The sequence below is a fragment of the Aricia agestis genome, chromosome 8 (genome assembly GCF_905147365.1).
Source record: "Aricia agestis chromosome 8, ilAriAges1.1, whole genome shotgun sequence".
NCBI lineage: Eukaryota > Metazoa > Arthropoda > Insecta > Lepidoptera > Lycaenidae > Aricia > Aricia agestis.
Genome location: NC_056413.1, coordinates 6,916,181 through 7,060,359, shown reverse-complemented (window position 1 = coordinate 7,060,359; position 144,179 = coordinate 6,916,181). Strand labels below are relative to the sequence as shown.

The 144,179-nt window shown below is 35.7% G+C and overlaps 6 protein-coding genes and 2 long non-coding RNA genes across 11 annotated transcripts; 5 read left to right on the top strand and 3 right to left on the bottom strand.

Annotated features, from left to right (window-relative positions):
- Positions 1-14,424: 14,424 nt before the first annotated feature.
- On the top strand, positions 14,425-15,312 carry LOC121729528. The gene has a single exon (XM_042118067.1). The coding sequence runs from the start codon at positions 14,425-14,427 to the stop codon at positions 15,310-15,312; it is 888 nt and encodes a 295-aa protein (XP_041974001.1).
- Positions 15,313-46,328: 31,016 nt separating this feature from the next.
- LOC121729671 (MFS-type transporter SLC18B1-like) lies at positions 46,329-65,194 on the bottom strand. Its single transcript, XM_042118255.1, has 12 exons — positions 64,861-65,194; positions 62,099-62,339; positions 56,654-56,727; positions 55,778-55,994; positions 55,009-55,099; positions 53,750-53,984; positions 52,953-53,051; positions 52,775-52,870; positions 52,192-52,363; positions 50,556-50,751; positions 47,400-47,884; positions 46,329-46,517 (listed from the first exon to the last, which is right to left on the bottom strand). The coding sequence occupies exons 1-12, from the start codon at positions 65,064-65,066 to the stop codon at positions 46,437-46,439; spliced, it is 2,193 nt and encodes a 730-aa protein (XP_041974189.1). The 5' UTR covers positions 65,067-65,194; the 3' UTR covers positions 46,329-46,436.
- Positions 65,195-66,276: 1,082 nt separating this feature from the next.
- Positions 66,277-67,762, bottom strand: LOC121729465. Its single transcript, XR_006035975.1, has 2 exons — positions 66,674-67,762; positions 66,277-66,405 (listed from the first exon to the last, which is right to left on the bottom strand). It is a non-coding gene; the product is annotated as an uncharacterized LOC121729465 (long non-coding RNA).
- Positions 67,763-68,801: 1,039 nt separating this feature from the next.
- LOC121729710 (eukaryotic translation initiation factor 2A) lies at positions 68,802-77,674 on the bottom strand. Of its 2 annotated transcripts, none has more exons than XM_042118310.1 (12): positions 77,546-77,674; positions 77,304-77,445; positions 77,056-77,191; positions 76,855-76,934; positions 76,492-76,670; positions 76,045-76,199; positions 75,057-75,141; positions 73,656-73,829; positions 73,005-73,182; positions 72,462-72,715; positions 71,704-71,885; positions 68,802-68,949 (listed from the first exon to the last, which is right to left on the bottom strand). In XM_042118310.1, exons 1-12 carry the CDS (start codon positions 77,568-77,570, stop codon positions 68,824-68,826), a joined length of 1,716 nt encoding a protein of 571 aa, XP_041974244.1. In that variant the 5' UTR covers positions 77,571-77,674; the 3' UTR covers positions 68,802-68,823. The 2 variants fall into 2 exon arrangements, with proteins under 2 accessions (XP_041974244.1, XP_041974245.1); XM_042118311.1 differs by having other exon boundaries at positions 76,045-76,204; positions 76,497-76,670.
- A 2,427-nt stretch (positions 77,675-80,101) lies between these two features.
- Positions 80,102-81,112, top strand: LOC121729624 (armadillo repeat-containing protein 7-like). Its single transcript, XM_042118194.1, has 3 exons — positions 80,102-80,278; positions 80,447-80,617; positions 80,869-81,112. The coding sequence occupies exons 1-3, from the start codon at positions 80,170-80,172 to the stop codon at positions 81,108-81,110; spliced, it is 522 nt and encodes a 173-aa protein (XP_041974128.1). The 5' UTR covers positions 80,102-80,169; the 3' UTR covers positions 81,111-81,112.
- A 13-nt stretch (positions 81,113-81,125) lies between these two features.
- On the top strand, positions 81,126-81,639 carry LOC121729626 (hydroxyacyl-thioester dehydratase type 2, mitochondrial-like). Its single transcript, XM_042118198.1, has one exon. The coding sequence runs from the start codon at positions 81,126-81,128 to the stop codon at positions 81,603-81,605; it is 480 nt and encodes a 159-aa protein (XP_041974132.1). The 3' UTR covers positions 81,606-81,639.
- Positions 81,640-84,468: 2,829 nt separating this feature from the next.
- On the top strand, positions 84,469-86,790 carry LOC121729625 (follicle cell protein 3C-1). 3 transcript variants are annotated; one of them, XM_042118196.1, is made up of 4 exons: positions 84,469-84,557; positions 85,201-85,355; positions 85,673-85,849; positions 86,567-86,790. In XM_042118196.1, exons 2-4 carry the CDS (start codon positions 85,206-85,208, stop codon positions 86,738-86,740), a joined length of 501 nt encoding a protein of 166 aa, XP_041974130.1. In that variant the 5' UTR covers positions 84,469-84,557; positions 85,201-85,205; the 3' UTR covers positions 86,741-86,790. The 3 variants fall into 3 exon arrangements, with proteins under 3 accessions (XP_041974130.1, XP_041974131.1, XP_041974129.1); XM_042118197.1 differs by having other exon boundaries at positions 84,470-84,557; positions 85,196-85,355; XM_042118195.1 differs by having other exon boundaries at positions 84,470-84,561.
- Positions 86,791-89,783: 2,993 nt separating this feature from the next.
- Positions 89,784-110,407, top strand: LOC121729627. The gene is made up of 4 exons (XR_006035988.1): positions 89,784-89,822; positions 89,864-89,965; positions 97,000-97,007; positions 110,397-110,407. It is a non-coding gene; the product is annotated as an uncharacterized LOC121729627 (long non-coding RNA).
- Positions 110,408-144,179: the final 33,772 nt, after the last annotated feature.

The window sequence follows — 144,179 nt, the reverse complement described above, 5'->3', positions numbered from 1 at the left end:
GGTTGCTTGTAATAGACCATAGAATGCTTTTCAAGTTATAACCATCTATATTATATCATATTATTATTATCTATGTTATAACCCAGGGATTCCCAATCTTTTTTAGCCTGCGGCGCAGTTAGGGTTGATTCAGACCGCAACTCGACGCGTAGATCATGCATTATTGTCGCCGGGGTGCGCGCACGAGAGCGACAGCAACCCGACTTTTTTCAGTTTTTTCTTGTCAGTCATCAACATGGATTTGGTCGAGACGGCTGTGGTCGTTGCACTCGCTATAAAAAACCAAAGAAAGCGTCGAAATATAGAATATTGGGTGCATCCACTATGGAGCGATCGGCTGACTCTCGGGAAATTTTATACTAGTTTTATGAAATTGAGAGCATACCCAAAAAAAAATTTTTGTTACTATAGAATGAGTGTCGAAAGTACTCTAGTATTTTAGAAATTCATTGCTGCAAGCACACACAAACTAACGCAGCGGCGGTCGAGTGGCAACATTATTTTCCTCTATGGTGGCAACTGGTCGGTCGCCAATTTTTTTTTTGCCCGTGCGCGCACTTGCATTGAAAGTTGAAACCAATAGGGAAGGAGACAGTTGCGTCGCGGGCTCTGGGCAACGAAAAAGTTGCCCAGAGTTGCGTCGCTACGTGCGCGCACTTTCATACTAGCTCCTAGACTTCATCAAGAGACAAATAAATCGCCAAGCAACTAAGTTGCCCGTGCGCATGTATCACACACACACAAGTAATGTAATGTATCTTACATTACATTACTTGTGTGTGTGATACATTAAGAAGCTATACATCCCGGGATGTAAAGCATCTTAATATTATCATGACCTGCTCTGTGTGTGAAGCAGTGACTGATGGTTGCATAAAATTGATTGACAGTTATCTGGATATTTTGGTTTTGTCATGCAACCATCAATCATGACTTTTGAGTAAACGAAAAAGAGTTTAATGGCATTTCATCAATCACGCGTCAGTCAGTCAGTCGTCCATAATTATTATCTTGCCTGAAAACGTGTTACATCCTTTGTGAAGTTTTGCGTATGACTGACAATCAGTCGAAATGACTGTGTAATGTGAAATTAATTCCAACACTCACCAGACACCAACAGTCAAACACATGCAGCATGACCGTCTAATGTACGCCTTACATTGGAATGTGTCCGGGTGTATGAGAGTAAAAGGAATAGAGAGTGCTCTTGTGTACTGCGCACACACTTGAGCACTATAAGATTACTCCTGCGTAGCTGGCCTAATTTCAATGAAACCGGCCACAGTCACCAAAACCGGTGTGGGAGCTTTTTTTTTACATTGGAATGAAGTATTAAGTCAAACCGAGTTTGACAAACGGCATGTCAAAATGCCGGTTTGTATTGTTTGTATTGTGTCAAAGTGCGAGGCGGGTGTGTTTTTAAATTAATGCAGAAAAATTATTGTTTATTTGGTGGAGAAAAAAATAATATGTTAAAGAAAATGTTATAATAAGCCTTCTGTGTATCGAAATTATATCATTTTAGTGTTTTTATAAATAATTCGTTGAACTGCAGAATGTGCTGCGATATTTGAAGCGAGAGCGATATTGTGCAACATCATTTTGTTAAATTGTGAATAAAACCAAGAATAAAACAGTTAAAATTCAATGGTTTTTCATTTGTATTTTCAGAATCATTATGCTACTTGACCTATATTCAATTTCATTGAACAAATACATATTTCTAGTAGAACTTGGCCTAGGAAACCGTATTTCACCCTTATCATCAAATAAAAGCTTATGATTGATAAATAAAGTCGATTTGAAAATATAATTTTATGAAAATAGGATTTGTACTGACGAAAACGCTTTTGCGGTACTTCCGAATTGGATCTGACGTCATCTAATTCGTAATTTAATATTCTTTTATTTATCGCGCTCGTTATAATATGTAAGTTTATTTGTACATAAATAATAAAAATCAGCCTAGAAAGATTTGTAAAATATATTTTCTTGAATAATTCAAATAAATCATCAGTTTTATAAATTATCTGTATTTATTGTAGACGGGAAATGAAATGGCCAAAACTTTTCTCCATAAGTTTTCAACATTACAAATGATTTCTAATTTCTTATTTAATTCTTTTATAATTTTTGGGCACTTTTAGACGCGTACATTTAGCATATAAAAAAATGTTCAATAACGAGAGCTTCAAATACAAAACGAATGACGTCACACTATGGCGGACAGTGTTTTCGGCGCCATTAATTATAAGGCATATTTTTCAATCAACATTTTTATGGGTTTCTACTGTGTATAATAATAAAATATTAGTTTTTTTAGGGTTCCGTACCTCAAAAGGAAAAAACGGAACCCTTATAGGATCACTTTGTTGTCCGTCTGTCCGTCCGTCCGTCTGTCAAGACCCTTTTTCTCAGGAACGCGTGGAGGTATGAAGCTGAAATTTATATCAATTACTCAGGTCTACTGTCCCTTGAAGCTGTGAAAAAATCAAACTTCTAAGCCAACGCAATCAAAAGATACAGCCGTTTATGCCGCAAATTTTCGACACTTGCAAGGGAATCAAAACCTACAGGGTGCTTCCCGTGAACTCAGAATCTTGAAATTTGGTACGAAGCAACGTCTTATAGCATAGATAAAGGAAAAATTACGAAAACCATAAATTTTTAGTTACATCACATAATATATATTTTTTTTAATAATTTTAAACTTACTACCCATTTCCTCATAAACGCGTAGAGGTATTAAATTGAAATTCATACCAAATACTCAGGTCTATAATACCTTTAAGGCGCAGACAGCTGCCAATTTGACATCTTTGTGCAGTTTTCTAGACGTATGTATTTCATTGATTGGCACAAAAAAAATATATGTGATTTTTGATTATATTTGGAAAAGCTTGTCCGATTTAAATAATAAAATAATGTACTCCTACTGGATGAAAAAAAATACCAAAGTCACATCTTTCGGGAACTTTAAACAGTTCTAACTAAAGTAATAATACAATCTATGCTTTAAAAATTTGTTTATTTGATTCCTTTTACAAAAATCCAAAGCTTGCCCGATTTAATTTTCGGCTCTGACATCTAGATTTCCCACAATATTTATTTTTCCTCTAACAAACGAAAAATGTATCCACGCTTCTGAATGAACATTTCACATCTCTCTCTCTCGCATGAAAACCGACAGTGTTCGCTGAGGCGCGGTGCTATGTGGACGTGTGACGGATTTCGCTCTGCCGATATTGTGATTTTAGTGTAATTGAAGCGTTTAGTTCTTAAAATTTGTATATAGGTATTTCTCATTGTTTTATAGTATATTAAGTTTATTCTGTAAATATTTGAAATTATATTGCGCGTCTGCAAAAATGGGTGACAAGAAAAAGAAAAGACGTCCAGCAAAAAAGCGACAGCTTCGTGAAAGCCACAAACACATGATGGAAGTAAAAGTAAGTTCAATTTTATCTACTTTCTAGTTGCGTACGTCTTTATTAAAAAAACAACGAACAATTACGACCCCGAATCAAAATATTTCGTCACTCTCAATGTGTTTTAGGATAGCCAGGATCGTTGTGTCAAATAAAACATAAAAAAACTGTATTACGATTGATTACGATTTACGAAAATCCTCTAAGATTCGAACCATAGACCTTGGAAATTGACATAATAATGTTATCACAATCGTTGTGATAACATTATATCAATTTCCAATCGGCCTATGGTTCGAATCTTAGAGGATTTTCGTAAATCGTAATACAGTTTTTTATGTTTTATTTTATCACTGATAATAATTTTGCTTTGTATCTGAACATTTATGTTGGAGTTTTGCACTCCAAAATAAATGTTCAAAAAGTTAAAAAATCACCACTCATAAAGTTGATTATTTCGTTAGCCTAAATAAGTTTTAGCGTCGCGCGTCGGGGATCGTTCTGATAAATCAATATTCAATCGGTCTATGGATCGAGTTTCAGAGAATTTTCGTAATACTTTTTATGGTTTTTTTTATCACTATTAGCACAGAATAAATAATAGTACAAGTACTATAATTAGGTACTATGAGTTCATTTTGCTTTGAATCTGAAGTTTTATTTAGGCCTTTATTATTTAATTTTTTATTTCAGGCGGCGGAAAACCATGGATAGTGCAATTATTGATAACCCAAACGAATCACCAAATGCCAATTCAGATCCAGCGGCAGGTAGTATGTTGGAAAGGTAATATAAGTTTATTTATCTACTTATTATAAGTTGTAACTAAACGTCCTTCACGACTACGAAACACAGCGCAAGGGCTGTTTCACGCCGGTTTTTCTGTGAGTCCGTGGTATTTCTCTGGTCGAGTCGGCCCATTCGTGCCAAAGCATGGCTCATTCATTGTATTTTTTATGATCCAGTTTATCTATTACAAGCTATTTTAGCCTTTTTATGATATTATTATGATTTAATTTTTTTCCAGTCGACCGAAAACGATGGAATTAGATAATAACACAGTGGAAAATGTAGCAAATGCCGATCGCAATATAGCGACGGGTAGTATTTTGAAAAGGCAAGTATATTTTTACAATTACGATAGGTAGGCTAGGTAAATATAGATATAATAAGTTTATTACTATTTGAGCGCGATGCGATTGCGCGATTCTTTCAGCTCTATTCAAGGACATGCTCCGTAAGGGCCGGGACACAAAATCACGGCACGACGACGCGACGTCGTACGGCGCCGGACCGTGTTTTTGTGTCCCGGCCCTAATAGGTGCGGCTTCACTGCGGAGTAGGGGTGAGCGTTATTTCACGTCACTATAGTTACAATAACTAGCTACATACAGTAACCGAATAACTAGTTTCTAGTCGTATTTATATAGTAGAGTAGTGATTTTTGTAACGTTTTTATTGCATTGGGTGGTATGAAGTACCGTCGAGCGATCGTCGCGTTGTTTCGTTTGGAGTCGCAGCTAGCGCCCGCCGCCCACTGCACCGGTCGACGTAGCGAGCGACAGCGAGTTTGCTATAGTCCGCGCGGAACTAGTTGGCCGCGCCGCCGGTATGTGAGCATACCGGCGGCGCGGCCAACTAGTTCCGCGCAGATTACCTAGCAAAATATTAATTAGTTTATATCAATACTAATATTATAATTAGGAAGAGTTTGTTTGTTTGTTTGAACGCGCTAATCTCAGGAACTACTGGTCCGATTTGAAAAAAGGCTATAGGCTATAGGCCCGCGCGCGCGCCTCATCCCGGCGTCACCCCCTTTCATTCCCCCGCGCCGCGAGTGACCTTTCTGCAACGATTTTAAATGGGATAAAATATTGTCATTTAAAAAAAATAACACCCATTTTTTTGGTTAAATGGGCTCTCCTAATGATACCTAAGCCCTGCGGGGCTAAAATGGTAATATTTAGCAATTCCTCTCAATCAATTCAGCAAATGAATTGTCAAAACTGACAAATGTCAAATCAGTGCAAAAATACAAAAATGAATTGCAAGCAGAGTTGCATTTTGCGATATTAGAGAAATGAATCATATTATGATTCGTCTCATGATTCAACAAAGCGACCATTTTAGCCCCGCTGGAATAATTGGGCAGGAAGGTTTAATTGAGAATGTTACTAGGTATGCCAAATTGCTTGAAATTTTGTCACAGTAAAGCCTGTATGTATACAAATACACTAGTTTTTGTTGCAGTCAAAAATACCTTGTAGTTTTGATTTTATAGGCATTCAAAGTTTCGAAAAATATCGATTCCCGCTAACAGTCCCGCGACCGCTTGTGACGTCATATCACAATTTTTCCGCGCGGGTCCTATACAATAAACGTGATTTTTTGCTCTATCTCAATAACGGCAACAGGTAGGCACTTGAAATTTTCACCGAGGCCTTAATTATATGTGTACTTTAATAATTAATAATAATATTATATTATGTTACTAATCGGACTCACTTATGAATACACATACCGTTATAGTGCAAAATAGGCCAAAATTTGTGATTTTTGTATAAGCCCCCCTTAATTTTTTATTTTATTATAATATTATTATTGATTATTAAAGTACATATATAATTAAGGCCTTGATGAAAATTTCAAGTGCCTACCTGTTGCAGTTATTGAGATAGAGAAAAAAATCACGTTTATTGTATGGGGCCCGCGCGGCGAAATTGTGATATGACGTCACACCGTTACCGGGCGCCCGCGTCGTACAGTTACAACTTGTTTCGTCGGTTAAAAATCACATAACGACCCACCCCTACTGCGGAGTGCAGCGTATTAGCCTAATAAAATTTTTAGTATACCTTTTTAATGAAATTAGAAGGCAAACGAGCAAAAGGCTTTTTTAAATATTGAGTTCTGTATAATTTTATCCTAATTCCTATTTCCCAATAATCGAAAAGTTAATCATTTTAATTTATGAAATTTTGTGGTGATCCAGTTTTTAAACTGTTGTTAAATGTCGATGTCTCAAAGTATAAACTTACTTACAGGCTGGAAGAAAAAAGTACCCATGACACTGGACTATGTAGTTTGGAGGCTGAATGTGATGCTGAAAAGCTTATTGTTGAAACTGCACTTCCGCAGAAGAAACCTGATGTCGGAAGAAGAATTATAAGTGTTTCATATTTTTATAAGAGGTTGCAAGAAATTTCTCATCATGGTCCTCTTGGATGTGCTTTAACTGACATAGAACTAGTAGGTGAAAAGCAAGATGGCCTCAATTCAAAATTCACATTTCTATGCATACTTTGCAATCTAATATTGATAATTGATAGTGACTCAAATGAAGACCATTACATGCCTATCAATAATAATAAGGCAATATTCGTAACCTGAAATATGGAGCTGCCCTTGCACCTTATGGCGGCTCTCGACATAGGCGAACGCGTTGGCCAACGCGTCTGCAGACGCGTTGGCCCAATGTGTAGAACGGGCGTTCGCGCGTTGGCCGTAGGTATTTAGACGTTGGCCAACGCGCGAACGCCCGTTCTACACATTGGGCCAACGCGTCTGCAGACGCGTTGGCCAACGCGTTCGCCTATGTCGAGAGCCGCCATTATAAAACCAGGAGTGATTTTTGTCTATATTTAATTTGCCCTGTTTATCTATTTTCCAAAATGTAACTTTTTGTTGTGTTATAGCAGCGTCTACTCCAATGTTTTATGCTGTGATGGGACATTTAATTTCTAAAATAGTTTTTTCATCGCAAATTCCATCGGGCGTTGCTCCTAAAAATGGCAAGTCTGTATCTATAAATAGCCCGCAAGGCTTTACTTTAATTCCTTCTTGTAATTCTAAATCTCTTATTGCTTGTTTTTAATTTTCTTGGCCATGTTTGATAGAAGAAAGGAAGCTTATTTTTTTTTTAATATAAAATGTCTTTTACTAGGTTAGCACTTGCAGTGTTGGGTCTTCTTTTTATCACCCGGCCAAAGTTTTTCTAATAATTTTCTAATAACTTCATCATGATCACGCTTTGGGTCAAATTTGTGTCTTTGATGGGATATTTCGTATCAGTTTGTAAATTTTTAGCCTATTACAGAAGTTCCGAAGTAGGTGATTTCGGCATTCAATTTTCTCGACACAGGGTTTGTACGTGTTCCTTGTTGAGAGTTCACTGTAAAAGTAGCAGCGCTGAAAGACCTAATTTTTTTTTCTTTTGTATGGGGAAACTCGTGACACTTGCCCTTGCTCATACAAAAGAAAAAAAAATCGTCTTTCAGAGCTGCTACTTTCACAGTGAACTCTCTACAAGGAACACGTACATACCCTAAAGTATTATCACTTGTTTTTGTTACACACTGTATATATATATATATATATATATATATATATATATATATATATATATATATATATATATATATATATATATATACATAGCTGGGCATTAACTCGTTAATCCGTTAATCGTTAATTAACGAAGTTAACATTTTGATTAACGGATTAACTTTTAAAAATATTAACGGACTGGTTAACTTCCGTTAATATGCAGAAGTCCGTTAATCGTTAATCCAATGCCTACTATTTACCGCACGGCACCGCGGCGCCGCGCGAAAACAGGTTCAGACGAAACAAAAATAATACTAGATATACATTTTCAGGCGCATGCGAGTGAGAAGATATTTGTTTCGTTTTATCATTTCATTACTCAGCGCCGATGCTTATAGAAAGAGTGATTTGTTTATTGTTATTATAAATTATATTTTGCATGTTGATAAAGAAGAGTGCAGTATAATTTAGTTACCTAACTAAATTATACTGCACTCTTCTTTATCAACATGCAAATGATTTATAATAACAATAAACTATATCTATAATAATTATTGTATTGTAATTTCTACCTAGAATACAATAATTATAGAAGTATTTTGTTTTGTCCCTAACCTGTTAACTTCCAAAACCTTAAACCAACAGGTTTTGTATGTACACTAACGCAATGATATAAGTTACAACAAGGCCATATTACACATATTAACGGATTAACAATTAACGTTAACTTGCGCTAATTCGTCCGCAGTGTAACGCTGGAACGTTTAACGAAGCTAACATTTTTTTAACGGATTAACGATTAACGAAGTTAACTATTTGATTAACGGTGCCCAGCTATGTATATATATATATATATATATATATATATATATATATATTCAGTTGGTTTGAGAATCGGCTACTGGGTACTCTGGGTACTTTATATATTGATAAGTGCATTTGTTGAATAAATAATAGTAAATTATAACCTGAGACTGACGGCGACCATTAAGTTTGTGCGACGGGATAGCGATCAACGTTGCCATGGTGACATACTTACCTATTTACGGCCGTTCCCAATATTTGATCTATCTCTGGTTTTGCCCTACTAGAGATAGGAATAGCTCACAATTGACATAAAATATATGTCTCTAATGTCTAATGTGAGCTATTCATATCTCTAGTAGGGCAAAACCAGAGATAGATCATATATTGGGAACGGCCGTTAGTCACTTAATTAAAATAATAATATTATCGTAAATATAATATTATGGCAAAGCAACGTTTGCCCGGACAGTAAAAAACGATTCCCGAATTTTGTTTTATTTCTTGCTGTACTTATGTAATTGTAATTTTAATGTAAATTGTAATGTAACAGAAAAAATGTTTATGAAAAAAATTGAATGTTTTTACGCAGTTGGGTTTTGTCATTATTTTATAATATAATAGGTATATTATAAAAGAATAACTGTGTTTTATTTACCATAAGTAAGCCTTACACGCTACGGTCTACCGGGGACGGGAGAGATCCACCTGTACAGCACGCAGGTATGCCTGCACAGGTATACCGGTATGTGTGTGGGACCTGGTCGCCTGCGCAGGTCCAAAAAACTGCACAGGTATATTCCCTCACACATTCCGGTCTACCTGCGTAACGTGTATGGCTTACATTACTACCACAATAGACATAACGAATCAGTATAATATCGACTTCAAACTTTTAAAGATTCCCGCGTATCCTCGAGGGTAAACGTGCATTTTTTGTAAGGTTCAGGCATTTATGCACTTTAGTTTAATGATTATAAAGTTTATTTTCAAGTGCGTTAATATTACCTCTCCGCTGTGCTCCGTTCTATCTGCATTCTGCACTAATCTTAACATGAGTAAATAATATAATTTATCATCATCGAAAATCGCTTCCGCTCCTCAGTGGAGCCGCACTCTTATAGTTCGCTCACGGAAGTATAGTACATAGTATTTATTTATTACGCGCCATCTATTGAAATCTCTATGCGACAGCTCAATATTAATCAAACCTATCTTTTAGAAGTTCCCAGTTTAGCCGCTAGCAAAGCTGGCGCTGTCTTATCGGACAATTAGGGGGCGTGGCTTAGAAATGCGAATCCTCAAGGTCATTGGCAGTTGTCAGCGTCTTAAGCTGTCGGAACCCTCGGTGCGCGAGTCCGACTCGCACTTGGCCGGTTTTTTTTGTAATAATGAATGATTATGAAGCGATTAGAATGAAGAAAAAAATTAGGTCAAGTAGCCTAAGGATTGCAGGTAATATTAGATACTTAGTTATTTTACTGTAGTTGAAATATTTTAGGCATTATTTTATTATAATAATGGCAAATTAATATTCTGTAGGACAGTACTAATATTTTTTTATTATTTTCAGGTATTATTTCAGTTCAAGGTGCTAAGAGCCTAAATAATTGGAAAAATAAACGTTTATAAGTTTGTATATATAATATATCTGTATATTTTAGATAGTATTTTAGTGTTTACATTTCTATCATATATGGACAATAATATTATGTTAATTGAAAAATAAACTATTTACAATATTTGACACTTATGTTTGGCGTCTCCATGACAACGACAACAGATTTAAAATTTGAATTTCAAATAACATTGGCCGTGTTCGTCGGCGTAATTTTTAGCGCATTCGCTGCAAAACCTAGTTATTGCGCATGTCCAAATCATGTCATGCCATGGCAACGAATACTGTTTACGACTTGACATTTAACCCAATTGCAATTTGTTGGTTGCGTTGCAATGAACAAACCAGTGGGAGAGCCATGCTTCGGCACGAATGGGCCGGCTCGACCGGAGAAATACCACGCTCTCACAGAAAACCGGCGTGAAACAGCGCTTGCGCTGTGTTTCACCGAGTGAGTGAGTTTACCGGAGGCCCAATCCCCTACCCTATTCCCTTCCCTACCTTCCCCTATTCCCTTCCCTTCCCATCCGTACCCTCCCCTGTTACCCTATTCCCTCTTAAAAGGCCGGCAACGCACCTGCATCTCTTCTGATGCTACGAGTGTCCATGGGTGACGGAAGTTGCTTTCCATCAGGTGACCCGTTTGCTCGGTTGCCCTCTTATTTCATTAAAAAAAAACAATTAAATTTTTTAATTTTTCCAAGTGATCCATATCCATATTTTCCAAAATAAAATAATCAAACACTGTCATAGTGTTAAATAAATTATTTGTGCGGCTGTTAGACAATTTTGGCTTATGTATTTATGTTTAGCTTTTATTATTTTAATCATGTATAAACAATTAAGACGTTGTTTACGACATGACCAGCAACCTGTTATGGCGTTACCATGACATCTTTTGGACATGCGCAATAAAAGGTTTGTCCAAAAATACGCCGACGAACACGGCCATTGGAATAAATGAATACGTCAAATCGAGTTTATATGGCCGTGTTCTAACAGATAAATTGTCTAAATACAGATAAATTGTCTAAATTGTCTAACAGCCGCACAAATAATTTATTTAACACTATGATAGTGTTTGATTATTTTATTTTGGAAAATATGGATATGGATCACTTGGAAAAATTTAATTGTTTTTTTTTATGAAATAAGAGGGCAAACGAGCAAACGGGTCACCTGATGGAAAGCAACTTCCGTCACCCATGGACACTCGTAGCATCAGAAGAGATGCAGGTGCGTTGCCGGCCTTTTAAGAGGGAATAGGGTAACAGGGGAGGGTAGGGATGGGAAGGGAAGGGAATAGGGGAAGGTAGGGAAGGGAATAGGGTAGGGGATTGGGCCTCCGGTAAACTCACTCACTCGGTGAAACACAGCGCAAGCGCTGTTTCACGCCGGTTTTCTGTGAGAGCGTGGTATTTCTCCGGTCGAGCCGGCCCATTCGTGCCGAAGCATGGCTCTCCCACTGGTTTGTTCATTGCAACGCCACCAACAAATTGCAATTGGGTTAAATGTCAAGTCGTAAACAGTTGTCGTTGCCATGGCATGACATGATTTGGACATGCGCAATAACTAGGTTTTGCAGCGAATGCGCTAAAAATTACGCCAACGAACACGGCCATTGACAAACGTCATGACGTCAAAATGGCAGTTTGTGTTGTGTCTAAGTGCGGGGCGGGTGTGTTTTAAAGTCAGTGCAGTAAAAATGGTTTATTTGGTGGATAAAATATTAAAATGTTATAGAAAATGTTATAAAAAGCATTGTGTGTATCGAAATTATATAATTTTAGTGTTTTTTATAGGTATTCCGTTGAACTGCAGAATGTGATGTGATATTTGAAGCGATGACAATATGCTGCAATATCATTTTGTTAAATTTTGAATAAAACGGTTTTAAATCAATGGTTTTTTATTTGTATTTTCAGAATCAGATGTAATCTGATAATAATAAACAGAACTAAAGAATAGAAATGATTGCAGGTAATATTAGATTGTTATTTTACTGTAGTTGAAATATTTTAGGCATTCTATGAATGCTAAATTAGTATTCTGTAGAATAAATAATAATACTAATATTTTTTTCATTATTTTCAGGTATTATTTCAGGTCAGAGTACTAAAATTCGTAAATATTAAAAAGAGACAATGTTTACAATATTTGACAGGTATGTTTGGCGTCTCCATGACAACGACGACAGATTCAAAATTTGAATTTCAAATAACATTGGAACGAAGGAATACGTCAAATCGAGTTTATATATTGACAAACGTCATGTCAAAATGGCAGTTTGTGTTGTGTCTAAGTGCGGGGCGGGTGTGTTTTAAAGTCAGTGCAGTAAAAATTGTTTATTTGGTGAATAAAATAATAAAATATTATAGAAAATTTTATAAAAAGCATTGTGTGTATCGAAATAATATAATTTTAGTGCTTTTATTAATATTCCGTTGAACTGCAGAATGTGATGTGATATTTGAAGCGATGACAATATTTTGCTGCAACATAATTTTGTTAAATTGTGAATAAAACAGTTTTAAATTAATGGTTTTTTATTTGTATTTTCAGAATCAGATGTAATCTGATAAAAATAAACAGAACTAAAAATAGAAATGATTGCAGGTAATATTAGACTGTTATTTTACTCTAGTTGATATATTTTAGGCATTCTATAAATGCTAAATTAGTATTCTGTAGAATAATACTAATATATCTTTTTATTATTTTCAGGTATTATTTCAGTTCAGGGTACTAAAAATCATAAATAATGTTAGAAAGAGACAATGTTTATAATATATTTTGACAGGTATGTTTGGCGTCTCCATGACAACGACAACAGAATTAAAATTTGAATTTCAAATAACATTGGAATGAAGGAATACGTCAAATCGAGTTTATATATTGACAAACGTCATGTCAAAATGGCAGTTTGTGTTGTGTCTAATTGCGGGGCGGGTGTGTTTTAAAGTCAGTGCAGTAAAAATTGTTTATTTGGTGAATAAAATATTAAAATATTATAGAAAATGTTATAAAAAGCATTGTGTGTATCGAAATAATATAATTTTAGTGCTTTTATTAATATTCCGTTGAACTGCAGAATGTGATGTGATATTTGAAGCGATGACAATATTTTGCTGCAACATAATTTTGTTAAATTGTGAATAAAACAGTTTTAAATTAATGGTTTTTTATTTGTATTTTCAGAATCAGATGTAATCTGATAAAAATAAACAGAACTAAAAATAGAAATGATTGCAGGTAATATTAGACTGTTATTTTACTCTAGTTGATATATTTTAGGCATTCTATAAATGCTAAATTAGTATTCTGTAGAATAATACTAATATATCTTTTTATTATTTTCAGGTATTATTTCAGTTCAGGGTACTAAAAATCATAAATAATGTTAGAAAGAGACAATGTTTATAATATATTTTGACAGGTATGTTTGGCGTCTCCATGACAACGACAACAGATTTAAAATTTGAATTTCAAATAACATTGGAATGAAGGAATACGTCAAATTGAGTTTATATATTGACAAACGTCATGTCAAAATGGCAGTTTGTGTTGTGTCTAAGTGCGGGGCGGGTGTGTTTTAAAGTCAGTGCAGTAAAAATGGTTTATTTGGTGGATAAAATATTAATATGTTATAGAAAATGTTATAAAAAGCATTGTGTGTATCGAAATTATATAATTTTAGTGTTTTTTATAGGTATTCCGTTGAACTGCAGAATGTGATGTGATATTTGAAGCGATGACAAAATGCTGCAATATCATTTTGTTAAATTTTGAATAAAACGGTTTGAAATCAATGGTTTTTTATTCCCTTCCCCTCTGGATGCGAAAGAATACAGTCGTGTGTTTTGTTACCAAAATTCTCACAAATTTAATTCGAAAATAATAAATAAAAATCGAATAAATTCAACCCGCGATACTAGGAACGCATAAGGTGTACGGTAGTTCGTGTGCTGTGTTGTGAACCTGTGACGCGTTGAAGATCGGCTACGAGTGCTACGAACACAAGCAGTGCTACGCGCTGACTGCTACGCCGAGTGTCAGTGCTACGAGTTGCATTCACTACACTATAATCTCTTGCGTTTGTCTGCGCTCCTGGTACCTCAGCCTATAATAATTATTGTGATACTACGCGACGCGTCACGCTCGCGCGACATCGTACTCTCCTTAAGGGCCTGTATTCGCTTTGATTAGTGCGGGTGCGGGTGATTAAATTGCTACTAAGAAGTTTACAATATGCCCCTTAAAAGAACCCCACCGAAAGGGTCTCCTCACCACCACCATAGTGATTCAGATATAGCAGCCTTGGCCTTCGCTGATGCAGACCCGCAAAGGGAAGATAAAGTATCTGATAGACCGCGTCCGCGAAAACGCACCCATGACGAAGATATATCGGCCTCTCTACTTGAACTCAAGAAATCAATGGAAATACTCAGCTGTCAACAGTCCTCTCTCCAAACCAGTATAAAAGAAATACAAACTCAAAACCAGGAGATTATTAAGTCTATGGAATTTATTTCGGCCCAATACGATGAAATGAAGAACAAAATTACTAAGTTGGAATCTGAGAGAAAAGATCATCTGGCTTACATACAAACGCTACAAATGAAGGTAGAAAATCTAGAAAGATCTCAAAAGCAGGCTAGCATTGAGATTTGCAACTTACCGCCCCAAGTTAATGAAAAGAAGGATGATCTTGTCGGTATCGTGGAAAAAATTGGTGAGACCTTAAATGTAAATCTAGAAAAGACTCAAATATATGACATTTTTAGAATCCCTACCAAAAGCCCTAGCCGCCCCATAATTGTGGAATTTTCTTCAGTGTTGCTAAAAGAAAAAATGATTTCTTCACTTAAAACATTCAATAAAAGCAATAATATTAAACTAAACACTAGTCATCTCAAACTCGGTGGCGATATTAAGCCAATATTTATAAGAGAAAGGCTGACGGAAACAGCAAGAAGAATGTATTATCTGAGCCGTGAGTTTAGTAAAGAAAATGATTTCATGTTCTGTTGGACGGCTCACGGTAAAGTTTATCTCCGCAAGCGTGAAGGAGCTCCAGCAATACGTATCGACACCAAAGAGGATCTTTTAAAACTGCTACCGCAAGTTGACAAGTGACTATGTTCTTACTACGGCAACTTAACTTGCATGCTTATATTTAATATTTTTCTTTACTTGTACTCTTGCCAATATCTTGTGATTTCGCAATTACAAGTTATTTTAAACTATTGTATACATTGCTTACCTAGATATAAATTTAAACAGACACAATTCATCCTGTACTTGCTTGTGTGTTACTATTACTGTTTTACCTTTTATGTGCTTTTGCTGTTGGCTGATTATATGCGCTTTTATACATCTCTGCGTGATTACATGTCACTGCTTAGTGTTGCTTACACCTTACTTAGATACAATTTCTGTACTTTTTAATATGAATTGTACTCAATCGCTTTTATGTAATTGGTAGAATAAGAATAGTCATTAATATAATAATTATGTTAAATTTTGAAGATATTACAAAAAATATTGATGAGATTGTGATTTCTGAAGCAAAGGAGTGCAGCCCTGAGGACATTACACATATTCTTAAAAATACTAAAACGAGCTTATCAGTATTTCACACTAACATACGCAGCATCTCATGTAATTTTAATGCATTGCAGGTTCTGCTCAAAAGGATACATTTAAAAATCGACATAATAATTCTTACTGAATGTTGGTTAAGTAAAACCTCTGTAATGCCTCAAATGGATGGTTACACTTCATATTGTTCTGAATTTAGTAGACAAAATGACGGGGTGGTGATTTATGTGCGCTCCAATTTAAGTAATGTATCTGTAACCAAACCTCATATTTCTGATGCTAATTGCTTATGTTTGAATTACGGTAATGACTGTTCTATTTTGGGTATTTATCGTTCTCCTTCGAATCCAAACATAGAAAATTTCTGTGATAGTCTCGATACATTTTTTTCCGCTATGAATTCTAAAAAAACTCTAGCTTTGATTGGCGATATTAATATCAATATTTCTCCAAAAAATAGAGACCCCAACAGCTGTAAATATCTTGACTGTATGGCTCATTATGGACTTTTAGCAGCTCATACATTACCTACTCGCGGCGAAAACTGTATTGATCATGTTATGCTTAAAACAGACAAGAAAACATACACCACAGTCTTGGACTCTCTCGTAACAGATCATGCTCCAATCTTGTTTAGCATGTTAAATTGCTATCAACACAACACAAATGAGACTTGCAAAAAAATTACTAGAGTGGATTATTCTGGGCTAACTATATCCCTCCAAGAATCAAACTTTGACCATATTTACAACTCTAAGGACGCAAACAAAGCCACGGAAGAATTTATCTCGGTAATGTCATCTGCCATCAAAAATAATTCTCGAGAGGTCATAATTCCACATCGTTTTCGTTTTGTTAAGCCTTGGATGACTCCTGGTCTTGTGCGCTGTGTTAAAAATCGGGACAAGCTACATAAAAAAGCTAAATGTAATCCAAATAACTCCATACTCAAAATTACTTATAATAGATATCGAAACTATTGCAATAACCTAATAAAAAAATTAAAAATAGAATATGAAAAAGAAGAAATTTTGAAGAACAAGAGTAATCCGAAATGTATGTGGAACACGATAAAGAAAATAACTCATCTAAAAGAACCATCTCAGTCATGTAGTGAACTGTTGAACATTAGTAAGAGTCATGAAGAATCAGTCAATTTGGTTAATAATTACTTCGCAGAGATAGGGCCTAAGCTAGCAAAACGAATACTTGATGTAAACGGTCAAACTATAGCAACACTACCTAAAATTGACACTACTTCCCAAGTTAATTCTATGGTATTACTTGAAACAACTTGTATGGAGGTTGATAACATTATTTCAGGACTTAAAAATAGCTCCGCTGCAGGTTATGACGAAATTCAGACAAAAATCTTTAAATTATTTAAAAAAGAAATCGTCTCTCCTCTGACTCATATTTTTAACCTTTGTCTTGGTTCTGGCGTTTTTCCGGATGCTCTAAAAAAAGCAATAGTTCACCCGATTTTCAAATCTGGAAATCCTCATCTTTTCGGAAACTACAGACCTATATCAGTTTTAACAGTAACGTCCAAAATTTTAGAAAAAATTTTAAATCGACGATTAAAAAATTTCTTATCTCGAAATAATATTATCGCACCTAATCAATTCGGTTTTATGAATAATAAATCAACCGAAGACGCTACTCTTTCATTAACCGAAACAATAACTAGGCATTTAGACAGTAAGAAAAAGGTCATAGGTGTATTTCTTGACTTGTCAAAAGCGTTTGACACTGTTCCTATTCCTTTACTCCTAAAAAGAATGGAATCAGTTGGTATACGTGGACTAGCTTTAGATATCTTTATAAGCTATCTCTCTAAAAGAACACAGCAAGTAAAACTGGGAAATTTTTTGAGTAAGGAAGCTGAACTTACCTTTGGTGTTCCACAGGGCAGCGTATTGGGACCCACGCTTTTCTTGCTGTATATAAATAGCTTGTGCAAATCTACTATACCATACTGCCATATAGTTACTTACGCTGACGATACCGCCCTCATCATCTATGGGAGTAACTGGGAACAAGTTCGTGAAAGAACCGAAGTCGCTATGAGTAATGTAATGACATGGTTATATTCCAGTCTACTAACCCTTAATATAGAAAAAACTAAATATATTACCTTTTCACTCAGTGCTAAAACTTTGCCGTCCTCTGAGTTTAGGATTCAAGCTCATGTTTGTGATCGGTCTACTGATGACTGTGACTGTCCCTCGCTTTCACGTACTAATGAAATCAAATACCTTGGTCTACATATAGATATGTTACTGAATTGGAAATCTCATATCAACAAATTAAGTAACCGAGTAAGGAAAATAATTCCTATTTTTAAGACCCTAAGATCAGTTGCAGATCGGCAGACGGTTTTGTGTGTTTACTTTGCTCTCGTACAAAGTATTATACAGTATTGCATTTTGTCTTGGGGTGGAATTGGTACCACTCATATCCTTCCGCTTGAACGTGCTCAGAGGGCTATATTAAAAGTCATGCTAGGCAAACCCCGCAGGTACAGTACAGATACTTTATACAAAGAAGCGTCTGTTTTAACAGTCCGCCAGTTATTTATATTTTATTCTGTTTTGCGCAAACATAAAGATCCAGACTTGAGACAGCACAATATGCACAAGCGACGTAAAACTCGTAATGCGTGTCCCAGTATCCAACATCATACTGCCGTAGCTAAGCGGCATTATTATGTTTGTAGCTCTCTTATTTGTAACGAGGCAAATCGTGTTATAAAAAATATGATTTCTTTAAATAATTATAAATGTAAAAACGAACTACAGAGATGGTTGCGAAATCTAAATTATAGAGATACAGAGGAGATCTTGTCTTTTACTCTGTAACTTCCTAACACAAGCACATCCTCACAAAATACATTTACTTTAACAGTACAGCACAGGTATTTCAAACCTCACTGCCTCCCTAGTAGTATATACCTGTTACTGACCCCAAGATTGTATACATCGTAGGGCTAGGGAGGATATCTAGATCTTAGATGTTAGTTAGTAACACAAAAACTTGTAAAACTCTAAATTATGTCTAAGTATAACTAATTCTTTATAATATAAGCATTGTAATAACTAAAACTTGAATTAATTTGATATTGTATACGATGGTTCCAGAGTGGAAGTCGCTGGGAGCTGTGTCACAGTTTATACTAGTACAGCTCCCAACGCTATTTACTGAGTGATGTTTTGATTGTGTTTTCCATATATGTAAAACTCATGTAAAACCTATTTTAATTCAAAATAAATATCTAAAATAAAAAATAAAAATTTGTATTTTCAGAATCAGATGTAATCTGATAATAATAAACAGAACTAAAGAATGGAAATGATTGCAGGTAATATTAGATTGTTATTTTACTGTAGTTGAAATATTTTAGGCATTCTATGAATACTAAATTAGTATTCTGTAGAATAAATAATAATACTAATATTTTTTTCATTATTTTCAGGTATTATTTCAGGTCAGGGTACTAAAATTCGTAAATATTATTAAAAAGAGTCAATGTTTACAATATTTGACAGGTATGTTTGGCGTCTCCATGACAACGACAACAGATTCAAAATTTGAATTTCAAATAACATTGGAATGAAGGAATACGTCAAATCGAGTTTATATATTGACAAACGTCATGTCAAAATGGCAGTTTGTGTTGTGTCTAAGTGCGGGGCGGGTGTGTTTTAAAGTCAGTGCAGTAAAAATGGTTTATTTGGTGGATAAAATATTAAAATGTTATAGAAAATGTTATAAAAAGCATTGTGTGTATCGAAATTATATAATTTTAGTGTTTTTTATAGGTATTCCGTTGAACTGCAGAATGTGATGTGATATTTGAAGCGATGACAATATGCTGCAATATCATTTTGTTAAATTTTGAATAAAACGGTTTTAAATCAATGGTTTTTTATTTGTATTTTCAGAATCAGATGTAATCTGATAATAATAAACAGAACTAAAGAATAGAAATGATTGCAGGTAATATTAGATTGTTATTTTACTGTAGTTGAAATATTTTAGGCATTCTATGAATGCTAAATTAGTATTCTGTAGAAAAAATAATAATACTAATATTTTTTTCATTATTTTCAGGTATTATTTCAGGTCAGGGTACTAAAATTCGTAAATATTATTAAAAACAGTCGATGTTTACAATATTTGATAGGTATGTTTGGCGTCTCCATGACAACGACAACAGATTCAAAATTTGAATTTCAAATAACATTGGAATGAAGGAATACGTCAAATCGAGTTTATATATTGACAAACGTCATGTCAAAATGGCAGTTTGTGTTGTGTCTAAGTGCGGGGCGGGTGTGTTTTAAAGTCAGTGCAGTAAAAATGGTTTATTTGGTGGATAAAATATTAAAATGTTATAGAAAATTTTATAAAAAGCATTGTGTGTATCGAAATTATATAATTTTAGTGTTTTTTATAGGTATTCCGTTGAACTGCAGAATGTGAAGTGATATTTGAAGCGATGACAATATGCTGCAATATCATTTTGTTAAATTTTGAATAAAACAGTTTTAAATCAATGGTTTTTTATTTGTATTTTCAGAATCTGATGTAATCTGATAATAATAAACAGAACTAAAGAATGGAAATGATTGCAGGTAATATTAGATTGTTATTTTACTGTAGTTGAAATATTTTAGGCATTCTATGAATGCTAAATTAGTATTCTGTAGAATAAATAATAATACTAATATTTTTTTCATTATTTTCAGGTATTATTTCAGGTCAGGCTACTAAAACTCGTAAATATTATTAAAAAGAGTCAATGTTTACAATATTTGACAGGTATGTTTGGCGTCTCCATGACAACGACAACAGATTCAAAATTTGAATTTCAAATAACATTGGAACGAAGGATTACGTCAAATCGAGTTTATATATTGACAAACGTCATGTCAAAATGCCAGTTTGGTTTGTATTGTGTCAAAGTGCAAGACGGGTTGGGACGGGACAGGTTTTAAAAATCGGTGCAGAAAAGTATGTTTACGAATGGCTTACGACTTATATAGTCTGTCGAGAAAGTGAAGAAATTAAAAATTAAAATAAAACGTTAAGTAAGGTTTTAGGTTATGTAGTTCAAATGATAATAGCATCATAGAGCGAAATAATTACGTTTAGCAATTTGCAACGAAATAGATTTTAGTATTTTTTAATGATAATATTATGTTGAACTAAAGAAGGTGATGTGATATTCTAGGCGAGAACACTGAATTTTAACTGTTTTATTCAACATTTAGTAACTATTCAATGGATACCTACTAATGTTTTTTTTTGTTTTCAGGTACTATCTAAGTTTCATGAGCCGAAAAGTGGGAATAATAATTGGAAAGGGATAATAATATTTTGTTAATCGCACACGTCTCTTTTGGCATCTACCACCTTGCAAGGAGAATTTAAAATAATAATTTTGAAAATAAGCAATAAATTGGTTTCGATTATAGAGTATTTTTATTTGTAATCATAGTTGAAGTAGTAGAATGAAAATAAGCTTTGAGAGTTAATTAAATAATTAGTTAGTAAAAACAATGAGAATTTAAAAAACATTCTTATTGAGTGGAAAGAGATGGCTAATAGGGGATGGTGGAGGCCATTGAGCTCCCGAAAAAAAGTGAAAGGGAGCTCAGCGTAGTGTAATTATAGTTATATAAGTTAGTACAAGAATTAGTTGTAAGAGTAAATGGTGTTGAGTTAGTAGTTATAGTAAGTTGGTACTTATTTGATTTAGATGCAGTAATAAATGGTTTGATTACTAAGTATTTATAGAACGTATAAGGTATTGAATTCGCTGTAAGAGTAAATGGTATTGTTAGTAAGTAGTTGTAGAACCTAAAGAGTATTGAATTATATTTAAGAGTAAATGGTATTTGTTAGTTAGTATAGCAATAATTAGATTTTGAAAACCTTTCTTTTTGAGTGGAAAGGGATGGCTAATAGGGGATGGTGGAGGCCATTGAGCTCCCGAACCAAAGTGAGAGGGAGCTCAGCATATAATAGGTGTAATAATAGTTATAAGTTGGTAAAATAATTAGTTGTAAGAGTACATGGTGTTGTTAGTAAGTAGTTTTAGAAAGAAAAGAGTATCAGATGTAAGAGTAAATGGTGTTGTTAGTAAGTAGTTGTAGATCGTAAAGAGTATTGAATTATATGTAAGAGTAAATGGTGTTGTTAGTAAGTAGTTGTAGAGCTTAAAGAGAATTAGATGAGAGAAGAATTAGATGAAAGAGTAAATGGTGTTGTTAGTAAGTAGTTATAGAACGAAAAGAGTATTGAATTAGATGATAAGAGCAAATGGTGTTGTTAGTAAGTAGTTGTAGAACGAAAAGAGTATTGAATTAGATGTAAGAGTAAATGGTGTTGTTAGTTAGTAGTTGTAGAACGTAAAGAGTATTGAATTAGATGTAAGAGTAAAGTGTGTTATTAGTTAGTAATTAGATTTTGAAAACCTTTCTTTTTGAGTGGAAAGGGATGGCTAATAGGGGATGGTGGAGGCCATTGAGCTCCCGAACCAAAGTGAGAGGGAGCTCAGCGTAGAGTAGGTGTAATAATTGTTATAAATTGGTAAAATAATTAGATGTAATAGTACATGGTGTTGTTAAAAGAAAAGAGTATCAGATGTAAGAGTAAATGGTGTTGTTAGTAAGTAGTTGTAGAGCTTAAAGAGAATTAGATGAGAGAAGAATTAGATGAAAGAGTAAATGGTGTTGTTAGTAAGTAGTTATAGAACGAAAAGAGTATTGAATTAGATGATAAGAGCAAATGGTGTTGTTAGTAAGTAGTTGTAGAACGAAAAGAGTATTGAATTAGATGTAAGAGTAAATGGTGTTGTTAGTTAGTAGTTGTAGAACGTAAAGAGTATTGAATTAGATGTAAGAGTAAAGTGTGTTATTAGTTAGTAATTAGATTTTGAAAACCTTCTTTTTGAGTGGAAAGGGATGGCTAATAGGGGATGGTGGAGGCCATTGAGCTCCCGAACCAAAGTGAGAGGGAGCTCAGCGTAGAGTAGGTGTAATAATAGTTATAATTTGGTAAAATAATTAGATGTAAGAGTACATGGTGTTGTTAGTAAGTAGTTTTAGAAAGAAAAGAGTATCAGATGTAAGAGTAAATGGTGTTGTTAGTAAGTAGTTGTAGATCGTAAAGAGTATTGAATTAGATGTAAGAGTAAATGGTGTTGTTAGTAAGTAGTTGTAGAGCTTAAAGAGAATTAGATGAGAGAAGAATTAGATGAAAGAGTAAATGGTGTTGTTAGTAAGTAGTTATAGAACGAAAAGAGTATTGAATTAGATGATAAGAGCAAATGGTGTTGTTAGTAAGTAGTTGTAGAACGAAAAGAGTATTGAATTAGATGTAAGAGTAAATGGTGTTGTTAGTTAGTAGTTGTAGAACGTAAAGAGTATTGAATTAGATGTAAGAGTAAAGTGTGTTATTAGTTAGTAATTAGATTTTGAAAACCTTTCTTTTTGAGTGGAAAGGGATGGCTAATAGGGGATGGTGGAGGCCATTGAGCTCCCGAACCAAAGTGAGAGGGAGCTCAGCGTAGAGTAGGTGTAATAATTGTTATAAATTGGTAAAATAATTAGATGTAATAGTACATGGTGTTGTTAAAAGAAAAGAGTATCAGATGTAAGAGTAAATGGTGTTGTTAGTAAGTAGTTGTAGAGCTTAAAGAGAATTAGATGAGAGAAGAATTAGATGAAAGAGTAAATGGTGTTGTTAGTAAGTAGTTATAGAACGAAAAGAGTATTGAATTAGATGATAAGAGCAAATGGTGTTGTTAGTAAGTAGTTGTAGAACGAAAAGAGTATTGAATTAGATGTAAGAGTAAATGGTGTTGTTAGTTAGTAGTTGTAGAACGTAAAGAGTATTGAATTAGATGTAAGAGTAAAGTGTGTTATTAGTTAGTAATTAGATTTTGAAAACCTTCTTTTTGAGTGGAAAGGGATGGCTAATAGGGGATGGTGGAGGCCATTGAGCTCCCGAACCAAAGTGAGAGGGAGCTCAGCGTAGAGTAGGTGTAATAATAGTTATAATTTGGTAAAATAATTAGATGTAAGAGTACATGGTGTTGTTAGTAAGTAGTTTTAGAAAGAAAAGAGTATCAGATGTAAGAGTAAATGGTGTTGTTAGTAAGTAGTTGTAGATCGTAAAGAGTATTGAATTAGATGTAAGAGTAAATGGTGTTGTTAGTAAGTAGTTGTAGAGCTTAAAGAGAATTAGATGAGAGAAGAATTAGATGAAAGAGTAAATGGTGTTGTTAGTAAGTAGTTATAGAACGAAAAGAGTATTGAATTAGATGATAAGAGCAAATGGTGTTGTTAGTAAGTAGTTGTAGAACGAAAAGAGTATTGAATTAGATGTAAGAGTAAATGGTGTTGTTAGTTAGTAGTTGTAGAACGTAAAGAGTATTGAATTAGATGTAAGAGTAAAGTGTGTTATTAGTTAGTAATTAGATTTTGAAAACCTTTCTTTTTGAGTGGAAAGGGATGGCTAATAGGGGATGGTGGAGGCCATTGAGCTCCCGAACCAAAGTGAGAGGGAGCTCAGCCTAGAGTAGGTGTAATAATAGTTATATAAGTTGGTAAATGAATTAGTTGTAAGAGTACATGGTGTTGAGTTAGCAGTTGTAGTAAGTATCAGGTATTTAATTTAGATGTATGAATAAATGGTGTTTTTAGTAAGTAGTTGTAGAACGTAAAGGGTATTGAATTAGTTGTAAGAGTAAATGGTGTTGTTAGTAAGTAGTTATAGAACCAAAAGAGTATTGAATTAGATGTAAGAGTAAATGGTATTGTTTGTTAGTAGTTATAGAACGTAAAGAGTATTGAATTAGATGTAAGAGTAAATGGTGTTGTTAGTAAGTAGTTGTAGAACAAAAACAGTATTAGATGTAAGAGTAAATGGAGTTGTTAGTAAGTAGTTGTAGAACGTAAAGGGTATTGAATTAGTTGTAAGAGTAAATGGTGTTGTTAGTAAGTAGTTGTAGAACTTAAAGAGTATTGAATTAGATGTAAGAGTAAATGGTGTTGTTAGTAAGTAGTTGTAGAACGAAAAGAGTATCGAATTAGATGTAAGAGTAAATGGTGTTATTAGTTAGTAATTAGATTTTGAAAACCTTTCTTTTTGAGTGGAAAGGGATGGCTAATAGGGGATGGTGGAGGCCATTGAGCTCCCGAACCAAAGTGAGAGGGAGCTCAGCGTAGAGTAGGTGTAATAATAGTTATAATTTGGTAAAATAATTAGATGTAAGAGTACATGGCGTTGTTAGTAAGTAGTTTTAGAAAGAAAAGAGTATCAGATGTAAGAGTAAATGGTGTTGTTAGTAAGTAGTTGTAGAACGTAAAGGGTATTGAATTAGATGTAAGAGTAAATGGTGTTGTAAGTATGTAGTTGTAGATCGTAAAGTGTATTGAATTAGATGTAAGAGTAAATGGTGTTGTTAGTAAGTAGTTGTAGATCGTAAACAGTATTAAATTAGATGTAAGAGTAAATGGTATTGTTTGTTAGTAGTTATAGATCGTAAAGAGTATTGAATTAGATGTAAGAGTAAATGGTATTGTTAGTAAGTAGTTGTAAAACGAAAAGAGTATTGAATTAGATGTAAGAGTAAATGGTGTTGTTAGTAAGTAGTTGTAGAACGAAAAGAGTATTAGATGTAAGAGTAAATGGTGTTGTTAGTAAGTAGTTATGGAACAAAAAGAGTATTAGATGTAAGAGTAAATGGTGTTGTTAGTAAGTAGTTGTAGAACTTAAAGAGTATTGAATTAGATGTAAGAGTAAATGGTGTTGTTAGTAAGTAGTTGTAGAACGTAAAGAGTATTGAATTAGTTGTAAGAGTAAATGGTGTTTTTAGTAAGTAGTTGTAGATCGTAAAGAGTATTGAATTAGATGTAAGAGTAAATGGTGTTATTAGTTAGTAATTAGATTTTGAAAACCTTTCTTTTTGAGTGGAAAGGGATGGCTAATAGGGGATGGTGGAGGCCATTGAGCTCCCGAACCAAAGCGAGAGGGAGCTCAGCGTAGAGTAGGTGTTATAATAGTTATAATTTGGTAAAATAATTAGATGTTAGAGTACATGGTGTTGTTAGTAAGTAGTTTTAGAAAGAATAGAGTATCAGATGTAAGAGTAAATGGTGTAGTTAGTAAGTAGTTGTAGAACGTAAAGGGTATTGAATTAGATGTAAGAGTAAATGGTGTTGTTAGTACTAGATCGTAAAGAGTATTAAATTAGATGTAAGAGTAAATGGTTTTGTTTGTTAGTAGTTAAAGATCGTAAAGAGTATTGAATTAGATGTAAGAGTAAATGGTGTTGTTAGTAAGTAGTTATAGATCGTAAAGAGTATTGAATTAGATGTAAGAGTAAATGGTGTTGTTAGTAAGTAGTTGTAGATCGTAAAGAGTATTGAATTAGATGTAAGAGTAAATGGTGTTGTTAGTACTAGATCGTAAAGAGTATTAAATTAGATGTAAGAGTAAATGGTTTTGTTTGTTAGTAGTTATAGATCGTAAAGAGTATTGAATTAGATGTAAGAGTAAATGGTGTTGTTAGTAAGTAGTTATAGATCGTAAAGAGTATTGAATTAGATGTAAGAGTAAATGGTGTTGTTAGTAAGTAGTTGTAGATCGTAATGAGTATTGAATTAGATGTAAGAGTAAATGGTGTTGTTAGTAAGTAGTTATAGATCGTAAAGAGTATTGAATTAGATGTAAGAGTAAATGGTGTTGTTAGTAAGTAGTTGTAGATCGTAAAGAGTATTGAATTAGATGTAAGAGTAAATGGTGTTGTTAGTAAGTAGTTGTAGATCGTAAAGAGTATTGAATTAGATGTAAGAGTAAATGGTTTTGTTTGTTAGTAGTTATAGTTCGTAAAGAGTATTGAAATAGATGTAAGAGTAAATGGTGTTGTTAGTATGTAGTTGTAGATCGTAAAGAGTATTAAATAAGATGTAAGAGTAAATGGTGTTGTTAGTAAGTAGTTGTAGATCGTAAAGAGTATTGAATTAGATGTAAGAGTAAATGGTTTAGTTTGTTAGTAGTTATAGTTCGTAAAGAGTATTGAAATAGATGTAAGAGTAAATGGTGTTGTTAGTATGTAGTTGTAGATCGTAAAGAGTATTAAATAAGATGTAAGAGTAAATGGTGTTGTTAGTAAGTAGTTGTAGATCGTAAAGAGTATTGAATTAGATGTAAGAGTAAATGGTGTTAGTAAGTAGTTGTAGAACGTAAAGAGTATTGAATTAGTTGTAAGAGTAAATGGTGTTTTTAGTAAGTAGTTGTAGATCGTAAAGAGTATTGAATTAGTTGTAAGAGTAAATGGTGTTGTTAGTAAGTAGTTGTAGAACGTGAAGAGTATTGAATTAGTTGTAAGAGTAAATGGTGTTTTTAGTAAGTAGTTGTAGAACGAAAAGAGTATTGAATTAGATGTAAGAGTAAATGGTGTTATTAGTTAGTAATTAGATTTTGAAAACCTTTCTTTTTGAGTGGAAAGGGATGGCTAATAGGGGATGGTGGAGGCCATTGAGCTCCCGAACCAAAGCGAGAGGGAGCTCAGCGTAGAGTAGGTGTAATAATAGTTATAATTTGGTAAAATAATTAGATGTAAGAGTACATGGTGTTGTTAGTAAGTAGTTTTAGAAAGAAAAGAGTATCAGATGTAAGAGTAAATGGTGTTGTTAGTAAGTAGTTGTAGAACGTAAAGGGTATTGAATTAGATGTAAGAGTAAATGGTGTTGTAAGTATGTAGTTGTAGATCGTAAAGTGTATTGAATTAGATGTAAGAGTAAATGGTGTTGTTAGTAAGTAGTTGTAGATCGTAAAGAGTATTAAATTAGATGTAAGAGTAAATGGTATTGTTTGTTAGTAGTTATAGATCGTAAAGAGTATTGAATTAGATGTAAGAGTAAATGGTATTGTTAGTAAGTAGTTGTAAAACGAAAAGAGTATTGAATTAGATGTAAGAGTAAATGGTGTTGTTAGTAAGTAGTTGTAGAACGAAAAGAGTATTAGATGTAAGAGTAAATGGTGTTGTTAGTAAGTAGTTATGGAACAAAAAGAGTATTAGATGTAAGAGTAAATGGTGTTGTTAGTAAGTAGTTGTAAAACTTAAAGAGTATTGAATTAGATGTAAGAGTAAATGGTGTTGTTAGTAAGTAGTTGTAGATCGTAAAGAGTATTAAATTAGATGTAAGAGTAAATGGTATTGCTTTTTAGTAGTTATAGATCGTAAAGAGTATTGAATTAGATGTAAGAGTAAATGGTATTGTTAGGTATTGAATTAGATGTAAGAGTAAATGGTGTTGTTAGTAAGTAGTTATAGATCGTAAAGAGTATTGAATTAGATGTAAGAGTAAATGGTATTGTTTACTAGTAGTTATAGATCGTAAAGAGTATTGAAATAGATGTAAGAGTAAATGGTGTTGTTAGTAAGTAGTTTTAGAAAGAATAGAGTATCAGATGTAAGAGTAAATGGTGTTGTTAGTAAGTAGTTATAGATCGTAAAGAGTATTGAATTAGATGTAAGAGTAAATGGTGTTGTTAGTAAGTAGTTGTAGATCGTAAAGAGTATTGAATTAGATGTAAGAGTAAATGGTGTTGTTAGTACTAGATCGTAAAGAGTATTAAATTAGATGTAAGAGTAAATGGTTTTGTTTGTTAGTAGTTATAGATCGTAAAGAGTATTGAATTAGATGTAAGAGTAAATGGTGTTGTTAGTATGTAGGTGTAGAACGTAAAGAGTATTGAATTAGTTGTAAGAGTAAATGGTGTTGTTAGTAAGTAGTTGTAGAACGAAAAGAGTATTGAATTAGATGTAAGAGTAAATGGTGTTATTAGTTAGTAATTAGATTTTGAAAACCTTTCTTTTTGAGTGGAAAGGGATGGCTAATAGGGGATGGTGGAGGCCATTGAGCTCCCGAACCAAAGCGAGAGGGAGCTCAGCGTAGAGTAGGTGTAATAATAGTTATAATTTGGTAAAATAATTAGATGTTAGAGTACATGGTGTTGTTAGTAAGTAGTTTTAGAAAGAATAGAGTATCAGATGTAAGAGTAAATGGTGTTGTTAGTAAGTAGTTGTAGAACGTAAAGGGTATTGAATTAGATGTAAGAGTAAATGGTGTTGTTAGTACTAGATCGTAAAGAGTATTAAATTAGATGTAAGAGTAAATGGTTTTGTTTGTTAGTAGTTATAGATCGTAAAGAGTATTGAATTAGATGTAAGAGTAAATGGTGTTGTTAGTAAGTAGTTATAGATCGTAAAGAGTATTGAATTAGATGTAAGAGTAAATGGTGTTGTTAGTAAGTAGTTGTACATCGTAAAGAGTATTGAATTAGATGTAAGAGTAAATGGTGTTGTTAGTACTAGATCGTAAAGAGTATTAAATTAGATGTAAGAGTAAATGGTTTTGTTTGTTAGTAGTTATAGATCGTAAAGAGTATTGAATTAGATGTAAGAGTAAATGGTGTTGTTAGTAAGTAGTTATAGATCGTAAAGAGTATTGAATTAGATGTAAGAGTAAATGGTGTTGTTAGTAAGTAGTTGTAGATCGTAATGAGTATTGAATTAGATGTAAGAGTAAATGGTGTTGTTAGTAAGTAGTTATAGATCGTAAAGAGTATTGAATTAGATGTAAGAGTAAATGGTGTTGTTAGTAAGTAGTTGTAGATCGTAAAGAGTATTGAATTAGATGTAAGAGTAAATGGTTTTGTTTGTTAGTAGTTATAGTTCGTAAAGTGTATTGAAATAGATGTAAGAGTAAATGGTGTTGTTAGTAAGTAGTTGTAGAACGTGAAGAGTATTGAATTAGTTGTAAGAGTAAATGGTGTTTTTAGTAAGTAGTTGTAGAACGAAAAGAGTATTGAATTAGATGTAAGAGTAAATGGTGTTATTAGTTAGTAATTAGATTTTGAAAACCTTTCTTTTTGAGTGGAAAGGGATGGCTAATAGGGGATGGTGGAGGCCATTGAGCTCCCGAACCAAAGCGAGAGGGAGCTCAGCGTAGAGTAGGTGTAATAATAGTTATAATTTGGTAAAATAATTAGATGTAAGAGTACATGGTGTTGTTAGTAAGTAGTTTTAGAAAGAAAAGAGTATCAGATGTAAGAGTAAATGGTGTTGTTAGTAAGTAGTTGTAGAACGTAAAGGGTATTGAATTAGATGTAAGAGTAAATGGTGTTGTAAGTATGTAGTTGTAGATCGTAAAGTGTATTGAATTAGATGTAAGAGTAAATGGTGTTGTTAGTAAGTAGTTGTAGATCGTAAAGAGTATTAAATTAGATGTAAGAGTAAATGGTATTGTTTGTTAGTAGTTATAGATCGTAAAGAGTATTGAATTAGATGTAAGAGTAAATGGTATTGTTAGTAAGTAGTTGTAAAACGAAAAGAGTATTGAATTAGATGTAAGAGTAAATGGTGTTGTTAGTAAGTAGTTGTAGAACGAAAAGAGTATTAGATGTAAGAGTAAATGGTGTTGTTAGTAAGTAGTTGTAGATCGTAAAGAGTATTAAATTAGATGTAAGAGTAAATGGTATTGCTTTTTAGTAGTTATAGATCGTAAAGAGTATTGAATTAGATGTAAGAGTAAATGGTATTGTTAGGTATTGAATTAGATGTAAGAGTAAATGGTGTTGTTAGTAAGTAGTTGTAGATCGTAAAGAGTATTGAATTAGATGTAAGAGTAAATGGTATTGTTTACTAGTAGTTATAGATCGTAAAGAGTATTGAAATAGATGTAAGAGTAAATGGTGTTGTTAGTAGTTGTAGAACGTAAAGAGTATTAAATAAGATGTAAGAGTCAATGGTGTTGTTAGTAAGTAGTTGTAGATTGTAAAGAGTATTGAATTAGATGTAAGAGTAAATGGTGTTGTTAGTAAGTAGGTGTAGAACGTAAAGAGTATTGAATTAGTTGTAAGAGTAAATGGTGTTGTTAGTAAGTAGTTGTAGAACGAAAAGAGTATTGAATTAGATGTAAGAGTAAATGGTGTTGTTAGTAAGTAGTTGTAGAACGAAAATAGTATTGAATTAGATGTAAGAGTAAATGGTGTTAATAGTTAGTAATTAGATTTTGAAAACCTTTCTTTTTGAGTGGAAAGGGATGGCTAATAGGGGATGGTGGAGGCCATTGAGCTCCCGAACCAAAGCGAGAGGGAGCTCAGCGTAGAGTAGGTGTAATAATAGTTATAATTTGGTAAAATAATTAGATGTAAGAGTACATGGTGTTGTTAGTAAGTAGTTTTAGAAAGAAAAGAGTATCAGATGTAAGAGTAAATGGTGTTGTAAGTATGTAGTTGTAGATCGTAAAGTGTATTGAATTAGATGTAAGAGTAAATGGTGTTGTTAGTAAGTAGTTGTAGATCGTAAAGAGTATTAAATAAGATGTAAGAGTAAATGGTATTGTTTGTTAGTAGTTATAGATCGTAAAGAGTATTGAATTAGATGTAAGAGTAAATGGTATTGTTAGTAAGTAGTTGTAAAACGAAAAGAGTATTGAATTAGATGTAAGAGTAAATGGTGTTGTTAGTAAGTAGTTGTAGAACGAAAAGAGTATTAGATGTAAGAGTAAATGGTGTTGTTAGTAAGTAGTTATGGAACAAAAAGAGTATTAGATGTAAGAGTAAATGGTGTTGTTAGTAAGTAGTTGTAGAACTTAAAGAGTATTGAATTAGATGTAAGAGTAAATGGTTTTGTTTGTTAGTAGTTATAGATCGTAAAGAGTATTTAATTAGATGTAAGAGTAAATGGTGTCGTTAGTAAGTAGTTGTAGAACGAAAAGAGTATTAGATGTAAGAGTAAATGGTGTTGTTAGTAAGTAGTTGTAGATCGTAAAGAGTATTGAATTAGATGTAAGAGTAAATGGTTTTGTTTGTTAGTAGTTATAGTTCGTAAAGAGTATTGAAATAGATGTAAGAGTAAATGGTGTTGTTAGTATGTAGTTGTAGATCGTAAAGAGTATTAAATAAGATGTAAGAGTAAATGGTGTTGTTAGGTATTGAATTAGATGCAAGAGTAAATGGTGTTGTTAGTAAGTAGTTGTAGATCGTAAAGAGTATTGAATTAGATGTAAGAGTAAATGGTTTTGTTTGTTAGTAGTTATAGTTCGTAAAGAGTATTGAAATAGATGTAAGAGTAAATGGTGTTGTTAGTATGTAGTTGTAGATCGTAAAGAGTATTAAATAAGATGTAAGAGTAAATGGTGTTGTTAGTAAGTAGTTGTAGATCGTAAAGAGTATTGAATTAGATGTAAGAGTAAATGGTGTTGTTAGTAAGTAGTTGTAGAACGTAAAGAGTATTGAATTAGTTGTAAGAGTAAATGGTGTTTTTAGTAAGTAGTTGTAGATCGTAAAGAGTATTGAATTAGTTGTAAGAGTAAAGGGTGTTGTTAGTAAGTAGTTGTAGAACGTGAAGAGTATTGAATTAGTTGTAAGAGTAAATGGTTTTTTTAGTAAGTAGTTGTAGAACGAAAAGAGTATTGAATTAGATGTAAGAGTAAATGGTGTTATTAGTTAGTAATTAGATTTTGAAAACCTTTCTTTTTGAGTGGAAAGGGATGGCTAATAGAGGATGGTGGAGGCCATTGAGCTCCCGAACCAAAGCGAGATCCCGCTCAGCGTAGAGTAGGTGTAATAATAGTTATAATTTGGTAAAATAATTAGATGTAAGAGTACATGGTGTTGTTAGTAAGTAGTTTTAGAAAGAAAAGAGTATCAGATGTAAGAGTAAATGGTGTTGTTAGTAAGTAGTTGTAGAACGTAAAGGGTATTGAATTAGATGTAAGAGTAAATGGTGTTGTAAGTATGTAGTTGTAGATCGTAAAGTGTATTGAATTAGATGTAAGAGTAAATGGTGTTGTTAGTAAGTAGTTGTAGATCGTAAAGAGTATTAAATTAGATGTAAGAGTAAATGGTATTGTTTGTTAGTAGTTATAGATCGTAAAGAGTATTGAATTAGATGTAAGAGTAAATGGTATTGTTAGTAAGTAGTTGTAAAACGAAAAGAGTATTGAATTAGATGTAAGAGTAAATGGTGTTGTTAGTAAGTAGTTGTAGAACGAAAAGAGTATTAGATGTAAGAGTAAATGGTGTTGTTAGTAAGTAGTTATGGAACAAAAAGAGTATTAGATGTAAGAGTAAATGGTGTTGTTAGTAAGTAGTTGTAGAACTTAAAGAGTATTGAATTAGATGTAAGAGTAAATGGTTTTGTTTGTTAGTAGTTATAGATCGTAAAGAGTATTGAATTAGATGTAAGAGTAAATGGTGTTGTTAGTAAGTAGTTGTAGAACGAAAAGAGTATTAGATGTAAGAGTAAATGGTGTTGTTAGTAAGTAGTTGTAGATCGTAAAGAGTATTGAATTAGATGTAAGAGTAAATGGTTTTGTTTGTTAGTAGTTATAGTTCGTAAAGAGTATTGAAATAGATGTAAGAGTAAATGGTGTTGTTAGTATGTAGTTGTAGATCGTAAAGAGTATTAAATAAGATGTAAGAGTAAATGGTGTTGTTAGGTATTGAATTAGATGTAAGAGTAAATGGTGTTGTTAGTAAGTAGTTGTAGATCGTAAAGAGTATTGAATTAGATGTAAGAGTAAATGGTTTTGTTTGTTAGTAGTTATAGTTCGTAAAGAGTATTGAAATAGATGTAAGAGTAAATGGTGTTGTTAGTATGTAGTTGTAGATCGTAAAGAGTATTAAATAAGATGTAAGAGTAAATGGTGTTGTTAGTAAGTAGTTGTAGATCGTAAAGAGTATTGAATTAGATGTAAGAGTAAATGGTGTTGTTAGTAAGTAGTTGTAGAACGTAAAGAGTATTGAATTAGTTGTAAGAGTAAATGGTGTTTTTAGTAAGTAGTTGTAGATCGTAAAGAGTATTGAATTAGATGTAAGAGTAAATGGTGTTATTAGTTAGTAATTAGATTTTGAAAACCTTTCTTTTTGAGTGGAAAGGGATGGCTAATAGGGGATGGTGGAGGCCATTGAGCTCCCGAACCAAAGCGAGAGGGAGCTCAGCGTAGAGTAGGTGTAATAATAGTTATAATTTGGTAAAATAATTAGATGTTAGAGTACATGGTGTTGTTAGTAAGTAGTTTTAGAAAGAATAGAGTATCAGATGTAAGAGTAAATGGTGTTGTTAGTAAGTAGTTGTAGAACGTAAAGGGTATTGAATTAGATGTAAGAGTAAATGGTGTTGTTAGTACTAGATCGTAAAGAGTATTAAATTAGATGTAAGAGTAAATGGTTTTGTTTGTTAGTAGTTATAGATCGTTAAGAGTATTGAATTAGATGTAAGAGTAAATGGTGTTGTTAGTAAGTAGTTATAGATCGTAAAGAGTATTGAATTAGATGTAAGAGTAAATGGTGTTGTTAGTAAGTAGTTGTAGATCGTAAAGAGTATTGAATTAGATGTAAGAGTAAATGGTGTTGTAAGTATGTAGTTGTAGATCGTAAAGTGTATTGAATTAGATGTAAGAGTAAATGGTGTTGTTAGTAAGTAGTTGTAGATCGTAAAGAGTATTAAATTAGATGTAAGAGTAAATGGTATTGTTTGTTAGTAGTTATAGATCGTAAAGAGTATTGAATTAGATGTAAGAGTAAATGGTATTGTTAGTAAGTAGTTGTAAAACGAAAAGAGTATTGAATTAGATGTAAGAGTAAATGGTGTTGTTAGTAAGTAGTTGTAGAACGAAAAGAGTATTAGATGTAAGAGTAAATGGTGTTGTTAGTAAGTAGTTATGGAACAAAAAGAGTATTAGATGTAAGAGTAAATGGTGTTGTTAGTAAGTAGTTGTAAAACTTAAAGAGTATTGAATTAGATGTAAGAGTAAATGGTGTTGTTAGTAAGTAGTTGTAGATCGTAAAGAGTATTAAATTAGATGTAAGAGTAAATGGTATTGCTTTTTAGTAGTTATAGATCGTAAAGAGTATTGAATTAGATGTAAGAGTAAATGGTATTGTTAGGTATTGAATTAGATGTAAGAGTAAATGGTGTTGTTAGTAAGTAGTTGTAGATCGTAAAGAGTATTGAATTAGATGTAAGAGTAAATGGTATTGTTTACTAGTAGTTATAGATCGTAAAGAGTATTGAAATAGATGTAAGAGTAAATGGTGTTGTTAGTAGTTGTAGAACGTAAAGAGTATTAAATAAGATGTAAGAGTCAATGGTGTTGTTAGTAAGTAGTTGTAGATTGTAAAGAGTATTGAATTAGATGTAAGAGTAAATGGTGTTGTTAGTAAGTAGGTGTAGAACGTAAAGAGTATTGAATTAGTTGTAAGAGTAAATGGTGTTGTTAGTAAGTAGTTGTAGAACGAAAAGAGTATTGAATTAGATGTAAGAGTAAATGGTGTTGTTAGTAAGTAGTTGTAGAACGAAAAGAGTATTGAATTAGATGTAAGAGTAAATGGTGTTAATAGTTAGTAATTAGATTTTGAAAACCTTTCTTTTTGAGTGGAAAGGGATGGCTAATAGGGGATGGTGGAGGCCATTGAGCTCCCGAACCAAAGCGAGAGGGAGCTCAGCGTAGAGTAGGTGTAATAATAGTTATAATTTGGTAAAATAATTAGATGTAAGAGTACATGGTGTTGTTAGTAAGTAGTTTTAGAAAGAAAAGAGTATCAGATGTAAGAGTAAATGGTGTTGTAAGTATGTAGTTGTAGATCGTAAAGTGTATTGAATTAGATGTAAGAGTAAATGGTGTTGTTAGTAAGTAGTTGTAGATCGTAAAGAGTATTAAATTAGATGTAAGAGTAAATGGTATTGTTTGTTAGTAGTTATAGATCGTAAAGAGTATTGAATTAGATGTAAGAGTAAATGGTATTGTTAGTAAGTAGTTGTAAAACGAAAAGAGTATTGAATTAGATGTAAGAGTAAATGGTGTTGTTAGTAAGTAGTTGTAGAACGAAAAGAGTATTAGATGTAAGAGTAAATGGTGTTGTTAGTAAGTAGTTATGGAACAAAAAGAGTATTAGATGTAAGAGTAAATGGTGTTGTTAGTAAGTAGTTGTAGAACTTAAAGAGTATTGAATTAGATGTAAGAGTAAATGGTTTTGTTTGTTAGTAGTTATAGATCGTAAAGAGTATTGAATTAGATGTAAGAGTAAATGGTTTTGTTTGTTAGTAGTTATAGTTCGTAAAGAGTATTAAAATAGATGTAAGAGTAAATGGTGTTGTTAGTATGTAGTTGTAGATCGTAAAGAGTATTAAATAAGATGTAAGAGTAAATGGTGTTGTTAGGTATTGAATTAGATGCAAGAGTAAATGGTGTTGTTAGTAAGTAGTTGTAGATCGTAAAGAGTATTGAATTAGATGTAAGAGTAAATGGTTTTGTTTGTTAGTAGTTATAGTTCGTAAAGAGTATTGAAATAGATGTAAGAGTAAATGGTGTTGTTAGTATGTAGTTGTAGATCGTAAAGAGTATTAAATAAGATGTAAGAGTAAATGGTGTTGTTAGTAAGTAGTTGTAGATCGTAAAGAGTATTGAATTAGATGTAAGAGTAAATGGTGTTGTTAGTAAGTAGTTGTAGAACGTAAAGAGTATTGAATTAGTTGTAAGAGTAAATGGTGTTTTTAGTAAGTAGTTGTAGATCGTAAAGAGTATTGAATTAGTTGTAAGAGTAAATGGTGTTGTTAGTAAGTAGTTGTAGAACGTGAAGAGTATTGAATTAGTTGTAAGAGTAAATGGTTTTTTTAGTAAGTAGTTGTAGAACGAAAAGAGTATTGAATTAGATGTAAGAGTAAATGGTGTTATTAGTTAGTAATTAGATTTTGAAAACCTTTCTTTTTGAGTGGAAAGGGATGGCTAATAGGGGATGGTGGAGGCCATTGAGCTCCCGAACCAAAGCGAGATCCCGCTCAGCGTAGAGTAGGTGTAATAATAGTTATAATTTGGTAAAATAATTAGATGTAAGAGTACATGGTGTTGTTAGTAAGTAGTTTTAGAAAGAAAAGAGTATCAGATGTAAGAGTAAATGGTGTTGTTAGTAAGTAGTTGTAGAACGTAAAGGGTATTGAATTAGATGTAAGAGTAAATGGTGTTGTAAATATGTAGTTGTAGATCGTAAAGTGTATTGAATTAGATGTAAGAGTAAATGGTGTTGTTAGTAAGTAGTTGTAGATCGTAAAGAGTATTAAATTAGATGTAAGAGTAAATGGTATTGTTTGTTAGTAGTTATAGATCGTAAAGAGTATTGAATTAGATGTAAGAGTAAATGGTATTGTTAGTAAGTAGTTGTAAAACGAAAAGAGTATTGAATTAGATGTAAGAGTAAATGGTGTTGTTAGTAAGTAGTTGTAGAACGAAAAGAGTATTAGATGTAAGAGTAAATGGTGTTGTTAGTAAGTAGTTATGGAACAAAAAGAGTATTAGATGTAAGAGTAAATGGTGTTGTTAGTAAGTAGTTGTAGAACTTAAAGAGTATTGAATTAGATGTAAGAGTAAATGGTTTTGTTTGTTAGTAGTTATAGATCGTAAAGAGTATTGAATTAGATGTAAGAGTAAATGGTGTTGTTAGTAAGTAGTTGTAGAACGAAAAGAGTATTAGATGTAAGAGTAAATGGTGTTGTTAGTAAGTAGTTGTAGATCGTAAAGAGTATTGAATTAGATGTAAGAGTAAATGGTTTTGTTTGTTAGTAGTTATAGTTCGTAAAGAGTATTGAAATAGATGTAAGAGTAAATGGTGTTGTTAGTATGTAGTTGTAGATCGTAAAGAGTATTAAATAAGATGTAAGAGTAAATGGTGTTGTTAGGTATTGAATTAGATGTAAGAGTAAATGGTGTTGTTAGTAAGTAGTTGTAGATCGTAAAGAGTATTGAATTAGATGTAAGAGTAAATGGTTTTGTTTGTTAGTAGTTATAGTTCGTAAAGAGTATTGAAATAGATGTAAGAGTAAATGGTGTTGTTAGTATGTAGTTGTAGATCGTAAAGAGTATTAAATAAGATGTAAGAGTAAATGGTGTTGTTAGTAAGTAGTTGTAGATCGTATAGAGTATTGAATTAGATGTAAGAGTAAATGGTGTTGTTAGTAAGTAGTTGTAGAACGTAAAGAGTATTGAATTAGTTGTAAGAGTAAATGGTGTTTTTAGTAAGTAGTTGTAGATCGTAAAGAGTATTGAATTAGATGTAAGAGTAAATGGTGTTATTAGTTAGTAATTAGATTTTGAAAACCTTTCTTTTTGAGTGGAAAGGGATGGCTAATAGGGGATGGTGGAGGCCATTGAGCTCCCGAACCAAAGCGAGAGGGAGCTCAGCGTAGAGTAGGTGTAATAATAGTTATAATTTGGTAAAATAATTAGATGTTAGAGTACATGGTGTTGTTAGTAAGTAGTTTTAGAAAGAATAGAGTATCAGATGTAAGAGTAAATGGTGTTGTTAGTAAGTAGTTGTAGAACGTAAAGGGTATTGAATTAGATGTAAGAGTAAATGGTGTTGTTAGTACTAGATCGTAAAGAGTATTAAATTAGATGTAAGAGTAAATGGTTTTGTTTGTTAGTAGTTATAGATCGTTAAGAGTATTGAATTAGATGTAAGAGTAAATGGTGTTGTTAGTAAGTAGTTATAGATCGTAAAGAGTATTGAATTAGATGTAAGAGTAAATGGTGTTGTTAGTAAGTAGTTGTAGATCGTAAAGAGTATTGAATTAGATGTAAGAGTAAATGGTGTTGTTAGTACTAGATCGTAAAGAGTATTAAATTAGATGTAAGAGTAAATGGTTTTGTTTGTTAGTAGTTATAGATCGTAAAGAGTATTGAATTAGATGTAAGAGTAAATGGTGTTGTTAGTAAGTAGTTATAGATCGTAAAGAGTATTGAATTAGATGTAAGAGTAAATGGTGTTGTTAGTAAGTAGTTGTAGATCGTAATGAGTATTGAATTAGATGTAAGAGTAAATGGTGTTGTTAGTAAGTAGTTATAGATCGTAAAGAGTATTGAATTAGATGTAAGAGTAAATGGTGTTGTTAGTAAGTAGTTGTAGATCGTAAAGAGTATTGAATTAGATGTAAGAGTAAATGGTGTTGTTAGTAAGTAGTTGTAGATCGTAAAGAGTATTGAATTAGATGTAAGAGTAAATGGTTTTGTTTGTTAGTAGTTATAGTTCGTAAAGAGTATTGAAATAGATGTAAGAGTAAATGGTGTTGTTAGTATGTAGTTGTAGATCGTAAAGAGTATTAAATAAGATGTAAGAGTAAATGGTGTTGTTAGTAAGTAGTTTTAAAACTTAAAGAGTATTGAATTAGATGTAAGAGTAAATGGTGTTGTTAGTAAGTAGTTGTAGATCGTAAAGAGTATTAAATTAGATGTAAGAGTAAATGGTATTGTTTTTTAGTAGTTATAGATCGTAAAGAGTATTGAATTAGATGTAAGAGTAAATGGTATTGTTAGGTATTGAATTAGATGTAAGAGTAAATGGTGTTGTTAGTAAGTAGTTGTAGATCGTAAAGAGTATTGAATTAGATGTAAGAGTAAATGGTATTGTTTACTAGTAGTTATAGATCGTAAAGAGTATTGAAATAGATGTAAGAGTAAATGGTGTTGTTAGTAGTTGTAGAACGTAAAGAGTATTAAATAAGATGTAAGAGTCAATGATGTTGTTAGTAAGTAGTTATAGATTGTAAAGAGTATTGAATTAGATGTAAGTATAAATGGTGTTGTTAGTAAGTAGGTGTAGAACGTAAAGAGTATTGAATTAGTTGTAAGAGTAAATGGTGTTGTTAGTAAGTAGTTGTAGAACGAAAAGAGTGTTGAATTAGATGTAAGAGTAAATGGTGTTGTTAGTAAGTAGTTGTAGAACGAAAAGAGTATTGAATTAGATGTAAGAGTAAATGGTGTTATTAGTTAGTAATTAGATTTTGAAAACCTTTCTTTTTGAGTGGAAAGGGATGGCTAATAGGGGATGGTGGAGGCCATTGAGCTCCCGAACCAAAGTGAGAGGGAGCTCAGCGTAGAGTAGGTGTAATAATAGTTATAATTTGGTAAAATAATTAGAAGTAAGAGTACATGGTGTTGTTAGTAAGTAGTTTTAGAAAGAAAAGAGTATCAGATGTAAGAGTAAATGGTGTTGTTATTAAGTAGTTGTAGAACGTAAAGGGTATTGAATTAGATGTAAGAGTAAATGGTGTTGTAAGTATGTAGTTGTAGATCGTAAAGTGTATTGAATTAGATGTAAGATGAAATGGTGTTGTTAGTAAGTAGTTGTAGATCGTAAACAGTATTAAATTAGATGTAAGAGTAAATGGTATTGTTTGTTAGTAGTTATAGATCGTAAAGAGTATTGAATTAGATGTAAGAGTAAATGGTATTGTTAGTAAGTAGTTGTAAAACGAAAAGAGTATTGAATTAGATGTAAGAGTAAATGGTGTTGTTAGTAAGTAGTTGTAGAACGAAAAGAGTATTAGATGTAAGAGTAAATGGTGTTGTTAGTAAGTAGTTATGGAACAAAAAGAGTATTAGATGTAAGAGTAAATGGTGTTGTTAGTAAGTAGTTGTAGAACTTAAAGAGTATTGAATTAGATGTAAGAGTAAATGGTGTTGTTAGTAAGTAGTTGTAGAACGTAAAGAGTATTGAATTAGTTGTAAGAGTAAATGGTGTTTTTAGTAAGTAGTTGTAGATCGTAAAGAGTATTGAATTAGATGTAAGAGTAAATGGTGTTATTAGTTAGTAATTAGATTTTGAAAACCTTTCTTTTTGAGTGGAAAGGGATGGCTAATAGGGGATGGTGGAGGCCATTGAGCTCCCGAACCAAAGTGAAAGGGAGCTCAGCGTAGAGTAGGTGTAATAATAGTTATAATTTGGTAAAATAATTAGATGTAAGAGTACATGGTGTTGTAAGTAAGTAGTTTTAGAAAGAAAAGAGTATCAGATGTAAGAGTAAATGGTGTTGTTAGTAAGTAGTTGTAGAACGTAAAGGGTATTGAATTAGATGTAAGAGTAAATGGTATTGTTTACTAGTAGTTATAGATCGTAAAGAGTATTGAAATAGATGTAAGAGTAAATGGTGTTGTTAGTAGTTGTAGAACGTAAAGAGTATTAAATAAGATGTAAGAGTCAATGATGTTGTTAGTAAGTAGTTGTAGATTGTAAAGAGTATTGAATTAGATGTAAGAGTAAATGGTGTTGTTAGTAAGTAGGTGTAGAACGTAAAGAGTATTGAATTAGTTGTAAGAGTAAATGGTGTTGTTAGTAAGTAGTTGTAGAACGAAAAGAGTATTGAATTAGATGTAAGAGTAAATGGTGTTGTTAGTAAGTAGTTGTAGATCGTAAAGAGTATTGAATTAGATGTAAGAGTAAATGGTATTGTTTACTAGTAGTTATAGATCGTAAAGAGTATTGAAATAGATGTAAGAGTAAATGGTGTTGTTAGTAGTTGTAGAACGTAAAGAGTATTAAATAAGATGTAAGAGTCAATGATGTTGTTAGTAAGTAGTTGTAGATTGTAAAGAGTATTGAATTAGATGTAAGAGTAAATGGTGTTGTTAGTAAGTAGGTGTAGAACGTAAAGAGTATTGAATTAGTTGTAAGAGTAAATGGTGTTGTTAGTAAGTAGTTGTAGAACGAAAAGAGTATTGAATTAGATGTAAGAGTAAATGGTGTTGTTAGTAAGTAGTTGTAGAACGAAAAGAGTATTGAATTAGATGTAAGAGTAAATGGTGTTATTAGTTAGTAATTAGATTTTGAAAACCTTTCTTTTTGAGTGGAAAGGGATGGCTAATAGGGGATGGTGGAGGCCATTGAGCTCCCGAACCAAAGTGAAAGGGAGCTCAGCGTAGAGTAGGTGTAATAATAGTTATAATTTGGTAAAATAATTAGATGTAAGAGTACATGGTGTTGTAAGTAAGTAGTTTTAGAAAGAAAAGAGTATCAAATGTAAGAGTAAATGGTGTTGTTAGTAAGTAGTTGTAGAACGTAAAGGGTATTGAATTAGATGTAAGAGTAAATGGTGTTGTTAGTATGTAGTTGTAGATCGTAAAGTGTATTGAATTAGATGTAAGAGTAAATGGTGTTGTTAGTAAGTAGTTGTAGATCGTAAAGAGTATTAAATTAGATGTAAGAGTAAATGGTATTGTTTGTTAGTAGTTATAGATCGTAAAGAGTATTGAATTAGATGTAAGAGTAAATGGTATTGTTTGTTAGTAGTTATAGATCGTAAAGAGTATTGAATTAGATGTAAGAGTAAATGGTATTGTTAGGTATTGAATTAGATGTAAGAGTAAATGGTGTTGTTAGTAAGTAGTTGTAGAACGTAAAGAGTATTGAATTAGTTGTAAGAGTAAATGGTGTTGTTAGTAAGTAGTTGTAGAACGAAAAGAGTATTGAATTAGATGTAAGAGTAAATGGTGTTATTACTTAGTAATTAGATTTTGAAAACCTTTCTTTTTGAGTGGAAAGGGATGGCTAATAGGGGATGGTGGAGGCCATTGAGCTCCCGAACCAAAGTGAGAGGGAGCTCAGCGTAGAGTAGGTTTAATAATAGTTATAAGTTGGTAAAAGAATTAGTTGTAAGAGTACATGGTGTTGAGTTAGTAGTAATTGTAGTAAGTATCAGGTATTTGATTTAGATGTAGGAATAAATGATGTGATTAGTAAGTATTTGTAGAACGTATAAGGTATTAAATTAGATGTATGAGTAGATGTTGTTGTTAGTAAGTAGATTTAAAACGAAAAGACTATTGGATTAGATGTAAGAGTAAATGGTGTTGTTAGTAAGTAGTTGTAGAACGTATAAGATATTGAATAACTTAGATGTAAGTAAGAAATAAAAAAAAACCGCCAAACAACTTTAAAAAGTAATGAAATAATATTTACTGCCTTAAGGTCAAATAATTGCTAACTTGTGTAAAGTAATATTTTAGTCCATAATTGTTGTCATGTGTCGGTGGACCGCCAAGTAAACTACAACCTACAACCGCCAATTCGCTGATTATCTCGATTCGGTTCGCTGTGAATTAATCCTTAAACTATAATTTTATGACTTATATGAAATCAAACATCTACATTAGCGGTCCCCCGACACACCTTGACCACAATTATGGACTAAAATATTACTGTACACAAGTTAGGAATTATTTGACCTTAATCCGGTAATCGGTATTACCGGAAAACCGGTAATACCGCACCATTTAGACCATTTTTAAATACCGGTGCTATTATTTCATTACTTTTTAAAGTTGTTAGGCGGGGTTTTTTTTAATTTCTTAATTTAATTTTATTTTATACTTTTTAAACTTGTGTTGGTTATAGTGCAAAATAATTCCTATCAACAGAATCATATTCTCATGATTACCATCTATCAATGTCCTTTTCGATGAGGCCGTTAATATGAGCCCAAATATGAAACCTCCACTTTAGGTTCATACTAATCTCGATTCCTATAGAATCCAGGTGATGCTGCAGCAGCAGCATGTAAATATTTATTGTCTATCTACTTCTTACTGGTTGTCGCAATTAAAATGAGCCCAAGCACGAAACCTCTGCTCTAAGTTGGCGAGGAGTTGGATATCCTTTGATTACCAGGTGATGCTGCAGCATCCTTTCATGAACCAGATAAACCCTGATTGTCCAGCACTGAGAGGGCTGATGATGATGAGCTATAGCTAAGAACACTCTCGATCATGTCAGCTTTCAAACAAAAAAAACTAGATCAAAATCGGTCCTCCCTTTTGGACGCTATGATGCCACGGATAGATACACACACAGACAAACAGACAGACAGACAGATAGACAGACAGACAGACAGACAGACACGTCAAACTTATAACACCCCTCTTTTTTGTCGGGGGTTAAAAAAATGGTACAGCGTGTTTTTAGTAGTCGGGTTTCAGTTTCACAAACACGTATACAGATTATTTAGCTGTTTAGCTTCGCTCGGTCGGATAAAACACGAATAAAATTATTATTATATGTGTATATATATATAAATATATATATATATATATATATATATATATATATATATATATATATATATATATATATATATATATATATATATATATATATATGACACCTCTCAAGTTTTTTGTATATAAAATAAGGCGGGCAAACGAGCAAACGGGTTGCCTGATTGAACTCGCAACATCAGAAGGTGCGTTGCCGGCCTTTTTAGAGGGAATGGGGTAATAGGGTAGGGGACGGTAGGAAAGGGTAGGGAAGGGAATAAGGTAGGGAATTGAGCCTCCGGTAAGTTCACTCACTCGGCGAAACCCAGCGCAAGACGTGCTGTTTCACGCAGGTTTTCTGTGAGCACGTGGTATTTCTCAGGTCGAGCCGGCTCATTCGTGCCTGACATGGCTGTCCCACGGTCAACTAATTTCAATTATTTTGGGGCTATGGGCTATGGCCTATGACTCGCTTAATAAATTTCCAATTTCATTTTGTATTGAAATTATTTTATAAATTCTTACAATTATAATAATGAAGACGTGAGTGGAAGAATCGAACAAGTAACATTTCGTAACATACAGACAATAAATCATTTTTTCCCTAACTATTTTAATAAAACTTGTGACTTATCTACTTCATAACCAGGCTAATATATCTAGCTACACATAATCCATACTTTTTCTATTTCAAATATTTTTTCTGGCCCTAAAACCTCCATTAAAACAAAAAACGGGAAGTTCTTGCCTGTTACTTACCCTATTCATCCACTCACGTCTTGAATTATCAGGTGAGAAATAGCTAAAAATTTTTACATATTTGAAATGTGTTTACAAAACTCCTTCATTTGGGCACGGAACCCTAAAAAGTATTAGACATGCATTGATGCCTTAATAGCTTCGATTAAATATTTATTTACAAATTACAATATAAGTACATAGTTAATTACCTATGTACCCAATTACATACCAAAAGTTACAAAAATATAATAATACTAGATGACGCCCGCAACGCCATTGCGCCAAAAATTGTTTCTCGCGCGGGAACCGTACATTTTCCTGGCATAAAAAATATCCTATGTCCTTTCCCGGGTCTCAAAGTATCTCCATACCAAATTTCAGCAAAATCGGTTCAGCGGTTTGGGCGTAAAGAGGTAACAGACAGACAGCTGATAGACGGACAGATAGACAGACAAACAGACACACTTTTGCATTTATAATATTAGTATGGATATGTATTTACTTACAATAATATAATTTTCATTGGCACAACGGTTCTCATCGTGAGACTTTCTATGCCATCTAATGCTGCTACGAATCGGTAGAAGCAACCCCTTGTAGCATTTGTTTTGTCGTAGAGGGTACTAGGATAACAAAAAGGCACAGGAGTTACTGATGTGTAGTTAGAGAAAAGTGGTTTTATCGATTATAATTTAGGAGGCATTCCCTCTTCGAATTGTTTCTATCCCTTTCCCGCCCGCACTTCTATTGTGAGGGAGAGCAGAAAATCGATAACTCTCGGCATGCGAATATTTAACACGTGGATTTAAAATGTACCTACTAATAGTAATTAGTTACAGTCTTTCTTTATTTTTATTTATTTTTATGATGTTTTTAAAAATATTACTAGTCATAATCTGCTAATCGCTAAATTAAAAAATAAACATTCAAAACTAGGATGACGTCACAACTCCTATAAATTGTTGTATCCCTAGTACTTGCGTCGCTGACTCCATTCACAGCTGCCGTCGTGATTGTTGCGTCGCTATCGATCGCACAACGTACCTACCTATAGCATTACAGTTCTGATGGTATCAAAACAATAATTATTAATGTATGGTTGATAAAATATAATAAACGTACCTAATATAGTGTTTATGTAACATGAGCAATGAGCATTTATTTTGTTTTTTTACATCGTTGATAATATTATATTAATTATTATACAACTTAAAGCTTGGCTAGGCTTTTCAAAAAAGAAGCCAAGTCTTCCACATTTGGTCCAGGTCCTCTGAAGAAACCATGACAACGTCGGTAAATCGTCGCAGAGGTCGATTTTATTGGGAGCACAGAAGTCGCGAGGAGTTGCGAGATGCTCGGATACGAGAGGAATGTCTTTGGAATGTATTCGGTATGCTACATTCATGTTGTCCTGTTAGAAAGAAAGTTTTGAAATATTTTGTAGCTCGACAGGGAAAACACGATGAAAGCTTTGCGAAGGATTTCCTTACATTCAATGTGGTTTATTTTCAGCAATATATTTTGTGGGAGCTAAATGTCTATTGCTTAATGTCTTTAAATAGAACATCGCAATAAAATACAGATAATCATTATAAATTACTTTAATATTATTAAATTATGATCGTGTTCAAATAGTAAAATTATTAAAAACTAACTAATTAATGATCGTGTTAAGACACAAACATAGATCAAGATAGATAACGCATGTCCCTCCATTTCTATAAAAACGAGCGCGTCATTTTTTTCCTACCTACTGTGACGTACCGATGATAAGAAACGTGTCCATTATCTAGTCCAACGTTTCTATTGGAAATTCTACAGCTCTATACGGCACAATTAGGCATTTTTTCAATCCGATTGACATCTGATTCCGATAACAGTGGAGCGCAGACTTTCGAAAGACGAGCGTTGCGTCGCGAAGTACATACACATGCGGTATCTATCTTGATCCATGTATGTGATGTTAAGATTGTAAAATTAAGAAACATTTGGGAACATTAGCTACCCTAAGCTAGTGAATGCTAGTCATCAAACTTCACAGGCGCCGGCGGACGACACGGTGACGGTTCCCCGCACGTACGTCACGCCGTCCCGACATTCGCACCCGTCCTGGAAAAATATGGAGAAATGCAATTCAATACTAATAAAGGGAATACTAATACAAGAGAATATGCGTCTGTCTGTAGTTTCTGCGTGTTTAATGAGTGCTTTACTTTCGAGTCCACGGAAGGGACATGGGTGATAGGATAATTTAATGTTGTTTTTTATTTTAGGTAAGTAAGTATGTTGTATGTTTGTTTCCCACGGTTTTTAACGCCCGATGTCACGTTGGTTTTGCGATACAAAGTATAGTTTCTTCGATAAGTATGTGCCTATAATAATCTGCGAAGTGCGAGTTAGACTCGCGCACGAAGGGTTCCGTACCGACCGTTATAGAGCGAAAGTTGGAAAAAAATGTGTTTTTGTATGGCAGCTCCCCTTAAATATTATAAAAATTTTCATTTAATTATTAATTATTGCAGACAAAGAGTGGCCAAATACAGCGAAGTTACTTTGCCCAGCAGTGGGATACTAACGGCTGTTAATAATAATAATAGTATTAATTATTAAAATACAGATATAATTAAGAATTTTTTGAGTATTTCAAGAGCGCACCTTTAGCCATTATTGATTACGAGCAGAAAAGGCCAAAAAATCACGTTTATTGTAATATGAGAGCCCCTCCTAAATATTTATTTAATTTTGCTTTTAGTATATTTTGTTGTTATAGCGGCACTAGAAACACACAATCTGTGAAAATTTCAGAAGTCTAGCTATAGCAGTTCTTGAGATACATCCTGGAGACAGACAGACAGACGGACAGACATCGAAGTCTCAGTAATAGGGTCCCGTTTTTACCTTTTGGGTACGGAACCTTAAAAATTGATTTTAGCTTCAGACACTGTTCGGCAAAATAAATGATTTTATAACTCACAGACACTAGATACTTACAAAAATATTTTCATTGGAGAAGCAGGTAGGGCTCTGCTCATAGAACTGCACCTTCTGCAGATTGTGGCGGATGATGTCGTCCGGCAGCTGACGGTCGCCACCATCCAGTTTCGTCACAACCCCCGTATTATTCCTCTTCACCACCACGTCGGAACCACCGTCGTCCTCCCTGTCCAGGTACAAACAAAACCCGTTCCTATTCCCCTTCCCGTTAGCCTGATTCTTGTTTGTACCGTCCCGGATGTTTTTCTGCAGATCGCCCTCGCCTGACTCTTTTTTATCGTTCTCCAAGTAGTTCTGGTATAGTTCCTCGCGATCGTACTCATCTGGTTTGCTCGTTAGTAATCTTATTTTTATGCACAGATCGGTTAGGTATTGGAATTTGAGGAAGTAAGCTACGACGCTCGCTACGCTGGCCGATCCGCTCTTGTTCTTGTTGTGAACGACGCATATTTGCCTCGATGGTCCTTCTGGGGCGTGAGGGCCTAGAATTATATTAAAAAGTTTCAATATGTAGCTAGTTATTTCATAAGTTCTTAGAGTAAACTACACTTCCGTGCAAAAAAATCGACCCACCCCGCGCATTTCTATTCAAGTCGCTATATCTTAAAAAGTTATAGTTATTTATTATTTCTTTTTATTAATAATGCGAGTTAATATGATAGGGTATGTGTACGTTTACTCTACATTTTCATTTCCAACATGCTTGACTACAAACGACACAAATCACTAAGCACCCCCATCACTCAGTTTTTTAATCGTTAATTGAACGGTTTTGTTCTGTATGAAAAATCGGTCAAATCTTATTGTTTTTGTTTTATCTCGATTTTTATTGATTTATTGTTCATTTAACTTCATTTTAAACGTAATTTCTTTGTGGGGAAATGCATATTACTCCAAATAAAGCCTCTCAAGCAAGGGCTTTGCTAAGAGCTGAATTTAGACAACGAGTTGTGGCTAGAAGTCTTAATTTAAGTCGAACTTCGGTTACAAGAGTATACCGAAGTATTCTAGAGACTCTAAACTTTACTATGCGACCATGTTCAGGAAGACATTGGGCTACATTTGAACGTGATGACCGTTTTAAGGTGTCAACGTCCTTGCGGAATCGACATCTCATTTCAGTTCAAGTGCAACGACGGCCAAGAGAAGTCGGATGAGTTACAGTAATTGAGTAGACTGTACGACGAAGACTTGCAGGCAGCTGTTTGGCTTCACAAAAACTCGCTAACGGTCCAAAATTTGCCCCAGCACACAGTCAAGCGCTGCTTAGTTTCGCACGTTCTCATGTTGATTTTTCATTAGAGCAATGGCGGGTCGTGCTCTTTTCTGATGAAAGCTAAATCAGTCTTTATGGTAACGATGGTCGCAGAAAAGCATACCGTTGATAAGGAGAATGATTTGCGCAGGCGTGCATGGACGAAAGGCTTCCATTTGGTAGGTGTTCGGGGACTGTATGGGGCGAGATTTCTTTTGATGCATAAACCAGTCTTGAGTTCGTAACCGGGCCACGCCTTGGCACTTTGAGTACCTATCGATACATTCAGGGCGTACTAGGACAACATGCGGTGCCATGTGCTGGTTTTGTTGATGAAGGTTTCATATTGATTTAGAACAATGCTCGACCGCACGTTGCTGCGAAAGTTCGTCAATATCTCTCCGACGTCGAAATTTCGAGTTTGGACTGGCCAGCAAGGAGTTCTAACCTTAATCCTATTGTGCACCTATGGGGAGAACTCAAAAGGAGGGTCAGAGCCCGGACTCTTGCCGCAGATACAATTCAGGACCTCCAGGTGGCTGTACAAGAAGATCGGCATGGTATCGCTCAGGAGTTCATCATAACTTTGATAAGGTCAAGGAAAACCCGGATGGAAACCTAAATTAGGGTAATAAGTGGCACTATGAGCTATTGAAATCAATTTGTTAGTGTTTTTTACAAGAAAGATGTCATTAATCGCCTACTGAAATGTTATGCCAAACTGACCGGTTTTTGTTTTAAGGCTGTAGAATTAGTAAACAATTTACAATTACAATAACTATAGCAGTAATTAAATCCTTATTGTACTACCTTTAAAACGATTCCAACATTTATTTAATACTAATTATATTTCTTGAGTTATTACCGTTTGAATCATAAGGAGAGAGGTGGGTCGATTTTTTTTGCACGCAAGTTTATATTGCTAATAACTTCCCATCATTTTCATTTTTCTATCGAAAAAGATATATTATAGGCTGCCAAGAAAGTGAAGTGGTGTCATCCCTTTCAAATCAATCTAAGAAAAAAGGGATGACACTACAATGTTGCCACTTTTTAATTTCTTCACTTTCTTGACGGACTATAAGTGTCTAAACACACTACGCCGAAGTTCCGCTGCGGAAATTCCGCATGACTACGTCAGCAATGTTAAACGCATACAATATAATTTAGGCATGGTGAGTCATCGACAGAATTTCGGCATGGTGTGTTATCGGTAGTTTAAAATACATTGCAGGCGGAATCATGCCGAACTTCCGCCGCGGTAATTCGGCATAGTGTGTTTAGACACTTAGGTGAAAAAGTCATGGCCGTAGTTTAAACGTACGGAAAATAATTTTTTTTTCTTGTTTATCAATTAGAAAACTTAAGTGAAAGCATCGAGAAGTCGTGACTACCAGTAGTCAGTAATAAAAAAAAATTTTTGGAAATTAATTAACAGCTCGACAAGGCTTTAAATAAACTTGGCGAAAAAAAGGAACTAACGCTGCCATCATACAAAAACGTCATTTTTGACAGTTCTCCTTTACCAGCAGCGCTCCCGCTCCCGTTTATTTAAAGCCTTGTCGCATTTTTTTTTATGATATAAGGGGGCAAACGAGCAAACGGGTCACCTGATGGAAAGCAACTTCCGTCGCCCATAGACACTCGCAGCACCAGAAGAGCTGCAGGTGCGTTGCCGGTCTTTTAATAGGGAATAGGGAAATATGAGAGGGTAGGGTAGGGAAGGGAATAGGGTAGGGGATTGGGCCTCCGGTAAACTCACTCACTCGGCGAAACACAGCGCAAGCGCTGTTTCACGCCGGTTTTCTGTGAGGACGTGGTATTTCTCCGGTCGAGCCGGCCCATTCGCGCCAAAGCATGGCTCTCCCACGTACAAACTTTATTGAAGACTGAATTACCCTGTTTATCCTGGCACGAGCAGGGCGCGAGCAGCGGCGAAGACTCTGTCCTCTGGCAGGGCGCGCTCCGCGTGCGACAAAAGTCGTTGCTGTTCCACGTAGTGTCGGAGTACGGTATTGAGCTGCTGGTGGAACCGTGACTGTTGACCCACTTCGACGATTCGCTGAGCGAGAAGAATGTTAATGTCACGACTGCCTGAAACAAAAGGGCCCTTTGTTCCTTCCTGCTATTATCTAGTCGTGAGACGCGGATTAAACGTCGTACGAAATGATACATAATTCTGAAAATGTAAGCAACCCCTCATTATCCCCTTAAAATCAAAATACCCAAAAACCGCTGTGCGCATATCATGAATCATCATACAGACAGACAGACAGAGATTCTTTCGCATTTATAATATTAGTATGGATTAAAAATTGTTTTACCTTCATAATTTTTACGTCCATACTGTAATTTAATATGGATTATGGACGTAAAAATTATTAAGAAAAAATAAAAACGCCATATTTTGTCACATATTAGAACTACAATGGAAATTCATTTCATCGATATTTCCATGGAAATAAGATATTTTCCCTGTTTAAAATGTAGCCTTTGTTGTATGTCCTTTCTCAGGCTCTAGACTATCTGTGTATAAAATTTCATTACAATCGCTCCAGTAGTTTTGGCGTGAAAGCGAGACAAACAAAGATACTTTCGCATTAATAATATTGGTATGGATGAACTTACCCTTCGTTGAATTCTATAGATGTCACGAAAAAATTGAGACCAAATGCTTTTAATTATAGCCAGTATAGTTATGATGCTCCATGTAATTATTGTGATAGTAAAAGCATTTCATCAGACGCTTATGAGTCTAGCCTAATTTGCGTATGAACCATACTCAAGCCAATACAAGCCAATTTATAGTCTCACGATTTAGGCTTTAGATTTTTTCGTCGGTTTACATTCGTGCCGTTTATCGTCTAAACCAGCCCAGTGACTATATTAGATGTGAGAGAAACCAATTTGTAGATAACTGACCATACAGAAGCAAGCAGAGGCACGAAGACACCCCCGCCACCGCGCTGTACGTCGCCAGCGCCTCCGGGCAACCACCGTCGTAGCTGGGGAAACAGATAACTGACCGTACAGAAGCAAGCGGAGGAACGACCACACGCCCGCCACCGCACTGTACGTCGCCAGCGCCTCCGGGCAACCGCCGTCGTAGCTGGGGAAACAGATAACTGACCATACAGAAGCCAGCGGAGGATTGACCACACGCCCTCAACCGCGCTGTACGTCGCCAGCGCCTCCTGGCAACCGCCGTCGTAGCTGGGGAAACCGATAACTGACCATACAGAAGCAAGCGGAGGCACACATGGTCGCGCTGAGCGGGAAGCCGTACTTCTCAGCCAGCGCGCCGCCCAGCGCCAGGCCCGTCACCTCGCCCAGCGAGTAGCAGCACGACCACACGCCCGCCACCGCGCTGTATGTCGCCAGCGCCTCCGGGCAACCGCCCTCGTAGCTGGGGAAACAGATAACTGACCATACAGGAGCAAGCGGAGGCACGACAACTGCACTCCCGCCACCGCGTTGTACGTCGCCAGCGCCATCGGGCAACCGCCCTCGTAGCTGGGGAAACAGATAACTGACCATACAGAAGCAAGCGGAGGCACACATGGTCGCGCTGAGCGGGAAGCCGTACTTCTCAGCCAGCGCGCCGCCCAGCGCCGGGCCCGTCACCTCGCCCAGCGAGTAGCAGCACGACCACACGCCCGCCACCGCGCTGTACGTCGCCAGCGCCTCCGGGCAACCGCCCTCGTAGCTGGGGAAACAAATATTTTATAATTATCGTTACTGAGCAAAAACATTTTCTTCTAATAAACAGAACCACGCTCGGTGCCTACCGCCCACTTACTTAAGTGGGCGGTAGGCACCGACCGACTTAACTCTAAATACTTATTTAGAGTTTGCGTGGCGTGGCGACATTTGCACTTATATTATGTGTTAAAATCCAACCATTTTAATGATCGTTTTACAACCTAAATCACTAACGCCCACGACTATCAAAATTGTAACCGTTACTCGTAAATAATTTCTCATTTCTATTCCATTTTGTATTAAGGGTGTACCTTATCGTCATTGTTTATCCTCGGCGCGGCGCCTTTAAAATTATAAGACTGATGTAGACTGACGGCATAATATAATATTTTGATGATTTAAAACAGATACTTACATAGAACTTGTTAATACACCTTGGAAAGTCGGCAACAGAGTTAACGCCACTGATATTCCAAGTATAGATAGCGCAACTAGATCTAGCCATAAGCCCCTGAAACAGAAAAAAAATCGATACAAAAAAGAGTTTATGGAGGGAAATAACTTACTCTAGCAATTAAAAAATATGAACTTACTCTGGTAAGTAAGGAATGAATGGGCAAGGACCGAGAAGCAAAAGTCCAACTGTTGACAGAAATAAGCCCCAAACCATCATGCACCAATGGTTGTGGACTCTGAAAAAAAAAGACAAATTCAGGAATACTAGAGATCGCCCAATGGTCGAAATTCGACCTTAGTTTCAACGACATTAGGACTACTACCTATATTTTGTAAAAAATATTGACTTTATCATATTTTTTTTAACTCTTGTCTCTGGGACTCAGCTGATCTCAGACTGGCCGTGTAAGCATTGTCTAATAGTATCTAAGATTAATAAAAAAAACTATAATCCATTTTCAATTTGTCACCTTGTTGTCAACAGACTTCAACCATAATTAATAAAATAAAAAAAAAATTAAAAAAATATCCACAGCCGAATATATAACCTCCTCGTTATATGGAAGTCGGTTAAAAAGAGTTTCGTATGTATAGGCTTGTCACTCAAAAATCTGTCATTTTTTCTAGTGTGTGTGTTGTAGTGTGTGTAATGTTTTATTTGTTAAAAAAATGTATGATGAAAGCATAATTTCAAAATAATATTAGCTCGATGCACTCCTTCACCACATAAACTATAACTGTGCAAAATTTCATTCACCTACGTTTGCCCATTTTTCGTCAAAAGGGATACAAAGTTTTTGGCTCACGTATTAATATATAGAAGATTTCGGAAACTGATATCATGTTGTATAAACAATAGTAAACATAAACTCAGTTTTAACCAATTCTCATCTAAACGAAAACAAAAAACTGATTATAACATTGAAAAACTAACCTATCAGCAACCCATCCCCATATAGGGCTGAAGATTCCGTACAGACTGGAGAACAGCATGAATATCAGGCCGATCTGCTTGGTGGACAGGCCGAACTGCCGCAGGTGGGGCTCCAGCGTGGGGTCGAGGAAGGCCCACGTGTTGGACACGATCACGATCACCAGCCCCGTGATGATGATGGACGGGATCTTGAACAAGCGGAAGATCGACGCTGATTTGGATCCAGTTACGTATTCTGCAATAAACAAAATTGAAATAATATTTTCTTATCTTGCTCGATATTATCTTTGGGTTCTTAAAAATCGCACAAAATAGTGTGGTTTCTGCATAGGATTCCATGCAATTTTAGAAATTAAAATTTATTAGTTACTGTATAATATTGAAAATAATAAAAACATTCACGAGTAAAGGATTAAAATATCCACTTGTTTTAAGTGTCCTATCGAGATTTAAACTCAAGAGTATTCAGAGTTCATAGATACGGTAGCTATAAAAATGTGAGTGATGTCTGCGTCAGCATAATAAATTAATAATAATAATTAATGTTAAAAAAATCTACTCTTGTACTATTATAATATATTCTGTGACCATACGCCATGTTTCTCGTATGCAGTGTAGAAATACCATAGGCTACTTCGCCCTTCGGACGCAAAATGGAGTTTCGAACTTAATTTTTAGGGTTCCGTACCCAAAGGGTAAAATCAGGATCTTATTACTAAGACTCATAGAATTAGAACGTAGTATTTTGATATCGTTGCTAAGACTTCGATGTCTGTCCGTTTGTCCGTCTGTCTGTCTGTGTGTCTCCAGGCTGTAACTCAAGAACCGCTATAGCTAGACTTCTGAAATTTTCACAGATTGTGTATCTGTTGCATCTTCTTGTAATATCTGTTGCCGCTATAACAACAAATACTAAAAACAAAACAAATTAAATATTTAAGGGGGCTCCCATACAACAAACGTGATTTTTTGCTATTTTTTGCTCGATATGAGTAACGGCAATACATAGGCACTTGAAATTTTCACAAAATACTCAGTTTTATTTGTACTTTTTTATTACTTTTTTATTTAATTTATAACAATATTTGAATAAATGAAATAATCAATTGTATAATTTATAATTTAATAATTTATAAAAATCAAGGGGGGGAGGCGCTATTGTGGTACGGAACCCTTCTTGCGCGAGTCCAACTCGCACTTGGCCGATTTTTTAATCATATTTTTGTCTTTTAGGCTGGTTTTAACGTTATAAAACTCACCATCACAGTCCGCTAGCCAGATGAAGTTGAGTGGAACCGTCAGTATCATGATGGCGCCCAGGCTGTAGAACGGCAGCCCGAATCCTCCGATCTATCTGGAACATACAAAAACCTGAAGCTAACTATAAATAGATTATACTTTAGATATCTTGGGATCCACTATAAACTACTAAGGGTGGGTTGCACCAATTACTTTAACTATAACTTTGACTACAATGCAAAATGTCAAATCTTTGGTGAAAGTGAAAAATGGACGCCATATTTAACCATAGCCTTGAACTCAGAAGAATTTAACGCTGTCATCATACAAAAACGCCATTTTTGACAGTTCTCCTTTACCAGCAGCGCCCCCGCCCACGTTCATTTAAAGCCTTGTCGGACCAGCTGTCATATGTCAAACTCTGCGGTCAAAGTAATTAAAGTTAGCCTTAACTATAACCATAACTTTGACCATAACTTTAACCACGCCTCTGGTGCAACCCACCCTAAGCCTAAGCCGTCAAATAAACAACCTGTATTTCTTAGTTACCATAATGAAAAGTATTTGAAATATTATTATAAAAGTTTCGTCAGGATGTCTGCTAAAAACAGCAGCGAAAAGTGATCGAATGACGAAAGAGATTTGTCTCGTCTCGTACCTACCTAGGGGTTGTGCATTTCGCATATTTATACCGGCTCCTTCTACTGCAACGATGTGAAGCCGGCTAAGGTAATTAACCTTCAATTACACATAAACTCAATCAAAATCAATACACAAATTAAACCATACCGAATACAGCAATCCTCCGATCGCCGGGCCCACAGACATGCCCAAGCCAACAAACGTCTCCAGGATGCCCAGCACAGATCCTATGGAGTCAGGGAACGCGTTGACCACGAAGACATAGCTGGCTGTGGAGTACGCGCTCGCCCCTACCGCCTCCATACCTCGGACTATGAAGCACAGCACTGTGAAGGAGCTGTAGTTCCTTATTCGGATTAGGGTCCTGGTAAACAAAGAAATAATATATTCATCACCTTACCAAAAAATACCCACACTGTAACAGATATTATAGACAGATACAGAAAGTTTTGTCATTGTCTGTAGAGCGCTTTTCTAACGAATTAGATAACAACAAAACATATAGGGTAACCCACCCTATATGTTTTGTTGTTATCTAAGTCGCACCAACTTACTTTAACCATAACAAAATGTCAAATGAACTGTCAAATCCCTAGTAAAAGTTCGTATTTGACGCCATATTTGACTATAACCTTAACTATAACGCCTCTGGTGCAACCCACCCTTATATTAAACACGGCTGCATACGTGGAAATATTTTTATAATCAAAGGGTTTAAGCTATTCCTTACAATTTACACGCACATGTAATTTAAGACAAACACTTCTTAAACGGTACCTATATAATAATATTATATGAAATTATAAGAAGTTGGTCTTGTAATTTTTTCGACTTCTCAAAGCTAGTTTTACTTCTTTATCCAATTCTATCTAAGTATCATTGTTATCTAATCTGTTATCTTTATCTTTATTTACAAAACAATTTCATAATGTGAGAAAGTTTAACAGACACCATTAGTAACTATGTATTTAATATTTACTATTTAGTATTTGATATTGATGAACAATATGTGATTATCCTTACCCAAACAAAATATTGCAGGAACCAGCGAGGAACATTCCCGATATGAACATGAACTTCGCTCCTATGGTCGGCAGCTGGAATGGAAACATTACTAATAGTAGGGGAGGTGGTGCTACCTTTTTATAAGTCATTTCATACCGACCAAATTTTTGTCCAGTAGTATATTAATTTTTAATAATAATCAACATACTGAGCGTCACTCGCCGCACCCGCGGTGGAATAAAAACTGAAAGTATCTCAAAGATGTCGAAAAAAATTTTGCTAAAAGGAATTTTATACCGTTTTTTTTACTTTTTTTACTTTTAGCAATTTTTTTTTTCGACAACTTTGAGATACTCTCAATTTTTATTCCACCCATTCTGACGCAGGTGACGATGAAAACTCCTATGTATGGGTGGAATACTATTATTGTTACGATTTTCGCTCGGTATGAAATTACTTTCGAAAATGAGCACCACCTCCCCTGCTATAAAGACTGGGCAAACGGGCCACTGGCCTGAAGCAAATGCTTACAGATCAGATAATGCTGATCGTAACAGCTCAAAATATTGTTTCTCATGTAAGTGACATAATTTGTCTTATTGAGAATAATAAAGATCTTTAAACCGAAATGTAGGAAAATTGTGTAGCTGTGTCACCGGTCCGTCGTCGGTCGCTCGTATGCACAAGACCTTACTTTTCCGCAAATAAATTGATAATATCGAGACTTCCACAAATAGCCCAAGTATGTGCTGGTTTGGGATGTTTACATTGCCACTGCACTAGCTTTATCTACTGTCTACATTACATAATATTATATTAAATCATGCCTCGAGTAATCGTCGATATCGATGTTATATTATGTGGATTCCTATCCTACGGTCTACGGACTACATTGTAACATATATTTCCAAAATCCAAATAAACGTTCTTGCATAATATCTGTTTCTTCTTTATGTTTCTTCCTTTTTAGGGTTCCGTACCCAAAGGTTAAAAATTTTTACTAAGACTTCGTTGTCTGTCTGTCTGTGTGTCTCCAGGCTGTATCTCAAGAACCGCTATAGCTAGACTTCTGAAATTTTCACAGATTGTGTATACCTATCTGTTGCCACTATAACAACAAATACTGAAAACAAAATAAAATTAATATTTAAGGGGGCTCCCATACAACAAACGTGATTTTTTCGGCCTTTTTCGCTCTAACTATACTTACCTATAAACAATGGCAAGAGCTGGTAGGGACTAGGGACTTAAATTTTTCACACATTCTTTTGTTAAATGACGTGTACTTTAATATATAATAATAATATTTAAATAAAATGAAAATTTAAGAGGGGCTCCCAAACAAAAGACACAATTTTTTGCCTATTTTTGCTCTGTATCGGTACGGAACTCTTCGTGCGCGAGTCCGACTCGCACTTGGCCGATTATTATTATCCTTACTACTTACAGTATTAAAAAGGCTGTAGGTAGATAACTAGATAGTTATATTATAGTCCTTATACTTTAAAGTGATGTTAAAGTGTACAATTTACTATTTTTGAGTCAATTTATAGCGCAGAGTCGAAGCGCATCGAATCGAATTCCCAAAAAATTTAACATAGAAAATTCAACCTTTACTCCAGAGCGTAACACACACTCACATAGTATTGACCCTTTGACATCACTGCGTTATTCGTCCCAACTCCTATACCTACATGTTGCTGTTATATATAAATTAGGTAAATCAGTTTCCATATGAGAAATGATTATAATATGCTGTATAGACTACAGCATAATATTATAATCATTATCAAAATATATAAATAGGCCTAATAGAGAATAATAAGATAAGCTATGCTAGTTATGCAGGTAGGTATGTTAATAAGAGACATAAAATGTCGACTTATAATTATAACTATATAATAAAATACAACCTTTTCTCAAATTATAAGCACTTTCGGGGCCCGCATTCCGCAGCCAACTCGTGCCAAGGTAAAGTTCGTATTCCGCGGGAACCGTACCGGACTGTACCGTATTTTTGGGGATAAAAACTTGTCTTTGTCCTTTCAAAAAGATTTAGAATATTTTCACACTTATGAAAATTGGTTCAGCTTAGGCATGACGAGCCAACAGACATACACACATTCGCACACACGACATAATCCAATATGCAGAACCACATCATGAATATTAAAAAATTGCCAAGTGCGAATCGGACTCACGCGCAGAAGGGTTCGGTACCGATACAGAGCAAAAATAGGCAAAAAATTGTGTTTTTTGTTAAATTTATATTTTATTTTAATATCATTATTAAATATTAAAGTACACATATTATAACAAAAAAATGTGTGAAAAATTCAAGTGCGTACCTCTTGCCATTATTGATATAAAGCGAAAAAAGCCGAAAAAATCACGTTTGTTGTATGGGAACTCCCCTTAATTATTAATTTTATTTTGTTTTCAGCAATGAGTTTCTAAAATACTAGAGTAGCAATGTCTTACAAAAGATTCTCAGAAATGCGTAACCACTTTTTTGTTCAAAAGACAATGTCAAGTCATATATTCGTTATGTCATTATGTATGTGAGATATGCCTGCAGGCATCTTCGAAGTGGCAACGCGTTGCTACCGTAAACTTCCAACCGTAAACTTCCAATCTAGTTACGTTAGCAACATAGAATATCATCGGTTTTCAGTATTTGTTGTTATAGCGGCAACAGACATACACAATCTGTGAAATTTTCAGAAGTCTAGCTATAGCGGTTCTTGAAATATAGCCTGGAGACAGACAAACGGACAGACAACGAAGTCCTATTAATAGGATCCCGTTTTTACCCTTTGGGTATGGAACCCTAATGAAAGCTACAATATATTAATTGCTTATAAATAATAATTAATTTCAAATAACACGTTTTTCGTTTCACTGGAAAATAATAAAATTTTGATGGCAGTTGACTCATATTACCTGCAAGTTGCAACCTATATGGTTAAGGTCATTACCTGATAAAGCACGATAAGATGGGATAACACCTAAGATGGGCTATCTACATAATTATAATATTGTCAGGCGGTCACAACTCACAGCCCGTTCGAGGGGGTGGCAAAGGCGCAATCATAGGGGGCAATAACTATATTGTCGAATAAAACTCGCATAGGAATAATTAGCCACCAGCCAGACAGAGTTAGAGTTTCCGTGTCTAAAGACGTTCTAATTCTATGGTCTAAAGCAACTCCTCTGAAACCGAGCACGCTACATGTAGGTAATACCTGTTGTAACCACAGCTCTACATTACCTTCATAATCTCTAATCTTATATCGACCCCTCTGGGTAGAAACGTCGTAAAAGCCAAATAGCCATTTTACAGTACGGCCAAAAAACAAAAATCGAAATTTTGTTTCACGCATATTTTTTTATTCTTTGAAGTTATAATAAACCACTATAGCTCATTAAGCTTAGATTTTCGGGTAGTTTACTGTATAGAAACTCAAAATATTCTACATTCAATAGTTTCAGAGATCGCATGGCTTTTACTACAAAAAATCTAGTTGTAAATGGCTTTTACAACATTTTTTTTTGCTTCCCGACTATAACCATTTATTCATTTGCTTGTATAAGACTTAAAACAACGTTTTATTGAAGGTATTTTTTGAATTAAAAGACAAGTGTAATAATAAGAAAGTGTAATTTGTGTATTAAATGCGACAAACATTAGTGACGAATATCAAATTATTATATAGTTTTTCATTATTTTAATGAATAATTGTACTTTTCCGACAAACTTTAATAAAATTACCAAAATAATCGGCCAAATATAAGTAGGACTCGCGCACGAAGGGTTTCGTACTGTTATAGAGCAAAAATTGTGTTTTTTTGTATGGGAGCCCCCCTTCAATGGTTATTTTATTTAAAAATCATTATTAATTATTAAATGACACATATAAATAGGGCATTTTTGAAAATTTCAAGTGCCTACCTGTGGCCATTATTGATATCGAGCAAAACAGGCCAAAAAATCACGTTTGTTGTATGAAAGCCCCTCTTTAATATTAATTATATTTTGTTTTAAGTATTTGCTGTTATAGCGACAACAGATATACACAATGTGTGAAAATTTCAGAAGTCTAGCTTGAGCGGTTGTTAAGATAAAGCCTGGAGACAGACAGGCGACCAGATAGCGAAGTCTTAGTAATAGGGTCCCGTTCTTACTCTTGGGTACGGAACCCTAAAAACATGAAAGTTATTAAAGATATCTTTGGAAATAACAGGCTATTGTATACAAACTTACCAACAAAAAATAAACGACATACGTAATTTGTTATTCAATCAACTCCCTCATCACTGCAGTAACATTACACAATATAAGATCTGTTGATCTTAGATTGTGTTCAATCTCTTAACTATGCCGAAATACGAAGAACTAATTTTCTAAAGCTATTATTGTTAAATACTTACCTAGTTTTGTATTATTTAGAGGTAAAGTTTATTTTATTTCGATAATTTTATTAAAGTTTATCGGAAAAGTACAATTTTACGTTAAAATAATGAAAAACTATACAACCAAATGAATAAATGGTTATAGTTGCGAAGCAAAAAAACATGTTGTAAAAGCCATTCACAACTAGAGTTTTTGTAGTAAAAGCCATGCGATCTCTGAAACTATTGAATGTAGAATATTTTGAGTCTCTATTTAATAAACTTTCCGAAAATCTAAGCTAACTGAGCTATAGTGGTTTATTATAACTTCAAAGAATAAAAAAATGTTTGAAGTCGAGAAAATGTTGCAAAAGCCATATTTGTTGGTGACGTGTCTTTTACTACAAAATGTTTGATAGTATTATCTTCAATATAGTATATATTATGTAGTATTAACCACGAAATTAAAAATATGTCGCTTACTACATACATTTCAAAAATTAATTGAAAAAATTGCGCATTACAACATTTTCAAAGATGAAAACTGGGTTTATAATGAGTTAAAAAATGTTGTAAAAGCCATTTTTTTTGCGAATTTGAACATTTCGAATATACAGATCGATAGAGCTCGCGATTCTGAGTAAGAAACCGTTAAAAACTCATTTTGGCCAAAATGGCTTTTACGACGTTTCTACCCAGAGGGGTCGATATATAAAAATGGATTTTCAAATGTGTCAGTCGCGCTAAAACTTGAAAACGGCTGAACGGATTGGGCTGATTTTAGTCTTAAAATATTCGTAGAAGTCCAGGGAAGGTTTTAAAGTGACACGAAGTTCACCGGGACAGCTAGTTTGATGTATGTAGTATGAAATAGAGACCAATATATAGGTAAGTAGGTTTCAAGTAGTTTTGTTTGTGTTGCAACTTGCAAAATATTCCTATAAATCTAGATAGTTTAACATAATATTATATTGTTAAAACTTACATCGAAAATACCGTTTTTACCACGCGATTTTAAGTTGTAACAAGTATTATAGGATTCCTCCTCATAACAACATAAACACCACTTACATATTTACCGAACAAGGGTGAAGTTAGAAACATGACGACCGCGTAGAAGCTGAACACGAGTCCGCACATGGTCTCCGAGAGCCCCTTCTCGGAGGCTTCTCGGGGGAAGAATGGCGCCATGATGCTCATGGAACAGAAGCTCATGAAGTCCACCAGGGCCAGCGAGGCCAGCGTCAGCCTCTGATGGCGAGAGAGGTGACGAATCGCACTGGGACGGAGCTTGGTCTGTGTTCGGACTAATCTGAAAAGGAGGGACAATGTTGAAGTAGTTAGATTAAACTAGAAAATAATGTTGTAAGTAAAAGTGTTACAGGTACCAGACAACGGAAATATATATTTAATACTTTTATACTATACATATATTTAAGATTTTTATTATATCATACACATATTTAATACACATCCAGACCCGGGAACATTGAAAATTGTTTGTTCCGTCGGCGGGATTCGAACCCGCGACCCCCGGCTTGAGCTACCAACGCGCTCACCACTGAGCCACAGAGGTCGTTGAGTTAAGTTGATTCCTATGTAATTGACAGACCAACGTTATTTGGTCGAATATGTCAATTCAATGTTAATAATTGTGATCTGTCAGCTGGGTTTGACGTAACGCATCCAAACTACTTAGGCAGAGTAGACTCTATTGTGACTTAGGTCCCCGATTTGCATAGGAATCAACTTCTCTGATAGTACATGGCGGACCTAAGTAATTTGGTCGCGTTAAGTCAAACTCATCCGACCGATCACAGCTAACATTGAATTGACATAAGCCGACCAAAGGACGTAGGTCCGTCAACTGCCTAGGAATCAATTCCCTTGGGTATACCTAAATGCCTACGGGTTGTATGGGGCAAAAATGAAACAATATAACAAGAACCATGCTTTGTATTAAAATTAAACTATCAATAGTCTAGCCAAGTACTGAGCAGTTTAGCTTAGCCTCTTGATTTGAGTCCGCTATAGGCTATAGCAATTAGCAACTAGCAATGTATGTCCAAGTATGCAGATACAAAACAATTGCCCTAAGTCCTAACTACCATAGCAAAAAAACAAAAGTCAGAAAGCAATATAAAAACTGATTATTATAGGTACGTAGGTACTCAGTGGCGGCGCAAGACCTACATTTCATGTGGGCAAAATATAATTATTTTGCGGGGCCCCCTGATGGATGATGCAAGAAGACGGATTTTGATGTAGGTAAGATTTTTTGATACTCGTAAATCCTAAAAAAACGCGCTGTCCAAGGGTCGCGAGGCCCCTAGGACCGCGAGGCCGTGGGCGGTCGCCCACACCGCCCACGCCTTCCACCGCCTCTGTACTATGTACTTTACATCGCGTCGTGTTATTGGTATGGAGCCAGAGCCGAATTAATATATTTTTTTAAGTTAGTTTAGTACCAATTTATTATATAAGGTACGCTGATACGAGTTAGGCCACTTTATTATATAAGGTACGCTGCCGCCCTCACTAGGACGCTGCCGCTCCTAGGCTGCGGCCTGGACGGCCTATAAATCCATCTCTAGGCTGAATCTCAAAAACGGTAAGATAGCTAGAGAGTTGAAATCACAGATCTTTGTATTTCTGTTGCCGCTATATCAACAAATTAAATATTTACAGGGGTTTTCCAATTCCCATACAACAAACGTGATTTTTGCCTATTTTTCCCGTGATTTTTCCTTTGTACGAAACCCTTCGTGCGTGAGTCCAACTCGTATTTGGCCGATTATTTATGTACTTACCTAATAACATTGCCACAAGTACCTAGGTATGAAATACGATGTTGCGGTTAGGCTTTTGTAAGGTCATCGGAGCTGACAAAATCCTGACCGCAAAATTCTTGTCCTAGGTCACCTACATTTAGTTAGACGTGCCCAGACAAATTGATTTTCTATATTTTATAAATTATTTTGTAGTTCACTATTTTTGGCGATGTATGAATTATGATGATAGAACAAAAAATGAAATAGGTTGTAATTTTAAATTAGAAAGTTTGTTTTAAATTATAGAAAATTGGTCAGTTTGTTGGTTTGTGTTTGTTGTTTTTTGGTTGATCTATTTAACAGCTATAGGTATAATACTCTAATCTAAGTAGGTAAATAGGATGTATGTGATTTGTGAAAATAACGTACCTACCCTAAATAGATAAGTATACTTTGTTGAATATTTCAATTAGGTGTTTTATATCCATTTAATTTAAAGCAATATAACTAGATACTTTTGTATAGTACGTAATTCGATTTAAGTCATTAACTTAATAGGTATATTTCTCAAAATCACAGAAAACAATTAGGTGCCTACTGCCTACTCCTAAGTCCTAGCGGAGATCAAAACAATAACTCGAAAAATTGGGTAGGTGCCTAAGTGGTGACCCAAATTTAGCATCGATATTATTGATTGTTTAATTTTTAACCCGATAAAAATATAATACCGATGTTACATCTAACGGAGAGAGGATGTTAAATCCTGTGATTGAAACAGGAAAAGGCACCTAGCCGACCTAGGCACCTGGAACGACCTAAAATTCTAGGTGGGCTACAAACTACAATTTTACGTTAATTCGTTACGAAGACCTATCTTCTTCGCTAATACTATAATTACTGCATTATCACTATACTCACATACATCAAGGTCTCAAACCGTACAAACTATTGTTAGCCTTCTATTTTATCATAAATCAGAAAAACTGACTTCCAAGTATCCAAACTACCTTTTAATGATAAAAACACTTTACAACTATCCTACTTTTTCACTTAAATTCCTACCTTTCTCTCAATATCCTGACCTCGGATGGCGAGTCCTCCGGCTGTATGCCCGACCAGGAATGCGCCCGTCGCAGCCTGCCCGAGTCAGGCAGGGAGCTTCGCCCTCCCCACGTGGCTGCGAACTCCTGAGTCGATGTCTTCATCATCTTGCTATCGAACACTATGGACTCTGTGGACGACATATTTCCACTCTCCGTCCTGTCCATCCCGATATAAATGTGTGTCAATACAGGCCTACCTCATATCGTTTATCAATATCTTATCGAAAACCAAACAAAAACTACCGACACAACTTCCCACTATCGCGTCTTATTTTTGTAATCGGTGTCGACGACGCGATGAATATGTATGGAATGATCCTGCGAATAATGTTACAATATTTGATTTAGTAGGTAGTCGTCACTTGTCATTCGATAAGGAAAATTTAGCGCTGAAATGTAAATAGTGCATTCGTCCTGAAGTCTTTAGGAGGCGTCTATGTTCTTGTCTTGTGAAAAGCAAGGTAACGAGCAAAAACTTATCTAATATAAAGTGGTTTTAAATTTAATAACTGCCTAAAGACCTAGGTCCTAGGCTAACATAATATATTGGATCAACAATATAAATATTTAATTTTTCTTTTGACATTATCTGAAACCAGTACGGCTAGTTTCAAACAGCATAACAACTAATACCTCGGAATCCAAAAATACATTTTTGAATAATAAATATGAGAATTAAAAAAAATCCACAATATTACTTAGGTTGGGTTGCACCAGAGGGCAGAGGCGTGGTTAAAGTTAAAGTTATGGTTATAGTTAAGGCTAAATTTAACTTTAACCTTAACCTTGACCGGATGAACCTTAACGATGAACGTGGGCGGGGGGACATTGCTGGTAAAGGAGAACTGTCAAAAATTGCGTTTTTACAAAAACATGATGACAGCGTTAGTTCCTTTTTTCGCCACGTGCATTTAAAACCTTGTCGAGCTCTATGGTTATGGTTAAATATGGCGTCTTGATAGGGTCCATTTTTAACTATAACCAAAGATTTGATATTTTGAATTGTAGTTAAAGTTACAGTTATAGTCTACTAATAATAAAAACTAAGGAAAAGTAACCCGTCAAAAAACATGCTCCACAATACTTGTCAAAAAAGTGTACACATTTCAATACATTTGCAATATTTAGGTGACCTTGAGCGGTACTAGGCTGACGTTACATGACAGATCAAAAGGAACCAAATTTAAAACGGTAATAGTATGGGAGTTACGATTCCTTAGTTTTTATTATTCGTAGGTTATAGTTAAAGATAGTTGGTGCAACCCAACCTTAATAGTTTTTCTTTCTCTCACAGAGAGAAACTGGGAAAAATAGATCGTTACATAACCATGTTACAGAATTGTAATGCTAGGGAAACCGATTAAAACATACAAAATAGAGGCAAACAAACATGTTTTATTAAAAATTATTATCATAACAATATCTTAGTCTTTCTCTTAAAAATGCAGTATAAAAAGAAATAAAATATATTGAGTTTCCAAAGCACACCGTCGCCTCGTCGTACCTGTACCCATGGGCGTACCGAGGGGGGGGGGGGGGGGGGGCAGGGGGGGGCAGCTGCCCCCCCCTGGATCATGTTGACGTCCCTACTAAGTACTTTTATCTATAAAAATTAAAAATTAAGAAAACTAATTTTTGCCATTTGTAATGAAAAATCTGATTTGCCCCCCCCCTGGCCCAGAACCTGGGTAATTTGCCCCCCCCTGGCACCAGAACCTGGGTAATTTGCCCCCCCCCCCTGGCCCAGAATCTGGGTACGCCCATGCCTGTACCGTCGCAAATTCGGCATACCATTTTGTATTCACATCGCCAGTCTGGTTTAAAGTTCATAAATTAAAATAATATTATATTATTCTGCTCTCGCTTCGTATTTGTGAAAGAGAAGGCAATACATTTTGACAAATGATTTCTAGCAATATGTCTGATGTTGTATACTTAATAAAGAATTTGAATAACTTAAAACATTAAAACAGTGAAGGGAGTATACGATTCAAGGCAGTAAAACACAGTAGAACTGAAAACAATAATTCTCCTTTTCGGAAGGAAGCGGTTAAATTAAAATAAAAAGTGGCCAAAATGCATGAAATAAATTTAACCGCTTCTTTCCGAAATTGCGTCGCTGATGCGTAGAGTCGCGTATTGTCGCGTATTGTGGTCTCTTCTTTATAAAACTCACTTATTTGTGAAACATTACGGGTACTGACAATATTGAAAGTTGAAATGTTAATTTAAAAGCATTAGTAACAATATTTTGTAACACGTAATATATTAAAACACTATGATAGAAACATATTTTGGTAGTTTTTAACGTCATGAAAACTTTACTTTTTAATTTTGTTCAATACAAGACAGCTATTTTTTCACACTGAAAAAATATTTTTATATTACAATTTTTTCAACTACATTAAAAGTTTTAACATTGAGCGTACAATAATATAGATTTCTTATGTTTATATTTTCTAGTAAATAAGGCTCCGGAGATTAAGTATAGTAATTACAATCTCCTTTTTTCGAAGCCGGTTAAAAATACAACTCCATGATAAGAAAATCCGAATGCTTTTATTTACAATGATCCTCTAATTATATTATTAGATCGCAGATATAATAATTATTATTACCGATATTTTTTAACAGTTTGACATCGATTCATACTGAGTTTATACAATAAAGAGATGTAAGTCTGGAGGATATGAGAAGCAAATCTCAAAAGGATTAGAAGTTTTCATATCAGGGGTCGTCCTCATATTACGTAACGTAATTATTTTTTTTCTTTCAGCTTTTTTACTTTCTTTCATCAAGAACGTAAATCTGCTTCAGTGGAAACGCAGATTTAGTGTCTAAACACACTAGGCCGAAGTTACGTGGCGTAAATAGGGATGATGACAAGGTCAAAGATTAGCGAATTTTGTAAATAAAATTAAGAAATCACGGTAAAAAATAAGTGTTCCCAAAATTTCAGCTTGATAGCATTTGCATTTTTTTTTGTTATGCGCCTTCAAAGTTGGATATTCAAGTCGAATTTTTTTCAATTAAATTTCTTAATATTTGTATACAATTCGATAACTTATGCAATTAAAAGCAACTTCTGTTATTAAACCACTTCCATAAACGCAATATTTAATATACCTGACGACCTCTGTGGCTCAGTGGTGAGCGCGTCGGTAGCTCAAGCCGGGGGTCGCGGGTTCGAATCCCGCCGACGGAACAAAAAGTTTTCAGTGTTCCCGGGTCTGGATGTGTATTAAATATATGTATGATATAATAAAAATCTTAAATATATGTATAGTATAAAGTATTAAATATATTTCCGTTGTCTGGTACCTGTAACACAAGTCCTTTAGGTACTTAGCACGGGGCCAGACTGACGTGGTGTGAAGCGTCCATAGATATTATTATTATTATTATTATTACCTGTCGAACAAAGTTGTCTCCCGATGCGTACAAAATACGAAAGACTGACGTCATACTTTCGTAGCACTTTAAATAAATAAAAAAAATATATGTATGGAGCGTTTCGGGCAGGTCTTTTTTATGAGATATTTGAATTGTCATATCTTGGTGAATTCTTAAGCTATCAGAGTCATTCTTTCAACGATGTTTCTATTTTTTAAGTGTATTTCAATTACCGATAGGAAAAAAAAAGTCATCATGCCTATTCCGCATGATTCTGCCTGCAATGTATTTTAAATTACTGATGACACACTATTCCGTCGCGTGCCGTCCGTATTTTGTATGCGTGACGTTGCGGTCGTAATCATGCGGTATTTACGCCACGTAATTTCGGCCTAGTGTGTTTAGGCACTTTCAAGGCTGTTATTATCGATATATAACGATATAATATTATATGGTCAAAAATATTAAGACCCGGTAGACCCCTTATTAAAAATATGCATTTTTTTAAATGAGAAGTAATTTATTGTGATCATAACTTAAGCTGCGCTAACTCCTGCAGCAGTGCCGGCTCGCTGTCGATCTTGGCAAGCTGGTTCAACTCCAGCTGCTTGCCAGCTGCCTTCTGCTGCTTAAGCTTCTCAATGTCGCTTAGTTTCTGAAACAAAATAATGTATTAATTTATTTTTAACAAGATGTGTGTCACGCTCAATTTTAAGATCGTCACCGAAACTTAAAGTAATTGTTCAGACTTCAGACTATTCTAATCGGGAAAATATTACGAATCTATATTGACACTGCATTTATTAAAATCGCGTTCAGTGCGTGCGGCGCGTACGTTGCTGAAAAATGTGCGATCACCTTAAGTTACTCACTTAACTAAAGTGGGTTAAAAAACATCCTCCTTTTTGGAAGTCTGTTAAAAATAGCTTACATCGACTGCTAAAACAATTTGCCAAGGGCCAATAAGAATACTTAATAAAGTTTCCTTAAATAGAAATTAACAAAGTTATTTAAAGGGCGGCACCCACTCGATACTCAGAATTACAAAGAAAACTTTCCCAACCATCTGTCGTTTGAAGTTCAAAGACTAAGACCCAGTTTCATCAAGCAATGTTAAATAAATAATGGTTTGTTAAATCAGTTAACGGCCTATTAGAGCTATCGAGCGTTCCACCATGCCCTAATGTCATGTTAAATCACCTAACACGGTGTTAAATTTAATTCCTGCTATGGAGGTCCGTTAAATATTTAACAGGCTGTTATATGAGTCAAAATAACAACTTTCAAAGACAATAATATGCAATATCAATAAAAGAATCTGTTTTGACTTTTGAATCTTTCCACCATGTTTCCGCTACGTCCTTATTATTAATTATTTTCATAGTTATGAATAAGTAATTATTTATTTTCACTTTGTCAAAAATTCAGCCTTCGGATTTGCCTTGACATTGCAAATATACTAACTTGTATCAAAATTACCAAACCGAAATAAGTAAATAAAAGTTTGTATTATGATTCTTGTTTTCAGCTTTGACAGATAATAATTATTAACCTGGTAAATTAAGAAGAACTATTATAGCGTAACAAATGTATGCGATCAGTGATATTTTAATTTGGTCGCATTATCTACTATTATACTACTATAGAAGAAAGTGACACATTGCAGCAAACATGTCGTATTAATCTTGTACATTGCAATTTCATCGCCTTTTAACAAGAATGAACGAATTGATAGTTGTTCACTTAACATTGCATTTACTAATCCGCTGTTAAATATTTACTGTGGGACATAAGTATTTTAACAGTCTGTTTAATTTTCCAAGGTCCGTTAAGTAATGCCTTGTTAGGATTTAACAAACAGAGGTCTTAGACCCAATATTTACTGTGGGACATAAGTATTTTAACAGTCTTTGGTGAAATTGGGTCTTAGACCCAATTTCACCAACCTCTGTTTGTTAAATCCTAACAAGGCATTACTTAACGGACCTTGAAAAATTAAACAGACTGTTAAAATACTTATGTCCCACAGTAAATATTGTTAAGTGTTAATGTTAAGTGAACAACGAGTGAATAACATTCAATTCGTTCGTTCTTGTTATAAGGCGACGAAATTTCAATGTACAAGTTTAATACGACATGTTGGCTGCAATGTGTCATTTTCACCTTATTCGTATAATACGTCATCTGGTAGATAATGCGACCAAATTAAATCGCATACATTTGTTACACTACAATAGTTCTTTTTAATTTACCAGGTTAATAATTATGATCTGTCAAAGCTGAAAACATGAATCACGATACAAACTTTTATTTACTTATTTCGGTTTGGTAATTTTGATACAAGTCAGTGTATTTACAATGTCAAGGAAAATCCGAGGGCTGAATTTTTGACAAAATGAAAATAAATAATTATGCATAACATGAAAAATAATAAATAATATGTAAGGATGTGGCGAAACATGGCGGAAACACTCAAAAGACAAAACAGATTCTTTTATTGATATTGGATATTGTCTTTGAAAGTTGTTGTTTTGACTATTATAACGGCCTGTTATATATTTAATGGACCTCCCCAGCAGGAATTAAAATTTAACACCGTGTTAGGCGATTTGACATGACATTAGCGTATGGTGGAACGCTCGATAGCTCTAACAGGCCGTTAACTGATTAACGGCCGTTCCCAATATTTGATCTATCTCTGGTTTTGCCCTACTAGAGATAGGAATAGCTCACAATAGACATAAAATATATGTCTCTAATGTCTAATGTGAGCTATTCCTATCTCTAGTAGGGCAAAACCACAGATAGATCAAATATTGGGAACGGCAGTTAACAAGCCATTATTTATTTAACATTGCTTGATGAAACTGGGTCTAAATGTCAACAATGTTATACCGATTGTGTGGGAGTCATAAAGTTAATATACCTAGCGGAATAGAGCAACAATCTCGAGCTGTCAAACGTAACCGAAATTGGTTTTCATCTGTGTGAAAAATATGTGTACGTATACACTTACACAAGCATGATTGAACATGAATTCTATGAGATTAAATTGTCAACGTGCCGATAAGTGCCGACTGGATGTCAAACAGATGAAAAAATTTGTTCTGCTGTCATGTATCACACGTCTCTTTTTTCACGACCAATTAACAACGATGTTGAATAGATAAACTTAAAATAATTAATGTCAAAAATAGACAAGAGTATTTCCGGACCTATACGACCTGCAAACCTTCAAGAAGAGAGTGTATTCCCTCTTAAAAGGCCGGCAACGCACCTGCAGCTCTTCTGATGTTGCGAGTGTCCATGGGCGATGGTAGTTTCTTTCCATCAGGTGACCCGTTTGCTCGTTTGCCCCCTTATTTATAAAAAAAACTTTATCTTCAGTAACTGGACATAAGTTTTGTACCTTATTAAGGTTCTTAATCTTCTTATCCTTCTCCGGGTCTCCGGTAGACACGAAGGGCTGCTTGTTGGTGGCGGGCGCCGGCGCGGGGGCGGCGGGGGACTCGTCCGCGCGCTCCTCCGCCTTACGCGCCTTGCGAGCCTCGCGTTTCTCCTTCTGCTTGATAGCTTGTTTGGAGGGCGCCACTGAAAATTATCATCAGTATTAGGTATCGCATTATTGGTTTTAATAAAAAGTGTAAAAAATAAATAAAATAAAAATTGATTTATTTCTGAATAATTAGTAGTATTACTGAGTTAAATACTTTCAGAACGTCGCTGCTACTGGTGCCTACCACCGGTTCTGGAACTAACCCTTGGACCTCCCACGGTCTATACGTCACACATAACTTACATTACCTATTAACAAACAGTACCTACCAATAATTAATAACATGTCAACTTCTAAGCGCGATCTATTGATAACGGCCAGTCTGATTAGATCTACCAATGACAGTGGCGCGATCACTCCTAATCCTACCAAAGATACCCAATATCGCATTGCGCACTCCTCTTTCAAATCACCTAACGATCTTAAAGTTGCGTGTGGCCTGGCCGTGGGAGCTAAGGCCCAATTTTACCAATGTCTGTTAGTGTTAATGGCTTGTTAAAATGTCATGTCCTATCTCTTTCATTCATATAAAAGAGAGAGGTAAGATGATCCTAATTTGAGCATTAACTTATCAGACGTCCCTGAAATTGGGACTAAAGCCATCAACTTACCATCCCCGCTCTGCCCCGGTCTATGCGGCTTCTCGTGCTCGTGTAACGTGAAAGTGGACGGCTTATTCCTGGCGCCGGGCGGTCTGTACGCGCCCACCGGCTTCGGCGTGGCGTCCTCTATGCCCTTTGGCGCGGTTTTTGACAGCTCGCTCTTCGGGTAAGTCCCCGGCTGCCAACTAATTGACAGCAAGTTTTCTTTTTCGCCGCACACGCGTTTGTGCATGAGCGCACCAGTGTAGTGCCAGATTTTGTAGCTGAAATAGAAAAAAATAGTTCAACAGGTTGTTTATGTTACATTATACATAACATTACATACTTGTGAGGTAAAATTAATAACTATTATATTAATTACATAATCGCATTTTACGCTAAACGAGTCAAGAATTCTCATTCAGTGTAGAAGGCGACTGTTTTCAATTAGTTTTATCGTCATCTAAGGGGTAAAATATTGTCATTGTCTATGGTACCGCTTAGAATAATGTCATTACATTTTTCACAAAAACGCAGATGATACAAGAAAAAAAGTATTTAAGAGTATCTTACCCATTCCCAACAGTGAGTCGTGGATAAGTAGTAGCGGTAATAAACACCTCCCCCCGCGGGTCCCACTGCAGGCTCGTGGTGTCCGGCGCCGAACACTTCCCCAGCTGCTTGTACCCGCGCATGTCCCACACAGATATGTGTCCGGTAGCTATGTTGCCGAACCCACCGAGCAGGACAAGTGAGGGGGTGTTAAGGAAATGTTGGTATTGACAGGTTAATCATAGACAAATATGATTAGTTTGCGGCTGGGTAGTTTTTTTTTTTATATTTACTATATTTTACTAATTTGAAATACGCATACAAGTGCAACAGAACTGAGGTCCGGTATGTTGCCGAACCCACCGAGCAGGACAAGTGATGGGGTGAAATGTTGGTATTGACAGGTTAATCATAGACAAATATGATTAGTTTACGGCTGGCTAGTTTTTTTTATATTTACTTTTTATATTTACTTTGCATGCATTCGATAACCTTACGAATATAATATTATAGCGTTAAATGTTACTGGTAAGAGCTGCTACGCAGTTGTGTTGACTCTGCTTGTCTTTCTGTCTCTTCATTCACAAAACAAAATACATCTTTCAATCAACATTTCATTATTGAGTTCTATGTAGCTCTTTATTCTTTATTGTGTCTTATTGAAAAGGATATTATTCCCCTCCGGCGGGAAGTATATCGCGTTCCAGGCGCCGGTTCCAAACTCGAAGAGCGGGTCGCACTTGGCGTTGAAGAGCGTGGCCTTGGCGGGCGCGTTGCCGTACACGGCCACCCACTCGTTCCAGTTGCCAGGGTTCCACGCGATGGCGTGGATTGGGCCTTCTTTACCTGGAATACACAAAATTGAAGTAAAATGGGGTACCTAAATAATATTACTCCTACACCGATTTCGGTGACAGTGGTCGGTTTCATTGAAATACGCAGGAGTAATTTTATAGTGCCCAAGTGTGTGCGCAGTACACGATAAGAGCACTCTCTACTCCTTTACTCTCATAGCACAGGGACGATGAGATCAGGGACGAGAGATCAGGCGCAGGTCCGTCTTTATACACGCCTATTCAACGCATGGATCATCTTACTTGTCAGACAATCAGGTGATCAGCCTGCATTGTCCTAACCAAACTTGAAATGACATTATTCAATGTTATTTCAAGTTTGGTTAATTACGTAAGGTAAGGTAATTACTTAATTACGTAGGTCTGCCATACACCATCCCATCTACAGCACTGACCATGACTGACTAATGCTGGGTCCGCAGTGCTGTGTTTTCGGGTTTTCTAAAGGTGCCGATACACGTGACAATTTGTCGTTTCGATCGATCGTCAAGAAAATCGTCCAATCGATCTTTTGAACGTAAAATCGTTTGCGATATTGCTACACACGTACAATTTGTTCGATTTTAACATTAAGGAGATGAATCGTTACGATAATTGTCCCATGTATGGCCACCTTGTAGGGTGAGGGTGGAGATAGGGGTGTGGCCTAACAGTTTTGTTAGCAAAAATATAAAAAGATGTTTGCCAAGACAAATGGCTAACATCCCCGCATTCGCCTGGGGGAGAGGAATTTTTGTTTGCGCTCATTGCAGCAAGACTGCAAGACATTCTTTCAAGCAAGGAATGAAACAAAAACACGAACAAAACAGAATGCCGTGGGAGAGCCATGCTTCAGCACGAATGGACCGGCTCAATCGGAGAAATACCACGTTCTCACAGAACACTGGCGTGAAACAGTTCGCCGAGTGAGTGAGTTTACCGGAGGCCCAATCCCCTACCCTATTCCCTCTTAAAAGGCCGCAACGCACCTGCAGCTCTTCTGATGCTGCGAGTGTCCATGGGCGACGGAAGTTGCTTTCCATCAGGTGACCCGTTCGGCCTGTTATCAAAACATGTTTTGCTAATATTATATCTTGTTAGGAAATTGGCACTGCGGACCCGGCTTAAAGACTCAACTAATATGCAATAGCACTGCTGTATCGTAAAGTGTGTCTTTCAATCAAGTATACAGATGTTTTAACTAGGTTGTAAGCACTTCTTTAAAAATTATTTTACTCACTAAATGCCACATTTCCAGCATTGCCTTTTACATCTCCATAAGATAGTGATTGTTTTCCATAGTATGATCCACCAGTTTTGTCTACCTGCAAATGTATAATGTTACTTAATTAAACTTTCATTATTAAACATAAATAAAAAAAAAAACGATGGCCCAGCGTGTGGAGGACGTAGTGGCGTAGAATGGCCGATGGCGCTAGCGGTGGCCGTGGAATGGCGGCGGTGTCGGTTTTTCGACCGCACATCAAAGGATGATGGCTCAGCGATGGCGGTACGCCTCTACACGTTGGCGATACGACAGCCGGTGCCTGACCGCGGTCGAGTGAGGACGTCGTAATTCGTATTACAATTTACGAATTTCATTCGAAATGACGAGTAAATGATAAAAGAATATATGATAAAGCGGAAAGTTTGTATGGATGTTTGTTACTTTTGTTACTCTTTTACTCAAAACTACTGAACGGATTTTAATGAAACTTTACAATAATTATTATAGCTTTTACATTATATATGTACATAACTCCGGACTCTTTAAAGATACAATTTTGGGAGTTTCAGTGTTGTTTTAAGAACGGAAAGCATATTATGCTATTATTACATTCATCATTGTCATCATCATCACTACCATAAACCATTATTTTAATTTTAGTCCCGAAATAATTATTCGTGGAATTCAAGAGAAGGTTCATATTAGGAGGGAGGTGATACGAAGTTCACCGGGTCATCTGGTGAAGTCATATATTCTACGTTTTGCATTGCCGCAATGGCTAATGCTTACACGTCCATCTTGAACGACGTTTAGATCACAACTGAACACAGCCATTATATAGAGGGGTTGCGACCATTGCATAGCCATCGCATGCGCCATTCAATCGCCCAGCGCTGGCCCATCTTGAAGAGGGGCCATTAAATATTAACAATAAAAACTGACAGAAGAAAAGATAGCCATGACTTTTAGTTGATATAATATAAAAACATTGTTTACTTACGTCTGATTGTGTCATGGTGAACAAATTTGTGCCTCGTCTGTTCCAGTAGAATGTCGCCTTGTCTGCTTGAAACGATGAGCGGCTTACTAGAGCCTGGTTCACATCAAAGTCGGGGAACTTAAACACGCGCCAAAACGACGGCTGTCCAGACTTACCTAAAAACAAAAGGAATTTTATGAACAAAATGCAATCTAATGAGATTTGTATTAAACTTGTAGCAAGTACTGGCATTACAACAAACTTTTGACAATGTGATTGCGTCTAAGCTTGTAGCAAGTACTGGCATTACAACAAACTTTTGAAAATGTGATTGCATCTATCTTTTTTTATTATGAAAAAATACCTTAATCGTAACCACCTACATTTGTGATAATTTGATTTGAATTAAGGTATGAATGTTTCTGAATATATAAACTACTCATAAAAATATTATGAAACTTTACTAACCAAGGGTGAAAATAGAGAAATAATATGCTGGAGTCACACTCGGAGACATGCTAAAAGAATGCAACTTTTCAGCTTGTATTGTGTGTGTATATCTATCCAATTTCACATCCTCGTAGATCAGTACTCTGTTGTTCATTTGTATGGCAAATATTTTCTCATCAGCTGACCATTTTGGTTCCCTGTTAATTAATAAATAATTGTAAGTGTCAAATTCACTAAGACTAGTTTAAGATATTAAAGTTAGACTAGTTTAAGATATTAAAGAAAGAAAAGGCATAATATGATTTTAAAAAACAATTAAATTTAACAGGAGAAAAGTTGTTCTAAATTTTGTTATAAAATTTAGTCATGGAAAGTACCTACCATCCAAATTGATTTTTCTGTACAAATGATCCAACATTTTCCCCAGTTGCAGATTTTATAACATGCAGATTTGGTTTTCCCTTTAAAAAAATGTGTATTATAGTATTATTCATTATGCATCTTGCTCTTGAATTGAATAAATCTTTTGAAGTCATTAATATTAATCCTCTAATATTCATACATCTCCTAAATTAATTTTACCTGGGGATTTTCTTTTGTCATGGCATACATTTCCCAAACTTGCAGATATGTATCTAGTGGTGAGAAGAACATATCCTTGATGTTTCCCTCGATGCATGCAGTAACTGTCCAGTCCGCACATTTTATTACTTCCAACCTTAAACACCAGTAACATGTAAATAAGATCTCCAAGTAAACTTTGAAATAGATAATCTGTATCCTTCAATGTTACGTTTATGAATAAAAAAAATATTATTTAAGTATTGTACTTTTTATCTGTCCGGTATGCCAAGTAGTTTCCCTTTGGGCTAAAAACAAGACTTCTAATATTAGGTGTACTTTCATCTCTGACTGTTACTTCTTGATAAGGTTCTTGAAAATTAACTCTAAATATATTCTTGTTTGTTAGACCTGTAATAAAAAGTAAATTATAAGATAATCATAGCTTCAAATCGGTGCGGTTATAGCATATTGGACGTTCATTGATTAATCTTTAACGAGTTGTTCTCACCGACAATAGAGGGTTTGGTAGCCATGCTTTACTTTTTTGATTGATTATTATAATATTTTATCAATTTATATGCATAATGTCCATAACTATAAATTAAAAGTTTAAGGTTAAAAATTTAGAGAATCCCATTGATCTTTCACTCACGTAATGACAATCTGTCATTATGACATTGACAAATGATGTGTGACTTCTTTTTTCTTAGTACCTATAGCACTTGGGCTATACATAACCATGGCCAGTGACAAGTATTAATGGCGGGAAAACAATATTCTAATGTACAATTTTCGGCATCGTTTCTCTTTATTGTTCAAAAGCAGGGCTTCAAATACCGGTATTTTTTCATAACGTTACTGCTTCAAGGGCATAGATAACGTTATGAAAATTTACCCGATACTAGAAATAACGGTAAAAATTGGAATTAATACCGGTAAATTTTATAACGGTAAATAGGATTTATAACGGTAAATATATGTTCTTTGATAACGTTACCTTTTGTAAAATAAGTAATTAGTTTAATCAGTCAGTTCAGCATGGGCGTACCGAGGGGGGGGGGGGCAGCCTGGATCATGTTGACGTCCCTACCAGGTATATTATCTAGTCCTTTCATCTATAAAAATTTAAAATAAAGAAACTAATTTTTGCCATTTGTTTGCAATACAATATTTTTACAACTAAAAATTATTAATTTTTATTCTTTATAAACACTTAGCTTTTAAAAAAATCTGAATTTTTGGCTGGGGGCCGGGGCAGGGTGGTCCGACAGGATACAGAAACATCCGAAGTTTAAATTAAGAGCATAAACTACGTATGACTACGGCTGCGTTCCAGATGACGTTAATTTTGACCAAAACGCTCAAAACGTCCCCTTCTGCCGTTCCCTTTGGCGACCGGGGTTGTTTTGATCGCGGCTATGACGTCACTCATGACGTCATCATTTTCGCTCAAAACGACCCTCGACGAAGATGGGTCAAAGTGGGCGTTCTAGTTTTTTTTTTTAATTTTAACGTAACTATATCGCTAAAGCCATGTTCGGAAAGTTTTCAGGAGAGAGTAGAGACAAAAAAACTTTATGTTATTTCATTACAAATAATATTTATATTACTTAAATAAATTAAATAACATTTAATGAAATATTTTTATTGGAAAATAAATGGTTTTAAATGAAAGGTCAAATGATTTCTTATAAAATATTATAATAATTAATACTAATTTTCATCTCTCCTATAGTTGTTGATTTATTCGTACTTGACTAAACATTATGCGGTATTGTTACCTAATGTTTATATGTATATTGTGACAATTATAGTCAATATTCAAAGTATGTGGATTTGTTATTAAAATATGATTCAATGTGAAAACTCAAATATAATAAAAGTTTAACTATATTAAAATATGATTACTTAAGTAAAAAAATGTAATACTAAAAACCAAACAAATATAATATTATGTATTTTATTTGTAAAATAAATGTAACTATAAACAATAAAATTACTTTTAGTTACGACTTGAAGAAAAGGATCATAATATCCAAGTTCGGTTCATTGTACCTATGTATAAAAAAAATTATAGTTCTTTTTTTAAACTTTTCTCAAAACGCTCAAAACGATTCATAATCCGTTCCACTTGGGTTTGTATCGCTGACGCTCACATGCTAATGGAACGGGAAAAACTACGGTCTTGAGCGTGAGCGTTTCTAACGTCATCTGGAACGCGGGGTACGTATTGCATTTGCACTAGAACTTTGCAATATGTAGTTTATAATATTCTTAATTTAAACTTCGGATGTTTCCATATCCTGCTGGCCCACCCTGCCTCGGGGCAGTTCAGATGCCGAAAACGCTAAAAATCAGAGAATAATGATTTTTCGATTTTTGATCAAAATCTTAATGCGGTTCACAGACTACATCTATTTATTTTACCAAGTTTGAGTTTATTCTGAATCTTAATATCCTCTCGCCAGCGCTTGTACGGCTTACCGGACGACTATCAAGTAGCAAGTAGCTTTGGACATTGATTAAAAAAAATGACAATGACAAATGACATTTGAAATTTGGTGAGTTTTTGGGAGAATGTGAAAGAGTGATGTTGTGTTTTTATATTATTTTCCTAAAATTGTGTTATCTGGGTTTTTAATGTGTAATATTGGTAGGATGTTAACCATTAAATATTCGTTATCGTGCACAAGTGTGGGAAAGTGATGTAGTAACCAGAAACGTGCTCTTTTGTGTTCCCTCCAAAACTCCATCAAAAGTTTCAGTAAAGCGTCCTACCACTTTACTGAATCGACCGACTTGACTTCTTGACTGTATTGACTTTATACTTAGACTTTGACTAGACTTTGGACCTGACTGACCTGACCATTCCCGCCATAATATTATACTCGACACTGGCCATGGTTATAGCCGAAGTGCCATTATATGAAAAAAAAAATTGAAATTTGACACTTGACAGCATCACAGCACACTCGACTCTCGAGTCTCGAGTTCGATCTTCCATTTCTAAAGAAGAAGAAGAAGAGTTCGATCTTTGCATTTTGTGTTCAAAATATTTTGTTTTTTAAATTTTAGGAAATCCTACTGAATATTGTAGAAAATATTATGCGGAGTTTTCATTGAAATATTTCAATGTTTACAAATAGAGCACAACTTAAAAGGCGTACACCTGATAATGGAGTAGATCGTGAAAACTACTTGTCCTTATTAGTAGACGAGTATATCAATACAAACTTCTTCGGTATGATTCTTAAAGCATATCGTTACAACACATTGTATTTTTATAATAGATCATAAACGGTTCTCATGAACAGCACTTACTTGTAAAATGCTGGCACAAGCTATTTGTTACTCTTTTTTTGTGTTGTATGCATGCTAAGTATTTTATGATTTTTAATGGTCTTTTCAGATAACAAGTGTCAAGTACTTGCAAATTTAGCCAATTTTGCATATGATCCCATCAACTATGGTTACATCCGAGATGTCGGGGTGCTGGATATATTCATGTTTGTATTGAAAAACGAAAGTAACGAAAAGCTTTTGCATTTTGCCACTGCTGGAATCTGCAATTTGTGTAACGGTAATTGATATTTTTGTTTCAAGCAAATAGCACCAGAGAAATAATAAATAAATTATAAAGCTGTTTCTACGATCAGTTTTTAACCCATCAATCCCCAAGCGGTACTTGGCTGTCGCATTACAATTGAAGATCCATTGTGTCTGCGATTCCCATGGTCGAGGTTTTAACCTACTCAATATATTTGAATGCAGTTTTTGCAGCATCAGGCAATAATAAAAAAAAAAATTAATTATGTTTTATTTCATTTCCAGATCCTGCCAACATTGATTATATTCTGCAACATCAAATTTTAAAACCACTTGCTCTGCTACTAAAATCCAGTAACAGTGACATTGTGGCTGACACTATAACTATATTTATTTATTTAAACAACAGCCATGCTAAAGGAAGCATAAGCTTAGCGGAGGTTATAACTGAAGTCAAATCTTTGGCTACATCTGATAATAAAACAATAGGAAACTTGGCCAAAATATTCCTAGAAGAGACAAAATAAATTAGAAGCACCAAAATGAGTTTAAATAAAATGCTGTCTAGTAGATTTCCATTCTTAGCAGTGAACAATAGAAATTACAAGAAAATTTGTAAGATTCATACAACTTCATTTAACTCGAGTTCCTTCAAAGCTGGTGATAAGATAAGAATCCAAAAGACTTTGTCCCAGAAAGATTTGGATACATTTTCAAATCTTACTAGTGATCACAATAGTCTACATAAAAACAACGGCAACAAAAGGCCCATTGTACATGGAGCATTCCTAAACGGCCTAGTTGCAGGTCTCATCGGCACGCACTTGCCCGGTCCGGGCACTGTCGTGTTGTCACAGACTATGAAATTCCCCAACAAGTGTTTTGTTGGTGAGAAATTAACGATAAGTGTTGAATTGGTGGATGTGAGAAAAATATTACGAGTGAAGTTCTTCTGTATAGTGGAAGAAGAGAAGAAGGTTGTGTTTGAAGGTGAAGCAAAGCTCATGTTGGCTAAAGATTAAGAATAATTAATAATTAACATTAGTTAAACCATAGTAAAAGGAGGGGATGTAAGTTATCTTCGGCACCGCACGCGGCTTGTATGTGTGCGCCATAGTATCAATGCGTCGCCACATACGGCACACAACAAAATCTCTGCAGTACCAGCCTAGTAAAACTGGCCGAGATTTTGTTGTGTGCCGTACGTGGCGACGCATTGATGCTATGGCGCACACATACAAGCCGCGCGCGGTGCCGAAGATAACTTACTTCCCCTCCTTTTACTATGGTTAAAACATTGCGAGGCCCCCGGGCGATTGCTCTATTCGTCACCCCCTAGGTCCGCCACTGATGTCACATACCTCTTATGGTGTATTAATAAAAATCAACATTGTGCAGATGTAGTGAAACTATGAGTAAACACAATGATTCTTGAAAGACATTTCTGTATGGTTTTAGTGTATAGAACATACCAGTGTATCTGTGCCAATGTTATAATGTTATTTAAATTTGTACTAATATACTTAATGAAATATGCCTCATAAATAGTATGTTTTACAAATAACTATTTTGTATTGTCAAAAACTATCTGTCCACATTGTACAATATTACAAGACTGAATAAATATATAGAAAAAAAGTAAATCAATGTCAGAAGTTGCATTTAAATAAACATTTTTTAAATCAAACATTGATATTACGTGAAAATGCAGTTACAAACCTTTCTGTGCATGTTAATTTTAATGCTATTCAAGTTTTTTTATCTTGAACTAAGGAAACATGCTCATTTAGTAATTAATATATTGTGAATTGTCTAACAACTTACATAGCTTGCCCATAATAGTGTTAGTTTATACCAGCGGTCGGCAACCTTTTAGCAGGCAAGAGCCACAATGTGGCAAAACAAATTAAAGGCGGGCCGCAGGCCTTATACTCGTATTAACCCTAGAAGCCCAATATACCTACACATGAGGGGAAATAAGTTTCTATTATAAAATGACACAAACAGCTACGTTAGGTATAATATACAAAACATTCACGGGCCGCCCGCCGCAAGTAAAACGTTCGCGGGCCGCATGTTGCCTACCGATGGTTTATACTATTGATATAACTATAAGGGCCTGTTTCACCACTTTCTGATAAAGTGTCGATTCATAGGCTATTTACAACTTTTTTGACAGATTCTCCATACTTCATCTGTCAAGTTACGTGGTGGATAGCCTTATCAGGAAGTGGTGAAACAGACCCTTAGTCTTATGTCTTTATAATTAGTTTTATATTTGTGATCAACATTATAAAATTAAATATTATATTAGCTTATATGAAATAAGCTAAAAAGCTTGGTAATATGGCCTTTTCATCACCTGATGTTTTGAAATAAAATTGTATTCTAATGAAAGTTTAGATATTAAGAATTATACTAAGAAGGTTTAGGGTCACAGCACACATAATCAATTCTAAAACGGATCGGCACCGTATCGTCTCGAGCCGTTAATATTGTTTGTATGAAACTCCCTACTACAAGTTACAACGCACACCAAACGGAATCGTAACGTAATCGCCTCGCCTCGGAACAGGCTCCGAACCGGGATGCGACGCGTGGTCAACTAGCAATCCCCGCGCTTATGGCTCGTCGTCCCCGCGCATACGGCTCGTCATCCCCGCGCTTACGTCCCTCCGTCCACCCTTGCTTCAAACTGATCTGGGGCCAGTGGTCGGCGAGCCGTAAGCGCGGCTTCGCCAAGCCGTAGCTAAGTTGACGTACAGCCGACAGGAGCCACTATATATTTTGTAATAGGTACGCTTTGGTTACGTGCATACGTTAGATTGACGCCGTTGCCGTATCGTCTTTCGCTTTGCCGTCAACGCGTTGACGGCAAAGCGAAAGGCGATACGATGCGATACGGTGACGATCCCTTTCCGAGTTGATATGTGTGCTGTGAGTTGTGACCCTTAGGCTAAGAGAACAAAAATGTAATTTATTATAGGCTATCTCTACTAGTAATAAGTACCTAATAACTATTGAGTAAAAATAAATACTTACCTAAGTAGGTGTAAAACTAGTTCAACAGTCAGTATTAATTAAACTGTTTGTGGTGTTATGTTTCTTTAAGAACACTTTGTTATTTTACTCAGAAACAAGCTGTAAGCAGCTAAGCAATTTGTTTTTTTTGTGATTTTTTTGTTTTTATTTCATCTAAAGCATTTGGATTTATAATAAACGAAGGAAAGCAGTGTCATAAGGAACTGTTTTTAATACTTTATTACAAAACCTTTATTTAAATATAAAAAGGGGCGCTGAAGACAAACAAAAGGGGCGCCAATTTTTGCAGCACTACCAGCACCTTGGGCGCCGAATGAATCTCGCCCAGAGCGCTGGTAGTGCTAAAACCGGCCCTGGTAGCGTGCCTTGGTGGGGCCCCGTATAATTGATAAGGCAGATACGGCGGTACCTACGCCACTGGACTTAATAGTTGAGTATAACCTAGAGGCTAGAGCACATAAACATACCTTACGGAATTGCTGAATTGGCATAACGTTAAAATTAGGAACTTATGAAACTTAGGTAAGTATATTATATGAAATTAAGAAATTATTAAACAAAATCTTTGAAACTGTACTCAACTCAAATTTCAAATAAGTTTCCATCTCAACTACCTATGCACCGAATAGTCCCGATTCCATTAGTGATCAGAGAATTCCGAGATGTGATTTATCAAGTGAAGATTTTTGATAAAATCTAATCAAGATTTGAGTCTAGCGTAACATTTAAAAGCACGTCTGGCGATTATGAGCATCCGAGAATGCACGTATTGTTGTCGACTAAGCGATTTTGTGCGTCGAGTCGATAATCTCTAAGATTGATAGCGATATTTAAATAGATCTTCTGCCGCCTATTTAGTATTCGTCTGTGAAATACCGGCTGTGTTAGTAGGTTTAAGTAATTAGTGTTACTGGTTAATGCCTAAGTGCTAAGTAAGTATGAATATTTGCTAATTAATTTACGGTAGTGCTTCCATACCGGAATTTGTTTGCTAATGTAGAAAGTGTTAAGTCCCTAATTTTTTGTTCCTAACTGTCGGTATTTCTAGTCTTTCGTATTTCTACTTTACTCTCATGTAGTCATAATATAAGACTCGCTTCAGGGTCAGTGCCGTTTTTATATTTTTTATGAGTGTAGAGTGTAGACCACTTTATTTCCGCCGCTTTCTGTCACAGAATATAATATAATAGTACTCCGTACTTCTGTACGAAATTGGCCGCCGCGCCCCCCTAGGCAGCGTGCCCATGCCGCCCCCATAGATAATACAATAGAACGCCTAGCTCTAGACTGCAGCCTATACGATATATTTATAAATCCAGGGCTGGTTCAGGTAACCTGCAGGTATATTGCGGGTGGAATATCTACCAAGTTGGGTTTCTACGAGCCTGACGAACTTTTTGACACGAGCCCCATACATTATCTGTCAAACTCTTAATTAAATTGAAGATTAATCATAATTAAATGTCTCACCTTCAATTTAATGAAGAGTTTGACAGATAATGTATGGGGTTCATGTCAAAATTTTTAGAGGAACATCAGAGTAGGTGGTGTCTAATGAATATTTTTCTTGATAAGAAACCATGGCAGTGGCGAAGCATCTGGCCCTCTTGTGCCTCCTCCTGGCGGTCGGTATTGAGGCGCGGCGTAAGCTGAAGAGACACAGCGACGACAGCGCAGACAGTGCCGTCAGCCTGAGATCCGATGAGGACTTCGATGAAGATTACGGGGAGGTATGTAGAAGAAAGATTTTTATCATACTAATAGGTATACATTATACAATGTCATATAAAATACGAGTACGAAATTTATGATGGGCTATGGCGGTTGTCCTCAGATGTTCGTTTCCTTTTGAATACTGCTGTATTCAAAAGGAAACGAACATATTCTGTCTCATCTCTCTCATACTGTCTATGTAAGAAAATCTGCTAACCTGCAACTACCTTTTCGAAAAAATTTGCCCAAGCATGACAGGGTATCAAAGTAATAAATAGGAGAGTGTTCTAACAAAGATTATCTAGGTACTCAAGTTCCCAAATTCATATTCCAGTTGGAGCCGTGTCAGTGTGGAGTGTTCATGTCGATGCAAGTGGGGATCAAGGAAGGCCGCCGTCGGCCGCGCGGTCCACCGACTGGGGAGCCCGTCGTCACGTACGACACCGACAGCCCCAGCCTGCCCTGCGGCTCTGGAGGCTTCAAGCACTGCATCAGCAAGTGTCTGGATGTGGTAAGTTATATCTCAATTCAATTCAATTATTACAATTATACGTACTTTTAAACTCCCTCAGAGGACAGGCGTCGCCTATTTTAGGGCGGTCCCCTAAAATAGGCGACGCCTGTCCTCTGAGGGAGTTTAAAAGTACGTATTATTATTTATTTGTAAAAAAGTTTGAAAATTTTGTTATACAGTTCAATAAACTATTTGTATTATATCTAAGTGTAGTACCATCGAATGCATTGATTCATAGGCGGACGGTGGACCTACGTCTTTGGGGTTTGACGCTACGCGACCAAATAGTAAGTCTGTCATCTGCCTATGAATCAACTTCTATAGCGCCTGCAGATATTTATTAGCGTAGTTGCATCGGTTGCTCTTAAAAAAGCTTAGGCGTTGCGTCAAAATTACTAATTTGCTACTTTGCTACTCATAACCTTTGTTTTAGCTTCGTGCTCATAACTCAATCCAAAAATATTGCTGCGGATACGGAAGTATCTGCGATCAGTTTTTAAGATGACCTCAAGTCATAAAATATTAAAAATATTTGTAATTTGTTATAGTCGATACGGGTATGAACTAGGAAGATTAATTGTAAGACTATTTGCGTGAGTATGGACAGCCAAGATCGTAACTACTAAAATTGAAGACTGTTACTACTAAAATTGTGTAATACTTTTTCTTCTGAAATCACTAAAAACGCGTTATATTTTATTTTTTACATTCCAGATCCTCAAGTACCTTCCCCGCGCCGGGCCAGTGATCTGCGGCGCGGTGGAGCGTGACGTGGACCGTGAGAAGGCGTTCCTCTTCATCCGCAACTGCGGCGGCGCCTGGACGCCCACCAACTTCTCCGCCGGCAAGGAGTTCTGTTGCAAGGACGGCCAACATGAAAAATGCTAAACGTCAAACGCGATTGTCTATGCCCGCTCTCGGAATTAACTTTTCCCGCGTAATTATGGTTTCGATTGGCAATTTAATCTCAAATCATCACATATCTTAGTTTAGATATAGGGTATGTCTTAGTTATTAGTTTACTTGTACCTAATGTCGAAATTATTCTACTTACTTTCGTTAAGCAAAGTAAATGTAGAATAACTCTAGTTTAGTCTAAATCTATCCTGATAGTACGTAAGTAGTTAAGTAATTAAACAGCAAGTATCTAAAGATATATTAGTGATTACTTCGAAATAGTGATGTAATAAAAGTGCTGATATCTTCCTACTTTCCATATTTTTCTCAAATACCCACATTTTTTAATTTTATTCAAGGTGAAACTAAATGTTGCATACAGTTCCACAACTGTACTATTTTAATGGGCATACTTGGGCATTATACAAAGCACAAATTAGGAAATTAACAACATGTCAAAACGCAATGAACAGAAGTATGATAGGAAAAAAGCTCCCAGATAAGATTAGAATAGAAACTATAAGAAGTAAAACAAAAACTAGAGACGTAATAGTTACCATCAAAAAACTAAAATGGAAATGGGCAGGACACATAGTACCTACGTGGCAAAGATAAGTGGAGTAAATCAATACTCTCTTGGTTCTTGGGCCACTTCAAAAGGAAACGTGGACGTCCCCCCAGACGATGGGTAGACGACATAAAGAAGATTGCAGGTCCCACATGGACTAGAATAGCAAAAGATAGATATACCTGGAATATGTTGGACGAGGCCTATGCCGTGCAGCAAACAGATAATAAGAAATAGAAATATATTATAGGATATAAAAAATAAATTTGAAATAAAGATCATATTTTAGAGTTAAGCATCAAAATTATCATATAAGTTTGTTATCTGAATAAAGGCTATTATTATTATTACTATTTTAATGCAACATTTACTCAGCTTCGTTTTTATTTGGTCATGGGACTATTTTGTACTTACTGCATTCAAACAAAAGCATCTACTTATTTATCTCGGAGTATGACCCTTATGCCCTTCACATAAAGGTGGAGGAAACTCCAGCGCAAGTCCTGCACAAGTCCTTATCCGTCGTCCCCGTTCTGTTATGGTGTCAATGGAGCTGGCTTATCAAGGAGCGGCGCGGGGGGAGGCGCGGGGGAGGGGGGAGTGACCCGGATCGCGCGGGGTGAACAACCCCGGCACGTGCTACTTTCTAAAAAGAAACGCCTGCGCATCCTTGCGTGGATGGATCTCTGATGATGTCTTTTTATAGATCCTTGCTCGAGTAATTGGGTTAAAAAAATACGCGTGCTGTATCCGCGTACGCTCATGGCATGCGAGAATTAGTGATACTAAGTTAGATTTGATATTATGTACCTTTCCAGAAAGATTGTATAACAGACGATTAAGTAAATTAAGAAATTTAAAAAAACCCCCGCCAAACAACTTTAAAAAGTAATGAAATAACATATGCATAGTTCATCATCATCAGCAGGCTGATGATGATGAACTATAGCTAAGAACACTATCAATGAAGTCAGCTTTCAAACAAAAAAAAACTAGATCAAAATCGGTCCACCCGTTTGGATGCTACGATGCTACAGACAGACAGACAGACAGACAGACAGACAGACAGACAGACAGACAGACCGACAGCCAGACACGTCAAACTTATAACACCCCTCTTTTTTGTCGGGGGTTAAAAAGAATATGAATGAATAGGAGCCTAGGAGGGTATGAGGTAGGCGTGTTTCTATCGTAAAATTTTGTCGCGAATAATAAAATCGTTTAAACTATAGGGGTGTCCACAAATTACGTGAGGTATTTAAGGGCGGGGGGGGGGGGGATCAAGTCAGATCTCATCTAATCTTACGTAATACGTTGGAGAGTGGGGCAAATCTCACGTATTTTTTTTTTACATGGTTGCAAAAAAAGTTTATACTGTTTTGGTCCATTTCATCCAGATTGCGTATGCTTAAGATTTAATCGTAAGCGTTATCATAATACGATTAGGATCATTCACTAATTCGTTCGAAAAAAAAAATCATTCATACATCTACTGACTATCAAACAATTCATTATCCAACGCTTTACATACGAGTAAGAAACCCACATTTTGAAAAATCTCACGTGAGATTGGGGGGGTGGAGGAGAGGGTTGAATAAAATCTCACAAAATCTCGCCAGAAGGGGAGGAAAATCTCACTCAGAAAAAAAAAACACCTCGCGTAAATTATGGACACCCCCTAATCTGAAAAATAAACAATAAAAATATAATTTTAGTAATCTACCTACTTCATGTTGATAATAATTCTCGTGTGAAATGATACAACACGTGAAACTTGAAAGTAATAATATGTTGGTCCGCCGCGCAGTGGAGTTGTAAATAACCGAATAAAAGCCGTAAGCTGACATGTTCAGTTATGTTGAGCAAATCTCTCTTATCACCATCCACCACCATTAGGACGTTCAACATTATTTTACCCCTAACAGCGCCTTTATGATAACGATATAGAGATGTAGAGATCACTCTTATAGAATCTTCGTGATGTATCTGAAAGAACACTTATGTACCCATAGACATAATATATACAGGTTTATATATGTACCCATAGACATAATATATACATGTACCACCTAGATAAGGATTCTCATAAATTATTCAAGTTCATTTCGATAATTTCGATGGCAAAAACGTGTGTAATCCAAAATGTTCTTTGAGACTGGGCATCGCCAAAAACATGCGATAAGACGTCTTAGCTCATACCACAACTCAAACTGTGGCAAAGAATCATACAAAGTACAAAAATTACTACGAAAAACATAACCCTCCCTCTACAGTCGGCTAAAAAGTGATAATTAGTAGTTAAGCCGTTCCTTCGTAGCATTTTCTCCTGCTCCGTTCCCACATGCAGCCTTGGGAAGCTTCTCACGATGAGCCTATTGATGTAGAAACGGAAAATAATGACAAGCCAATACCCTCTGAAAAAATCATAAGTGACGATAGAACCATTTGTACTCGCTAATGCCTGCCATACACGCTACGGTCTACCGAAGAGGTCCACCTGTGCAGGTATGCCTGCGCAGGTAGAATATAGTGGGAATAGACAGCAGTTTTTTGGACCTGCGCAGGTGACCGGCGCAAAATCTATTCCCACGCACATTCCGGTCTACCTGCGCAGGCATACCTGCACAGGTGGACCTTTCCGGTAGACCGTAGCGTGTATGGCTTACTATACTTTTACGTTGTCTACAACTTGGTTGCGCAGTTTTCCGCAACTTCGCTATGCTATTTTATCTCGCCGGGATAAACCTATGTTCTTTCTCGAGATTCAGAATATCTACATACCAATAACATTCAAATTGGTGCAGCATTGGTGCAGCAGGTACAGCGAGAACTATAGACTAGGTAAGAGACAGTCAGACAGACATGCTTCGCCGCGTTTACAATATTTTAAATATTTCATAGATACCATTCATAAATGTAACAGTACCTGGATGACCGAGCTTCGCTCGGTATAGCAAACACTCATTGCCTTCGTGTTACTTAACAACGCCATCGGCTGGAATAGCTTTAGCTGTTGTTGTGTCGTTAAAGCAATTAGTTGCTCACAAAATAGTATTATTATTCGCCAATAGATGTCAGGAAGAGTCATATTTTTCAGTTTATCGATTATCGATTAAACACGAATAAAAAGACATTTTCTATCGATATCTAAGTATATCGATTTATCGCCCCCGAAACCCCCTATATACTAAATTTCATGAAAATCGTTGGAGCCGATTCCGAGATTCCAATTATAAATATATATATACAAGAATTGTTCGTTTAAAGATATAAGATACGTAAGTTCCAACTAGGTAAGTAGGTATGGATAAAACGTAAATGTAAAGAACATTAAACTTTTCATCACATTGTCGCATGAATTTAGGTATGGAGATAATTTACGAATTTACTCGAGAATGTGCGCTTTTATAATTATTTTGGACGTGGCGGTAAAATCGTGGACGTCCGCGGTAAAACGATAAGATAGGGAATCAAAATGTATGGAAATATAATATGAAGACGCTTTTAAATTTCCGTCGACGATAACTTTTTAACGTGCACGTTAGAGGACATTAGGACGTTTACACTCTTCTGAACCGCACAAAACGTCCACGGTGCGTAAAATCAAAAGGGCATTTAAGAGGGCGACTAACCCCAAAAATCAAACATCGTCCTTCTCCCTTCACACTCACGCCCGTTTTTCATATGCCAGGTGAAAAAGAACGACGCGGATTCATTGCCAAATTAGTATTTTCTCAATAACTCGATAAATATACAACATTTTAAAAATCTGCTAGGTCGATCTCTCAACGATAGAATTTTATACAATGTGTTAAAATATTAACTTAGTTCAATGCACGGTTAAAGCAATAAATGAAAAATTCGTGAAAATTAGATGCATCTTTGTGATTTTTTTCTATCGAGAAAATTTTAAGATATCGTGTTTTTGCTCAGATCGAACTGTCGTAAATATAATGTAGTATGTAATTTTAGAAAATGAAACATTTCGGGGCTTATTTTCAAGTATAAAAATGAATTATAAAATCGACACTTTAGGGTTAGTCGCCCCCTTAACGTATCTAACATTTTATTGTGGAAGTCGGCATCCACGATAACGTGACGTAACGTAATTACTTTATGGCAGAAAAATGTAATTGGACGTTTTCTTCGCGAATCGCGATATCTAAGCATTAATAACGAGGTCGCGGCTCGCGGGCAACATTTACTTACCTAGTCTTTTAGGATAATTTACAGGTTCTCACAATAAATACATTAGGCCCTACAAGGAATCTAAATCAATTTACTTAACTTTTTTATTACTTACTCAGCTGTAGAAAGTGGTAAGTCAGAGGTCGGTACCACAAAAACGAAGGTCCGCGGGTCATCTCTAGTTATTGATTGTTCTTAGCGATGTACTCAAGGAACAGGAATCTCACACGTCAATCTCCCAGCCGCTTAACTGGGTACTTGGTCAAGTTGTCTTCAATAGTTTCGACAGCGATGTTACAAATTTAAAATGCATGTAAAACTAATAAGTACATAATTGTAATTCGCAAGGCATCGTAAGCGTACGTAAGAATATATCAAAAATGTAAAGTGATTGCTAATCACTTTACATTTTTGATATCTTCTTGATATTTCGATGTAATAACAACTGCATGCTTTCTAATTTTTAAAGATTTTGGAAAAGTCTAAGAATCCTTGTACAGCCCCATTACCTCAAACTTATTTTTAAGTTGAGGTTTGAATAGCCTTTGAGGTTGCTATCTTTGCTATTTATTTATTGGAAAAAAACTGGTTAAATCGTAATTTGTAGTTCCACAATCATAATATTGTAATTATATTATATTATTTACTGCCGCACTCTGCAGAGACCATTGATGTTAATTACAACGGTCTATATAATGTCTGTCAAAGTCTTTATTAAATTAAACTTTAATCATCATTAAAATATGTTTTGGAGTGCGGCGGTCTGTTTATTATATTGTAATGCCTTCAAATGACAACTTCAATTTTTTACAAACTCTACCTACCGTAGTTTTAGAAAAAAGTCAAAACTCTTACAGTTTTTCACAATAAAAAAAAACACAATCCTCCTTTTTTTTTCAAGATGGCCGCCTGGCAACGCGCTGGCAACCCTCGTCACCATTCGGGGAAGCGGTCGGCGCGGGCGCATGACCCCGCGCCGTCGGTCGTTATTATGCGTTGCGCAACCCGAGACCACTGCCCTCAGCCACCAAGTGGATCAAGGAGTCAATATTTACCTTCAAACGCTTTTACCTGCTGGTACCTATTGTTTTTTGAGATTTGAGTGGTAGCCTGCTCTGTTCCAACTTCCATACACTACCCCCCTTACTAATAAACGTTGTACTAATTTAACGCATGCATTGCGTATGCAAGCATATTTCTGTTTGGCTGTTGCTTTTTTGCGCTTTAACCGCTGTGACAGTGAGAACTGAGAAGGAGATACTTTGCCACAACATAGGTAAACGGTACGTTTACGGCGAGTTTAATAAATTTAGGCATAGGTACCAAAGTTGCAGGCAACTGCGTAAGGAATGCGATACTTACTTAAACTAAGTACATAGATAAAATATATTATACTCACATCGAAAATTTTCTTGATTCTTTTTGGGAAGTCGGTAAAAAATAAGGTATCTCAGAAATATATTTTGTAATCGAAATATTTTTTTCGAGAATCACAAATACCGTATAGTAAGTTAATGCGATTATTTAAATCAGAACATTTTCATGGAACTGTAGAAAGTAGAGATTAAACTAATTAGACTTAAATACGTGGTGTATAAGTTTACTTCAGTCGTAACTCGTAACAAAATTGTATACTTAAGTAATTAACGTTTTGCCATATATATTCTGTGGTTTTGCATAAAGTACATCACTATTATAAATTTATCATTACTTAATTTTATTCCCAGAGCTCCTTGTTATTTGAGTTTATGTAGAGCTAATTTCCTGTATTCATATAGGAATTAATACAGTTAAGAATTAACATTAGAGGGTTAAAATTCTGGAAAATACATCAGAACACGGAAAATCAAAACTTACAAAATTTACAAAATCAAGTACCTAGGTGTTTAGGTACCAAACGCTTGTCTTAGATCACACAGCCACTCTGGGAAAATCTTGTCAGCTTAAAGAATGCCAAAGGAAGGAAATGATGCTATTTAGTAAACCTGTCTTACTTCTTTACTTTGACCAACAATGCAACCTAATTTTAAAACCCCTACTACCTTAATAACTGCATAATGATTGCATCAGACATAAGTGGTTTTCTTTATTTTTCCACCTAACATCCATATCGGGTGAGAAATATAGGAATTCCGACGTGTTTAGCATTTTGGCCTGGGCGAGGCAGCTCTCAGTTCGTAGGAAAACTATAAAGTGCATACACGGACGTTTTCCAATGGAGAGCGCGGGCGAGCGCAGGGGGCGGGGCGGGACGCGGCGCGCGGGGCCCGGCGACACACTTTCTGAAGGGCCCTATAGCTCCAGCTTTTGTGGCCACCTTTATGTCACACTATTCGTAGATTTTTAATTTGTGACAAACGTTTGGTGGGGTTTTTTGGGTTACTCGTGGAAAATTGGTTGTTTTTGGTGAGATATTGATAGAGGTTAGATACGGATGCTGTTAGTTGACTCGGCGTCCAATAGTGACCTTGGTATTACCTTTAGATATACTTCTGAAATATCAATATGTAGAGTGTAGACTCATGATGAAGGTAGACATGTCGATGCCTCGATGATTTTAGGCCTTGGCCTTCATTATCCAACTATGGATCCACTTCCAAGTTCCAACTAGTGTGAAAAAAATATATACTTAAGGACGCTATCACAAAAATTATTACAGAAATTAGTAGGTCAGTACGAATGTCGACGTTAAGGACATTAAAATAACATTCAATATCAGCGCGCCTTGTACAGTGGCGGTTACGACGCTCGCCGCGTTCTTGATAGGGCGAAAATGTATGAAGAAATTTGACAGCGTTTCTTATTTTTCTTATAAATGGAAATGTTATTTATTTTTATATATGTCGTAGGATGATGATGAACATTATCTAATTATCCGTGTTTTCGCGAAAACCCTAGAATTTTCGCGAAAATTCGATTTATCAAATCATCCTACGACATAATATACAAAATTTAGCTATTCATACAAGGGACTAAATAAGCAACAATTTTTTTGCATAAGTATTTATTTTCCTTAGTTCAGTGTATTTAGCTGTAATGGTTCCTAATCAAACCTATTTTTTTTATTATTTTGCGATTATTGTGATGGTTAAAACGTATTTATGTGAAAATTTTGTATGCGGCTATCAATTTTTTATGGTGTAGACGTGGAGATGAATATATATTATCTTTCATTTGAAACCAAAATATCTTCGCAGTGTGACTTTTTCTTCTTGTAATTCTTTAAAATTGTACCTGAAAATCGCTGATATTTGTGAAAAAATGTGATAGCGTCAAATGATATGGGCGGAAAGCCTATAGAGGATTTAAAATATTAGCATTATAGAAATCGATCTCTATAATTTAATCCCTACAACTACGAGTGAATTTTATTTGCTTATTTGTATGTTTTACCCCATGAAAATATTATATCAATTTTTAAATTATATTTCCCAACAAGATTAGAATGAAGAATATCCAAAAGTTCGGTTTTCCATCTTGCAACAAAACTTGGCAAGCTCTACCATTGTATATAGGGCGATACAATTGGCTCCTGCTACGAAAATTCACTATCTGCCTTCTTTATATTAATACAGGATTTAATATAACCTTATGCCAAAGAGAATTTACAATTTTCCATTTGAAATTGTTGTTCCGTGTTGCTCCGTTTACTGTATTTGAATTTTGATGCACCATTTTCTAAGTTAGGTCGTCAATAAAAGCTGCAGGTTATACATGAGCCGTTAATTTACAACAATAGCGTTCGGTCCAAAGTAATTCGTAAATCCATACTTCCATACTTCTATATCCATACTAATATTATAAATGCGAAAGTTTGTCTGTCTGTTCGTCTGTGTGTCTGTCAGTCTATTACCTCTTCACGCCTAAACCGCTAAACCGATTTTGCTATACTGTACTCGGCGAAACGAGGCGGTAGCGGTCATTGACCTTTTTAGTCTAGGCGCTAAATGAAAAATGCTCACACTGTATTTAGAATATTTAAGAATAAAATTGACCTCTTATAAAAACACAGATTATTACAGATTCATCGGGGAACCTCTTAGTAACTCTTAAAATGATGATCTCCAACTTTTTATGAGTTCGAAGTGATAATATGCTCTTTATACATATTAGCTCCGTGGATATGCTTCATATTCAGTTCACATCGAGTATGCAAAAAATTATATCGCCCTTAGAATAAGGAACATCTGACACTTAATTGTCAATTGCGGTTTATATAGAAAACTAAAATGACAAGTTTTTTGACAGGGAGTCAATGACCGCGGCTACCACAGGCTACTGTCTCGATTCCCCGAGTACACTATACTTAGGTATGGAGATACTTTGAGTCCCGGAAAAGGACATAGGATACTTTTTATCTATATATAAACGAAATTTGGCACAACGGAGTTGCGGGCGTCATCTAAAGTTTCTAATAATAATTAAAAGAATATTTTTGGAGCGCATGCATTCAAAATAAACGATTGGTGGTATGCATAACGTGACCATATTTTTTTTGTCAGAGCGGGACACGGAGCTAAGAGCAGGACATCTGAAAATTATACATAAAAAAATTCTGCCATGTGTGAGTAGGAATCGCGCACGAAGGTTCCGTGCCATTATAAAGCAAAAATAGGCAAACACTACGGCAAACATTATGTTTTTTGTATGAAAACTCCGCCTTAATTATTATTAATTTTTCAATTTTGTTATAATTAATTAATTATTAAAGTATAAATACAAGTGAGTGTTTTGTGAATACATATTCCAACTGCCTATAATATATTGCCATTATTTATATCGAGCAAAATATGTCAGAAAAATCACGTTTGTTCTATACTTCCAGGCATTTCAGAAGCATTTCATTCGATCGGCAACTCTCGTAGTGAACGGACGTCTCTGCTAATAGTTGGTGTGTGTTGTTGTGTGTGCTGTCAGCTGGCTTGTGCCTCCAAGTGGCCCCAACACTGAGCTACTATCACTCACTTCCTCACCGGAAAAATCCGTAGATGAAGTGAACAAATTTTTTGTCAATATAGGAAAAACACTGGCTGGCAAAATACACCAGCCATCAAATAGCCCGAATAACTCAAAGCCAACTCCCTGTCACTCAATGGTGCTCCTCCCTACAGACGTAAAGGAAGTTACAAAAGTTGCAATGTCCTTAAGAAGTAACTGCGCCGTAGGCTGGGACAAAATACCAACTGGGATTATAAAAAACAATATACAATTTATTGCTCCACCTCTTACACATGTCATAAATCTGTCCTTTTCTACTGGCATTTTTCCTAAAGCCTTTAAGAGTGCAATTATTCATCCCATTTATAAGGCGGGTAGCAGAGACCAGATCAATAACTACAGACCAATAGCTGTTCTACCAACCCTGGCAAAAAATTAGAGCGAATTATGAACTCAAGATTAACAGCTTACCTTGAGGCCAACAACCTATTATCAGAATCCCAATATGGATTCCGTGCAGGCAAATCTACAAGTGACGCTGTTCATGAACTTACAGACTGCATAGTAAAACAGCTCGATATGGGACAAAAAGTCTTAGGAATATTTCTCGACCTAGCAAAAGCCTTTGATACGGTCTCTGTTACGATCCTTCTAAAGAAGATGAATCTTTTGGGAATAAGAGGAACCCAATTCAAATTGTTTGAGGACTTCCTAAGTGATCGTACACAGAGCGTTAAGGTAGATGAGTACTTAAGTCCGGAATTAACTACCACGCACGGCGTTCCCCAAGGTAGCGCAATCGCTCCAACCCTATTCATCATCTATATCAATGATCTGTGTACGCTCAACATACGAGATGGAAAAATTTTCACCTTCGCGGATGATACGGCCCTTGTGTTCCATTCAGATTCATGGACAAACGTCTTTAAAACGGCGCAAAGTAGCCTTAACACCGTTGTAGAATGGTTACGTAAGAATATTCTCACCCTCAACATCCAAAAAACTAAATACATCCCATTCGCAATACGGACGCCACCCGAGTTGACCTCACACACTATCACCGCACACACATGCGTGAACCCGTATACTGAACCATGTACATGTGAGCCTTTGGAAACTACGAGCACCACAAAATACCTAGGAATTATACTTGACTCCTCCCTTAGCTTCCGTCCACATGTAGAGGCCCTTACTTCTCGAATTAGGAAGTTGATACCAACATTTAGGAATCTAAGAAACGTAGCGGACGAAGGACTGAGGAGAGTGGTGTACCTCACACTATGCCAACCGTTGCTCACATATTGCATTACAACATGGGGCGGCACACACAAAGACACCATATTGCAATTAGAAAGAGCACAACGGGCAATTCTGAAAGTGTCCAATAGTCTTCCTTTCCGTTACCCAACTGAGTCTCTCTACAAAGAAACAAAAGCTTTAACAGTACGCCAACTCTATATTTCACATTCGGTCCTCAAACACCATAACCTCCTTAACTACATCCCATCATCCCTCCGCAATAGACGATATAACCATGATACAACCACGCATCGCTTTCATACACGATTCTCCAATCGTTTTTTTAGTTTTATGGGAGGATATATTTATAAAAAAAATTGATAAAATATTAAACATTTTCCCCCTGACGAAGACAGCTTGCAAAAGTAAAATTAATGAATGGCTGCTAAACCTTAGCTACGAAAACACAGAAAAACTGATAATCGTACCTGACTAAAACACACACACACACACACACACACACACACACACACACACACACACACACACACACACACACACACACACACACACGCACGCACGCACGCACGCACGCACGCGCACACATACACACACACACACACACAAACGAGAGAGATCCTGGTGTCCTAAAATACAGGCTTCGCCTAGTTTAGGCACCAATCTCCCACATAAACTGTGCTAACTGATTTGTAGAGTGTGTAAAACATCTTGTTAGTGTACCTGTGGTGAGATAAATAAACGAATTTTTATTTATTATTTATTTATTTCTAATGTATAAATACTTTTAAATTATCGTTTAGTATGTTTGCGAATGCGGGACAATTTCGGCCTCGCGGGGGACACCGAGGCAGACTATCTGAAAGCGGGACTGTCCCGCCCAAAGCGGGACGTATGGTCACGTTCCGTATGCATAATGCTTAATGTATGTATGTATCAAGTTATCAATATAATATTAAGAGTTAATACGTCTACTACTGGACATTTGTCTGATACGTTGGAAGAGTCACTTCACAGCCACATCCAGTAATATAGATGTAATATATCGTCGTATCCTACGAATAAGGGCGCTGTTGCAAAAACCCTACTTTACAGGAGAAGGTTTTTTGTGTTTATTTCAAAATATTGTTAGACAACTTTTGGAAATTAATTATGAAATTATCGCATATCTACGTAGCGGTTGCTATGAAATTTTGAATGAGACGTTTAATTTGATATTTCAGGTAGATTTGTCCCTTATTTCTTTTTTCGGCGGAATAAAATAAGTCTCATCAGATACAAGTAACGTTATGCCTTTTTTGTGCGGATTCAACGGGGTCTTAAGAGCATTTGAGTCTTTTTAGTGATCATTATCATAGAATTTTCTTTTTAAAACCACATTAAAAATCGGCCAAGTGCGAGTTGTACTCGCGCACGAAGGGTTCCGTACCATTATACAATAAAAATAGCCAAAAATGTTTGTTTTTTGTATGAGGGCCCCCCGTAATTTTTTAATTTATTTTAATTTTGTCGTCAATTATTATTAAAGTATACCTAAGTACAACGGAACATTTCAAAAGCTCACCTGTTGCTATTATTGACATGGACCAAAAAATCATGTCTGTTGTATGGGAGCCCACTTAAATATTTGATTTAAATTTTTTTCAGTGTTTATTGTTAAGTTGTTAAGATATACTCAATCTGTGAAAAGTTCTTGAGACATCGAAGTGTTATTAATCCCTATTAATATTAAGAAGAAGGGTAAAGATGGGACCCTTCCCGTCTTTACCCTTTGGGTACGTAAACCAAAAAAAAAACAATATAAATAGGCATATGGAAAAAACATACTTTAAATTAATAATATGGAACGATTTATAATATTAATTCTCAACCCTTCAGGGTTGGTTTCCTTCAACTTGTAAAAATAAAACATATAACGTGATAAGACTTTACAGTTTTTTGCCAGTTATTTAAAATTACCAAATAACATTATAACTAACGACTAGTTACTCTGACTATTATAATATTGGTTAATTTTTATGACAATTAGATTATCCAAGAGCCAGCGATAGACAGATTTTTGTCATTTTATAAAAGCTGAAAGTTTTCCTGTATGAACAAACAGCAACTATAGAATTTCGATCGCGTTTAGGAGGTATCCAGTTTTGAAGGTCTACCTAGCCTTCGATACAATGTAAAGTGCTTTTTTTTCTTACTTCTTTCGGAAATGTAGGAATCTCATCTCGGACACCCTTAATTATTCCCTAAAATGCCAAAAGTATTACACTTTAAGGTGGTATGGCAGTGGGAAGTAACTGGCATAAGTTGTCTGGCAATAGGGAGCAACTATCATAAGGGTCCGTCAGTGGGAGACGAGATTCGAGAGAGAGAGTGGGAGAGAGGAAAAAAATTACCTTAAATTTTATCGAAGGTGCGGTAGACTTTCAAAACTGGATACCTCCTAAAGTATCCGCGACCGAAGCTCTATAATAGTTGGTTGCCGTTCTTACCTCTATATGAGTTACTAGCTTTTGCCCCCGGCTTCGAGCGCGTGAAATTCAAAAATCGCGTAAAACACGAGTATTTTAGGAACATTATGTTTTTCCAAAACCATAAGGAGCCTTTGTTACTCTTCATTCTTTCGACTTAGTATGTGCTAAAAATCATGTCGATTAGCTGCTTCGCTAGGGTGTGAAGGGAGGACAAACAAACATACTTTCCCATTTATACTTTAAGTATAAATGGGAAAGTACGGAGTATAGCATAATGATTATAGGTAAAAGAAAACTCTGGCTGTTTCTGGCTCTTGGTTTAGCTTATAAGTAGTTACAATATGACGGAGCGGTGCCGATTCTACTTCAACATCAGCTTAGCATGATAACGCTAATATTTTGTATTCTAAATTAAATTCTTTTATGGGACGATATACGACATCCCTCATGTCCTTTTCCAAGAGTCTGATGACCGATGATACATCATCAGCACAGCTCAAGAGATGTACTCAAAATATTAGGTACGTTCAGTTACTCACAGTTCGTCCAATAAACCAAAAAAAAAAAATAGTAACAAAAAAAAGTTTCGTTACACTCACTCTCGATACACCAAAAGCTCTTTTTCTAAATTTTTAATAAAAAGGAAACTTTTTTTTCAATTCTTTCAGGCACCGGGGACTGTTTTCGTTTTCTAGAACCTAAAAATACAAAAAAAAAACTCAAATTATATTGTGGAATATTAATTTATATTAAAATATTCTTGTAGCACACCACCATCAACTATTTTTCTATACGGCGGAAAAAGCCACAAAGTTCACTGCGGCTTTTTAACAAAATTAAAACAAAATATTATAAACTTTCAATTATATACTTTTCGAAATGGTTAGTATATAAAAGGCAAATTCATGTAATAATTTTTCCAATAATAACTGTTCAACTATAGAAAAATTAAAGAAATAAATTTCGTACATAGAAAAAGGCAACAAAAGCCATTAGGGCAAACGATTCCCTAGTACTAGTACTAAGAGACGATTCCGTGGAAAAAGGCCACAGACGCAATAGTGTCTTTTTTCCAGGTAATTACTTTTAAGAATGTTAAACATTTTTTATACTTACTGTGTGTTCCCTTTTACGGTTAACACAAAGTAATTTAAACAAAAAACAGTGCAATGACGCATACGCGAGTTCGCGGAGTAAGGGTGTGGTGGCGCGAGCGCCTCGTCCCCGCCCCGCGCGTCCTTTCAGGCACTCCAAGAAAACGGTCACTGAAGCCTTTGTTGCTTTTTTCACCGGGGAATTTAAGAGCTAACAAATGTGGCATTTTTTAAAACTTCATTTACTGGTTATTAAAATTAACTCTTTACTATTTTTACACTGAAGGTTATAGATAATGAGCTGCCGATTTCGATTTTGCAATAAAAATAAAAAGCCATAGTGACCAGGGCGCCCTTATTCGTAGGATACGACGATATTTGTAATTACTATTCGTCCTAATCCCTCTTTATCATAGATTTTCACAGCGCTCTTTACTCATAAAAGAAACTATTTAACACGTTGCCCGTTGGTGTAGTTTTATGGCAATAAAATATGTTATTTTGTAGGCAGAAGCTTAATTTAAACTTAAAGCTTTAAAGGTAAAAGTTATTTTTTAACTTTAACGCGGAAACGAAAGAATAAAACCTAACCTGAAATAACAGGTGCTGGTAAACAATACTGCTTTGTGTTTCGGTAACAAATAACAATGTAAGCGCTGCGTCGACGCAACGCTAATGTAACGCGCTAAAATGGTCGCCTTGAAGAATCATGATATGAATCATAATATTATTCATTTTTCTAAAATCGCAAAATGCAACTCTGCTTGCAATTCATTTCTGTATTTTTGTACTGATTTGACATTTGTCAGTTAGACAGTTTTGACAATTCATTTGCTGAATTGATTGAGAGGAATTGCTAAATGTGACCATTTGGCTGGCTCTAAGTTGGTTCTTAAATATATGATCAGCGGGGCTAAAATGGTCACATTTAGCAATTCCTCTCAAGTCTCAATCAATTCAGCAAATTAATTCTCAAAACTGTCAAACTGACAAATGTCAAATCAGTAGATACAGTTTACAAAAATACAGAAATGAATCGCAAGCAGAGTTGCATTTTGCGATTTTAGAAAAATGAATCATATTATGATTCATATCATGATTCTTCAAAGTGACCATTTTAGCCCCGCAGTAATTATGAAGCGTGGACTAAGCTAGGCGTAAGTTTTGTCTAACTTAACCTTCATTCTCCAGTTCGACTTCAATTCGCGCTTGGACAAATTATTTTTTAATAATACTCTGAACTTAAAGACTTTTTAATCATATACTTACTTTTTTATATAAAATAAGTTGGCAAACGAGCAAACGTGTCACCTGATGGAAAGCCACTACCGTCGCCAATGGACACTCGCAACATCAGTTCATTCTTCAAATATTTTGTATATTATCAGTATGCGACTCTACATTTTCTCGTGTTTCTGTTTAATATTTTTAAAGTGTTTCGTAACCTTTGTTCAGTGTACACACTTTAAGCACTTGGTCGTAAATTATGCCTTTATGACTAACGCCACCAAATGTATTGAGTGTCCACTTAAGATTATACAAAATTGACATTTATCGTGACTACTACCAAGCGTAGCATTTTTAACCGACTTCCAAAAAACGAGGAGGTTGTATTATGTTCGGCTGTGGATTTTTTTCCTTCTTATTTATTTAGTCGCTTAAGAGCTTCAATTTACACAGTCATATAAGTTGTAATCTTATATCTTTAAACGAGCAATTCTTGTATATACAGGGTGTAACAAAAATAAGTGATAATACTTTAGGGTGTGTACATGTTCCTTGTAGAGAGTTCACTGTGAAAGTAGCAGGGCTGAAAGACCAAAATTTTTTTCCACTTTTGTATGGGGAAACTCGTGACGCTCGGGCCCTTGCCCATACAAATGTGAAAAAAAAATTTCATCTTTCAGAGCTGCTACTTTCACAGTGAACTCTCTACAAGGAACACGTACACACCCTAAAATATTATCACTTATTTTTGTTACACCCTGTATATATAATATAATTGGAATCTCGGAATCGGCTCCAACGATTTTCATGAAATTTAGTATATAGGGGGTTTCGGGGGCGATAAATCGATCTAGCTAGAAATCATTTTCAGAAAATGTCTTTTTATTCGTGTTTTATCGATAATCGATAAACTGAAAAATATGACTCTTCCCGACATCTATTGGCGAATAATAATACTATTTTGTTAACAACTAATTGTTTCAACGACCAGCAGATGGCGTTATTAAGTAACACGAAGTCAATGAGTGTTTGCTATACCGAGCAAAGCTCGGTCATCCAGGTACTAATAATTATATGATGAAATCACAACGATAATATTATTAGTTATTACGTATACAGTATTATATTGCATAACACAATTGCTTAACAATTTAAAAGACTTTATTTAAAAAATAGTCAATTTCTGAGTTCTGACTTCTGACTGGCGCAAAATACGAAGAGTTTGTTTCTTAATCGCGCTAACAGAAGTACAGAATAATATTAGTTACCGTACGTATGTGGAAAAATTTCGGGACTCCAGCTCTTACAGTTCCCGAAAAAATGTGAATTGTGAAGTCTCAGTAAACAATAGGGTTCAATTCTAACGCTTTGGGTACAGAACCTATGTCAAAAAATAATTCTGCTTCTTATAGATTCAATATTCATTACATGATAAGAGAAATGTGAATTGCATCCTACAAAAACTGAGAGAGAGAAAATGCTTTTGTTGGTAACTACAAGTCCTTTGTCCTGCGAACATAACTCACACCGTGCGAACTAATAACAGGAGGAAATGCTCTAACGGTGTCGAGCAAGAACATCTCAATATCTACCGTTCGCCGTCTCCCAGTAACAATGTGTCATTAAAACCGAACCAGCCGCGGAGACCTCCCGCCCCCCCCCGCGCCCATCCGGCCTGGGCGGGGGAGGGGCGCGATTGATAGGCATCAGAGCCCCTCGCCAAGAGGTTTTCTTCATCACTTCATGATAGAATCGCCGAACAAAATCTATGGAATTGTCATAAGCGTTCGATAAAATAAAGTCGACATTCGACTAATGTTATGTCAATTCCATACACATTTTGATCGGTGATTCTATAAAGAAGCTACAAAGTAAACGTCTTGGCTAGGGGCTCAGGTGTCACAGTACGCTGGTCGGAGCGATATCACTGCTCCGTTCACAACTTTTTGCAATTTCAAATGGAAACTGCAGAGACAGCGGGGTGAATCAAGGCCAATACCTGCCGCTTCTCGCAAATGAACAGGGGTTTCGTGTGGTGTATCTGTATGGCGTATGCTTTTTGTGCCTGACTACGAAGACAAAAAAGCGATTAATAATAATGCGTTTTACTAATGTTTTAGAAAAGTTTATAGGCTACTTGACTAATTAATTATTAATTCTAAACATGCTTTTCTTCAGGACCCAATTTTTCAAAGAGAATACTACAAGGTGTAACAAAACTAAGTGATGATAATTACATGTGTCCCTCATACAGTTGACTGTGAAAGTAGCATCGCTGAAAGAGAAAATTTTGTTTTGTGATTTGTATGGACAAGCGCTCCATCGTCATGAATTTTCCCACAAAAGTAAAAAAATACTCTTTTAGTGTTGCTACTTTCACAGTTAACTCTATTTAGGCGACCCATACGCAGTACGCACTCTAAAGTGTTATCACTTTGTTTTGTTACACATTGTATATTATTATCTTAGGGGGCGTCCACAAATTACGTGAGGTGTTTAAGGGGGGGAGGGGGTCGAGTCAAATCTCATTTAATCTTACGTTGGGGAGAGGGAGGGAGAGGGGGTCTCGGCAAATCTCACGTAATTTTTTTTCTCTTTGTTACAAAAAAAAATACTACAAAATGTTCAGGTTGTTGAATATAAGTACTAGGCCCTAGGGCTTGCTTCGTTCGCCCTGATATTATTAAGGGTTGCTTCTTCGTGCCGCTCGTGCGCAAGTCCTATCCACTTTTGGCAGACTTTTTTTTATTCTATGATTAATTCCGCCGATGTCCCCGCTCTGACAAAAAAGTTAATGGTCACGTTAGTTATACATCTGCTGACTGTCAATTTTAATCCAACGCGTTGACGTAAGAAACCCACATTTATAAAATCTCACGTGAGATTGGGGGGTGGGGGAGGAGGTTGAATAAAATCTCACGAAATCTCACCAGGGGGGAGGGGGGGGAGTCAGAAATCTAAAAAAACGCCTCACGTAATTTGTGGACGCCCACTTAAGTTATTATTACATTAATTAAGCATTATATTCTACCTAACTAGATAACTATGATGCCACTTTGAAACAAGATCAGATCCTGTGAATCAGCAAAATCTGCCACTTCTAGGAACGCGATTGTACCCGGGGGAATATTTTGAACAATCACAACAATTGCTTTTCCATGCCGTTTCTCACGTGTGCGGTGTAAATGTTTTCATAGAAACTTCATTATTAACGAGCTCCGTATGAGTTTTAACCGACTTCCAAAAAAGAGGAGGATCTATTTTCAGCTGTAGTTTTTTATTTCTTTATTCCGAATGATTTTATTCCTGGTTTTGGACTTGGATTGGTACGATATATTTAGATTTGTATTAAATAATAAGGGCGGGCCTGTTTCACAACTTCCTGATAATGTTCCGAATAGTCAAGTTACGTGGTGGATAACCTATCCATCACTTATCAGGAAGTGGTGAAACAGGCCCTAAATGTATAGATAGATGTAAGCGTAACTTTGTTACGTTGAAAGTTTTAAGGGCAGAAACCCGTTTTTCCGCGAATAAACTACCTTATGTCCTTTCCCAGGATTTAAGGCAGTTATTTCTAAGCCTTTCATTAATCAAGTCGCATAATTATTATATATTATCAATTATGTTACCGTTAATGTGCGTAAACCAGTTAGACTGCAGATTAACAAGGTATTCTGCAGATTATCTGAGTGAGTCAGTTAAAGTGCAAAAACATTATTATTTATTATATTCTCATTAAATTACAAAACACAGGTTATTGTTTGAATAAAACATAATATTATTTAATTGTAGAGAATCATTTCATATATTTTTTGGACATAAACAAAGGAATAAATTATTAAATTTTAAGTAAAATTTACTCTTCTTAAAAAATATAACAGATCGTATCAACTGGAAAAAAAACAATCAAAACAACAACAGTCTTAGATTGACAAGCTTAAGTCAAAGCTTTTATAACTTTTACAAAGAAAGAGAATGCAAACTAACTAGGTAAAGTGCAAATATAACCTTTTTTAGGGTTCCGTAGTCAAATGGCAAAAAACGGAACCCTTATAGATTCGTCATATCTGTCTGTCTGTCTGTCTGTCTGTCCGTCCGTATTGACATACGGACACTGTCTGTCTGTCCGTCCGTATTGACACACAGTCACTTTTCTCCGAAACTATAAGAGCTATACTATTGAACATCTAACCTATGTCTGTGGGGTATCTGTAGATAGGTCTTTAAAAATTATATTGAGGTTTCTAATATAATTTTATTTCTAACCTGAATAGTTTGCGAGAGAGACTCTTCCAAAGTGGTCAAATGTGTCCCCCCCCCTTCCCCCTCTAACTTCTAAAGTATGATATATACATGATAATTCTAAAAAAAATATATGATGTACATTACTATAAAAACTACCAACGAAAATTGGTTTGAACGAGATCTAGCAAGTGGTTTTTTTTATACGTCATAAATAGTAAACCTTAATTTAATTTTCATTAAATCAACTGAAATATAAAAATAAATAGAAAACCTTTTAATTTCATCGAAATAAACCATATTGCTGTTGCGGAACCCTTCATGGGCGAGTCTAACTCGCACTTGGCCAGTTTTTTATTTAAAACATTCACACTTTAACGGATGGTATCAGGGAATCTGCAGATTAGCTAGGTAATGTGCACGTTAACGTATTCTGCATTCTAACGGTAACATAATATACATTAACTAAAGTAAATAGAAAGTACCTAACGAAGCAAATCGTTACTCAGCCAATTTCGGACTTCTCTATGGCAAAAAAGTACAAAATAAAGGACTTGTAATGTTGATTGAAAGTTGTAATCAAATGATAGGTACCTATAGCCTGGCTACATATTATCTATACATACATATAAATAAAATTGGAGTGTCTGTTTGTAATATTGAAAGAACCGTTTTTTACTAGATGCATATGAATGTTTATAGGGTACATACACCAAAACAACCTTTTTTACAATTTTTGTCTGTATGTCTGTCTGTCTGTCTGTTTGTTCCGGCTAATCTCTGAAACGGCTGGAGCTATTTTGCCGGGACTTTTTTTGGTAGATAGCTGATGTAGTAAGGTTACTTAGGCTACTTTTTAACCGACTTCCAAAAAGGAGGAGGTTATATTTTACTTTTTTCATATTTGTTAGCGGACTATCCATCTTTGTTATTGTACTATGTTGACGCGGACGAAGTCGCGGGCAACAGCTAGTTATATTATATACTTGAAGCACACAATTTACCATGTTATACTAACATTATAAATGCGAAAGTGTGTCTGTCCGTCTGTCTGTCTGTCTGTTACCTCTTCACGCCCAAACCACTGAACCGATTTTGCTGAAATTTGGTATGGAGATACTTTGAGTCCCGGGAAAGGACATAGGATAGTTTTGATCCCGGAAAAATGTACGGTTCCCGCGCGATAAACGAGTTTTGGCGCAACGGAGTTGCAGGCGTCATCTAGTTATTCATATTTCACTTAAATTGGGTTAGTAGTTATTTGTTACGATACAGACATACATATTACAAACTTAGACAGACAATCCTTTCTTTTTCATCGTAGTGGGGTAAATCGCAGGAACTATGATTATAATAAAACAGTACGCCCAATAAAAATAAATTGACTATTTCACAGCTATTACTATTTTACAGCGCAGTCAGGAACTCAATTAATTGCGGACTTTCCAACTAACTGACGACTATATTTTATTACAGACTATAAAATTATTAATTTCCTATCACTCATTAAGCGCTCCTAAACTCAGGTCATGCGAAATAACCTAAGCCCTAAATTCTAATTAGTTAGAGTCCCTGCAACTCTCATATTGTTAACCCGTCATTGTGAATCTGAAAGTCTTGTTAAATAATAAAATTTTATGGCCGAAGAACCAGCAGCAGCCAGATCTTTGTCATTTTATAAAAGCTGCAAGTTTTTCTGTACATGCCCGTGAAATAGGAAGTGGAGTTTAGGTCGCGGTTACTTTAGAGTTTAGGAGGTGTCTAGTGGTGAAGGTCTAATTTTGCTGGTTGTTCTTTTAATCTATGACAGCATGTACATAATACCTAAACAGTCATTTGGACATTTTAATTTTTGTAGTTTGATTACACCGAAACTACTATTGTTTAGCAGAATCGACCTACTGATAGATATAGTTTATCGTTTTATCATTCGTTTATTATGTGTTTGAAATTACACGTCGTTTGGGTGCGGCAAAGGATGGGCCCCAAACTAGGTCGGGGAAGTTGGCCTCGCTCATCCCATAACTACCAATAAGGATCCAATCTACTGGCCTTGTGTTTACTGCATACTTTCATTTACTTCATTTACGCCTGGTTTTTGAGTTATTTTGACAGTTTATCCTTACAACAAGGTCGTTGATTGGTAATTATTTTGAAGTAAGCCACTCAAAGGACAAACGAGATAATCAGGGCGAGCGAAGCGAGCCCTACTATATTCCACAATCTGAACATTTTGTGGTTCTTTAACATAGTAATTTTACTATTTACATTTAGATGTGTTATCATCAGTCAATCAAGGTATGATGACGCGAGCTCTCACAAAGCTCGGCTTTTAGCTAGTTATTATAATTACTTACAGCAAGCTGCAGATCCGATGTCATTCGATAGAAAAGTTACTATAAAATTAATTAAAATTACGTAGATAATCCGTAATGGAGTTCAAAAACTAGGTAAATAAGTTTCAAGCGAAGGTTTCAAGTCAAAAAAGCTCTACCTACAGCTAGTCTTCGAAATCCGACGTCGAAGATTAATTCTTTAGGCGCGTCAAATTTTTAAGTAACTACTGTCACCAAATATTATTGGCTACTTTTAGTGATGATAGAGTCGGACGGTACGTCCATTCAATCAAATAGTGCGTCAACACTTCAAAAACGTACCTCGAAAACGATACCTACGAGCACGTAAGGACCATCGAGGAAGTTGATTCCTATGCAATTAACAGGCCAACGTTATTTGATCGAATATGTCAATTCAATGTTAATTGTGATCTGTCAGCTGGGTTTGACGTAACGCGACCAAACTACTTAGGTCCCCGATTTGCATAGGAATCAACTTCTCTGATAGTACATGGAAGCCGGCTATTACATTACGTTGGGAAGTGTCCCAAACGGCAAACCATCAATGCTCACCATATTTTATTGTAACTTTAAAGTTTAAACATTTCCATAACATTCTTACATCGCACGTTTCCATATTTCTATTTCAACACACTTAAAAGCAACTTATCCTTAACACAAGTTGAACTTGACTTTCAGTTGATAATAGGTGAAACACGTTTTGGACTTCCTCAAAGCTATCGGGGGTACTGGCCGAGGAGAATGTGAGTTGCGCAAGAGTCAGCCAGCGTTGTTACCAGGGAGACATAAAAAGAAATATTTTATTGCCGACCAACACCGTTACCCAGTGGGCGTATTTCTACCGTATTTTCGATGTTGCATAATCTTAATTACTATTATGTCGGGGATGTTATCTTAATGTATTGGAAGTTTCCTAATTTGATTTTGATGATAAGAATATAATATTTTCTCGAATTTTCAAGACGTTTTTAAATAAGGTTCGCGTTTCGTAGCGTTGAAACTTTTCGTAGCACTCAGTCTCTCAGACAATTGCATCTTATAAGCCGCTTAGTGGAATTCGTATAAGACTGACTACACGGTACATCCATACAAATAATAATATATTATTATAAATACAAAAGTGTGTTTGTCTGATATATATTCACAATAACCACTAAACAAATATTGATGAAATCCACGGGAAAGGTTACCGCCGACAGCTGAGGCGAAAAAAGAAATGTAAACGAATTTCAGCGCTACAATGTTGCAGGCAAAAATATCTAGCACCTAATATAATATCTGAAAGGATTGCAATCCCGGAAGTGGTATGGCTTCCACTAGTCTTATACGTTGTAGCATAATTAAGTTATTGTGTACCCTTGACCAGTTTAAACACTGACTCAAAGCGACTAAAACCATTTGCCTGCAACTAGAAATCGTTGTGATTTAATGAAACTGGTACACAGGGCCCCCGCTACCATATGCGCAATGTGTGCAAAGCACACGGGCGCCATCCTCTAGGGGCGCCAAATCGCCATCTTTAGGGGCGCCGAAACCAAGGATCCAAAAAATTTGCCTAAAGGGGCGCCAAAATCCTTTTTTTGCATACAGGCGCCAGTAGCTCTTATGGAGGCCCTGCTGGTACAGCTCATGAGTACGTTGGTACGCTTATCCAGCCATTTTTGTCAACCAAGTTTGACAGAAATGGCTGGATAAGTGTACCATTAATATCTGTTTTACCTACACAGCACAATGAATAGTGAATTATTTCGAAACCGGTTGTGTAATTCGTTAAAAACAACTTCTGAATATAGTGGAAAAAGTGCACGAAAAACTGCGTTCTATTATATTCTGTTTCTACCAATGATATGAATTTAGTATCAAACATTAGTAATTTATTTCTCAACTAGATGGCGCCGGCAACTCCGTTGCGCCAAAATTCGTTTATTGACATTGAGCAGGCAGCAGCCGTACATTTTCCGGGATAAAAAGTATCCTATGTCTTTTGACTTTTCCCGGGACTCAATTAAGTAACTTCATACCAAATAGCAAAATCGGTTCAGAGGCTTTTTGCCTATATGTAAGGCCAACGCTTATTATTTATTGCGCAAGCAAAACCGCGAGCAATATCTAGTGTATTATTAATGAAAGATAATTTAGGCGGCGCTAACTAGCAAAAAAATATTGAGAGAAGTAAAAGAGAGCGCAATATTCTTATCTGAAAACTCGGCCAAGGACCGCGTCCCTAGCAATGCTTTTCATTTGAGGCCGCTATAGAAAAGCCTTTGGTTCGCGGTGACCGGCCCTTTATAACACTTTTGTATGTATGAAATACTTACTATTCTTTTAAGTAGCTTTTAGTAATGCAGATAACTAGAATATTCTAAAGTTTATATTAATGTAGTAGATATATTTTTATAATGTACCTACAGACCTCAAAAACATCTGTACTTAGACCTAATTTTAATTATGATGTTACAGCGTAGCCATGTATCAGTCGAGTCTACAGATTTTTCGACCACTTACCGGCAACATAGCAACTGGAAATGTATGCAAGTATAATATAATAATTATTTTCTGGTAATAATATTATTATTTCGGTACTCTAAGTTGCATTTGAATCGCTATATTACATTGATCTATTAAAGCCATCCCCCGAGCAAATGACCTTGACCATACATTAATTGCCGTGTTGCCGAGATCACACCAAAATACAATTTTTTACTTATCTTAGTTCAAAATTGACCTACGAAAAATTCAAACGGGTAATATGTAGATAGTGAAATTAACGATCTATTGGCGTGTGTTTCAAATAAAAGTAATTTGTAAATACTAGGGAGACACTGAAAGTAGATAGGCTTGGATTTTAATAAATTGGTATTACTTTGCAAGCTGATATCATGAGTACAATAAACAAAAATAGTAAATAAATAACGGGGAAAGGAACGTTCATAAACTGAAGATTATTGCTGTATTTTAATTTTAATTTTGTAGCTTTTAAATTATGAGTTATAAGGCTCTAAAACGGCAAATTACGGCATCTCCGCAGGGGGACCGCCTTAAAGGTTCCCACCTTCATGTCCCAAGTTCGTGTCGCGTCGATTAAAGGTGTCAACAAGAGCCTCACTTGAGTGCACTTCACAGAGCATGATGCAGTATCGCGTGACATGGGACACCTCTCAGGATGTACTTACTACCTATAATATAGGTGTATACAGGGTGTAATAAAATTAAGTGATAATACTTTAGGGTGTGTGTCCCTAATATAGAGTTCACTGTGAAAGTAGCAGCGGTAGCAGCGGTAAAAGAGCAATTTTTTTTGTGATTTGTATGCGCAAGCGCCCGCACGTTTTTTTCCATACAAAGGTGAAAAAGAAGTTATTCTTTCAGTGCTGTTACTTTTACAGGGACCTCTACATCGGGTACCCATGCTTATATTACATACCCTAAACCATTAACACTTAGTTTTGTTACAGCCTGTATATAGGTATAGTAGGTGCTAGCATATTATAGTAGGTGCTGTCATCACCATAATAAGTAATTTTATATGTGTCTGTCTGTTACCTCTTTACGCCTAAGCCGCCGAACCGATTTTGCTGAAATTTCGCATGGAGATACTGTAAGTAGGTACCGGGAAAGGACATAGGCTACTTTTTATCCTGGAAAAATGAAATAAAAATATTTTATTTCTAACCATAAATCATCTATAGAATATTATATTTTTCTTGTACACCTTTAAACATATTCGACATTATGTTAATAATTAGTATATTTATAGTTTATTCATTAATTTAGAAGATTTATTGTTCTTCTGCTACAATAAATCTTCTAAATTAATTTAAATGTTAAAGATGCCTAGATACTCGTTGTTATTTATTTCTTTATTAAGAAGAGTGGTATTATAAGTTATATTATATACTATTGAATAATTATACGTATTTAAATATGAAAATCAAACCAACGACAAAAACGCTATAATATAACGCTTAGTATACAATTGTTTAATTCGGGAATCGGGATACAAAAGCTGTCAAGTCGCAAATTAAAATTATTATTCCTACTAATACAAATAAAAGTTAAAACCATCATATCCATTTATCCTCACAAAATATAAAGAAGTTCTAAGATTTTAAGACAATATTATATTGTAGGTACCTACATAGTAGATTGCTGAATAGACCCATCAATTGTCTTGACGCTAAGTTGTAATAGAGACAGCGAGGTGGAAGGCATGAATTAATATTAATAGAGCGGCCGTGTATGTACCATACAGTGTGACTGTATGACCGGAGGCTGGCCCCTAATTGCTGCACTAACTAGTCTGTGCCCTCAATACGCGCCGCGCCCGCCACCCCCTAAGGATACACGTTTCCTTGCCGATTACGGTTCATGGTCTAAAAAAGTACAATCATAGTGCTCTCCGGCGCGGAACGCACTGTCCTCATTTGAATACAAACGCAGTGCGCGTGCGCACACACCCTTAACACAGCACAGTTAATATCCCCGCAGAGGAATCTCGATCCTAACCGCGCGGGCGCAGAGACCGAAATCACCGCGCGCGCGCGACTACGTGCCCTCTTTTCGAAGTCAAAAGAAGAGGGATTCTCGCGCGCTAGAACGGGAGGGCGATACGGTCGAGGAGGACGGAGGACGTTAAGGGCATTCACCCCGTACCCCGTGGGTTGCGACTAGCGGAGCTACAAATGATGTACGAGCACATAGATGCCTTTCTCTATTTAGGCGCGCACGAGTTTCGAAATAGTGGCCGTGGAAGTTTTTGTTGGGAGGTGGATCCTGTTTGGGTTGCGTCACGGCCGCAGGTGGCTCCTCGCCGCGCGCCGCTCTCAGCCCGGGGACACCTCTCGAGACCCCTCGGCCGTCGGATTACCAATAGCCAACACTCGAGATTACTTCACTATATTTGTGTTATACTCTGATTGCAATGAAGTAAATCGTTTCATTATCCCTTACGCAACCGAGTAACGGGGAAACTTTATGTCCGATAAAAATATTACGGATTTTATGTTCAAATTAATAGTTAATTGACGGTTTAGTAAGTATTGTTTAATGGCTACAATATTGTCTAATTTATTTAGTAATATCCAACAAAACGATTTTAGCGGCAACGTTCTATTCTAGTTGTCTGTACCATCAACCTCATTAGGTTCTCACTCAGTTTTGACTCCAGACTTAGGGCGGCTTTCTACAAATTAATAAACTGTTATTTTACGTCATACAACTTATAAGTTATCATCATGATATCCGTAGGCAAATTTATAATAGCTACCTCCATCTTGGAGTCCGTTAAAAATCTTGTAAGTTTGACCACGGTCGAGCGTCTCACGCGTTTTGACGTCAATTGACTACGAACGTAGTCTGTAGATCCAATTTTTTACGATAAAATCATCTAATTACAAAACCGCTTACTAAATCATAACTGTACCAGAATCTCGGTTCAAAGGAACTAATTTGTTCTGTACAAATGGCGGATGAGAAAAAGATGTTTGTGGGAGCTGCTGCGCCGCTACGAATTTTGTAGAATAAGTTTAAATACTATTATGAAGTCTGCCTTATTGTTATTGACAGTAATTATTATAATATTATGTTAATTTCTATAACTTTAATGCCTCTTCAATGAAGAATAGCCTATTGAATGAAGAATAATACCAGAATTGTGTCAGAGTTTTAACTTTACATTGTAAAAGTTACAAACACGTAAAAAAGCTAAGTTTAGTTCATTAAATATTATATGCAGCGTGCTAATTTCGTAATCGCTCAATCTTATCTACAAACAACACATTAAACTTTATTAAATACGACATCATGTGGTTCAAGATTAATTTATGTGATTTTCATTTGCAAACCTGCCCTGGTCGATTACAATTTTCAATTTTAGGCCCAGTGTGTTAAAGTTCAGAAAATATCGGAAATATCATGTAATATCTCTCATTCTTCGTATTTATGTATGAAGGAAAAGGTTCCCATGGATTTTATTACTACTTACATTTTGTAGGACAATCCTAATGTTTTCCTATTACATGTGTAATAACATAAACATAACATAAATTGAGGCCTCCCTCTGAAGAAGATCCAGCCTTCACGCCTACCCCAGTGTCTAGGGCATTTCTGGGTCTAGGGCGACTCGAAACTTAATCAGTTTTTAAAAGCCAATTTTTTCATTTGACCCGTTCCCGCTAAAATGTGTTCTACTTCTCACGGCTTATATTTTCGTCAATTGACGTCATATGTACGGCCATCATAAAAATTAAGAAAATTTCCTGTGAATAAAAAAAAGTCTCCACCGCCGAACATATAACCTTTTTGGAAGTCGGTTAAAAATATCGTATGCGGTATGTTTGTATTTGATAAACTAGCTGTCCCGGTGAACTTCGTGTCACTTAAAAACCTTTCCTGGACTTCTACGATTATTTTAAGACTAAAATTAGCCCAATCCGTTCAGCCGTTCTCGAGTTTTGCGCTTAGCAACACATTCAGCGACTCATTTTTATATTATAGATTAACCAGATAGATAGGTACTATTAGAGAAGTTGATTCTTAGGCAGATGGCGAACCTATGTAATTTGGTCGTCACTCGTCGGTCAAACCAACCGACAGATCACGATCATTGAATTGTCATAATTCGACCGAATGACGTAGGTATATCAACTGCCTATGAATCAATTTGTTCGATGGTACATCACTATAAATTGCAGCCGAGTACCAATATCAACAGGACAACACTATATCATAGCAATTTTAATTTCCTTTCTCCGGAGGTGGACTATTATGCTGTAATGGACACTGGCATAGCTGTATCTCATACTGAACAGGGAATTGTCATAAAATATAAATAACATTATAAAACTTAGACTTTAGAGTAATTGGTTCATAAAAAAGAGAAAATTCTATTTTATTGATTTGTCAGCTCTGACGTAAAAACGTTTAAAGTTGTACAGTTAATGTAGTATGATTCTTATGAATAATAATAATAATGATTTATTGCATAAATGTGGTACAAAAAGGTCTTACAATATTATTTAAATGGATCCAACATTCTGCCTATAAGTGGCGTGCAAAATAATTTAAAATTTTATGACATTAATTATAAAAAGTAATAAATTTAAATATTATCTCATTACATTATACATATTCCATTATAAATAAGATAATAATGATATTAAGTAATTATTGTGTTAATCATGATCAAGTTATAACAACCTACATTGCTAATTTCTTATTTCCCTTTGGATGAGGGACAAGACTGCTTGCTTCTTGTCCCTTGATTCACGCCTGAGAATCGATGTGCTAGAATCGTGGCTCTGGGGTTACTATTGAAACTACAAGACATAGAGCTTTCATCTTGTATAAGTGTCAATCAATAGTCTAGACTTTAAGATTTCTAGACCTTAATCCTAATCCTTGACTTAATTTGAGAGTTTTCACAGTTCTGAGCTTTGCGTCTATTGTTTTTTTAAGTCATATACTCTACGATGGCTCTACGACAATTGTAAAAGTACAGTAATTATATTTATTTCATAAATCAGAGCTTTCATCTTGTATAAGTGTCAATCAATAGTCTAGACTTTAAGATTTCTAGACCTTAATCCTAATCCTTGATTTAATTTGAGAGTTTTCACAGTTCTGAGCTCTGCGTCTATTGTTTTTTTAAGTCTACGATGTATAATATACTCTACGATGGCTCTACGACAATTGTAAAAGTACAGTAATTATATTTATTTCATAAATCTATACAATATTTTAATAAAAATGCTGTAAATACCAGCTCCAAAATCAATTTGACTTATTGAAATTCAAAACATCGGTATTTATAAACGTGACGCTTTTCAATTAGGTCATACGGGCACAGGAATGAGTAATTTTCATGTAGGTAGTTTTCCATGGATATCGATTTTGGTGATAAATTATTGTTTTTGTATATCGCTCTTACGGGGAGGTGATAGGGCTTACAATCGTGTGACAGGGAAGGACTGAGGGTGGTGCCTCCCTGCCTAGCGCCCGCATCGCGCAAGGGGGATGATGCACGTAGATTTGTTATCGGTCAATATGTTAAATCGCGATCCACTTTATGCAGGTTATAATTATCTATGAGTATTTAACGATACTCATAGATATAACGTCTATCTACATAATGTTTGTCTAGTTTATATACTGTTCAATATTCATCATTCATAATTACAAGTTGCCTGCGAATTCGTTGTGCCGAAATTCTGTAATCGATCGGAAACCGCACATGTTTTTGGGATAGAGATGTCCTTTTTTTATGAAATAAGGGGGCAAACGAGCAAACGGGTCACCTGATGGAAAGCAACTTCCGTTGCCCATGGACACTCGCAGCATCAGAAGAGCTGCAGGTGCGTTGCTGGACTTTTAAGAGGGAATAGGATAATAGGGGAGGGTAGGGAAGGGAATAGGGTACGGGATTGGGCCTCCGGTAAACTCAATCACTCGGCAGTAACACAGCGCAAGCGCTATTTCACGACGGTTTTCTGTGAGAACGTGGTATTTCTCGGTCGAGCCGGCACATTCGTGCCGAAGCATGGCTCTCTCACGTTTACTCACGTCCCACGTCTCCCACTTTTCCGAGAAGAGTTTAAAAATATAATATTTTTACCGTGCTTAAAGTATCTTCGTGCTATTTCATCAACATCGTTTAAGTGGGAAAAGAGTGAGGATTCACTCCTCATGTGTATGTCTGTCTTCTTGTCTGTCTGACTGACAGCCAGACCTTAAACTGAAAGAATTCCAGGCATGCAATTGTTTAAGATTATCTCGTATTTAGATCTCGACTGAAGCTCTCGTGCTCGTAGGCCGTAGCCAAACCTACCTGTTTAACTGCCGCATTCAGAGACGAACATTAATTTTACTTAAGTAAATGTAATTAAATGAAAATTTTGACATAAGTCCCAATCCCCCATATATTATCTGTCAAACGCTTCATTAAATTGAAGTTTAATCATCATTAAATATATCTGAGCACTGCAGTTAAAGAGCTTCGCTACTTCGCTAATTCAACTTCCTAGTTAAAAAAACCATACTGAAAAGTGAGGGGTTAAGGAACTCTGCCTTCATAAAAATGCATGTCTTCAATCTTCATTAAATATTTAAAAGACACTTAAAATAAAGTCAAGTGAATTTATTGGCGCCAATAAGGGCCCTCGCCCTCCGATTGATCGTTATTAATCCCCTGGGGAATTAAGTGCGTTTCTGGCTTCCTGCAAACTAGCTGTCTTCGATAACTGACTGTTTAGTTGCCCTAGGACCTGACACATTTTATGTTATGAGAACTTGAGATTTAGTGGTTTATAATATCATGATTCATGGTCAAATATCGAATGTACTAAGACAACTAACTACTAGGGTACTAAACTACTAACTACTGACAACAACAAGTTGTCAGTAGTTAGTAGTTTAGTACCCTAGCTTAGTGATGATAGAATATTTTTTTGTCAAAATCCAACTGTTAATATTAGGGAGATGCATGCAGAATCCCTTATAGACTTTTTTAGGGTTCCGTAGCCAAATGGCAAAAAACGGAACCCTTATAGATTCGTCATGTCTGTCTGTCTGTTTTTAATCTAGATGCATGGGATTGCACCCGCTAAGACGAGTTAGGCCTATACTTCATAACAAACCGAATCCATAAACATCCATTGAGTTATTTCAATGATTTTATTTCCAGATCCGAAAAATAAAGCCCTATCGATTTATAGACAGAAAATAACCTCCAAAATAAACTCGAAAATTCTCGGAACCGTCATGGAATGTATAAGCTCGAAAATCCCAACAAAGAGGGACAAAAAAGACCCAACCGGTCAACCCCTCAGTAAAAGGAGCAAAACTACCCGTTCCCAGGCGCTCCCTCCGCTCTTGGTCTTTTTGTACCACACAATTACAACCTATCTGTAATTATGAGAATCGAGTTTTCTTGTCTGTAATGTTTAATTAATAAGGAACTTAAGAACCTGTAAGAAATGATTTTGTATTCGCTGAAGAGCTGGCATAAAGTTAATTGAGAAAGCGACAGAACTAGCCGTCTGGTAGTATTACAAAATACGAGTGTATTTTTTTTCAAAACGTGTTAGATTGATAATTAGCAGTAGCCACATAAAATGTATCTCCTACAGAGAGATATTTACGCAGCCTACTATTCAAAGTCCGCGCTATCTTTTTGTGACATGTAATTTTTCCAATTATTGGAAGGTAAGGTCCAATTTCATCAACGATTGAAGTTAATGCTCGGGTTAGTATCTACTGTATTTCTTATTTAATTTTTGACATGACATTTTAACAAGCTACTAACACGTCAGTGAAATTGGGCCTAAATCCTGCAGACATTTGTAAATTCGCTGTAAATGTTTTTATTATGCGGGGTTTGAGCTTACCTATGTACCTTGTAAAGTTAGTCGCTGGATAAATATTAATATCATAAAGGGGTATGAGTTTACCTAAGTAAATGTCATAGTAACTATGATTTAGTGTATTATTAGTGTATGTTAGCGGGCAGCAGAGCGGAGAGATAGTATGAATGAACGCTCCCCCTGTCCCCACGTGACGCGCCGCGACGCCGCGTGACGCACACCGAGTTAATACGCGTACTGGAAACGACAAATAGAATTATTCAGATACTATCAGGTCGTCCATATCGGGAGCCACCAGCTTGAATTTTTGTAAAGGCAAAGGACATTTTTAGACCGGCAAAAGTCGGCAAAACACATGCAGCTCTTCTGATGTTACGAAGGTACAGATTTACTTTCCTGAAGGTGACCCGCTTGGTCGTTTGCCCCCTTATTTCATAAAAAAGGGTCACAAAAGATTTTCGGGGATCATAAATAGCAAATAGGCGCTCCCAATATGTCACATTGTGAAAATAAGAAACACATTGTGATTTGTGGCTATCTAAACTTGGGGAAGTCATGTCCCTTGTTATATAATACGTTGTTGCTCATACAGGTACTACCTCCAGGGGGGTGAGCCAAAATCTTTTCGTTTTCGCTTCGTTATAGAATCGCCGATGAAAATGTATGGAATTGACATAAGCGTTCGTTAATATGACGTAGACGTTCGACTCGTCTTATGTCAATTCCATACATTTTGATCGGCGATTCTATAACGAAGCGAAAACGAAAAAGTTTCGGCTAAATGGCCTGGATATATTATGCACATATATATTATGCACAAAATGTAAATAAAAATCGCTAATTCGCTACAGCCATTTCGAAGGAGTTTGGCAAGAAATACCGCAACACAAAACTAAACATTTAAATGAATAATTCGATCCCTTAAATTTCATATTATTATGTGTAGAAGGCATAATTTGAATTGGATTTATATTTTACTACCAATCACAATATGAAAGTAGATATTACCTATATTTTATAGCATATAAAACACTGTTTGATATTTCCACCAGTGTTTTATGAAACGTTTGATTATTATTGCTTATTAGATAGGTAATAGGTATACTAAGATTTACGAATAATCTGAGTAAGTATTAGCCACTATAATACTAAATTGTAAAACCTTATTGTTCTGTGTGGCACTATAATAATCTATACTAATATTATAATTAGGAAGAGTTTGTTTGTTTGTTTGTTTGAACGCGCTAATCTCAGGAACTACTGGTCCGATTTGGAAAATTCTTTCAGTGTTGGATAGCCCATTTATCGAGGATGATAAAATATAGCTATAAGCTATATTTTATCATGCTAAGACTAATAGGAGCGAAGAAATAGATGAAAATGTGTAAAAAACGGGGGGAAATTATTTGAAAGGGCTTATTTGAACGCGCTAATCTCAGGAACTACTGGTCCGATTTGAAAAATTCTTTAAATGTTAAATAGCTCATTGAACGATAAAGGCTATAAGCTATATTTTATTACGCTAAGATTAATAGGAGCGAAGAAACAGAGGAAAATGTGGAAAAAACGGTGGAAATTATATGAAAGGGCTTATTTAAACGCGCTAATCTCAGGAACTACTGGTCCGATTTGAAAAATTCTTTCAGTATTAGACTATTTATGGAAAAAGGCTATAGACTATATTTCATCACGCTAAGACTAATAGGAGCGAAGAAATAGAGGAAAATGTGGAAAAACGGGGAAAATTATATGAAATTGCTTATTTTATCTTAAGAACTACTGGAGCAATTTTAATGTTATTTGGCAAACTTGAAGAGTAGACCACGTGAAGGGACATAAGCTATTTTTTGCGTAAAAATGTACGGTTGCGTGAAATTCCTAAATTACGCAAGCGAAGCCGCGCGGAACATCTATATATAATAAAATCGTAGGAAAGTCAATTCTGTACATTGAATATTTTTGTACAATAAATAATAAACTGTACTTGGAATGTGATCTCCTTCCTTAGATTAGCGCGTTCAAACAAACAAACAAACAAACTCTTCCCAATTATAATATAAGTATAGGTGTGAAAACAATTAAATTGTAAATGTTACCTATATTGCTATATTCCTAGAAATTTCGTATGTTATTTTAGTACTGTTTGTATTCCCAAATAAAAAAAACCTATAAATTTTCCTAATTAAAATAAAAAAAACCTATAAATGTCGAAGGCCGATCTAGGTCCCTAGATCATGTAACTACGAGCACTTGTCGGGCGACACCGCCGCGACGCAAAAAGACGCACCGAGGGGTTACAGGTTATTAGCGGGATGTTACAAATAAACCCCCATAACTAAAAAACAAAACTGAACTACAGTTAAAAGTTCAGTTCAGCGGTTTTACTGTGAAATGTAATAGTAAGACCGATAGATAAATAGACATATAGACATATAAACAAACACATTATAATCATTAATCAGCATGGATATTGGATTCCTAAAGGAACTTCTTTCTATTCGCGTTTTAACGGCTCCTTCCTAATTTAAATTCCTTCCGTTAAATTTCCGCTCAGATTCACTTAACTAACATGGGAAAACTTACTGGACTTAAACAACCCCTATCATTTGCACCCTCGCAAATTATTTAATAAAAAACACTTTTACCACTGAATGAGCACCCTTATGGATTGACTTAATTTATTTAATTCCTGCACAGAAATCATGCGGGTGGGGTGAGTCAACCCCTATTTACCCTATTAAAAACCGTTTAAATTGGTGCTTTTGTTTTGATAGTATCTGTAAACATTGGTGTTTGCTCTATTTAATAGATACCTACGCTTAAAAACAATATATAGACACAATGACCTAATTTTCACGTAGTCGGCGACCCTGCCGTGCCGCTTTTTTGCTCGACTTGGCGGGGGCACTACCGTGCCCCCAGATGGTTCCCGCGCGTCATCTAGTTTATTATTTGAAAGGTTATTAGTTATCAGGTGTCGACTGTCGATACAACATTCGGCCACAATCGGCCAACTGCATTAGCTGCAATGCCGGTTGCGGTCGAATGTTTGCGGTCAGATTTTGGTTCCTATCGCTTAATATTGTCGTCATACTCGTTATACTAAGAGAATGTTAGTCATAACTGAATTAATTAGTAGAGTATCAACATAATATTTGTTTCAACATCACAGTGAATTAGAACGGAGTTCTTTTAGTAGGTAAGCCTAAAAAACCGGCCAAGTGCGTATCGGGCCACGCGCAATATAGGGTAACCCGTAAATTTTTTCACATTTCCAGACGCAACCGTATAGCTGGGGGGACACTGGACTCTAACGATTTTTTCCGCTTTAAAACTTCATATTTCACAAATAGATCCGTAAATCGAAAAATGATCTATGATTACTCATAATATTTTTGAAAAACCTATTTAACGACACCTCACATGGTAAAAAAATATATTATCCCCGCTTGATATGTGTAGGGGAGGTAACCGAGGTACCATAAAAAACATTTTTTTGAGATTTTATAAACCATTGTGTCGGCATCAATAATATCATGTGCATTCATGCCAAATTACAGCTTTGTAGGTCCTATAGTCTTTGAGCAAAACCGCGGACAGACAGACGCACAGACCGAAACTCTAAGGGTTCCTTGTTTACTACGGGACCCTAAAATCGTTTGCAAGAGACCGGCCGTCAATCGGTGGGCCACCGATACGAAGAACCTATGGGATGTTTAGAACTGGACGAAATGAGTTGCTTTTATGTCAGAAGCTAGTTATTATAATAAATTTAAGACTCTAACATTAACGCCACAAATAAGAAATTAATTACTAGTTACAGAAAGTTGCGTTTTTTTACATTGGCTGATTACAGAGCAAAAGACATAAAATATTTTCAATTCCTTCAGAACCTGGAACACTCCAAATATGTTTTAATTTAATTAAAGGAAGGAGCGGTGAATTTCAAGATACAAACGAGTCCGGAATAAGAATATCGCTATCAAGATCTCTGTGCTACGCGCAGCTACGTGTGTAGCAAATCTCTGAATTTTATTTTCAAGTTTTTTTGTATCCTTAAACAGCCTGTGGAAGTGATAAAAATACTTGTCACATGGGAATACGTAGAGTATTGGTTAAATATTATTAGTAGATAAAAGTTGGAACATGGAATTAATAGAAGGCTGAAAAAATAAGCATATTATTATTTTAGTATGTATCCTAGCCTAACTAAACCCTTCTGTGTCATTATGGACTTTCATGGCATCGTTGGTCGTAGCACTGAAAGTCGAAAAAGATGTAGTTCTTATATCTTTACTTTGTTCTAGTTCTTTTAAGCTGCCGTGGTAGAGTTCTTAGCTAATTTTCAAAAGTTTCCTAAAATTTTGAATAATGGGCGTTGCAGTGAAAATAAACCTTTTAACACTTGTTTAACACCCACTACCTCGGGCCCCATAGACCACATTGTAACCGCATGGTAAAATATTTAAAACGGCCGTTGCGGTTAGAGCGTTTACCGACTTGGTACTTGCTAGATGGTATAAGGGTGGCTTCATGGGTCGGTACCTTCCGTCTTCGCTCTGATGAGCGAAGTCGTTTAACCGTCTATTATACGTCTACGATTTGCAGGATATATTATGGTGTGACACTTGTTCACTCACGTAATTGTACTGAATTTTAATGTAATAGGAAGTTTTAGTGGGAAAAATGTGATCATTAAAACGGTAACAACGAGAACAAGAACTTATGCCGATGGTGATTGGTGACGGTGTTTCCCGAGGTTTCATAAAAAAATACTTAGATTGCTGAAAATCAATAGCCTTCCATTTAGCTTCAACGTAGTCGGATAAATGTAAAACAAAGAAACAATTATTTTAAAACGCATTGTGCAACTCTACAAAAATGGCCGTGTGCGCCTACGCTTTTCGTTTGTAACTAGCGGTTTATTTTTCTTAAATCGTTTGAGTGTAACTGGGCTTTTATAATCATGTATATATGTATTCATGTAATTACTTACTAACAAGGGCAGCAACGGAAAATTTTTACAAAAATAATATCTAATTTATATTTCGGTTAAATACGAGTTCTAAAAATAGATGATTGAGTATTACTTGAACCTTTGTGTTCTGTTAATAAGTATAGGGTTAAGAACCCAGTACATGTTATGATTTTGGTAAACTAAAATGCTTACGATATGTAAAAAATATCCATACTTCTATACTAATATCCATACTTCTATACTAATATCCATACTTCTATACTAATATTATAAATGCGAAAGTGTGTCTGTATCTCTTCACGCCTAAACCGCTGAACCTATTTTGCTGAAATTTGATACTTTGAGTCCCGGGAAAGGACATAGGATACTTTTATTCCCGGAAAAATGTACGGTTCCCGCGCGATAAACGAGTTTTGGCGCAACGGAGTTGCGGGCGTCATCTAGTTTAGAAACAAAGCTACATAATAATTCGATACCAATTTATCAATGTGTATTTGTATTAAGAAGAGTTATAGTAGCTGATAAATTAACTAATTAAGAAAACTTTTATGCTATAAATTATAATACTTAACGCCCGACAAAATTCAAGTTTTTAACCGACTTTCAAAAAGGAGGATGTTATTAGTTCTCTAGAAATGTTTTTATGATTCTAATTTAAAAGTTGCCGCATCCAAACAGCATAATATTTTATATATAGGTAGTTCATGGATTCTTCTATACTTCATATTAGAACAATATCATTAAAAAATTGTTAAAAAGTAAGCATATTTTGAATCAAGTAAAGTATTTGACAAGTGTACGTACGATTCACCGCCTTCGACTATAAGTATTAAGTTATAATAATATAGTCCTCGACCCTCAGCGGTTACGCTCTGTCGATCCCGCCTAGAGGACGTTGCCTAGAGAAAAAAGAAATTGTTCTAGAAATTGTATTTTCTCTGGTTCTGGTTTCTCAAGTTTATTGTACTGTGGCAGAGGAATTTTTAAACCGAAGGAAAAAATTTGTCTATGTGACGTAAAATAAGGTGAAATGTATAATACTTTAACCACTACTATGTGTTAGACAAAAAGACGAAATATCCCTTATTCGTCATTAGGTAAGAATGGTATGTCTGAGGCTTCCAGCAAAAGTGTACCTCGATCTAAGGAAAGTCTACGGAAATAGGTGTCAAGTTAATTTCTGCGTCTTATATCATACGAAGCATAATTTATACTTTTCCAAATTTTAAATATTTTTTCTATGGAAAGTACAATAATATTGTTTAGTACGCGCCTCCGTGGTCTAGTGGTATAGAGCGCGGCTCTTGACTCGGAGGTCGTGGGTTCGATTCCTGCGTTGGAAACATGTTATTTCCAAGTTTGGTTAGGAAAATGCAGGCTGATCACCTGATTGTCTGACAAGTAAGATGATCCATGCGTCGGATGGGCATGTAAAAAGTCGGTCCTGCGCCTGATCTCTCACCGGTCGTGTCGGTCTTCCGTCCCACTGGGTTATGAGAGTAAAGAAATAAAGAGTGCTCTTGTGTACTGCGCACACACTCGAGCACTATAAAATTACTCCTGCGTAGCTGGCCTGGTTTCAATGAAACCGGCCACCGTCACCGAAACCGGTGTGGGAGCTATTATTATTATTGTTTAGTACTAGTGTTACTGAGCGCAGGATCATATAGAGCAACGCGCTTGTGTCAATCGCCTGTAGCCAGTAATTGGGTCACGCGGCTGCCGACTGCCCTCTACACTAGCTCATCTGTTACATAATGTACTCGTTCATATACTATACCTATTTACCGAATAGCTACATACTTACCTACTATTAGAGATGTGCCGATCATGACTTTATCCGACTAGCCGATAGTCGGCTGCAAAGAAGCCGACTAATCGGCCGACTAGTCGGCCAAGTCGATCATGGTTTCGGAAGTTTCCGTAACGCTTTTCTTACTGCTGATTCGCGGGTAAGTCACACACGCGGCACGCAGCCTGCGAAGGTGTCGAATCGTATCATGTTTACTTCGCGTACGTTACTTTTTTGTTTGTGTTGTAATACAGTAGATGGTTTTCAGAAAATACTGACTGTTACCTACAGTCGCTTATCAACGGAGTTGCGGACGCCATTTAGTTTCTAGTAAAGAAAGAAACAATGCATGAATGCAGAAGCTAAATGATGAATATGAATTAACATTTAAGGGCGAGAAGACTGCACAGGATAATAATTGATTTGCTCTATTATATAGTAGAGTCAACTTAATAAGATTAAGATACTTGTAATAGTAATTAATATTGTTTTCTAAACTCTAACGCAACTAAAGATTCGTATGTTTACGCCATTTTAATGTATTTTCGTTAATTTAGTTAGATCAGGAGGAACGAGAACGATACAATACATTAAGTCACTCAAAAGAGGGGAATAAAATATTAGAACCATCTTAAGATTTTCTTAATACAAAAGTACGTGCTCACTCCGAATACCCTCCGTTTCAACCCTAGCAATAAAAGAATAAAGTGCGTTCAATAAAAAGTAATGAAAAAAAATCAAAACCAGTTCCCACTTCCCAGGCGACCCCTTGCATTAGAAGGTATTTCGAAACAAAGAAACACAAATGGTGTCTTTGCCCTCTTAGCCCCTGCGCGGGCGCACGAAGGGCTGTGATTGCGGGGCAGGGGGCGGGGCGAAGGGCGGGGGGGGAGGTCACCGACCCCGGGGTGGGCGCCCTGCGCGCGCGCCGCTTGGGTGACGGTCTGTAACGTCCCTCCGTGTATTTATAAAGATCTAATTTTCGCCCCAACTTGTTTTCGACGCGACTGCGAAATCACCCCACTCATATCCCATTACGAATAGGAGTGTTTCCAATTACTGGTGCTGGCTACCGAGAAATCATGGAGCACGTGGTGTTGTACTTAGGTACAGCAGTCAGCACACCACGTGCTCCGAAAAATACCAAAGCTATTTTAATTATACCGAAGCGATATTAGTAAGTATATTATAATTAATAAATATTACTTCAGTTTACTACATTTAGGGCCTGTTTCACCACTTCCTGATAAGGCTGTCCACCAATTAACTTGACAGATCAAGTATGGACAATCTGTCAAAAAAGTTGTGAATAGTCTATTAGGCACTTTATCAGAAAGTGGTGAAACAGGGCCTTAAATTACAAACATAGGTAATAGCTTTACTAAGTAATATTTAATTGAAGTAAGTAGTAGGTTTTAACTTTTAACTTTTATCCAAAGCACGAGACCTTGTGCAAGATAACTATACTGTATACTGTATAGAGTTATAGACCCATAAACTGAGTTTCCAGATCTCATTAGAGAGGTTGAACGGTCTGAACAAGATAAAAAACACCTGGGAAAATTGAAACATATACATATTACTCAAGCTAATAATATGAAAAGTACTTGCTGTCCTTTTTGTGTTTTTTTTGTAAAAACACTGTGCTTAATTTTTTAAGCTTTTGTCCATGTTTAAAATGAGACTAGTGATGTTTAAAATGAGATGGCGTAGTTTGGACTAAGGAGTAATGTCCACTGTGATGCATATCTGCAAAGTCAAAAACGGTTTTTTTATGAAATAAGGGGGCAAACGAGCAAACGGGTCACCTGATGAAAAGCAACTTCCGTCGCCCATGGACACTCGCAGCATCAGAAGAGCTGCAGGTGCGTTGCCGGCCTTTTAAGAGGGAATAGGGTAATAGGGGAGGGTAGGGAAGGGAATAGGACAGGGGATTGGGCCTCCGGTAAACTCACTCACTCAGCGAAACACAGCGCAAGCGCTGTTTCACACCGGTTTTCTGTGAGAACGTGGTATTTCTCCGGTCGAGCCGGCCCATTCGTGCCGAAGCATGTCTCTACCACGTTTAAAGGATTTGCCTCTTTCCAACATTATTACCAAGTTGAGTTCAAAAAAACCGGCCAAGTGCGAGTCGGACTCGCGCACCGAGGGTTCCGTACAAACCTGCAAGGTTTACAAAGTAACTACTTAAAATTTTAAGCTTTTCGGAATTTTTCTGTTACCTGTGCTGTAAGCTATTGCTTCTTACCAAATTTCGAGATTCTATGTCAACGGGAAGTGGTCTTTAGGTTTTAATTCCCTTGCGTGTAGTTGCGAGTTTCAAAATATGCGGTATCAATGGTTGTACTTTTGCGTTTTGCGTTTTTGCGTTGACTTAGAATTTTTTTTTTTCACGGGTTAGAGGCAATTAGATCTAAGTATTTGATATGAATTTCAACTTGATAGCTCTACGCGTTCATGAGGAAAAAAGTAATAAGTTTATATTTATTAAAAAATATATATTTTGTAATGTAACTAAAAATGTAAGGTTTTCGGAATTTTTCCTTTATGTGTGCTATAAAACGTTGCTTCATGCCAAATTTCAAGATTCTAGGTCGACTGGAAGTACCCTTTAGGTTTTGATTCCCTTGCGAGTACTTGCGAGTTTCAAAATATGCAGCTTAAATTGCTGTTTCTTTTGATTGCGTTGACATAGAAGTTTGATTTTGTTACAGCTTAAAGGTATTATAGACCTGAGTATTTGGTATGAATTTCAATTTAATACCTCTACGCGTTTATGAGGAAATGGGTAGTAAGTTTAAAATTATTAAAAAAATATATATTATGTGATGTAACCAAAAATTTATGGTTTTCGTAATTTTTCCTTTATCTATGCTATAAGACGTTGCTTCGTACCAAATTTCAAGATTCTGAGTTCACGGGAAGCACCCTGTAGGTTTTGATTCCCTTGCAAGTGTCGAAAATTTGCGGCATAAACGGCTGTATCTTTTGATTGCGTTGGCTTAGAAGTTTGATTTTTTCACAGCTTCAAGGGACAGTAGACCTGAGTAATTGATATAAATTTCAGCTTCATACCTCCACGCGTTCCTGAGAAAAAGGGTCTTGACAGACGGACGGACGGACAGACGGACAACAAAGTGATCCTATAAGGGTTCCGTTTTTTCCTTTTGAGGTACGGAACCCTAAAAAGTGATCAACCGGAACCTCCTTAGAGTCCACTTCCGCATTATTACGCAGGTTCTGTTTACATCCAGATCAATGAACCAACTTGTGAATGAACCCTCACCTTACCTTGTCACCTGTCAGCACTACCGCACCTGGTGCCTTGCTGGTGAATGAATTGCGTGATGTACACAAAACGATTAACACGTAACTGTGTTTTTTAACTTTTATTCATTAATTCACGTGGGCATAAAGGGGGTTGAACCGTAATTAGGTCAAAGATAATTCAGGATTTGTCATTAAATAGTTATGTCACCTAGTTCAGTGACATAGTGGCTCGAAACAACGCTGTGGGGCCATTTATTTGATGCTTTCGTTATGTCATATAACATGTTTATTATATTATAACATTTTTCATTAGTCTAATGGATCAGGTGATGGGCCTGCTTTGTCCTAACTCCTAATCAAACTTGGAATAATACGTTTCCAATCGGGAATCGAACAACCTCCGAGTCAAGAGCCGCGCTCTAAACCACTGGACCACGGCTGCGTTTTTTAATTGCCATAGCTCATATTATAATTATACTCTACGGCATTAGTGTTTTTCAACCTGTGGGTCGTCGTTCAAAAAATTGCCATGTGCAGAAAATAGCAAAAAGTTATTTTATTACTTTGTAAATTGAATCCTTCTAAATACTTTTAGTGCTAATTGAGTGTATACTTTGTAAAGTATTAATATTCTATTGAAGAAAGTTACTAAATTATTGCTACAATCAAAACCCTATTGTCCTATTGAAATAAGTAATTTTCATAGTTAAAAACAACACACCAACTAAAAAGCTAATAAGTTATTCAAAAGGGGAACATAATCACCCCAACTTTAAACAGATTTAAAAGTATTTCACGGACGAAAACGCACCCGACACTAAGCGTTCATTCATTAAATGGGGACGATGGGGTACAGACCCCCACCTGTTTCCCCGCCGGAAGTGGGGAATTTGCATCACAATCAAATAGAGCCCTCGCTAGCGCTTCCGGTCTGAACTCTGCCCTGGTGATTTGTCATCTCCTGTGTGTGATCCCGATGTTTGCGGTGGAAAGTCAATATTGTTTGCTCTTTATTATAATGACTAGATGACGCTCGCGACACAGTTGTGCCAAAACTAGTTTATCGCGCGGGAATCGTACATTTTTCCGGGATGAAAAGTATATAATATTATTATGTCCTTTCCCGGTGCTCAAGCTATCTCCATAGATATGCCAAATTTCAGCTAAATCGGTTCAGTAGTTTGGACGTGAAGATGTAACAGACAAACAAACAGACAGACAGACACATTTTCGCATTTATAATATTAAAGTATTCTTAGGATTAGGTACCCTAATTTTATACACGTTTTTGTCACTGATTTTGTCACAGATCACGTATACCCTACGCGTTAAGGTAGGGTACCTATTACCGCGTCGTTTCGGCTGCTTACCAGTGGCCGTGGTCAGAGTCCGCCCGTAACCATTTAGGTCATGATGAATAATAAATAATTATTACATTTTTTAATACTGAAGCCCTTAGCCCTAGTTACACTCAATATAAAATTTTAACATTGGCGAAGATAAATTATCACACCTCGAATCCTTAAATCGAATGATTGGACTTACAAAAGTTTGGACTTGAAATAAAAACATTTTCCCACTGGAGTAAAGGTATCAAGCCTCTCATTCTTAATTTCTTACCGCAATCCCGAAATAACTCAAAGTACTCATATCATTACGAACTCCTACGTGGTTGGTTATCAGAGTACCTGGACAGGACATTATAAGGACAAACATCCTTACATCAGCTGTCAATCTTGGGCACGTCCAAAACAACCTTCGTTTAATGTGAAGTTTTCGTTTTGTGATCCTGTACGAAGATGGTTAAATTGTAAGACATTTTTATATTAAAACTAGCTGTCCCGGCAAACGTTGTTTTGCCATAAAATGATTTTCCCTGTTTTCCTGCTTTTCTCTTGATGTTTTTTTCATAAAAAAAAATTTCTATAGACCTCACGAAGCCAACAAATGCAAAACCGAGATCGGTTTGTGCGTTCTGGAGTTATAGCGCCAGAAAGGAAAACCCGACTTATTTTTATATATTAGATATCTATTCGCTATTTAGTAGTTCCTACAATATATATTTTAGCGAAGAAAAATTTATAATCTTGAATAGTAGTATAATAACTACAATATTATTATTGGGTAAGAGCATGAACCATGGTATAAAGTATAGACTGAGTTCGGAAATAATTGACTTTGTTCGACGCGCATACGGAAAATATTATCTATAAGCTCGTACTTTCTGAAGTCTGAAAGAAATGATTATTGAATAATATATTATTATATTACTACCTCGATCGTGGAAAAACCAGACACAACAGCTTATCTATTGTTACCGCGGTCGCCGGTGACCGCTTGGACTTGAGGCATTATTGCAATATTTTCACGCTAGGCGGCTAGAGACAGCACCAGCAAAACTCGTGACGCCGCTGGGGCACTCGCCCATACAAATCACAAAAAAAATTTGGTCTTCAGCCCTGCTACTTTTACAGTGAACTCTCTACAAGGAACACGTACTCACAATTAAGTATTATCACTATGTTTTCTTACACCCTGTATACAGTAATCAAAAAGTTTTGTTTGACGTGTGACAATGTTTCTGCCATTAATTATTACACTTATGGCTTTCTGTCAAAAAAGTTGTGATTAGCCTATTCGGCACTTTATCAGAAAGTGGTGAAACAGGCCCTTAATCTGTGGTTTCTGCAGTTAATATTCTGATATGACGTGTCATTTGTCAACCATGTCGAATATCGATCGGATTATATTTTACTATATGTGCTAGTAGCGCCCTCTGCTCCGACCTTTGCGTAATACTCCCTGTTATTATGTAATGTGTCTGGTCTAGAACTCTAGACTTTGACTCGAGCCAATGTCACTAGCGTAAGTTAAAGACACTTTACAGAATGAGGACGTTTACCTGACTATGTACCTAACTAAGCCAAAATATTAATAAGCTGAAAGAACACACATGACACAATAATGATTAAGGGCCACTTGCACCAGTTTAGGTTAAAGTTAACCTGGGTTAAGGCCATCTCATGAGAAAACAACCTTGACCATACATTTGCCGCGTTTGCGAGATCGCACCAAAATCCTATTTTTTTACTTATCTTAGTTCAAAATTTAAATTGACCTAAAAAATCAAACTGCAAATACTTACTTATGTAATTAATGAAATTGTCGATGTATTAATAAACGTAATTTGTAAATACTAGGGAGATACTGAATGTATGCTTGAATTCACATAAGTTGGTATTACTTTGGAAGCTGAAATCATGAGTATAATAAACAAAAATAGGAAATTAATATCAGAGAAAGGAATGTTCATACTATGCTGAAGATTATTGTTGTATTTTTATTATAATTTTGTAGCTTTCAAATTATGAGTTAATAAGACTCTAAAAACGGTAAATTACGGCATCTCCGCAGGGGGAGCGTCTTAAATACAATGTTATCATAATTATCTCTCTCGTTCCTTATAGTTATGAGGGAGAAGGTATAACATGACATTCTAAAACGCGGTTAAGTTTAACTCTGATTGGCACAAGTGGGCCTAAAGGTAGCAAATTAATTCAAAATGCATGACATGGTCGAATCAATCAACAAGTAATCCATACAAGGCGCACCTTATCGGTTTCCTGACTGACTGTCCACAGATATCTCTTCACCTTTATTCCAACGATGTAAGGTTCATCATCATAGAAGCTCTAAGGTAAAATAAATGTGAACGGTATGGTTGTTCATTGTGTAGTCATTATACATTTAATATGCGTACAGCATAATTAAATTTGATTTACATATATTTTTACACGATAGGATTAACAGGTATTAACGCTATAGATTTTTTTTCTATGACTAAGAGCCTGTTTTACCACTTTCTGATAAAGTAACGAATAGGCTATTCACAACTTTTTGAGAGATTCTCCATACTTCATCTGTCAAGTTAAGTACTGGATAGCCTATTCGTCACTTAACAGGAAGTGGAATTATAATATTATAATATTAGTATAGATTAACTATACTAATATTATAATATTATAATTATTATAATTATAATTGGGAAGAGTTTGTTTCTTTGTTTGTTTGTTTGAACGCGCTAATCTCAGGAACTACTGGTCCGATTTGAAAAATTCTTTTACTGTTGGGTAGCCCATTTATCGAGAAAGGCTATAGGCTATATTGTATCACGCTAAGTATAATAGGAGCGAAGAAATAGAGGAAAATGTGGAAAAAACGGGGGGAAATTATTTGAAAGGGCTTATTTGAACGCGCTAATCTCAGGAACTACTGGTCCGATTTGAAAAATTATTTCAGTATTAGATAGCCCATTGATCGAGGAAGGTTATAAGTTATATTTTATCACGCTAAGACTAATAGGAACGAAGAAATAGAGGAAAATGTGGAAAAAACGGGGAAAATTATATGAAAGGGCCTATTTGAACGCGCTAATCTCAGGAACTACTTATCCGATTTTAAAAATTATTTCAATATTAGATAGCTCATTCATCGAGGAAGGCTATAGGCTATATTTTATCACGCTAAAACTAATAGGAGCGAAGAAATAGAGGAAAGTGTGGAAAAAACGGGGGGAAATTATTTGAAAGGGCTTATTTGAACGCGCTAATCACAGGAACTACTGGTCCGATTTGAAAAATTCTTTCGGTGTTAGATAGCCCATTTATCGAGAAAGGCTATAAGCTATATTTTATCACGCTTAAACTAATAGGAGCTAAGAAATAGAGGAAAATGTGAAAAAACGGGGGAAATTATTTGATAGGGCTTATCTCACGAACTACTGAAGCAATTTTTCTGTTATTTGGCACAGATAAGAAGTAGACCACGTGAAGGATCAAAGGCTATTTTTTGTAGACTCATACATAATTATTCACCGTGGCCTGTTATAAATAAGATCCCTTTGACTAATGGAATATAATACGATTTCATTTATGAGTATAACTTTACTGTACTTTTATATTTTTATTTTTTATTCTTCCATAGGTACAGAGAAACCATGTCATATTACTAGTGCTGTAGCTTCGCCCTTCGGCCAAAGTATACTTAGTTTATGTCACATAACTTGATTATTCACCGTACAGTCAAGCTTTGCGGAAAATGAGATTTCAGGCGTACTATCTCCAATCAGAAAGCGATCAGCCCCCCTAGACAAGTGGCAAAACGCTAACGCTAGCGCTAACGCTAGCGCTAACGCTAACGCTACAAAATGTATGGATTTGACATTAGTATTCGCTAGCGAAGCGATGACTTATGTCAAATCGCATACATTTAGTAGCGTTAGCGCTATCGTTAGCGTTTGCGTTTTGTCACTTGTCTAGGGGGGCAGTGCAGACTGCAGTCGAACGTCATTATCAAACGCTTAGGTCAATTCCATAAAATATTATGATTAGTGATTCTATACATAAGCGATAAAGAAAACGTTTTGACTTTGCCCGCAGATACATTTCTGCCAACAGTGCGCGGGGTCTAACAAGAAGAAAAACATTTGTGGATCTTATCTCCGATCTTGTCCGTATACTGGAGCTATCTCCAATCGTCGCTACATAAGGTTAGTGGAGTGCTTATCGGAGCCCTGTGACCTGCGGGGGCACGGAGCAGACCTGGGGCCAAGCCGGTGGGGCCACGATGGGGCGGCAGCATATGGCCCCACGGAGAAGGGGCAAACGGTTTACTCATAATAATATTGTTTTATGTAACATTCTATTAAACGTGGACATAGGGGTTTCAATTTTGTTGCGTAAGTAGACAATATTATAAGATCATATTATTCTCTGCTAGGACAATCTCGTGTGACTATTTTACACCCGTGGCTCATGAGAACAGCTCTAGCTGTGGAAAAATATGTACCATCGAGGAAATTGATTCCTAGACAGTTGACGGACCTACGTCATGTGGTCGGCAATATTAGCTGTGAATTGTGATCGGTCGGACCGGTCGGACCCGACCAAATTAGGTCCGCTAACTGCCTAGGAATTAGTGTCCAACCGAAACTGATTTTTCAGCCGAAACCGAAACCGAACTTTCGGCCCTACTCTCAGTTTCGGCCCAAACCGAAAATTGATAAAATATTTGAAATTATGATTTAAATTTACTGACATTTACTACTTTTTAACATTTATTAATAACACTGTTATATTTATCATGATTTATGCACGGTGGATTAAATGGACGGTGGGAGATGGCGAACTGAGCTGCACTAGTTAACTGCGAAGTTTATCGAGCGACGCACGAAAATTCACGAACACTCCATATACTCGAAACCGAAACTAAGGCCGAAACTAGATTTTTTGGCCGAAACTGGCCTAAACCGAAACCGAAATTTCGGTCGGTCACTACTAGGAATCAACTTCTCTGATTATATTATGTAGTTGCATAAACTATTTATGTCTTGCAAACAAAAAAATATTTGCGTACTTAAGGTACCAACTAACCCCTTTAAAGGCATCGTAAATAATAAAAAAAATTACGCAGGACATAGTTTAACAAAGGAATTATCTGTTGTATAAATTATTATGTTTGAGTATTTCTTGTTGGAAAAAACGTATGTTACCACCATCATGGCGAAGTTATCGTAATGAACACTAGCGTCATGATGTCAAGGAGTCAAGGTGAACGTGTTTTATTATTTTTCCTTCCCTGCTCTATGCTCGGTAGTTCAAAATGTAAGTACGCCATTGACTATGATAAAACTAACACCTTATCACAAAAAGTATCCAATAAATCCAAAGCCTTGCTGAAAAATATATACACCGAATATAGAACCTCCTCCTTTACAGAAGCCTGATACAATGAACCAAACAATACAGTGCCAAAGCGTTCCCATATACGTATTAAACATAGGGACAACTGCATAGTGTTACCAATTTTATGCTATGTAAATATTTTTATCGATAAGGGTTAAAACATTTTTTTTTATTATTTTTTTTAATTTTTCTAGTAACAAAGACACTTCCTGCAGTGTTTTGGTCGCGAGAGGACGCGCAGCAATTTCTACCTGCAGTATAATATTTGTAGAATCCAGCATTGCCAGACGTCCCGATTTTGGCGGGACGTCCCGATTTTTCCATCAAAATTAAACGCCCCGCGCGGGACAGGCTCAGTCCCGCTTTTCGGGGAAAGCCCGAACGTACGTGCAGCGTGCTGACTGCTGAGAAAGAAAGGTGCGTAATTAAGATAAGAGTGTGGGAGGTAGAGGGGTGGATTTTCTTTGGCTACTTTAGCTATCTATTGTCACGTAAACGTTATTTTAACGCAAATAAAAAGATAAAAACTTTTGATTTTATATCTTTTTTTACCCGCTTTTGACCGAAAAATCCCGCTTTTTTAACCGACTTCCAAAAAACGAGGAGGTTATATATTCGGCTGTGGATATTTTTTTTTTCACTCAAAAAGTTCAAAAGTCCCGACTTGGCGCAAAAAAAATCTGGCAACGCTGGTAGAATCGTTCCCACATTCTACATTAATGAAATAATTATTTATTAGGTCTTATTCTGTTTATTGTGTCAAAACAAACAAAAGTGTTCAATTAATACGAAATTATGTGATGTAACAAACACGAATGCGAATGTCCGCGTAAAAGCGATAATAAGTTCCATCATCAACATTATCGTTCACAAATCTCTACAGGGCAGTTCCATGTAAAAGTCTACCTTAAACTAAAAAAATAAATACCTGATTTTGGTATTAAAAATACTTAATTATAGTCACAACATTATGGCACTATTAAGATTTTATAGAAGCAACAATTTCTAAGCATTACTTTTCTAGCAAAGCTGCCATTTATGAGATGATGTCGTGAGATCGGCTGAGTGTAGTTTTGTGTGATGAAGTTCTGACTTAGTTTTCACGTTATGTTTTTTAAATTCATATCATATTTTGTTACACACTGATTGATCAAACAATTAAATACCGATATAGCTTTTGAGATTCGAGAAAATTCATTTTTATAAAGATATAATAGGCTTGTAAGATCACAGTGTCGAGTTGTAGTGTCGGTCACATAAAAATCATTACTTTTGTCTATAACTACAGTAAAATTACTTTTACATCAACAAAAATAGAAACTTTCCTACGTGACGGCGTTACTCTAATGATACCGGCATTAAAAATTTGCCATCTTTTTTTATAACACCTAAACTCTAAAAAATATTTTTGTAGTGTCGGTCACATTATAGAGTCGATCATGCTCAAAAGTAGCGTTTTGTTTGTTATTTTTGCTGATAGATGGCGAAAACAGCTATAGAAAGCAGAGAGAGAAGCAGAAAGCTAAATTATTATTTTAAGAACCTGCCAGACCACCTCAAAGTCAAATAAAATCCAAAATTTTGCGATGTCTGGAAATGGAAAGCAATTGTCACAAAAATCTGGCAGTAGGATATGAGATTATTACAGATATCGCAAGAAAATAAGATAAAATTATTGATTTTTAAACATTGTTGAACGTAAGATAGACCTGCAGAACTGGAAACCTTCTAAAGTAATAGCGACCGAAACTCTATAGTGTCTGGTCGTTCTTACCTCTATAGGGCTCATATAATGAAACATTTTTAGCTTAAAAATGACGTAAGTCTGCCTATCGACGCCTTTTGGGTTATTATGTTAATAGTTTTTGAGAAGATTTCGTGTTGAGTTATTTTTTGACTAATTATTAGTGATTTCGTTTTTGTGACGTTTAAGTTAAAAAAAAGCATTTTAATGAATTAACTAATTACTGATTAGCTTTTATATACTTAAAGAGTTCGTACTGTACGTGCTGAGATACATAAATTTTAAAGTTTAATGTAAAACTACCGACTTTTACCTGCACAAAGTGAGTGTAGTGTCGGTCACGTTTTGGGCTGTAGTGTCGGTCACAATTTCTTTTGCTAATAAATAGTTTTTAAATAACTTACAGGTTATAGGTAACCATTTTATAGTAGTTTGTTTCACGCACTTTCGATAAAAATACAAAGTAGAGTTATTTAGCACATAGAGAGGAAGATTATTGGTGTTTACAAACACTCTCGGAAACGACTTCTTTTTGCTTGTAGTGTCGGTCACGTTTATGTTTGACTAAATAAATGCTATTTGAAAACAAGAGTGTATACCATTTTTTCTACATAAGTTAACTTGTTTTATCTGCTACAAAGCCATCTTAAAATTGATACTAACAACATGATAGTAAACATAATATATGACAAAATAAAACGCAAGTCGTATCAAATGTAAAGTCAGTCACATATGGAATTGCCCTACAGTATCATCAAAATCAGTTCAGACTTCAGAAATCAGAGGCTTGAGAGAAGAGGTAACATACGGTTACATTAGATAGCTACACTTTGGCATTTATAAATTAAGTAAGGATTGCTAAATAATGTTAAATTAGAAAAAATCATTAATATAATAATTGTCCATATTGAATTGAATTTAAAATGAAAGTCTGCTAGGAAAACTTGGTCGCTTTGTTTTTAACTCAGCAGCAGTGAACGATCAAACCAGTGTGTTCAAAGTTCAAAGTATTCGTTCGACAATATACGACAGAAAAAATAATATCAGCCAAGTGCGAGTCGGACTCGCGCACGAAGGGTTCCGTACCATTTTAGAGCAAAACTAGGCCAAAAATTGTGTTTTTTTGTATGGGGGCCCCCCTTAATTTTTTATTTTATTTTAATATTGTTATTAAAATATATTATACGTGGGAGAGCCATGCTTCGGCACGAATGGGCCGGATCGACCAGAGAAATACCACGTTATCACATACCGGCGTGGAACAGCGCTTGCGCTGTGTTTCGCCGAGTGAGTGAGTTTACGCGAGGGCCAATCCCCTACCCTCCCCTATTCCCTTCCCTACCCTCCCCTATTCCCTTCCCTTCCCATCCCTACCCTCCCCTATTACCCTATTCCCTCTTAAAAGGCCGGCAACGCACCTGCAGCTCTTCTGATGCTGCGAGTGTCCATGGGCGACGGAAGTTGCTTTCCATCAGGTGACCCGTTTGCTCGTTTGCCCCCTTATTTCATTAAAAAAAAATTAAAGTACACATATTATAAGTAAAACTTTAAGAAAAATTCAATTTTGCTCTAGATCAATACTGGCAACAGGTAGGCTGTTGCCTGTTGCCATTATTGATATAGAGCAAAAAAGACCAAAAAAATCAAGTTTGTTGTATGGGAAGTGGGAACCCCCTTAACTTTATTTTGTTTTTAGTATTTGTTGTTAAAGCGGCAATAGATATACATAATCAATTCTGTGAAAATTTCAACTCTCTAGCTATTACCGTTCTTTAGTTACAGCCTGGAGACAGACAGACAGACGGACAGACATCGAAGTCTTAGTAATAGGGTCTCGTTTTTACCCTTTGGGTACGGAACCCTAAAAACAGAAAAGGACATGCGATATAAAACATACTACTAAAACGTAAACAGCCTTGAAAGAACGTTGATTGTGATTACAGGATATTGGGTAGAGCGTGCGTAGCCTTATTACTGAGACTTTCTGACATAGGCCAAGTGCGAGTCAGAGAACATATTAGGAGAACATAAATTGGTTTGAGGTGTGTGTGTAAATGCGAATTAAAAGAAACTAGGTGCGTCTTTGCTCCTTAGCAACAGGAGTTGAGAATGCTATACTTATTGCAAAGCAATAAAGGTATACATAGGACACCTATACATAGGACGTATACACTAGAAACATATACATAGGACGTATACACTAAGTATACATTATTATACATAGCCTTGCACGAGCATTGATTGTAGCGTTATGACTTATGATTGCTTATGGTCTTCGTTACATAACGAGTGTGTTGGCGGGAAAAAACGGGGCGTACCCGCGCGGGGAGGAAAACGTATTTTTTTTCTTTGTAATAAAGTACGCATGTCATGGTACCTATTTGCACGTAATTCATTATACACCGATGACCGATCGAACACTGTTTGGTATGGGATAAGTACAGCTATGTAAGTACTTAATAAATTTTCATTTGCCCAAGTTTCTAGCTTTAGAATTGACAACACTTAAAGCCAACTCTACCGACCTAGTTCCACGAAATCAGCTCTACATACATTATTTTTTAATATTTCAGGCATACTTCGTCCCTTTCAACCCTACACAGCAGACAAGGACGAAGCAATTACTAGCAGCCTTGCTCGCAGTGATTGTGGCGCTACGAGCAATAATTTACTTCGTCTTCTTACATAAGTGTCGTGCGCGGGCGAATTTCCCGCCGCGCGCGGGGAGCGGGGGCGGTGCGGGGCGCGGAGGGGTCGGCGCGGGGCGCGGGGGGCGGTAGAGGGCGCGGCGCGGGCGCCGGCCACCCGACAGGGCCCCTCGCGTCAGGGTTGCTAATTAGTTGCCATACGCCGAGATAGCAATGATTTATCCGTCTAGGATCAATAAGGATTTGAGGTCGTTAGCGCTGAGTGTTTGGATTATTTCCTTCACAAATTGTTGGAGAAAATGGCTACATTCATATACGAAAGAATTCATCTAACATAAGTCCTTACACGATACATCTAATACGTTTGACGTCATTTTATTTACTTAAATGTATTTTAAATAGTAATGTAGGTACACTTGATAATGAATTGTGCCATCGTAATAAAATAAAAATGTAGAGACTACGAGTACTCATGCGCATAATATCGAAGTCATTATCTAAATTATCGCTTATGCAGAACATTATTTAATTGAATCATTACTAATTGTGGCGCAGCAAAAAATCCGTGCGCGCGCATTAATATGAAATTTGTTTAATCCTCAAGTCAGCGCCCTTTCTCTAATTAAACATTCCTACTTTAACGATATGACGTTGTAATAATACTCGTTGTGAAGTAGGAAAAATAACGGTAGAATGATGAGTGCCTTTCGGATGGCGTGTGGGAAGCGTTTGCGCAACAAGGCGAATCGCTCCCAAACTATGATCGCCGAAGGTCTGAAGCCTCTGCGCGGAGAAAGGCGGAATTGATAAGATTTTATATGATACACGCTGTCTGGTCATATTTTTTTATTACTTTTGTTGCTTTAGAACACGATTTGATTTTAGAATGCGTTAGATTTGAAATTCAAAATGGTTCTTCCTCGCCTTCTTTTTACTTAAAATTTCTGTGGTATCGAATTGCCAATACACAATTGTGTAATAACAAATAATCTTACAAGACGATACTTTATACATTGTAATGCATTGCGCCTAAACTGCTATTAGTGTAATAACGCTCCATTACAGAGATTGTACTGTCGACTACCGGTAATTAAATGGCGTGTTGAATATCGATTGGATAACTTTTTATTTTTTCATCTTTTTAAAGTGTCTAGCTTTTGTCGGTGTAGCAGTCTAATAGTGCGTTAAGAAAGTGAAGAAATTAAAAAGTGGCAACATCTTAATGTCATCCTTTTTTTCTTAAATTAATTTGAAAGAGATGACACTACGATGTTGCCACTTTTTAATTTCTTCACTTTCTTGACGCACTATATTTCCTTAGACAATGCAACCAAATAGCTAGGAAATCCTTAAACAATGAAAGTTAAATATTTAAATTAGTTTAGAATTACTTATGAATCTTCAGACATATTTGCTAATTGCTTGAGGGCTCTAGTCTCTACCTTCAAAAATAATGTTAAGTATCTATAATTAATGTGTTAGCTTTCCTGCTCTATGTTGCTGATTTTCCAAAGATGGCCTCAGCAGTTACATCAGTAAGAAAATTGGAGATAAGTATAAGAAATTAGTATAAAATATCTTGATATTATGATGAGGTAGAGGTAGAGACAAAATTGGTAAACAAGCGAATTCTGGATTTTTTGCAATCTGTAACAAAAATATTAAAACATTTATACAAAACAGATTTTTGTCCCTGATAGTCGCCTAAATAATCAGCCAAGTTCGAGTCGCACTCGCGCACGAAGGGTTCTTTCTGTACCGTTATAGAGCGAAAATAGGCCAAAAATTATGTTTTTTGTATGGGAGCCCCCCCCCCCCTAAATTTTTATTTTATTTAAACATTATTATTAATTGTTGAAGTACGCATATATTTAAGGTTTTTGTGAAAATTTCAAGTGCCTACCTGTTGCCTTTATTGATATTGAGCAAAAAAGGCTATAAAATCACCTTTGTTGTATGGGAACCTTCCTTAAATATTTATTTTATTTTGTTTTAGTATTTGTTGTTAGGTATAGCGGAAACAGATATACATAATCTGTGAAAATTTCAACTCTCTAGCTATTATCGTTTTTGATTTACAGCCTGGAGACAGACAGACGGACAGACGGACAAACGGATAGACAACGAAGTCTTAGTAATAGGGTTTTTACCCTTTCGGTACGGAACCCTAAAAAAATTAAACACATTTGACAGAAATACTTGAACTTTATATTTTTTTTATATTTTTTAAAACACAAACTAACTATAAATACGACCTTGAACATGTTATATCGAATATAAGGTTCACGTAACATCCGCCCAGCTGTGCACTTGAACCGGCGTTTAATGCAAATTAATTCGCTATTAAATCTTCGCATACTTTTCGTACGAGTAAACAAGTATGTTAATTGATATTGCTTGTTTTACTACTCCGTAGCCTGTGAGCTTAGAAAAAATAAGATCAGAAAAAGCTATGACGAATGGTGACTAGAAAGAGTTGAGAATATAGAGGAAGCCAGCGACAGGCAGATCTTATATACATAAATGCTGAAAGTTATCCTGTTTATGACCGCTATACTATATAGGTAAGAACGACCAGCAGGCAACAACAATCGTACTATGCTGTCTCGGTTGCTGCTACTTTAGGAGTTCCAGTTCTGAAGGTCTACCTATAATTATAAACTTATAAGTCTTCGATAAAGTATTAATCTAATTTTTTTATTGCATTTCATAGCATCGACGCGTCACTTTACGATGTGAACTGATCCTTAGGCGTAAAGGAGGATGTATGTTGAAGGCATTGAAGCATACGTTCAGGATTATTTATAGAATATCTTATGCAAATATTCTCCATTTGTTTAGTTGTGAATTTTGGTGCAACGAAGTTGCGGGCGTAATTTTCTAAAATAAAATAATACTTAATTATAACAACAGGTGGTACTTTTGGTGGTTATTAATAGTTTTAACTGTGCACTCAAATAACAGTAAATGCTAGGAATAATTACACATTTAAGAAGAAGTTTCGTCCAAAACTTTGTAGTCATCTTAACGGTGTTTCGTTAACTGAACCTGCTTCATAACGAGTTCTCTATTTTATTATTTCTATAGGCATTATTATATTATTTTCAATAAATTAATTTTGAACATTTACAATCTTTTTATTTGCTTTCAAATTTCCAAAATTTTTATTTGCAACCAAGTACATACCTATATAAATCAACATACATTGACGAAATATAGGTACAACTTATGCCTTGTTCGGGCGTTTGCAAAACAATTACAAAATTATCATTTTAATGAATAATGAATTATTATTCTAGTAAGTAAGTAAGTATATTCTTATTTTTATGTTATTCTAAATTATTAAACTAAATTATCTTGTATATTAGTATTATCACAGTGGTATTAATTATTATATTATCATAAAATATTAATAATACCTACTTAATATATTTTATGAACTTAACTTATGCTCAAATCAATACTAAAATATTCTTCTAATGAATATGCTTGCACATAATAAATAATTACAAACTTGAAACTACATATTACTATGTATAATGCTCACTTACA

Excerpts from the sequence above, each read along its gene's own strand:
- LOC121729671 (XM_042118255.1), bottom strand. The coding sequence starts at position 65,066 with ATGGACAGGACGGAGAGTGGAAATATGTCGTCCACAGAGTCCATAGTG. Across the intron at positions 47,885-50,555 it reads CTCGTGCCAGGATAAACAGG|GCCCTCACGCCCCAGAAGGA; the intron begins GTAATTCAGTCT and ends ATATAATTCTAG. Across the intron at positions 46,518-47,399 it reads TCTCCAATGAAAATATTTTT|GACGGGTGCGAATGTCGGGA; the intron begins GTAAGTATCTAG and ends ATATTTTTCCAG.
- LOC121729710 (XM_042118310.1), bottom strand. The coding sequence starts at position 77,570 with ATGGCTACCAAACCCTCTATTGTCG. Across the intron at positions 76,671-76,854 it reads CAGAAAAATCAATTTGGATG|GGAACCAAAATGGTCAGCTG; the intron begins GTAGGTACTTTC and ends ATTAATTAACAG. Across the intron at positions 75,142-76,044 it reads TCACCATGACACAATCAGAC|GTAGACAAAACTGGTGGATC; the intron begins GTAAGTAAACAA and ends ATACATTTGCAG.
- LOC121729625 (XM_042118196.1), top strand. The coding sequence starts at position 85,206 with ATGGCAGTGGCGAAGCATCTGGCCCTCTTGTGCCTCCTCCTGGCGGTC. Across the intron at positions 85,356-85,672 it reads TCGATGAAGATTACGGGGAG|TTGGAGCCGTGTCAGTGTGG; the intron begins GTATGTAGAAGA and ends TTCATATTCCAG. Across the intron at positions 85,850-86,566 it reads TCAGCAAGTGTCTGGATGTG|ATCCTCAAGTACCTTCCCCG; the intron begins GTAAGTTATATC and ends TTTACATTCCAG.
- LOC121729624 (XM_042118194.1), top strand. The coding sequence starts at position 80,170 with ATGTTTACAAATAGAGCACAACTTAAAAGGCGTACACCTGATAATGGA. Across the intron at positions 80,279-80,446 it reads TATCAATACAAACTTCTTCG|ATAACAAGTGTCAAGTACTT; the intron begins GTATGATTCTTA and ends TGGTCTTTTCAG. Across the intron at positions 80,618-80,868 it reads AATCTGCAATTTGTGTAACG|ATCCTGCCAACATTGATTAT; the intron begins GTAATTGATATT and ends TTTCATTTCCAG.
- LOC121729626 (XM_042118198.1), top strand. The coding sequence starts at position 81,126 with ATGAGTTTAAATAAAATGCTGTCTAGTAGATTTCCATTCTTAGCAGTG.
- LOC121729528 (XM_042118067.1), top strand. The coding sequence starts at position 14,425 with ATGCCCCTTAAAAGAACCCCACCGAAAGGGTCTCCTCACCACCACCAT.